Here is a 123,854-nt window from a genome sequence, read left to right on the forward strand (position 1 = left end):
TCAGAAGCGAATAAAGAATGACTTCTATCAGATGGTTCAGCCAAAAAAGTAGATGAAGGAATGACTTCTATCAGACTGTTCAGCCAAAAAAGTGGAGGAAGGACTCTTTCGGTTCCCCCCACATAATTCGCCTGCTAAGTCTTACCTACTGGTTAGTTTTAGCAATTACATTAAGAACAGAAATGAAAAAAGGAAAGAAATAAATTCATAAAAGCCATGCTACCGCCCTCCGTTAGTAAATAGCTGCATAGGAGTGAAGTGCTGAAACCTCTAAAATAAATAATAACCCACAGTGTGCTTGGAAGAAAATTCAGAAATAGAAGCACCGACCTAAAATGTCTTTCAGAACCGTGTCTCAGAAATTTAAGGTTTACCTGTAAAATTTATTATGACATTCTGCAGATGAACACTGATCCCCCAGATCACATGTTTTGATACCCCAAAACCACTTATATCACTATCATTTGAGGCATCTCATGACACTTCTCACTCAGCCCACATAACAGAGTAGTTAGCATATGCTTCTGGGCAAAACCTTCAATACTGAAATTGCTACAAGGTATTAATAGAATGTGACGTGTCAGTCAATATAAGAGCCTAGTCATGCCGCAAGACTAGACTGTTTCTGTAAAAGGTCATTCGCCAGTGTTCTGCCATCCAAACCACCAGATCGGCATAGAGGCCCGTAAAGTTTAGTGATTGACATAACAAGAAAATTTGGTATTCTTACCCACTAACACCACTAGTGAAGAACCCAGTCTAGCCCAAAAGGAGGAAAAGACCTACTAAGAATATTAAATTTACAATGATCATATCAACTACTACATACTAGGTGATTACTAAAAGGATCCACCAAAGACGGATTAAAATCCAGCATATGCAGTTCGAATGGAGATCCTGCATTAGCCATTACCTGGAAGCCACTTTGGGAATTCACAAATCCATTTCATGGAGGTTCCAAAGAAATATCAGTCCAATGTCTGAATCCTCTTGTTTGACACTCTCTAGTTGGTTCATCACCAATCAAGAACTAAGAGGTGCAATGCGGAACAGAATCCACACCCAGCGAATGTATGCTTAATCCCAAACCACTTCAAAACTAAGCAACCAGGCCAGCTTGACAGGGTATTCCAAGTCCTTTGGCTCATGTCACTACTCACAACCAAACATCAGCAGACTGAACCTTTCACTAACCCCAACAGGAAACACCAAAGCTTCAACCATAAAAATAAGAAACAGCATGATTCAACAAATATTAGACTTTTCCATCCCATAATTTATAACATCAGGTCAATGGGTAATTCAGTTTGATTGTGAAAAATTGCTTCAAAAACTATTCCACAGTATCAACTAATCCTCCAATGGAACGAGTCATCAAACAACTCTGATGAACTTTAAGATTGGGGTTCTTCTCCCACGCTATTTTGTATGGATAAGAATGAGGCTCCTCCCCAACCCAAGTTCACGAACATCCTTTGAGATTTTGGTATAACTGCTAGTCAATTTTGATAGCGCACAGCCATCATTACACCAACAATTATTCATTGTTGCCACTGTCTTGGTCAGCTTCTAACAGTAGAATCTCCTTAACTTTTTGTCTAGGAGGAGGCTTTATCAACAACTTGCCAGACAATCGAACTCTGGCCTTTATCCCCTCAATAACTCTTATGACCCATTAACTAAGCCTTAGCTAAATTAGCACATTACAGAATATCAGCAATTGAAATCTGGCCTTCTCAATTTACATCTAAATGACAGCCAATTTCTATATGTCCTAATCCTTCATTACATGGTATTTCACAAATTATATTAGAATGGCAACAAAGACAATAATATGTAAGTATAACTAAACATCATCATCATCCTTACCTTAATCCCATATGAATGGGGTCGGTAGCATGAATTCTCTTTTTCCATTTTTTTCTATTACAGCTCATTTCTGCTATAATATTTAACTTTTTAAAATCACCTCTAAAGATTTCATCCAATGTTAATTTCGGACGCCCTCTCCACCTCCTACCCTCTATGCAAATTAACCTTCCTCTTCTCACCGGTGCATTATAGGTCTTTAGTGTATGTGTCCATACCACTAAGTCTACTCTGTCTAATCTTACCACTAATAGGTGCCACACCTAATTTCTCCCTCACATGTTGGTTTGTAACCCTATCTCTTCTAGAGACTCCTATCATCCATCTTAACATCCGCATTTCCACTACATGAATTCGTTATTCTTGTTTCTTTTTTAAAGCCCAACACTCTGGGCCATATAAGATAGTTGGTCTTAAAGGGTAAAATATGTTCTATAAAATTTTCCTTTTAGTTTATAACTTTATAAGGCACTTGGAGTTACTAAACATAATGTGTCAAACTCAAACTTGTAAAAAGAATTAATAAACCCATAGCCATCGATAAATGTATTTTCAGTCTTATACAATCCGTCCCTAAAATCAGAGATTTCATCTTTGATGAATCAAAGTATGGTCACTTATGCATGTAGTAAGACAAAATTATCCAAGGAAGAGCATGAATCACTACTCCTGAATATAAACCTATTGAAAAGATATTACTATAACATCGAAGTCAAATCCAAAATATATGAAAGAAACTGGACACCTGTTGAATTCAAATCACTAACCATGCAGCTCAGTGCTCTAAGTCTTCATTTCAACCCCCTTGCCTTTCTTCAATGACTTCGGCCTTGGCTTCATGGGCTTCAAATAATAAGCTTGAAAGCCCACCATAGCTCTTAAAACCTCAACCAACCTATCCTCAATCTCCCCACCATTAGGCTCGAGAACCTGCAAAGTTCGTGCAATAGCTTCCATTGTACTCATACACCCACTAAATGGTTCCTTCCTCAGAATTAGTTCTGAATCAAAAATTGTCCCACCATCTATATCAACATCATAGTTTAAACAAACCCGAAAAGCAAACTTAGATACAAAGTGTAGACTTGCATGTACCATCTCCTTTGCATGCTTCCAAGTCCCATCAAAAGCAATCAAAACGTAGTTGCTCAAGTAAGGATCATTGAGTGAAGATCTCCACTTACTTATTTCCATTGAAGATGATGAATCTGTACCTGAAAAAGAGACATGTTATTAGAAATTTGAACATAACTAAAAATAAAGTAGATACAAAGGTCCTGGTCCTGTCAAGGAATGGGCATGAAAGAGGAGGGGAATTAACATAATCTTGTATACATTACATGTCTACATATGCACCGTTAGACACTGGATTATTCTCATTCCACATTGAAATAGGAACAACAACAAGAAGAAGATGGTGCAAGCGGGTGCTAGTATGATTTCTACAAGAATCTTCCAACCCCTGCACAACCCCTCCAATTATTCCCTGAAAGTCTAGCAAGTGATGAATCCTTTACCCTTGCTAGTATTCCTCAACCCTTTGATGAAGGACCTTCTAACCCACCACCTCGCTCCGACTTCCCCAGAGCCTCTAGTAGCACAACTAAGAAAAAGACGGGATATCATTTTATATTTATATGGTTACAATTATCTATGCTCCCAATGTGCCCTTTTAATTGAGACAGGAAATCCAATGCTTGAAGTAGGAATCAGTTGATCGTACTCCAGCTTGGTAGTTTCCACCGCCTGTCCAGATTTGACGGCGGACTTAAAAAGTCTTCAACTTGTCAAACGCCATTTGACACATAAATGATGTGTCCTTTTTTTTTTTCGAATGGTAGTAAACACACATACACAACCATATTTTGTCCCCACCGAGACTCAGACACCCAACCTTCCTTTGGAGAGGGAAAGTTCATACCATCTAGGCTAGAGCATATTGGTAGTTCTAAATATGTCTTTATCTAAGCAACACGAGTGATTACATATTTTTATGATTCATCATCTCGTGCCTTGTCCTTACCCATGCTTGATATGAACCCAAAACTTCAAGGTAACAAACCCCTCTATTAAATTTAGGCGTTTTACCCATCTGATTCGCACATGCAATTTATCTCCACGAAAATTGGAGCACGTTATAAAGTCCAAAGAATCCACATATATTGATGGAATGAAATAGCTGCAATTATCAGGTTGAGCTGAGGATTTCACCAATTCCTCCACATATATTGATGGAAAGAATTTACTAGCAATTTCATTTTACAGACTTACGAAAAAATAAAATAAAAAATACTGGCAATTTCAAGGTACACTCCTAATTCATTTTAGAGTGAAGATAACGGAAATTTTATTTCATACAGTGAAAGAAGGCATAAACCATTAGCATTGTGCCAATGCGAAAACAATTTCTAAAGAATTCCATAAGCATAACATTTCCATCCAACCTCCAATGATATACCAAAATTTCAGTTGCCATCTAACGTACAATTTTTTTATTTCTTTAATTTGTCGGCCGAATTAGTAAGTGAATTTCCAACCAAATTTATCACATTACAGCAAATGAACTTACTTTTCAATCCACAGCCCAACAGCCCAATTGAAATTCTTTACCGACTGACAAGATCAGTGCAATATTATTAAAGCCAATCAAACGGCAGACCATTCAAGTTATTGATGTTGATGACAGGCGAAAAGGAGTCCATACCTGGGAAGAGATAGATGGCTCGAAACGGTATGTTAGGGTTTTCAAGGGCAGCATTGTAGAGAGAATCGAGGAGAGGAGAGTCGCCGCAGCGAAGCCGACGGCCAATTACTATTTGGCAGTTGCGGAGGCACTTGGCTAGAACTGGGACGGTGGCGAGCTTGTGATGACGCTCGTGGGGGTGTTGCAGGATAACGATTTGTGTGCAGGTTAAGATAGGTTCGGTAGGGATGGTGTCGCAGAGGCACACATTTATTGGTCTGTCACAGCCGTTGCTGCAAATTCTCCGCCGGATGTCAGAACGACGGTCGTCCCTTTCGGTGGAGGTGGTGGGATCAGTGAGGTCGATGTGTATTGGGAGCTCTAGTTCCATGGGGAAGCAATGCGCAGAGAGAAACTAGAAAGCGACCATTCAGGTACGCTCAAAAATTTATTTTCAAATAATAAATCAAAATATTATGAACACGAGTGAAAATAAAATTACAGTTATATACTAGCATATCAAAGTTTATTCTTAAAAAAAAAACCATTTTAAAAAAGTTAAATAAACAGACCCGACTGGAGTAAATTTTCATCGAGCCTAATAAACTTTCCTTTTTAGAGTGATAAAAAGAACGCATTTATTTTGCACGAGGGTGTCCCCTTGATGGAAAAATTAAAATAGGTACATTGAAATTCTGTAAGAGTGATAAGAAAGAAGGCACTCTCACTCCCAGTAATTTGTTTTGCACAAGGGCGTTAAACAGATCCATTTTCATTGTTCATAATCACAATAACTCCTTTGTTGTACCTGTAGCAACCCAAGTGTCACATATATTCAAATTCCTCACATTCATCCAGTGATCAATCCAAGTCCAGAATTTGAACAACAAGCTGCCAAAAAATAAGAATCACCCACCTGAATAAACAGTACTATTTTAAAGATGCTAATGTTTCTGGAAATATATAGCTCCCAGTATAATAGATAGGCATTCCTTTCAGGGTGTGATTTTAAACAATTGATTAATGTCACCAAAAGCTATGAATTGATCAGGCATCAAACTTTCATGTCTTTACAGACGAGACACCACCGCAGCAGCAGCAACTTAATTGAACAATTTCAGGTTGATCACTGTTTCCTGAAATCTGAGGTGTGCGTCCCTTCTAGCTTTCCAATTATCTTGCCCGGTTGCCGCAGGTCATTGCCACTTCCAAAGCCATCCATTCGAGAATGTGCAGACTCAATGCTTAGAACAGGTCAGCAACTAATGATTAACAGGGGAAAAAGTTTTGAAGACTGAAATAGTAGGCTTAAGTTCCGTCTTCACTGTCTGAAAGCAGGCAATCTTGTATTTGTTCCCTAAAAGCAAAGTTAAAAAATATAAACAAGCAATCCAACAAACGTTTGATAGTGATATTGGAAAATCTGCCACTGAGACAAGAACAGTTCCTTAAAAGCCATTATTGGACCATGGTTCTATGTTCAGCTGCTGTGCGAGTCAAAACTATGCCATCATGATTGCTGAAAATTTGGTCAACCTGCCTAAATATTCTCCAGAGCTCAAAAGATGAAAGATAATTTAGGTCCGAATCATATTTTCTTCAACCATTTCATTTCTGAACTGTTCTCTTTTAATAATGGCTCAAGTGCAAAAAACACCCCTCTTAGATTCAAATTGTGCAAAAAACCCCCTATTAGATTTTTTGGTGCACAAAATTCCCTGCTATTTGTCTTGGTGCAAGTTGCCCCCTAATAATCCATTTTGACCAATTTTTTTTTAATTAAAATTCCAAATTACCCTTTCCACAGTCAATCACCACCACAACTTCATCTTCTCTCCTCTCTCTTTCCCTTTCTCCACTGGCATGAAATTCACAGTGTAGCCCATTTGACATTGTAGAATTTTAATTGTCTGCTTCACATTCACCCTCGCTAATGCTCGACTTAGAAGCCAAAACACTGATTGTTTCCACACATGCATCCCTCACGACATAATCTGGATCCTTAAGCTGCTTAACAATGCTGGCTTAATGCAAAGTAGCTAGTGTACCCATCAGTCTGATACATTCCTTACGAACTGCACTCTTGTGCTCCGAATCAGTATCTAAAATGCAAGACAGAAATGGAGCCACCCCATCTGGAGTTAGACATTCAATGGTTTTTCAAGCTCCTCAACCCCAATCTGGTAAGTATCCCTATCATCAAGCTTGTTTAATGCAAGAACCACTCGGTGCTTAAGCTCAAAAATCACCTGCTGATTGTTAACTCTAGTGGTTCCTTTCACTTTTGAATGTGTGTGTGACTTCATCCAGCACACCAGTATACTACCCTCAATTCCACAGAATCTCACCCTTTAACTTCTAAACTTCCATCAATGGTTTTGACACTGATTATACAAAGCTTGAGCCCTTTAAACCACAACATATTGACCATATATTGCATTGTTTGAAGGTTAAAGGATGCTGGATGTTCAAAACCACAACTGAAATGGTTGACATTGCCAAATTTTGCTCCGAATTAAAATCCTACACTGTCCAATCGGCTCCACAAATTCGCAAAGCTTGAACCAAATTGGCTCCATGATTTGACAGTGTAGGATTTTAATTCTCTCCTCTCTCTTTCCCTTTCTCCGCCGGCAATCGGCTCCACAAATTCACAAAGCTTCTGGGTTTGGATTTCAAGTTCGTTCCGGTTCTTACACCCATCGAGGAGCTAAAGCGAGTTTTCCAGTCGAACCCGATGAGGTATTGGCTGTGAATTTCATGCCAGTGGAGAAAGGGAAAGAGAGAGGAGAGAAGAGGTAGTTGTGGTGGTGGCTGCCTGCGGAATGGGTAATTTTGGAATTTTCATTAAAAATTTTGGTCAAAATAGATTATTATTAGGGGGCAAGTTGCACCAAGACAAATAGCAGGGGGTTTTGTGCACCAAAATATCTAATAGGGAGTTTTTTGCACCATTTGAATCTAAGAGAGGTGTTTTTTTTGCACTTAAGCCTTTAATAATTTAATCCCTATTAAAGGTTGGAAACGATCTTCCAGTTGCAAGCCTTGTGTGTCAGAAACAAGGTGTTCAAGGATGCTTGGACTTGGGTTAGAAAGAACACCAAATCATTCATGCATCACATGCTAAAAATATATTTAATCTCTCACCTTAACCATCTCTGGTTCCCCAAGCTGCCATTCTTTGCCCGGGCAATGATCGGCTGTGGTAAGAGCGAATAAAAATGATCCACAGATGCAGGCTCCTTGGGAAATATCTGAAACTGGCAACTTGGACAGCATGTAACCTCAAAAATTTTAGCACTTGTTTGGCAGTTCTCAAAACTGCTTAAACTTCTCAAGTCGGATTCGCTGAGTGGACTATTGCAGATATGGCAGAATGACTCCGGGGGAAGAGATTCACAAGGCTTCAGATTGAATTTCTTCTGACGCCTTTGAGATGCCAAATGAACACTAGAGTCATCAATGTCTGGAATTTTATTAAAATGGAATGGAGTAAGCTTTCCAGCTGTCCTTACGATTGTGCATTCTCTAGAAGGATTTTCTTCCTGAAACACAAAAGTAATACTAAAAATTACAACATCGTGTTTTGTTGTGTCTGTAACCAACTCCAAGGTAGATTAACCATTATGGGTTTTTCTTTTCAAGTAAATTGAATGTCATTTCCAAGCAAATTGGAAGTAACTTCAGCAAGATATTTCGTTTTAAATCTCTAAAACAAGGTGTTTCTTCTTGAATAATATAGGAATACCTACTCTTTTAAAAATCAAATACACATTACCCTTAAGCTAATCGCTTACTCTTCAGTCACATCAAAAAAAATTCCGAGTTATTTGCACAAGGAAACTCTTATGGGTACTGGAAGTCATTCTTCCAATATTTTGCTTGTTTACATACCCTGAGAAGATAGTTAAGTCAGCTAATGGAACAAAAGGCATGCCTCATATGCTTCTTACCTGCAATAATGTTACAAACGATGAGACCAAGCCATTGATGCCAGAACGAGATCCATTAAAAGCCTCCACAGTCTTTAACCTGTCCAGCCAAGATCAGTCCCATCATGGGGTCACAGTATTGATGATTCTATTAATATTCTCAACAAAAAATCATTTTGCAGACATGAGTATACAGAAACACCATTCATTTATTTAGACATGAAATATGAATGAATTAGAGGGCAATGTCAGAGATGAGTTCATGGCAAACCTGTCAAGGTAACAAAGCATGTTGAGTTCTTGTACAAGACAATCACGCAAGGGAAGCAACACTGGTATCTCCCACCTTGCATCAACATATTGTATATCTGCCGCTAAAGAGTAACCCTGGCCCTGAAAAAATAGAATAAAATTACAAAAGCACGCGGTGCCTTTCGTCATTAACATTTCTAAATTACTAATTGATTGTTAACTTTTCTCTGTTACATATATCTTTTCAAGATGGATGAACAAAATTTAAACAATTAATGAATCCTTAGTAATCTAATAAAAAACATAAAAAGTCCATGCACCAAAAGAAAGAAGTTCTCACGAGAGAAGACATCACTTAACCGAACAAAGTTATTCTCACTTTCCATCCAAATTCAATTTGGGTGTACAAACCAATTTGTTTGACACAGCCTGAATAATTCTCTCCATAAAATGAGTTCTTTATTCCTTTAGCTGTTCTTCTGGTACAAAATAATAAAATTTTCTTTTCTCAACCATTTGAAGAAGCATACTTGATAGGTAGTCAACGCAATAGGTAATAAAAAACAAGAAGATAATGAAATTAAAACCCAGATCCATAGTGTTGATAAAGATCCATAATTACCTGACTTTCAGTTAAAGATTCATAATTACCTTCTTTCAGTCTCTTAACAGGAAGTTACTTGTCAACGTATGTAGTAGTATTCCATCTTAATTCCTGATGGTGATATTTGTTCCTATATATAACTGTCACGCAGCTTTGATTATTTAATCAACTCAATTCCATTAACAGATCAGATCTATCATTCCATAGTGTGAATGGAATCAACTCAAACCTGAGTCAGTATAGTTACCATGTTGCCACAAGTACATAACAATTTACACCTGTTATTTTCTATGGTGGTCCCCACATCTTACTCCCATATGCCTAGGCCAATAGAGCTTTATCTTAGCACTAACATAGATATGTACTGATTTCTATTAAGCACAATTGATGTATCAACCACCAAATCATTCAATCTACAAAGCAAAACAAAGTTCAAAGCAGATTTAATTATTGAAATACTACAGAAAACAATAACATAGACAAACCTTAACAGTTGCTGTGATGACATGACAAGCTATCCTCGATGTGCATGATCCTAACACAAGTTTGGTGTATCCACGTTCAAGAGCAATCTGCACAGTAAAACCAATGTGCTGCATAAATAAGTTTACCTTCCCTTGTTTCATGCTTGCAATTAAATGACAATCTATAGAGTTGAACCTTTTGCAAGCACAACATACGCAGATGCAGCAGAAGATCTTCTTTTCCAGTGATGTCACTAACAGCATCTAGTAACTCTTTCAACCTATCCCTTCCATCACTGGGGCACGAAGAGTAGACACTTCCAATTGCTGAAACATGGAATTCTTTTTTTGGTGGATCTAAATTTGACACAATCAGTTTCATGTCTTCAATTGCCTTTTCATATTCATGAGAAGGGACTGAAATAATGGCACTTTCATCAATAAAAGCAACCCCAACACCAAATACAGGTAACGATCTATCCCTACTTGCATCAAAATTCTTCTGTGCTTTATGTTGCATCTCATGTACAAACTGCAGAGCCACCCTAAAGGATGCATATATTAACTCAGGGAGATGATTTAAACATGGAAAACTACATCAAATGAAAATCAAATGACAAGCCACACGAAGAGTTTTAAATATTTACTGAAGCTTTAAATATATTCATCCACATCCATTTTTCCTTGGTATTTCAACTAATTGTTTATATTTTTAGAATGTCTACACAATGTTGTTATGTCTACTAATATGTAGTCACAATTCTCAGTGCCATGAACATATAATTGATACAATTGATGTGTCTACTTCACGTTAAAATAGTTGTTATTCTCGATGGGCTTCATTTCTGTATTTTAATTTGCCATGCTGGATATTCCATTCCTTGTCAGTTAAAAATTATAACCGATTTATGCTGTGTGGCTCAATAAATCACAATTCATCAAGATGTGAACACGTCAATTTTTTTTTTTTTTTTTAATACTCTCTCACAGAGAGATAATTTGTATAAGAAACAATAGTGTACTAAAGGAGAAAGCAATACAAATGAAAGACAGAGAGAGCCCAGATGGTTGGGAAGTTGAACTCCCTTTAGCAGATTGATGACCTCCCTAAAATAAATCCATAAATCATACAACAGTTTTAAGTTTTAACTGACATGGCTCAGAATAGTTCCCCTCCCCCAGGAGAAGGAAAAAGAGAGTTCTATAATTTGGCTCCTTAGCAAACCAGCCCATGTAGATGAACATGGACCTCCATAGGCATCACCTCATCTCCCATTGGGCGAAGGAAGATTGTCCATGATGGTCGCAACAAACCTAAAAGTTCTATCATTCCGAATTCTTGTAAGTGGAATGTAATAACCCTAGTTTTCAAAAGGATAAGATTGGAATTTAAATTTGTTTCTATGTGTCAAATTGTTTATTGAATAGTGGTTTATTTTGTTTTACTTAAATGAATTATTTTTTTTTATTGTTTGTGTTTGTTTGAATTAATTAATTTATTTAAATTTGATTTTGCTTTTCTATAGTTACATTAATTGTGTTTATGGACTTAGTGTTTAAGGATTTAATTGGCATTATTTGAATTAGTTGCATTTATTACATTAGTGGATTTAACTTGTGTGAAGGTGTGTCCTTAAGTGTTTTTATAATTTTTCTTTATTATTGTTTTTTTTTTATATATAATTGGGTAATTAAGTTAAATAAGTGTTTTTATTTCGTTATTTATTTACAGTCTTTTGGAAGTCACGTATGTAGGTGCCGTAGATGACAACTGTGGTTTTGTTTCTATGGGCCGACTGGGGTTGGAATTAGGGCTTAGTCTTTAATTGGATATGGACTAGGGTTACGGTAATAAGCTTATAAATATAAGCTTTACAGTGGTTTAGGGTTTTAGAGACGTGAGCATAATGGTGGTAAAACGGAGAGAGTTACAGAGGGAATTACAGAGAGAGATAAAGGGAGAAAGTCTAGGGTTTTGCCTTAGGCTAGGGCTGAACCAAGGAGGAGGAGGAGCAGAGGTTGGCTTGTGGGTAAAACCAAGAGCAACAGAGGTGGAACGGTCGTCGGAGATTTCATCGGAAAATTCAGAGACGGTTAAGGCAAGTTCTTTCCTTTCTCTCTCCCGTTGCCTGTGTTCTGTGCATCCTTAGACTGTCTCTAGGGTTTTAATTGATCATTAGTTAATTTATACATGCTTGTTATATGCTAAATCAGATGTCTGTATATGTGGAAGTAATCTGTTTTAGTTCTTGTACCTCTAGTTTCTAGTTTGGAGTGGAAGCATGTTTAATCGGTTAAGGTTTAAAATACTGTATTTGAATTGAACTATTGTGAACAAGGCATAGGGTTGTTGTTGGATGTTTCTAGGACTCTTAAGACCAGATTTAAGAAGCAACAGAGAGGTAGGAAAGGGTCAGAGATGGAGCAGATCGTCGGAGACGGCGAAGGAACAAACTGGGGCTCTCAAAGGGGAGAGAGCCGGCTCTCCCATGGAGAGAGCCGGCTCTAGGCAAGGAGAGCCGGCTCCCCCTTGTGGGAGAGCCGGCTCTAGGCAAAGTGGAACCTGCTCCACTTGTTTTGGGAGCAGGCTCTTTCTTTTTGTGCGTACACTGAAGTAGTTGCGCCTTGTTTGGTCCAACTGTGGGTTTTTGAACAATGTCTGGGCTACTGTGATGATTTTAAACACTAATTCATGGAGCATTAAAGCCCTAAGATGCATTAATTTGTGCGTTAAGATGAATAGGGTTTTAACTAAAACATTTAAATCCTAATTTTATGTCGTGTCATGGCAATGAATCGGTTGAGCGGCACTACATTGGTTTGGATGGGAATTTATATATATAAATTATGGTACCGCGATTTGAGCTCGAGTCTTATAGTCGACGGTTAGGGTGCGTATATGCAGTAGGATACATAGCTAGCTATGTTGGTTGAGGTATACCCTGTTAGGCTTAGGTAGTCATGCCCACTCAGGTGCGTATTGCATGTTACCTTCTATTCAGGTTGAGACCCTCAGCATAGTTAGTGAGAGTCCTGTAGTGTGGATATATATTTATCTATTACGGACTATATAGATATGATTGAGATGTCTATGATGTATCTGCGTATCGGGTCTCTGTTTGGATTATAGTTAGGATAGAACTTGTTCGTGGGCCTGACCCACTATTATTTTTCAGGTAACGGTTCCAGGTCTTAGAGCTTGTTCGTGTTGAGCAGAGACGACTTCTCATTCTACCGACGATGTAGGAGGTTCTTCGTGGTTTAGCAGTGGACTTCTTTGTTAGTTGTTCGCTTTCCAGTATTGGCTTTTGATTAGGGGTCCACCAGATGGATTCTCGAGTTATATTATAATTGGAGAAGTTGGATGTAACAGACTAGTTCTTATTTATAAGATTTATTCTTAAGTTTTTAATAAAGAATTTTTATTTAGTTTCTTTCCAGCGAATTTTATTTACTCATGTTTATCTTAATTATATTCTGTATTCGATTATTGCTAATTGTTTGATATCCTCGGGTAGTCGGGCGTGGGCCTGGCCAACCCGCATCTGGAAATCCGGGGGTATCACATGGAACCAGAAGCATCCCCCATAATTATTCGCCATCCCTGGGGGACAGCCAAACCCCGTCACTGTCCTTCAAAGCTAATGCCCCAAAATTCCTCTAATACATGTTACACAGAACGGTGCCGATAGCTCCGTATGGGGAATATCGGTTGATAGTGAATGAAAGAGGGTTACATTCAAATTATTTAGTCTGAAAAACCCAAAAGATGTGATGGCTTAGATCTTACTATCTCTTTAAAAAAGGATAAAACGTCTCCTCTCCCTCTTACTTCGAAAATCCCCAACATTCTACAACGGAGCATCCCAATTTGTTAAAAATGTTTTACATCACTATGAAACCCTCATCCCAAAACCAGTCTTTGTGCTAGGACTAGTCTACCTTATAAAATAGCCTACCTTATAAAATAGAACAAAAAGAATGATTGATTTCACAATTAAATAATTATTCATAATTCATAATTCAAGAGATAAATAGAGTTTTAGAGGGAGAAACCTGGAAGAAGGGCCGCCGGAGAATGCAACGAGGACCTTGTCGGAGGGAGAAACCATGGCGTTGGAGGTGACCGCGAACCTGAACTTACCGAAAAGATTGCTCCGAAAGCAATCGACGCAAAATCGGCCACCATCTCCGCCACCTCCAACGGCGGCAGCAGTGGCGGCGATGGTTTCTTTAACCTTGCACTTCACACATATGTCGCTGCCACAAGGCGCGACGCCATTGGCCGCTTCTCTTTTCTCCGCCGGCAACTGTTCCTCTTCTTCTTCGTTCTTTTCTTTGTAGCAACCGGACTGACAGCCTCCTGAAATGCACGCCATTTTCTCTCCCTCTCTCTCTCTCTCTCTCTCTCAGTAGCGTAATTTGGAAGCAATAAGACACAAGAAGAATGGGCTTGGTATGTTGGATTTAGGTCATATTTAGTCAAAAATTAGAGTGGTCAGCATGCCCACTAAGTCAGGCCTAAAATTTCAAAAGCCTAGGACAGTACGGAAGGCAGGCCTGAGTGGGCCTTATTAATTTGGGCCTCGTACTAATTATGCTGTAGTTGGAGCGAGTTTAATTTTCCACAGTAATTTGACTAATATTTTAACAAAATTTAAAAAATATTTGCAGCCTAATTGGATTATACTACCAATGAGTCTATTTTGGATATAAGTCTCTTTCTATTTTGGATTATACTACCAAAATAGAATGTTTTCACTAATTATTGAATTGAAACAATTTTTGAGATATGTAAAAATCAAATGAAAATTTTAATATATCTGTTGATCAAACCAATAATTATAACCTTATATATACATAACCTTATATATATATATATATATATATATATATATATATATATATATATATATATATAAGGTTATATTTCACATAAAAAATGTTATGTTTGGATAAAATTGCCTTTGAGTTAGCTAAAAGTTCTACATGCAAACAAATCATAAAAGATAAAGTGAATGAGTAGCTATTATTAGGATGATAAATAAATTTTTTTGGGTAAGTAAACTAATTTTTTTAGTTTTGCCAGATTTAATAGTGTATTGGAGCTAGTTACTCTCAATTTGGTTTTTAAATAAAGACAATTAGCAAAAAATCAAACTAATTCAAGTATATATTTTTTTTTGTCCCGACAATTAACTCTCACAACAGGAGACTCGAACTCTCTATCTTTCATATTGGAAGGAGAAAAAATACCACTAGGCCATAGACTTTAGTAGTCTAATTTAAGTTATTCTTACACTATTCAATTTAAGATTTTCAATCGGTTCAATTCAATTTGAATTAACCATCAATGAGTGTAATTTAGTGGCATGCTCTATCTCTTGAAGTGAATTGTTGTTAGAAGAGGAGACTTGTCCCACATCGAATCAAGATGGGAAGCGACATGAGTATAAATGAGTGGGTATGCAGCACTACCCAATAGTTCGAGCTTTTGGGTAAATGGGCAAGCACCCACCCGTTACAGTTGGTATCAGAGTCAGACCCAGTCCTTGATCCAGTGCCACGCCAAGTACCCGGCCCGGAAGGCGTCCTGGTGAGCTACCCCAGGTAGGTAGGGTGGCCCGACCGCAACGAGGGCGTTGCGAATTCAGGTGGGGGAGAATGTTACAAGGGGAGACTTGTCCCACATCGGACTACCTAATAGTTCGAACTTTTGGGTAAATGGACAAGCGCCCACCCGTTATAATTGTCCAGAAGGCCAAAAAAATAGTTATAATTAGTTTGAATCTCTTTTGACAAAATAGACCAGACATTTCAAAATTTCAAGGGGTCGGTGTTTAAAGCCAATATCCATGGAATGCCTCTATCAACTGGGCTATCAATCTCTTCTCCCCAAAGCCAATACCAAACAATTAGAACTACATCACAACATTTTTTGATTTAAATATCAATCAATTTCATTGAGAATCATCAGCCTGGAAGCCCAGAATCAGAATTCCATCTAGCATTCAAAGAGCTGTTTTCATATATGAAGGCCCATTGATCTCAGTATTCTTCATTAACCAGCTGAAAGGCCCAAAACTTCCCTTTTAAGAAATTATGAGTGGACCGCTGGTTTGAACCGACGACGAATAACGCTTGTTCACGGGTAAGTCAAACCGGTTGGGTTATTTTCCACTATATATTGGAAAAAATTAGGTTTCCTCCAATGATGTTATCTCAGTCGTTCTCAGGCTCCACAAGACTGAGCGACCGGCGATTGGACTGCATTCCCGGCGTCGCACGCCGTCAAGACAACGACTGGCGATCATCCTCTGGTCAATTTCGACAATCACTAGGTTTCTCTCTCCTTTTTGGCTTCTTGAACGATCTTTTTTCTGTAATGTTGTCTCGGCAATTCGCTCCTTGGTCCGTCAGCCTCGAAATGAACTGCTCTAGATTATCTGAAATTATTTTCATTCATATACGAGTGTATTGATTGTGTGAGTAATAATCACGGTTTCTTGTGTCTGCATTGTTCTTCCATATACGTGAATATTTTAGTTCTGATTAAGTGCGTAGAATTTGCGAGAATATGGTGACTAACCTTGCCATTCATTGCCAAAGATTTTCTTGAATGTGTTTATAATTCTTATAAAGTTTAATTGGATTTAAATGCCGAATTTTATTCAAATTCGAGCCTTGAAGTTGTAGCTTCCGTTGTGCTATGGCTTACAAGCTGTAAAAATTTCGTTTCCTTTTCCTTGGATGTGTTCGTACGTTGTTTTATTTCCTCTATTTTATCCCCCCTCACTTATTTACTGTTGAGTTCTTTCTTTCTTTATTCTGATCACGCCTTCAGAAATTAGGATTTTAGTCTTGCTTTTTAATCCCACATGCATTTACTTGTGGTTTATTGATATGTCATTCTCTTGAATTTTGATACTTGTGAATCTTGTGATTATATGACATACATTTAGAACGGAGATGACTGCATACTATCTGTTTTTGGCTTTTGTTTGTTGAATTTTAATGGCCACTAAGTTTTTAAAGCATGTGCAACTATAGTTGCATTTTTTTAAAGTTTTCTGTTGTTTATTGCCAATCTGCTTGTAGTCTTGAAGATCACAGGTATTGTTGGACAACAAGACAAATAAAATAAGATGGGTTCTGCAAATGCATCCGGAGATTTGTCATCAGAAATGGAGGTGGACGCTTTTAGGCGCCTTTTCCCTCTGCGCTTTCATGAACGCCATCTTCTTGAGTCCATACGACCCGATGCTAGGCCCCTTGGAAAAGCTAGGGAGACAACTCTGGCCCTTGGTTAGTTTAGTATGATATTCTTTGAAAACTTTGTACTTTTTCACTTCTCATTAGGAATTTTCTGAATTCATGTTCCTGCTTGAATTGTCCCCCCCCCCCCCCCCCCCCTCTCTCAAATCTAGGAGCCGTTGCTTCTGCTGACGGATCAGCAATGGCGAAGATAGGTTGCACTGTAAGTGCTTATTCCCACTCCTCATGCTCTCTCTATCTCCCTCTGCACACACGCAAGTTTTATATTTTGCGATGAAGTTTTTTTGAATTAACATGAGTTGTTTATGTAAATTTAAGGTTTTATATGTGCTGTAAAAATTGTTCTTTGTTATCAGAACTGATTCACGATCTCATTTTTTCTGTCTTTGCACAGACCATGTTGGCTGCCATTAAAATGGAAGTCATGACCCCTGCAACAGATTCACCCGATGAGGGCTGCATAGGTTCATTATCTTCAACCGCATATTTTCTTCTATTTACGTTTCCTGTTTGCTTTTATCTACGGGCTATCAATGTGTAATTTCTGTCGTCTCCAGCTATTGATTTCCACATGCCTCCAATTTGTTCTCCACTTGTTAGGCCTGGCAGGCCAGCCGAGGCAGCACCAGTTGTGTCCAAGCAGTTGTCTGACACTATCTTGAGGCATGGCATTGTCATCTTGTTCTTTATAATTGCTCAGTTTTTTTCCCAATGTCATTCGGCTAGAGTTGTGATATTGTTCTGTTATATAGTTTTATCTATATCGTGATGGGTGCCCTATACTTTTTTATTTTTTCATATTGTTTTTGTTTTTACTTGGGTCACTTCCTTGTGGTTGCATAATGTGTAAATATATCATCACCACTTAGTACCAACTAGGAAAAAATATATATCTTCACCACTTAATGCATTTGCCTCATGTATATGCCTCTGCAATGCTCTTGCACTGTGCATGTACTAAGTACATTAAAGGCAGTTTAGTTACCTCTGTACTGAGACCTTCGTTCTGTATATGTGCCTTTGTATTAACTTGTTAGTGTGGACATCTGGATTGATTTTTTGAAAATGTGGGGGAGGTTTATTTATTATTATCATGTCATTCTCACAAAAATTAAATGTTGGAGAGAAAATCAGATAAATTATCTGTTCTTCTGCTGTAGCATTTTCTCCGTTCTATGAACTTCTGCCAACATTACGGATGTGCTTTCCAAATAATCGCTAGACGTGCTACTGGCTTTTTGTGGGTCTATGCCAAATAATTTTCTGTATGGAGTATATACGGTTTTAGTGATCTTAATTTTTTGAAAATTTCTTGTTATATACAGCGACTGACCTTCAATCTGAAGTTCTATTTGTTTCATCTGTTAGACTGCCACATATCTTTGAACTGACTATTTGTTTGAATTGATGCAGTTCTGGCATGATTAATTTGAAGGAATTATCCTTGGTCAGTGGAAAAGCTGCTTGGATGGCCTACCTGGTAATGGTTTTCAAGATCTGAATCAGTCGTTTCATTAATGCGAATCTGAGAAGCATGCCTTCTACGTATTTGACATTTGATTTGACTTCTTTTATGTGAATTGTTTTTGATGTAGGATATATACTGTTTGGATGCTGATGGTGCGCTTTTTGATGCTGCATTACTTTCAGCAGTTGCTGCTTTCTCTCATTGTAAGATATGAACTGTCTACATTTCTATCATTTTGTATCACTAAAGGCCCATTCCAGTGGAGGTGGTAGGGCATTCAGTGATACTTGTTAAAAATAAAAAAAGGAATAAGGAAGAAAAATTCTGAGTTACGGAACCCAACTCACATTAACTTACACCAGCAACCTGGAACCCCACTCGCACTAATTACACCAGCAAAATAGAGGCATAATTTATGCTTAATATTTGCTCCACAAGATTATACTTTATGTCATAACCAACACCTTCTTTCGAAGTAGTTCTTAACTTCTTGCAAAAACAAAGAGCTATACATGGCCAATGGGCACACTTTTTGGTCTGAATATGTAAATGAAACTGGTTGGCTGGATATGTATTCAAACTTGAATATTCTTTTCTAGTGAACATGCTGCAACCTTCTTTTTTTTTTTTTCTTGCTGCAACCTTACATATGCAGATAGATTTAAATTCTCTCATTTATCAATTATGGAAGAGCAGAAATGGTAGTAGGCAAAATTTCTCCAACTTTTTTGGAGAACAAGACTAGCATAGTAGTTGTGACTCATGGTCGGCTAGAGATCTACTAGCACTCGTGATTTTCTCCTCATGGGATTTTATTTATTTATTGGTTTCTTATGTTTTTGGTGTCATTTGATTTGAGATATGCTCGTTATTGTGCGTACTTCTGTATTAGGCCTATTGATGCTAGTATGAATTACTACCCTTAGGAGTCAGGATATGGTAGAAACATTGAGGGTAAGCATCATAGATCTGGATATTGGTGCTTACTTTATAGCATAATTCTGCTGTTCTAGTAATGCATATCATTACTTTATTTATTTATTTTAAAAGCAACACAATTTGGGGCCATTGCTTTGTGTAGCATGAGTTTTGCGGCTTTGAGTACAAGGGCAAGCGCTATGTACGAATAAATATCAATTAGTCCTTTACCCAGTTAACCTATCCTACTAGTACCCTGTATTAACAGGGATTAACACAACTATAGTCCCCCCCCCCCCCCCCCCCCCCCCCCCCCCCTCTCTGTCTCTCTCTCTCTCTCTATTTCTCTATCTCCAGAGCATATAATAAATGCTTGATTGATGATCTTGAACTTTCTCACATATTAAAAGAAGAATGAAGAAAAAAGAAAAGAAAGTGTTCTGTTGTTTTTGTTCACAACCCCCCCTATGTTCTGTAAACTCAATATGTTAAACTGAGTTTCGGAGAACAAAATGTTTTGCATATTCATTTTGTCAAAAGCACACCATACATCTTTGACAAGTCTCTTCTATATTTTTTCTCATAATGTCTACAGTAATAAGTTGTCAATCTTTTTGGCTATCTAGGGAGTTCTGTGGCATTTTGCAATGCCTGGGGAGTTAGAAACATGAAAAACCCAGTGCATGATGCTCTCACCATTGCGGGGTCTGGCCCGTCTAGGAAGGGTTAGATGTACGCAGCCTTAACCCCGCATGCGGAGAGGCTGTTTCCGTGTTTCGAATCAGTGAGGGAATGTTATTTTAGTTATATTTGTCTTATGTGCACATATTTTGTGTGGAAAAATTGCCTTTGAACGTCAATTCATGGTTCTCAAGCAATGTTACTAAAACACGTGATGCAGGACTAATGATATGTTGGGCCCCATTTTAGAGTTTGTCAATGCAAGGAATTATATTGATTGAATGACTAATACATCTGAGTGAGAATTTTCTCTAAAAAATTTTTCTTAAAATTTCTGCGAAAGCCCTTTTAGCATAGTGGAAAAGTGGTGGCGTGGCACTAAGGATTTGATTCTTATTGTTGAGGATCAAAAAATCTTTGCTAAGATTACATACTCTAAAAAATCTTTGTAGAATCAGTTAGTCTAAATTGGTTTCTCTGAATGTTTGTCCATATTGAAGTCACATGCGCCCTCTGTTGTTGGGTCCTGATCTTTCATTTGCAAGTCAGGTGAGCTCCACTCAGGCTGCTTTTAGAGATTTGTTCCCTGATTTGGTTTGTTTCTATTTAAACAAATTTCCGCAATTGCTTTTTTGCAACAAAGTAAACTAAAGCATTCCCAAGATCTCCTTGGTGTCTGACATGATCCCTAAATTTTATTAGTTTTATCTACTGATTTGAACTTGAGATGTATGGGTACCCAAGTTCATTACTTTTATCAAACATTCGAACTTGAATTCCACTTCAATCCATTATGTACCATTGACCGGCAATATATTTTGCACTCTGTTTATAATTGAACTTTCATGCCTTGCAGTGCAAATTCCAGTAGTTTCTTTGAATGATGATGGAAGAATAGTACTTGTTTCTGATGGAATTGAGGGAACAAAGTTGGAAACGGAGCCAGTGAATAAAGACAAGAGGACGCTCAAGTTGAGAAGCATTCCTTTCTCCTTAACATGCATACTTCACAAGAACTACATCCTGGCAGATCCTACAGCAGAGGAAGAGTCCATTATGGAAACTCTTGTAACTGTGGTATTGGATTCATCTTGTCAACTTGTGTCACTTTACAAGCCAGGCGGACCAGTTCTCGCACATACATCAGCTATCCAGGTTAGATTGCAGCTCAAGTTTCATATTGCAATGGGACCTAAAGTTCTACCAACATTACTATGTAATTAAGAGGACACATCAAATGTACCAAATATGGATTTGTACGTGTTTAAGCTGTGGGTCCTACACCAACTCATTAGGAAAAAAAAAATGAAGGCTGTGCCACAATCAAAGTGAAATCACAAAAAAATAAAAAAATAAAAAAATAATTGTGATTTTATTGACAGAGAATGATTCAAGGTTAGTTGGAATTTGAGAATAGTTTTATGCTCAAGAAAACCAATTTATTTTTAATTTTTAGTTTTGGTCAAATCAATAACCTTGGTGGAGATGTTGTATTTATTGGATATACTAGATGGTTTCTTTGAAAATCTGTAAATGAATTGATGGATTATAACTGGAGATGTATACAAAAACTCTTCTGTCAGTAACTTTAGTTGAATATGTCTATTATTACCTAATACTCAAATCATATTGGTGATTACTAAGACATGATACAAATAAACTTTGAAAATACAAAAGAATTCAGTTGTTGGCTGTTAATGAGTTGGCATGCTATGGTTGCAGGATTGTGTTGCTTTAACAAGACAAAGAGTGAAGGAACTCCAGAGCATCTTGAATGAAGCCATTGCTGATATGGAGGTGGACTAGCAGTCTGGAGAGATCCTCTATCAGTAGCAAAAGCTAGGTGGTAGCCATTCCGTTTCAACTCATTGCTGTTCATCCTCTCTTATATTGAGGTGATAGTAAGGATTTCAGACCGTTATTCTCAGAGGGCGAGGTCATTACTCAGTTTTGGTTGCATATGTACAAAGATTTTTCTTATGCATCTTGAGAGCAAATGATTAGCATTTTGCTTCTGGGAATGTGAATGCTTCTGGGAATGTGAATCATGGTGATGATTAGCATTTTGCTTTATTTATTTGTTTTTGGGGTTGGAAAATGGAGTTGTTACTCTTTTTTGGTGTAGTTTGCGCAAGGTTGAAATACACTCGAGGCACAGTGACTGTTGGTGACTAATAAAATTGGACATGATTTATTGGCATAGATAAAACTCGCCTTCTTAATTAGAAGTGCTTCCTTATGCTACCCTGAACCTGCATATATACTGGCCAGCTTATCTGGGGAATGCGTATTCCTTTCCTTTGTGAAACGAAGATCCTCAACCAGTATGTACAAGAAGGATGTTCAGAATGCTATTTGTTTATTGACAGCATTTTTGGAAGGCAATTGAACCTAGCTATATATTGATGACTGCATTCATGGAACTTAGCTAGCTATATAGACTATGTTTTCTTTTCTTAATCTCAAAATCGTATTTTCTTTTATGTGGAACAGAGAAAAAGTAGTTGGTTAACACTTCCAAGTATTTATGTTTTTGCTTTCCTTGTACAAGTGGAAGTGGGGAGAGGAAGTGGAAGGATCGAAGAAGGGAGTTTGCATTGCCCATTTTACCCCCATCTTTTTTTTTTTTTTTAATGACAATTGAATCCTTTTTTTTTACCCTTTTCATTCATAGAATTGACCGTTCGTTTCATACATTATTTACTAATAAATTATGTTCCCTCTTTCTTTCTCCAATTATCAAATCTCCTAAAATATCCTCGTATCCATTTGTGGTGTTTAAAAAGCTAATTAACACCTTGCCTTGGGAAATAATAATAATAATAAACACCCAAATGATTTGTTGGGAAAGGTGATTGATATTTCTTTTATTTAAAAACATAGGTAATAAAAATAAAGATTTATCACCCAAGTGTTTAGGGAACTATATCTTACAAAAAGAAAATTGATTGTAGAAAGTCAATTGTTTTTTTTTTTTTTGGTATTATTCATCCCAGTGACTTAGATTCAAATCTCACCTTCATTGAGATTGCATTACTTTATGATAGCCTTCTACTGCCATAGAAGTAATTTATTATTATTATTTTTACAAAAAAAAAAAATTAAAAAAAAGGAAGAGAAAGAAATTGAAGTAGAACAAGAGGAGGATAATAATCTAATTATAATTCGTGAGCCAACTGAGACGGTTAGTAAAATACAAAATAAACAATAAAAAAACACTAGCCATTTTTTACTTTAAAAAAAAAATAGAAATCTGATATAAAAAAAAACATGGATAACATTGAGTGAAAAAAGACAACCAGACCCAAAGAGGTTATAAATCATGATATGCGATGGGGCATACTTTTTTTTTTGTTTAGATCTTTTATTTAACATCTCAATTTTAGAAAAGTATATTTGGCTTTAATCAAATCAAATTTTCATCATTCTGTAGGAAAACAAGAAATTAATGAATATCTTAGTTTTCTTACTATACGAGAGTTAGAAGAGTAAGAATAAATTGAATAATAATCATATAGTCTGTTATTTTAATTTAGTGTGTAGAATCCATTATTTTTTAATTCAATTATTTTATTTTATTTTTACGAAAAAATGCATGTTACATATTACAGGATTCAAAATTTTTAGATTGCTATTTATATGATTTAAATAAGGAGGACAAAAATCTCAAGTGAAATTCCAAATTTGCATAGAAGCTCGTACAAAACAGGCATTGTTCATTGCAACGTGGCATGCCGTGACAGGTTCACCAAGTTGCAACTACACGTTCTCGCAAAGACAATCCCCCACTCTACAGTACTTATAAACCGTTAAACACAGTGAGAGAGCCCAGGGAGAGATCAATTGCAGCTTCAAACCAAAAAATTCAAATATTGTTTTCGATTAGCCCGCCATTTCTGAATCACAGAAACCAAAAACGTGATTTCGAAAATGGAAGCATTTCCATGTCCGCTCGAACTCACAGTTGCTTCGGCTCTTCTCCTTCTCTCCACCACTCCTCCTCCTCTGTCTCCTCCTGAGTAATTCAAACTCACTCGAATTTTGAATTCATTTTCTTTTAGTTTATGATTTTTATCTGTTTCTGATAGATAATTAATTTGTGTTTTGAATTTGTAGCAGTGTGAAGAAGATCAGTATTTCAGAGAGCTTGGGATTCAGTGATTCGAAATCGTGTTCATCGTCTGTAATCTGCGACGATGGCTCATCTGAGGAGACTCGATCGCATCGGATTAGGTTTGTCGCTGTTGTATCTCGTTTTCACGAGATGAAGCTCAAGGTAATCGAAATTCTATAGTATTTTCTCAGAGTTCTCTTTGTGACCTGATTGATTTTTTTTTGCTGAATTTGCGTTTTGGATTTGATCTCAAGCTTCATCACTTTTGAATTTTGAGTTCGTGTTGATGAAGCTCAAAGTGATTGGATTCTATTTTACTTCTTACTGATTTTCAATTGTTTTGTGCTTGATCATTTTTTGGAGTTGAGCAGTGATTTGTATGCTTCTGATTTGAAGTTCTTGATCATTGTTCTTGGTTTTCTATGTACGTAGTTTGTGACATGTTCTCTCACTCTATGGTCAAGTTCCAATTACATGTTCAGAGAGTAAGAATTATTTGTTCAAAGGCGACTAATCTATATAGCATATTTTTATTTATTTATTGAGTTCTCTCTATGGACTGATTTATTCAGCCGAATTTGAGTTTTGGATTGATCTGAAGCTTCGCTGTTTTGAATATGAGTTGGTGGTGAAGCTAAAAATAATTAAGTTGTGTGTTATTTCTTATCGATTTTCAATTGTAGTGTTCTTGATCATTTCTTGAAGTTGCATTGTGACTGTAGTGCTTCTGAATTGAAGCTCATGATCATTGTGTTTGATTGCTTTGTGATTTGTTATATGCTTTCTCTACGTTGATCCACTGTACTGCCCTGTTTGACTCTGTTTCCAAGTTCTCTAGTTCTGAATTTCAAATTGTTTTAAATCTATGAATTTAGCATGTAGTTCGGAAGAGTCGATCGAAGAACTTTAGAAGCTCCGGTCACTTGAAAATCTTGTCCGGCAAGGCAGCGAAGGTGCCGTCGAGATCTGCATCGGAGACGACTGAGGCTTCTTCGAGTCTGTCCAGTAGTGGCTCTAGTGTAATTTCCAGCGCGCGAACCTGCAACAATGTCACCCGAATGGGGAAGAGAGAGGCTTTGGCTTGTGATCTGAAGAGGAAGCAAATCGGCTCGGCTCTCTTGCACCACCGAGCCGAAGCCATCTTGAAGGTCTTGTCTGATGGTTGTGCTTCTGAATTGAAGATTCGTCAATTGCTCGGTGACAGCCCAGACACCAGTAAAGCGTTGAGAATGTGATCACTCCCTCTCTCTCTCTCTCTCTCTCTCTCTAGAATTGATAACTGACCACGTGTCATAAGAGTGTGACGTGGTACACTATGGCTTATCCAATCTAGTGCTTTTATTGTAAAAGTGACCAGTATGGTTGGATTATCACAGCCGCAGATTATATTAGAAAAGTAACAAGACTGGATCAACGGTGATGATTATTTAAACTTTGGTATACGTTTGGTAATTTGAGGATTATTAAAATCAGTTTTTTTTTTTTTTTTTTTTTTGTGCAGGTTGCTAAAGTTGGATGAGGTCAAGAGGTCGGGCGCAGGAGGCCGTAACGACCCCTATATTTACAAGGTAACACAAATCACAATTTTGTACTCAATTTTATTCAATGCCATGCATATTTATTTAAATGAAAAATATAATTGCAATACGTTACTGTTGTTAATTCATGTGGATTTAACAACTAAAAAAACGGAATTGCGTTACTTTGGTAGAAGTGTTCAAGTACCTCAATGTATAATTCTTTCTTTGAACATTTTGGTCCAAAAATCATTTATAGAGAAAAAAAGTGAAATTGAAACACTTAAACTGGGCATGCTATATAATACACGAAAAAGAATGTGTTTATATATAATTTGTTCACAGTTTACACACACATGTTTAGGGCCTGCTACATAGCAGAAAAATCATTGACATTCTACTAAAAATTTGAATTTTTGTTCCAATACAATTTATTAAGGTGGATCTCCTTTACCTTTTCAAAGAAGGTTATTAAAGGTCCAAATTCCGAACTAATTGAGAATCTAACCAACATGTGTGTGTAGTGGTCACTAGTCAGCAGAAATAGTTAGGATGTGTGTGTGTGACGTGTCTATAATTGTAATTTTGGAATTATTAGACTGCATACCTCTAATATTTTGACAATATTTTGTGCAGATAGCATAGCATGATAAAGTAGTGAGCTAGACACGGCTATATCAAGTCTTTGTATAGAGGGAGACTTCAGTAATTACACTACTGGGATAATTTTGATTTAAGAAGAAGGTGAAAATGTGGGTAAAACCACACTAATGATGCCATTATCGCAACTATGTATACGGCGGAGGGGCCTTTTTTGGTCCAGTAGAAGAAGTACTACTAAACCTATGTTCATATGTCCATTTCTTTTTCTTGTTTTTTGTTTTGGTTTTAATGGTAAGGTTCATCCTCTTACAAAGAAATAATACAACATTAGTAGGCCATGAAATCTATGTTCATATGGTCATTCCACTATCACAAAGAAATAACACAACCTATGTTCATATGTCCATTTCTTTTTGTTGTTTTTTGTTTTGGTTTTAATGGTAAGGTTCATCCTCTTATAAAGAAATAATACAACATTAGTAGGCCATGAAATATAGTACACTTTTTATGATTTTTTGCTAAATTCTTATGATAATGAGCTTCATGCATAATTTTTTTTAAGTTTGTCTACAATTTGGGAATTACTCTTACCAGTCTTGCATATATGGAATAGAAAAAATCCTTGTCATAACATGAACACCGTGCAGTTGTATTTGAAGAGACTGATTTCGATTCGGATTTCAATTATCAGGGAAAATAAAAGAAATTAAACATTGAATAACACGAAAAGATAAATTTTTTTTAATCTTTCGATGAACATAACTTTTTCAGACTTGTCATACAAAAATAAAGGGGTGAAATATAATGTTGTGTCCTGAATTACCTTTTAGGGCATTTATCCATTGAACGATAAATCAAGAGTTTAAAAGTTTTGGATAGGGGTGTTCAAAAAATCCGATAAACCGAAAAACTGCATCGGATCGTACTGAATTGGGCGGTTTAATAACACTAACATATCAATACAATTAAGCACTCGATCGATCACCTAATTGCATAAACCCAAATATATAGTTAAAAAAAAATTTTAATCAACACACATCACCCATATAGCCTATAGGTGTGTTTTTATGTATAGTTTTTATGTATAGCAATTGTACGTAGTACATATAGCCTATACGTGTTCAAAAAATCCGGTAATCAAGAGTTTGATAGTTTTGGAACATGAATTATTCGAAGGGTGAGTGTGATAAACACGATATTTTCATACGAAGTTGGATAAGGACATAACCGCCTTAATCCAACACCATCTATAATAGAAATTAACAAACGAGAGAGAGAGAGAGAGAGTTTCCACATAATTATTATTGATTTATTACATAATAATAAATTAATGATATGACAAATCAATAGCAGCAGGAGATAATTTAGGAGACTATATGCATTGAACAGTCGCTGTTATGGAATATCCAACCTCTGACAATATTCACGATCGAGATATCAACCAGTTGGGATTTTGAAATTCCATCTTCAGTTTCTGTTTTATGCACCACCAACAAAGATTCAACTCTTACAGTTTCATATGACCAAATCCTCCTTTAAATGAACCATAAAGTGGTTGTGATCTCTTGAAACTGAAAATGTCTTCTATCTGAACAAAGTTGGTTTCAGCTGGTTCACTCTTGTCGGTTTTAAACTCCGAAGAATGTAAGTTCCCATACACTTGTACACTTAGTGTTTTCCTTCCAGGAGCACCAACTTTTACATATTCATTAAAGAAATCTATTAATTCCTTTTGAGTCAGCTGCTTTAATGCTGCAACCTGTTTCAAAGCCAATAAAGAGAATATATCAAATTTGACTAGTAATGTTGCCATATAAATTGTTCTCTCTTCGTGTGGTTTCCTTCCAATATATTTTGTTGGTTCCTATTAGCAAGGCATCCAAAATGAAAATCACAAGGCTAGAGAGAGAGAACTTGTTTTATGAATCAAAATCAAAATCAACATGTTTTATGAATCAAAATCATCAAACTTGCAATATACACATAAAATTAAAGGGCTAGCCCAGTGCAAGAGGATCCTGCCATTGGGTCTAGGGAGGGTCAGATGTACGCAGCTCATACATCTTCCCTCCGCATGGAGAGGTTTTTTCCAGTTTCGAATCGTGACCTCCAAGTCACAATAGAGCAATCTTACCATTGTGCCAAGGCCCACCCTTACTTTCAATATATACATATACATATCAAAAATACTTTCTACTACACAAATCATGATCTCAGAACCCTAATTTCAAGTCTCATTTCACACTTGCAGTCGGAAAACAGTAATCACAGAATCACAAAACATCAAAAATCTAGAACATTAATTATAATAAAGAAGCACATAAACAAAAGGTTAAAACATTAGAGAGAGAGACGTGCAACAGGGGAAGCCTGGGTTATAAATGTTTATAAACGCAATCAGTGATGAATAAAAGGATTAAAGCAAAATTAAGCTCAGCAAACGCAAAATTGGAAAATGGATATAGAAGTGAAAAATGTAGAGATGGGGGGAGGGGGTTTGGTGGCCTGAAACACTTGGGTAGTAGAAATGTTGGTGAAGAGTAGAAGTGAATGTATAGGAGGAAAGAATTGTGGACTTTGTTGGTGGTGTGTGACTCTGCGTCAATGTGGGATAAATTGGTGCAATATTCAAATATATACTTGCAAGAATCTATATTTAACTAATCGCGTAAAGATATTTCAAATCTTTATACCTCACACTCTCTCCTATCAAATTTGAGGGTACCATCAGAAATTTCTCGCCAGTAAAATCCAGATTCTTCCCTTAGATTTTTGTGCTTCTCAAGCTTCATATCGATCAGTGCATTAACATTGCTCTGTGAAACAACCAGTTCAATAGTTATAAAAATGTGTAGAGTGGATCCTTACAAAATCAAGCAATTATATAGGCAACTAAACATTAGGATGATTCAACAAAATGGTCCACAAAACCAAGTAATTTAAAAGAACAATATAATGACAAAAACTAAATGCAGCACAGAAAATGAATGAATAAATAGCAGATCCATTCCACTGAGCTTCTATTTCCCTATCCTAAATTATGTTCAATTATGAGATCTTGTATGCCTAACTGCCAACAAAACTATTTGCAAGACACAGACTAAGTACCAATGGCATAGTTTCAAAGCAGTAGATGATTTCAATAGTCTTCGGTCCAAGGGTTCAAAATACTGCGGTTGACAGAATTGACATTCAGTTACTAACAGTTCAGTGATGAAACAAAAAAATATAACCCATATAGTGAATCTAAGCAGTTGAGATAGCCCCTATATATGACTGGAAATCAAACTATCAAATGAAAAAGTATGCACCAGATCCTGATTCAAGGTTTTTAATTAACTAGTTGAAACTCAATATAGTGCCAATTGCATCTACTCCCATTGTAATAATCCTCTTCACAGTAATTTGACAAGAGAAACTGCTAGAAACGCATTGTAACAGACATGCATATACGAACTACAGCAGAAATTTTAGCTGACTTCAAAGGTTTCCACCTGTCCTCGACATCCTAAATGCCCGTTTGGGAGCAGGGATTACAACACAATTAAATTCTTAGAGGTTAGGCCCTCCTTAAAGGCTGATGTTTGACCACACAGAGAAAGTGCATGTATCTAAAAGCCCAACTAGTTGGAGAGAAGTTTTATTGAGTTCAGCTGAGTTGATTGATTACAAATGACAAACTGCAAACCACTTTCATAAGTCACAAGGAACAAGGGAATGTGAAACACCAAACACTAACAACAGGTGGCTAAAAATGTCTTCAATCTTCACCTTCCTTTCAATAAGCTATGCTTTCTCTAAATCAAGTCACGCGTGTTATTGTGCCATTGTAAGTTGTAACCTGGTAAGATTTGAAGGCAAGATCCTTTCCATTTTTGTGGTTTTCAACAGACTTCAGATTAATTTAAGCAATTTAGTTGCCACAAAACTTATTTTTTCCCATAAAAAATAAAAGAATTAGGCATCAGGGAAATGAATTAAAAAAGGGAAGTGTCCTTTATATTTTTCTACTTTAGATTTTTAAATCCAAGCTGTTTGCTATGTGCTACAAATATGTTTCCTATGATGACGCATTTTGTCACAGATTTTAAAAAATTGCAGAAAGGAAAACATTTGTCCTTCCACAAGAGAAGCTAAGCATTAGTAAATTCAAAGACAAACTTAATGCAGAACAATATGTCCATGATAACGTGTGAACGGAAAGTTACGCATGAAAATAGCATTGTTAAACTCACCTTGAATTCATCATTGGACATCTCATAAAGTTTAGTCTCAAACATCTTGAGAAATGCATGCACTCTCAGATCAATATGTCTAGGACCCTGTCAAGCTCCAAAAAGAGTGCTTTAGAGGAGGTGATAAAGATTTATTTATTTTGGTAAGGTAGGAGGTGATGAAGCTTTCACAATAGGAAAACATTTCTATATACCTTTACTGTGGATTGAATAATAAACTGTAGCCCCCGAATACCAGAATCATTCCTACATTGAAAGAAATTTGGAAATTGACAAAATATATTTAAATTTCCATTATGCAAAGAAGTCCAGGAATAATAATCAACATTTACATACCTTTGCATGAGCACAGTGATGTAACCAAGTTGCTCAACTGATCTAAGCTGGTGAAAGGCAGGTTGCTTTGCAATCAGAGCAAAAAGCTGGAGCTTAACATTCAGCATGAAATCATCCTGATTAACCTGATATTTTAAAAAGTTGGCATGTTAGGGTTTCTAGGAAAGATGGTTCCACAAATGAATTTAAAGTACCAGTAGAAAGCATTTGAATTGAATGTCCTATATTATTATGACAATTGAGAAATCAAATAATCAGTAAAATAGAACCTTCCAACAGTGCGAAATTTTAGTTTGATTTGAGGTAAACTTCCATCATGGAGCCAGGAAATCTATTGATTTTCAGCTTATTGTGATGACAAACCCCTAACTCTCCCCTACAATCCCAAACAAACACCACCACCACAAAAAAGAGACGTCTCTATTCTTTACCCTTTCACTTTATTTATTAATAAGTACTTTGGGTTAAATGCAAAAAACACACCTGACATTGAATATAGTGCATATTACTAAACACCACCCCCCCCACCAAAGTTCAAAAAAGACCCCCTACTATAAAAACAGTGCATATAAGGGCTTGTGGTTGGATGCGGTTAATGGAAGGGTAAAATGACAAAAAAACCACCTCTTTACAACAGTTTTCTTTAAAAAAAAAAAGTGTAAAAGATGAAATGACGTAAAATGCCCATCTCTTTCCACACACACACACACACTATCTCTCTACATCTCGCTGTAACACACTCTCACTCTCACTCTCACCATAGAATAACATATCTAGGGTTTTTGATTGAAGAAGAAGGTGTATGTTGAGGATTTGCAACGGTTGATCATGCGTGTAAAGTATGACCGAACCATTTTGGAAAAAAGTACGAGAATGACAACGATCAAAATAGAGAGAACAACGAAGACCAGAGTCACCAATCATCTTCCTCTGCATCAACCTCATCTTCCTCTACCTCATTTTCGAGGTTGAATCATAGAAGCGGCAGTGGCAGCAGAAGTGGTAGTGGCAGCAGTGGAGAGGACGAAGAACAGGAGAAGATAATGGGGAAGTGAGGTCTAATTACTATCATGAGGACGAAATAAAGATGTTTGGGTCCGATAACAATGATTACTGTACTGCGACAAGTCCTTATCCAATGCCCAGTAATTTATTTTTTTCTTGATGGGTATATTGAATTCTGGTTTTCTGATTGCTTTCTTCGATGAGTAATGGGACTTCTGTCTTTTTACCAATTTCTTTTAATGGAAATATGCCATAGGAGTTCCTAATTGGTTAATAATGCGATTTGAACCATACCTTTTTTTTTTTTTTTTTGCAATATCTTCTAGTGGATAAATGCTCTTGGAGTTCCTGATGGGTAAATACTGGGTTTTGAAGCATACCCAATTTGTTTATGTAAATGTGTCTTTTCTCTGGGTTTTTATTTCATTTTTGGAATTAAAGAGGAAATTTATGACACATGACTGCCACATGGACTTTCTAACGGCTGTTTTCTAACTGCACACCAACTGAAGGGTGTAATATGTAACATATTTTCAAAGTACATGGCTGTAATACGCATTTCGTACCACAAGGATGTTACATGCACAATATTGAATGATGAGGGGTGTTTTCTGCACTTCACCCCAAATACTTCATATTCCAAATACCGTACCAGACACATACTCATTTTCAAAGGAAATATAGGACAAGAAATGGCAAAACAATTGATATTTCAGTGGTAAGCAAAAGGGAACTCTTTTCAGAATACTGATGTGCAAATCCTGTCAGATTCTCCTATTTAACATCTTCACTATGATAAAAATCTTGGTATCTAATACTTCTGAACTCCATAGTCAGCAATGGTAAATAACCAGATAAAGAAGGCTTCTGAACTCCACAATTTATCAACAAACAACTAAGAATTTTGGTTCCTTTCAGAGGATGGATAAGGATTAAGGGTTGTTGCTTGGTTCAGCAGTTAAATGATTGACAATCAATGCTGCTGGCATGGAACAGAACTAGGTAAAAGTTGGGCTGTACAGAAAGATGACTAACGAAACATTCATGGTTTGAGGTATGAGTAAGGGCAACCTGAAAGGAAACCTGCAAAAGGGTCAGATTTGGAACGGATCTAGAGTAATATGAATTTGATTCAATTTAATCTGATTTGATCATTGTACAAATCAACACAATGTAAATCGAAACCTAAATCTGCTAATAGTCATATCCTGATCAGATAATCTAATCTAATCTAATCCCACAGATTCAGTAAACAAATTAAAAGGATCAATTCAAAGTTTTACAGTAAGCTTGCCAATTAGAAAGTATTATTTAGCTCGACTGAGAGAACAAATAATAGAAGAAAATATGTTGCAATTACTTGTGATTTTTTATTTTTAATTTTTAAAGAGAAAGATAGTGAGTGAAAGAGATCTATGAGGAAAAGAAGATAGGAGATGCAAAAACTTTCCATGATAGTAAAATACAGCATAACAAAACGAATACTCATAAGATACTAGAACCTCCAAGATGTTATAACATACATCATATAAAAGATTTCAGCATGGTTATTCCTAATATAACCAATATTTGTAATCCAAGTGTGAAAAAGGTAATGCTTCTTTGTGGGACTCAGAGTTGCTCAGCTTATTGTTCTGTCACATGTTCCTAGCACCAATCTCTGTGTGTGTTCCCAACTAAAGACACTGATGATAATTATAAGGTCTGCAGCACAGCGCAGTATCCTACCTAGGGGTGGCAATTGGGTGGGTTTGGGCGGGTTTGGAATGGGTTGGGTATGAATGGGTCAGTAACCCATTCTCAACCCACCAATAGTGGGTCATAAACGGGTAAAGGCTCAAATGGGTGGGTCAAAATGGGTTAACCCACCAATACTTTTGCAAATTTTTTACTTTCCTACAATCCATGGCTAAAAAAAAAATTAATAATTAGTTCTTACATTAATTTTTTGATTTCAAGCATTACAATTTTTTTTTTCCTTTTTTCCTTTGGGAAAAGTCACTATACAACTTAATCAACAATAATAATTAATTTTTTGATTTCAAGTGTTACAATTTTTTTTTTTTTTTTTTAATTTATTTTGGGAAAAGTCACTATATAACTTACTCAACAATATTAATTACATATATTTAAAAAAAGGAGTTTTGAGCAAGAGTTTTAATTAATTGTTGGTCATTTATTTTATACAATAACACAAAATTTGAAGGAAGAGTGAAGAGAGAGAGAGTCATCACAGGGAAAAAAAAAAAAAAAAAAAAAAGGAAGAAAAGAACCAGCGAGGAGAGAGAATGCAAGGAAAAAAAGAAAAGAAAAGAAAAGAAAAGAAAAGAAAAGAAAAGAAGCAGCGAGGTGAGAGAACACAAGGAAAAAAGAAAAGAAAAGAAAAGCAGCAGGGAGGAGAGGGAAGAGAGAAGAGAGAGAAACGGAGGAGAGAGGAAAAAAAGGTGAAAAAATGAAAAAGATAAAAGAGAAGGAGAGGCAGAAAACGGAGGAGATGGAAGACAGAGAAATGGAGGAGAAAGAAAAGAGGGTTTTGTTTGAGTGGGTTAAGATAGGTACCCACTCTTAACCCATCATTGGCCATTGAATTGTATGGGTACCCCCTTTTTACCCATTGTTACTCACTCACTTAAATTTGGGTGCCCAAATGATTTAATTTTATTGGGCGGGTTTGGGCAGTTTAATGGGTTTGGGCTAAAATTGCCACCCCTAATCCTACCTCTATTCTGTTTTAGATACAACTTTGAGTTTTTTCCCCTTAAAATCGCAGAGAAATGCTGCTTGAAGGTAATTTTAGAGTTGGATGCAGTATATGTTTGACATTTTAACAGATAACGATGATTACAGCATTCAGACTTCATCAGACAGTTCCCTTTTACCTTATCTTTTTCCTTTTTCCACTTATTCTAAAATTATGTACCTGAATATAGTGGACAAGGGCAGAGTTCTCATCACTTGGATTTAGTCCTTCGGCAGGGTAGAAGAAACTTGTGCCCCTATCAAGCTTAATAACTCTATTTGTCAAATGCTGAGATGGATATAGAGCTTGGGATACGGGCTGCGGATCCTTAAAGAAAATATCTTCAACATGCTGGATCATCGACTCTGCTTCATGTGGTTCAATATTACCTGAAAAAAGAAGTAATTATGGAAAGGTAACTTGAGACAAAGATTGACAACCATCTTCAAACCATTCTAAGAAATTTAGTTGAAATAAAAGAACCTGCTACATAACACTCCAAGAATGTCCTTGAGAGCATAAGAGGGGCAAATTTAACAAGATTATCAGCTTCAAGATGGGGAAGAACTTCAAGTTCATCATTCAAAGGCCATGTTTGATCCTGTAGTATTAAAGAGCAGTAGTACATAGCCTGCTGATATGGCTGCTGAAATTTGAAATTTTGATACTCCTTTGTGACCATTTCCTATCAGAAGGGAAAATGAAAATTTAATAAACATAATATATTAGTCAATGCCTTTCCACATGCAAAAGAGCTTGAGAAAGACTATGGAGTTAACAATACATAATATTCTTTTGCTCGGTAAATGGATCTTTATAGTTATGAATAGAAGAAAATTGTCCACTGCCAAACACTGATGACGAAATCTCAAACAATTCCTCAGAATAGGTCCACTATGAACAACACATATTCATCCGACATTAAATTTTAACTTTCTACCAGGTAAGGTATATTCCTCGACCTACAAGTAGGGTTGTAAATGAACCAAGCTGTTTTAGAACAACTCAAGGCTCAGCTTGTTAAAAAGTTAAGTTCAAACTCATTCACTTATCCTATTATTAGGTCTTGTAATCAATTGGGAGGTCCTTTCAGGAAAGCATTAATGCTGCGTTTGGTGTGCAGGAATGGAATGAAATGCCCTTTCCACCCATTCTTTTGTTTGGTATGCAATTTAAAGTGGGAATGGGCATTCCATTGGAATGAAAATCCATTCCACAACTAAATCGATGGAATGGGTCATTCCATTCCCAAATAATTTTTTTTTAAAAAATAAATTAAATTCCCCAAAAACCCACATGTTCCAAGTCCAAAAACCATCACCACCATTGCTTTCCACCGCCTCCTTTCACCACAACCACCGCCACCTCTATTGCCTTTCACCATTGTCACTACCATCGTTACCATTGTTGCCGCCTTCAACCACCACACCGCCACATTTTCCACTGCCTTCCACCACCGCAACCTCCACCGACTTTCACCACTACCACATTCGACCACCGCCACCTCCATTGCCTTCCACCACTGTTATTGCCACCATCACCATCACCGTCACCATTAGAACCACCATTACCGTTGCCATCACTATCGCCACTTTCCACCACCATCGCCTACACCACTGCCACCACCACCATTGTCGCCGCCTTTTGCCACCACCACACCACACCTCCACCACTGCCTTCCACAGTCGCCGCTACCTCCACCACCTTCTAGCACTGCCACCACGACCACTGTTGCTGCCTTCTACCACTACCACCACCACCTTCTACCACCGTCACCTCCACAACTGTCGCCGCTTTTCACCACCACCACACCGCCGTGGCCGCCGCCTCCACCGCCACCAAGACTGCCATTGCCACCGCCTTCCACTACCACCACTGCCACTGCCTTCCACCACCACCACCACCATCGTCACTATCACCGCCTTCCACCACCATCACCACCACTATCACCACCTTCACCACCATCACACCACTGCCTGCCACCGTCGCCGCCACCTCCACCACCACCGTCACCACCTTCTACCATTGCCACCACCACCACCTTCCACCACCACCGCCACCTCCACTGCCTTCCACTATGACCACCATCGTCACCTCCACAACTATAGCTGCCTTCCATCACCACCATACCACCGCCGCTGCCGCCTGCACTGCCTTCCACCACCACCACCACCACCACCATTACCGCCATTGCCACCTTCCAACGCCACCACCTACACCACTATTGCTTTCCACCTCCACCACCATCGTCATTGCCATCTACCACCACCGTCATTTCTTTAAAAAAATTATAGAAGAATGTTATTTTGTAAATTTAATTTATTTGTCAATAAAAGGGGTATTTTGGAGAATTTAATTTGAAATTCATTCCATTCTAAATTTTAAATTGATCCAATCAAATATTAGAATGATTATTACCATTCCATTCCTATACGTTTTAGATTTGCAACCAAACAATAGAATGAGAATGACCATTTCATTCAATTCCCATTCTCATTCTATTCCCACTTGCATTCCATTCCATTTCATTCCTGCACACCAAACACAACATGAGAGTGCTCAAAGTTTTTTTAGACAAGCTGGCTTGAGAGACATCAATGCTCCAAGGAGGGGAAAGTGTTAAGAGTAGGATAAGTAAAATGTTGAAGGATGTTCTTATACTTTCCAATAAATTCCAAAAATGACCTAAAAAATATACATAAATAGAGGAGTAGCCATCCATGGGTTAGACTATCGTTAAGAGTAGTATAAGTAAAACGTTAAGTTGAAGGATGTTCTTAAACTTCCCAATATATTCCAATAATGACCTAAAAATAATACATAAACAGAGGAGCAGCAATCCACGGGTTAGACTATCTCATTGTTTCCATATGTTCTCCCCCCCGCCCCCCGTTGCTCCCGTCCGCCCTCTTTCTCTCTATATATATATTATACATACACATATATATTGCACCATGCAGACAAAAAAGATGCTCAATTCAGATTGTAGCCAAAAAAACCAAATTATGTATCAATTACAAATGATTATGCAACCTTCTCCAGAAATTTTAATAAAGGAGTTCTTGCACGCATATAAATATATAGAGAGGAGAGCAGAAGAATCAGTAAATCTAAAAAGCTTCATAAAGCCACTGATACAACTTATTTATGCCAACAAAACCATGCCTATGGAACAAAGAGAGTATTAGCAATAAATGCCATACACTGTACTACCAATTCGGCATCGCAAAAAATATTACATTTGGACATGATGAACAGAAGAAATAGCTTTATTTAATTGCAGAGCAGGGCAATTGAAACCTTACCTTGATCACCGAAAACCTATTGGGCTTCACTTCGAGTTTTGCAATTTTTTCAATTACCTTTTCCAGCAAGATTCTCAATTTGTGATTATATCCGACCACAGTCACCTAAAGTAAAAATTTAAATAAATAATAATAATGAGCTCTAATTAAAAGAATAAGTGAGCATAGAGCAAGAATTAATAATTTATTTCACAAATATGAATTTATATGAATTTTGTAATAAACGGTATTTAGGAATTGAAATTTTGACTCTCCAGCAAAATTTTCTAACAAGACCAAATTGTCGTAAGTAGTTTTTTACTTTTATGCAGTCGGTCCCAAGCCCAGAAAAATGAGGAGTGTTGCGTACTTGTGTTAGATAACTGATAGCAAGCGTGACAAAAAGAACTTCCATCAAGGCCATATGAACATAAATCCTAATAATATTATAGTAAAGCTAGGGTGTTCTCATTAACTGAAAGAGAAGATACACAACTGTAAAGTTTTTCTAGGAGATTATTTAACATTGCAATACAGTTTATAGTCTTAGATGGGTATACTAAAAGACAATCAAGTAATGAGACGAGGATTATGAACCATGGAATTTGAAAGGGGAGAAATAGAATTTTTAAGGATAAGAGGCTAAAAGAAACAATTCCGCCTGCGTCATGTTTAGTGCCTTATCTTTATACAGCTCCTACCAGCCTCAGAGATAGTAGGATCAAGGATGGAACTACATCGAGTCTAGCCCATCCAAAATTGCACAAAAAAAAAAAAAAAAAAAAAAAAAAAAAGGTCCCCATAAATATTAAGTTTAAAAGTACTAAAAAGATTTAACATGTGGCCCCCTAAAAATTTAGAAGGAACAACAATTTGAGTCATTTTAGGACTTATTTTTGGAAGTCCACCTTCTGAAGGAAAGCTCAGAATCCAAACACAACCCCAATCCCTATTATTCTTCTCATTTATGCATATAATGATATATGAAATACTTCTAATTTCATAATATCTTCTTAGATCTACTTTCTAGAAATTATATAGTAAAAAAATAATTTTTTTAAATTTTATTTTCATACTATTCACTCAAACTCCACAAATAAATATTTTTGTATCCGCCACTGGGGAGAAGAGCTCTGTTAGGTATCTTGACAGCTAGCAAGATAATAAAAACATGAAACTTATGAACTCATAAAATGAGTATTGAAGAAATGAGAATGTTGAGATGGATGCATGGCAAAAAAAAAGAGAGGATAAAATTAGCAGCAAAGGGATTTGTGAGATGGTTAAAATTGCACCTAAAAATGAGAGGCAACCGATAAGATAGTTTGGCATGTCAACTGACTGTAAATAACTGCAACTACTAGGAAAAGTGACGTGATCCTTTTTAATATTATGTTATGGGAATGGAATACCAAAACTAATATGAGTTAAGATAACTAGAAAAGATATAATAGCATATAATCTAACTAGCTATAGAGTGAATGGCGGAATAGGATTCACATAGCCAAACCCCCAATAGCTAGAAAGAGGCTTGCTTGAGTTGATTATGCTAAAAGAAAAGAAGTTAAAAAAATAGTTAAAGGATCTAAAAAATAGAGCATATGATGATATTATTCTAACTTACCTATAAAGGACAATGAGAAAAACATATACACATTTGTTAAGAGGGGAAAATCTTTATTAAAATCTTAGTGACCTATGATGAAACTAGAGAAATACGGAAAAGTTACTTCGAGAAGTTGTTAAAAGAAAATCATATAGGATCTTGGGTTTAGAAGAATATAGTGACCTTAGTGAAATTAGAGAAACCAAATAGTTTTGTTGAACCGGGGTGCGCAAGGTAAAAAATGCATCAAGTAATGTGAAAGATGACATTCCTATTGAGCCTTGGAAGTGTCTGGATGATGTCGGCGTGCCATGATAATGACAATTCAAAAATCCTTGGTGAGTGGCGTAAAAGAATTTTACTACCTATATATAAAAAGGAATGTTAAAAAATGCGTAAATTATTACAGTACCAAATAAATATGTCGTATTACAAAACTTTTGGCAAAGATATAGAAACGACCGTCACCCTATCCAGACACAATATTGTTCGCTTTTGGCTCCCTCGGACCAGAGACTTCCCAGGGAGTCGCTCATCCGGTACTACTCCAGGTTAAGCACGCTTTACTCCGGAGTTCTGGTAGGTTCATGACCATCACAACTTTAAAACGCGTTGTGTCATAAAAGGGTGTTGAATCTACATATAGTATTTCCCCTTCCCACTCTCAGGCGATGTGGGATTGTGCACCTGTAACTCGCCCAGTGTGGTAGCCTACTGGTGCCACTTGCACATGCTCACACACACTCGCCCACAAGGTCGCCACAATCACCCCCCCCCCCCCCCCCTCCTCTCTGGAGCCCAACGTCCACATTGGCCACACTTCCGGTTGGGTCAGGCTCTGATACCATTACTAACGACCCTCACCCTATCCAAATATAATATTGTCCGCTTTTGGCTCCCTCGGACCAGAGACTTCCCAGGGGGTCACCCATCCTAGTACTACTCTAGGTTAAACACGTTTAACTCCGGAGTTCTGGTAGGTTCATGGCCATCATAGTTTTAAAACGCGTTGCATCATAGAAGGGTGTTGAATCTTCATATAGTACTTCCTCTTCCCACACCCAAGTGATGTGAGATTGTGCACATGAAGCTCGCCCAGTGTGGTAGCCTACTGCTGCCAGCTGCACACGCTCACACACACTAGCCCATAAGGTTGCCACAATCACCCCCCCCCCCCCCCCCTTGGGGCCCAAAATCCCCGCTGGCCACACTTCCGGATGGTCAGGAGCCCAGACAAGAGACTTCCCAGGGGGTCACCCATCCTGGTACTACTCTAGGTTAAGTACGCTTAACTTTGGAGTTCTGGTGGGTTCACGGATATGACGGCTTTAAAACGCGTTGTTTCATAGAAGGGTGTTGAATCTATATATAACACTTATCTTTCCACACCCAGGCAACGTGGGATTGTGTACCTGTAGCTCGTCCAATGTGGTAGCCAACTGGTGCCACCTGCACATGCTTACACACACCCGCTCACAAGGTCGCCGCAGATATTGAGTATGTAAGACTAATATTAGTTTATCAATTTGGATTTATATTGGAGAGCCACCAATGAAAGTTGTTTACATACAATATATTCACATGCTAAAGGATATATGGTGACAAATGGGGAACAAACAAGTGAATTTCAAATGACTGTAGCCTTACATGAAGAATCGACATTAAGCCCATATCTTTTTCTCTTCACTTTGATTGAATTAACAAAAGACAATTGGGATAAGGTTTCATTGCTTATCTTACTTGCTGATTATATTAGAAATGTAACTTTAGTAAACTACCAATATAAGGTAAGCACCTAGTAGAGCTAAGGTAACTATAAATAAATTGCCTCCACAAATTTGCCAATTTAGTATGGAAGTATACAGTTGAGGACATATAAATATCTAACCGCAAGAATGTTCTACCGTGGGTACATAATACATTAAAGTTCTTCCCACCAGGAAAACACCCAAATGCTATTTTATTGGTCCAAAACTGATATTTATTTTGGAATTTGACAAACGCAAATAAAGCACAATAATTGATCTAGCACTAGTAAGTAACACTACAAATATGTCTAATATATACATGCATATAACTACAAAATCTAATACCAACTATTTGACGCAACTATATGTACATGTGAAAACCCAAACCTCCTTGCATCAAAGTAAGATTCACCTATGATTCATGGACTCGGGCATGTTTGTCAGGTGCGGGTATGTATCCACGCCTCGGACATGTCAAGTTCGAGGACAAAGGACACACGGACACTTCTAAATATTCATATTATTTAATGTTTTTATTTATTTCTAGAGTAAAATCACGTCTTTAGGTAACATAGTGTTTAACATAGCCATTCCACTTGTTTTGCAGCAATGATATAATAGGATTGAATCACTGAATATGTTTTTAGGCGACCAAAAGTGTCAGACACATATCCCGTACACATGTCCAAGTATTGTGTGCCCGACACGGGTGCTTCACATACCTTTGAAGAGTCAATGCAACATAGGGATTCACATAGGAAGGCAACCTCAGCTTTGTAAGCCCCCAACAACCAATTGACCCAAACAACTCCCTGAGATAGCTGGGCAATTTTTGCTAGTGCATGTAGCTAGGGTTAAATTAGATTTAGCATTGTCTCAAAACCAATCAATCTCCTTTTTGATCCTTGATGTGAAGGTATTTCTTTAGTTCAAAAGTTTGGGGCTTTTAATTTTAAAAGAGTGGACAGGCCTTCTAAAGTGGACTCAATTGTAAAATAGGCAATGGCTTGTTCCTGATACTTTCCCAACCCAAGATGCTGACTACATCAGAGGAAAGCAACTGAATACAGAGGCTGATCAGATTGTGTGGGACTCTGGTGCCTTTTCTATCAAAAATATTTGGGAAGCTTAAAAAGAGGGGCATTTTCTTAGCTGCAGTGAGTCACAATTGTGCTTTTGCTGATGCTATGTGGAGCCACATTTTTTATGTGTTGCAGTTGCCCAAGCCCCCCTTTCCTCTATGCAACAGTTAGTTGAATGGTTTCTGCTTCAGTCCAGACCAAGTAAAGTCCAAGGTTCTTAGAGCTATCTTTGCATTTTCTATTTGGAAAATTTGGATGAAGAGGAACTCTGCTTTCCATATTGGGAAGAAGGATCATCTTGTTCTTAGTTTTAACTCTACCCCATCCAATTCACAAATAAAAAAATAAAAAATCAATTTCAGGAAATTTAACACGTTAGAACAAAATTGCCTCCAAAGGGGAAAAAAATATATGGCTGCTAAAAAGTGGAATATCCGATGTATGTTACACCTAAGTAGGGTGATTACACACACACACACACACACACACACACATATATGAGAGAGATAGAAAGAGAGAGAGACGTGCAGCTGCCATGTGGGATAATGTCAATACTTTCTTTTAACACCTCCCTTCATTTCCAAAATATTGAAAACATAGCATGTTAATTTGAGAGTGTTTTTCAAACATACACTTATTTTCACCACAAATGACAATTAAAGATGTTTTTGCTGAAAACTTGAAAAAGATCACAATGGCTGACAATTGAAATTTAAGCGATGCAACGTCGAAGACAAAATCAAACAATGAGGGAAGTGAGGGGATGGAGAACATATTGAAGGACCACAGCGGGTAGATGAGTTTAATAAATCTGAAATAATTACCATAAAATTACAAATTATAGAAACAACATCATTGATGATAGAACTAATTCTATTGTAGTTTTTAAATTGCATGGCGTCCACTTGGGTTAGAGGACATTAAGTGCATCTAAACCCCTGAGCATTTCTTAGGTCAACCTGCCAGGTTTTGTTGACTATTCATATTTCCTAATTGTTAAGACTGTCACAAGAATCTTCATGAATTGCTATTTTGACCTTCGTTTAAGAGAAAAGACTTGAATAAACTTTATTTATTCTTCTGAAATTGCTGCTTCGTGCTAGACACAAGATTAACAAGCTGACAAATTTACCCCCAATTGAAATTTAATACACATCAATTCCATTAGGTTAAATTGTTGTCAGGGGCTTATTTGTTTTTACTTATATAATGTTGGGGCTTATATGTAATTTCTGAAACTTTTTAGTATAAATAAAATGTGGTGGAAGGATGAAAGTACTTTCATCCTTTCTCTCTTTCCCCATCTCTCTCTCTTTTTCTCCCATCCTCTTTCATCTCTTTTTCTTCTTCTTCTTATACTTTACTCTTGATTTGATTATCTCTTAAAGTCAACATGGTATCAGAGCACAGTTTGTAAAGCTCTAAGTGTGTAGTTGAAACCCTAGGGCAAATTTGTGTAAACTTCAGTGGGTGTGAAGGGTTTTGAAGAGATTCCAAGATGGGATTTGTTTGCAAGGAAGTAGTGAAAAAAAAATTTGGACCTGTTTTTGATCGATTGCAGTCTCGATTGGTGTTTTTTTTGTGTTTGCGTGGTTCTGCAACAACGGCTTTTTCTTCGTTGTTTGCAATTCTGGTATGGTCTACTTTGTGGCTTTCTAGGGTTTGTGTGGTGACTCTGGTCGCTTTTTTATGCATCTCAGAAGACGGTAATCTTTCTAGTTGCAGTTGTTAGTGTGTTAGAGGTGGTTCTGTACGTATTTTGTTGTTGTTTTTGTTTATGAGGATTGTATACCCAAAAATTGTTTGATAAAACTTCAAAAGAAGCTGGGTCTTCTCCTAGTCTGACTCCAATATTGGGAGGTAGTAGTGATCACCATCCAGGTGATAGGGAACGGGATATGACTCGAATACATGAGTTGCACATGCTTTAACATTACTTTTGGAGAAGAGGGAAAGAGAAATAAAATTGGGGATTTTAGTAATTTAGGGTTTTTATTTATGCTTATTGTTATTTTTATCATGTTTGAATTTCAGGGTAATTTTGGTATTTTTATGTTTTAGGGTTTGCTTTATAATTTGCCTATTTAAAGGCTCCTTTGTAATTTGAGAACTCAGTTTTTGGAATATTGAATATTATCGTTGAGTTTGTGAACTCTCTCTCTTTGTATCTATTCTCCCTCGTGTTCTTGCTGTTCTTAATCCCTCAATCTCTCTAGTCTACCTCATTCAGTCTGATTTCTCATCTCATTTGTCTATTTTCTCACGTCCTTCGTCAATCTCATCTCATCTTCTCATTCTCATCTCCTTATTTCTTTCAGGTTACTATTTACACACTATTTGTCATACGTCACCATGCCTTTGTATTACGATTGTTAGGCTGGATGAGACGAACTATATGGAGTGGGCTGAATCTGCTCGTATGCATATCACTGGTCGTAGGATGATTGACCATATCGAAGGGATTTTCACGTATCCCCCAAGAGTGATCTTGAATTCAAAGAGTGGAGTGCAAATAATGCACTAGTTATGACATGGTTGTTGCAGTCAATGCAGCCACAGAAGGGAAACAGGATGACAAGAGCAAGTTGAGGTGTAATCACTATGAGCGTACGAGCCACACTAGGGAAACATGCTGGAATCTACATGGTTGCCCTACTCCAGCTCCAGCTCCTGCGAATGCTAGGCCAAGGCCTGGTCCATTTAGGGGGTTATCTACGGCACATACTGCAGAGTGTGAGACTGTATCTACTGGTTATGCCTCCTCAGGGCCACCGAATTCTTTGTTTGGGGCTAAACTTGATGCTCTTTGACATCTACTAGCTCAAAATGCTTCCATTTCCACCTCTAACTTCACTCAGACAGGTACCTCTCATTCGGCACATCAGGTTTCCACATTATCTGGTGAACCACCTTAGATCATTTATTCAGGAGCCACTGATCACATAACTTGTATGACATCTGATTTTTTTCCATACAGTTTATGTTATGGTAAGGATAAGGTTAGAGTGGTTGATGGCACCTTCACCTCCATTGCGGGGAATGCCATTATTCCTGCCTCTCCTAATCTCACCATACCCTCTGTTCTTCATGTCCCAAAGTTTACCAATAACCTTCTTTCAGTCAGTCACATTACAAAAGGCTTGAATTGTAGTGTAACCTTTTTTTCCATCTCACTATGTGTTTTAGGACTTGGACACGGGGAAGACAATTGTAAGTGGACATGAGGACGTGGGCTTGTATTTGCTGAACGTAAGGCCAACTTCTTATTATGTTGCAAATCAATCAGTGTTACGAATAGTAATGTCAATATAGATCTGTTAATGCGATGGCATAATAGACTAGGTCATTTACCTCATCCTGTTTTGAAGCAAGTGCTTCCCCAATTTGCTTCTGTTGAATCTTTTGAGTTAAATTGTGAAACACGCATTCTTGCCAAACAGTGTCGTGTTTCTTGTCCTACTAGTATTAATAAAAGTACAACTCCTTTGCAGCTTGTTCATTATGATGTGTAGGGTTCTGAATCTACTACTTCGTTACTTGGTTTTCGTTACTTTGTTGTGTTTGTTGATGACTTTAGTCGATATACTTGGCTTTATCTTATGAAAACCAAAGATGAAGTTCATTCCATTTTTAAAACCTTTCATAAGATGGTATGTACTCAGTTTGGTTGTCCTCTCAAAACCTTATCTGATAATGGAGGAGAGTTTATGTATGGTGGTCTTGCCTACTTTTTTGCTGATAACGGGATCGCTCATCAAACCTCTTGTATCAATACACCACAACTGAACGGTGTAGCTGAAAGAAAACACCGTTGTATTACAGAGGTGACCCATTCTCTTCTAATTGGGATAGGAGTGCCTAAAAGTTATTGGGTTGATGCAACCCTAACAACCTTATCGATCACATGTTTTCCAAGGTTCTTGGATATTAATCCCCCTTTTCTGTCTTACACCATCACACTGCCTTGTTTACTGTCCATCGGAAAGTGTTTGGTTGTGTTTGTTATGTTCACATTCATCATCGCAAAGACAAAATGGACCCTAAGGCAATCCGATGTATCTTTCTTGGATACTCCGCCACTCAGAAAAGGGTAACGGTGTTATAACCCTACCACTCGTCGTCGCTTTGTCTCCATGGATGTTTACATTCTTTGAGTCCGATCCCTTTTTTTTCCACCTCTTGGGATTCTCTACAGGGGGAGACTACTATATGGATAGAGAATCTGTCGTCCATTTAGAGAGAATGCCCCCTTCCTTTGCATGATCCCATTCAAAAGGAGCTTTTTACTCAGGTGCCCGTGTCTAGTCCTCCTAACACTAATGATTTGCAGCAAGGAAAACAACCAATTGTCTACACTAGGAGGGCAAAACAAGTCATTGACTCACCCTAGGACCAAGAAGTCTCTTTCGATCCAGGTAATTCCTCAGTTGACATTGATACTCCTGATTCTTTTCCCAATTGCATTCTTGTTGATCTTAATGTCTCTATTGCCTATCGTAAGGGTGTTTTTAGTTGTACAAAACATCCCATAACTCAGTTTGTATCCTATGATGCTTCATCTCCAACATATATTGCTTTCAGTTCCTGTATCTCTTCTGTATATGTTCCTTCTAGTGTTTTAGATGCTCTCAGTCAAACTCCATTGAAGGAAGCCATGCATGAAGAGATGAAGGCCCTTGAGAAGAATGGTACTTCGGATATTGTTCCATTACCTAGGGGTAAGAAACCAGTAGGCTGCAAATGGGTCTACACAATAAAGTATCATGTAGACGGAACAATTGAGAGATATAAAGCCCGGTTAGTTGCAAAAGGCTTCGCTCAGACCTATGGGATTGATTATCCGGTAACATTTGCTCCAGTTGCCAAAATGAACTCTATACGTGTCCTTTTGTCAATAGCTAATTTGAATTGGCCTTTACATCAGCTGGATGTAAAGAATGCTTTCCTTTATGGTGACTTGCAGAAAGAGGTGTATATGACTATGCCATCAGGATTTAAGCTTGTCAATGGTTAGAATTTAGTGTGCAAGCTAAATAAAGCCTTGTATGGGTTTAAAGTAGTTGCCACGTACTTGGTTTGAGAGGTTCAGCACTACTATGAAAAGAGTAGGGTACACACAGAGTCAGACAGATCATACTCTCTGCATCAAGAAGCACCAAGACCGCACCACTGCCCTTATTGTATATGTTGATGATATTGTTATCACTGGAAATGATCCAGAAGAGATTCATTGAATGAAGTCATTATTGGGGATAGAGTTCGAGTTCAAGGTTAAAGACCTCGAATCATTAAGATACTTTCTTAGCATCGAGGTATGCAGATCGAAGAAAGGGGTGTTCATTTCTCAACAGAAGTATGTGTTAGATTTGTTGGCTGAAACAGGCAGGCTTGGAGCTAGAGCTATTGATAAACCCATTGAGTAGAACCATAGGCTTAATGATGTAGATGGGGACCCATTAAATGATGTGGGAAGATTTCAACGATTGGTTGGGAGACTGATTTACCTATCTCTCATGCACCTGGATATTGCCTACGCTATTAGTGTGATTAGTCAGTTTATGCATGCTCCACGTACACCTCACCTTCAGGAAGCTCATCATGTTCTTTGTTACCTCAAGGGTTCACTTGTTAAGGGGATACTGTTTGGCCGTCATGGCCACTTGCGTGTTGGCTTATAATGATGCTGATTGGGTAAGGTTTGTGACAGATCGACAATCTACTTCAGTATATTGCACATTTATGGGAGGTAATCTTGTTTCATGGCGAAGCAAGACCTAACCTGTAATAGCTAGATTTAGTGCAGAGGCTGAGTTTAGATCCATGGCACATAGAGTTTGTGAGTTGTTACGGCTACGAACGATGTTGGGTGAGTTGGGTTATCCTATTTGCCATTTACGAAGTTGTATTGTGACAACTAGGTTGCTATTAGCATTGCCCACAATCCAGTTCAACATGACAGGACAAAGACATTGAAGTCGATCAACACTTCATCAAGGAAAAACTTTGTCTTGGGCTGATTTGTACTCCATACATCAACACACACAATCAGATTGCTGATGTTTTGACTAAGGGTGTGAGCAAAATATGTTAGTCAAGCTACGCATTATAGATATCTTCACACCAACTTGACGGGGAGTGTTGTCAGTAGCTTATTTGTTATTACTTATATAATATTGGGGCTTATGTGTAATTTCCAAAACTTGTTAGTATAAATAGAATGTGGTGGAAGGATGAAAGTATTCTTTCATTCTTTCTCACTTTCCCCATCTCTCTCTCCTTTTCTCTCATCCTCTTTCTTCTCTTTTTCTTTTTCTTCTTGTACTTTACTCTTGATTTGATTATCTCTTATGCTTCGTTTGGTTGAAGGGATGGATGAGGAATCCCGAGGGAAGGGAAGGCGCCTCCCCCATTTTTTGTTTGGTTGAATGGAATGAATAATAGACAGAATGGACGGGGTAATACCTTTTTTTGTTTGGTTGGAAGGAAGGGAGAGAGAGTTTTTATATATTTTTTACTAATATACCATCACTTATAAAATAATAAAAGGTAGACATCCATTTAAATTTGTTTGAAAAAGGTTAAAACTGGAAATTTTATATTTGTAGGTAGTTATTCATTTTCTCCCCCACCCTCCCCCCCCCCCCCCCCCCCCCCCCCCCCCGCGCGGCCCAAAAAAGAAAATGGGCCGATAGAAAAACATGAAGAAAGGAGGAATGCTTCATCCCTCCTTGCTTCCTCCCTCTCTTCCCTTCCCTCCAACCAAACACGAAAAGATTCATCCATCCCTCGTTAATCCTTCCCTCCAACCAAACATAGCATTAAATTCAACATAAATTACATTTAACTTAGATTTGAAATGAATTTCACTATAATTTATATTTCATTAAATACATTTTATATATTAAATAAAAATTACATATTTGTTGGATATAAAATAATTGATACATGGAATGAAGTGATAAGAAATGACTTTTTTTTTTTATAAGTAAAAATATATTAGAAAGATGTTCAAAAGGGGAACGCGTCCCTAATACACAAAAACGAAAGAGCAAAAGCCAAACCTATGGACCAACAGAGTCCAATAGAACAAAAAAGTTTTCGATCGAGGAGCAAGTGCTGCCTCTAATAAGAAATGACTTTATAAATTAAATCTAGTAGAGGATGTAATTTATGATAGAAAAGAGTGGAAAAAGAGAATTCATGTGGCCGACCTTGTTTGTACCAGATAAAGGCAAGGATGATGATGTTGACAATATTTGATACATAAATTCTCAAAATTTGTATAAAATGTTTGCATATATTAGTAAATGCCTACTAACTACACATACAAATGACAATGTAAATCAAAATGCATATAAAAATTGAAAGCCCAACATGCATGCCGCAGCCACACATGGATTTGAACTTCTTCAAAATTCTAAAAAATAATTCAACTTACAAAATGAGGAGCTCTTCTTGTACTCCCTCCGTCCCATATTATTTATCCATATATCCCACAATAGATGTCAAGAAAAGTCCAACCATATTTTAATGTAATTTTTATTAGTATTTTTCGTAAAAATCCGTATTTACCCTTTTACATTGAAGTGAAGGTCTTAACTAGAATATATAGATCGTTAGGTTTGGAAAGTTCCAATTACCACTAAAGTGTGAATGCATTTAATGCATGTACACTTGAAGAACACAATTCCTAGTATGAACAAATAATAGGATAGAGAGAGTAATACTTGACATTTTGGTTTCAAAATTCTCAATGCTTGTAGTGTCAACCCATCAAGCAAACTCCCAGGAGAAATGAAAAATGATGAAACCATAAAAGCTCAAAGATAATTACCCAGAAAGAAAGAAAGAAAAAACACACACACACACACACACACACATATAATATTCTATCAAATCTAGGAATCATCACACAGAATTCAGATACTAAGAGAAGAAATTGTAATACCTGAAAACCGTTATCAGTGTTATTTATTCCATAATAAAGACCAGCAATCTGAGCATAATAAGCTGAAAGAAGCAAAATAAAATAATCACTTCTTTATGATTTGACTTTTGACACGGAAACAAAATTTTCAACAAAGATACCCAAATAAGTAACATACCTGCAAATTTTATATCATAGATTGATATGGTAACAGATGAAGGCTATTTAGAGGATTTAATATTAAAGTTATACCCACTCTAACACCTTAAACTTTTAGAGTAGATAGTGGTTAACATGGTATCAAAGCAAAGTCCTAAATTCAAACCTAAACACTGTTGTATCAAAGAAGGTCACAAAACAAAGAAGAATGATTTTATTTTCCATTCTAGTTACCCTCAACGGCTTACCATATTCATTCAAATAATCCATCAACAAACGTGTATATATGTCAGTAAGAACTACTGCCTCAGGGGAGTTTCCGGCATGTGGACAGTTGAAATCTATCTTAACATATGCCTTGGGAGTGGAAAATGTTGTATCAGGCTTGTACCACAATCTTGAATAGGATGATTTCCTTAAAAGATGAGGAAGTTTTGCCTGTTTCAAAGGTCAAGCGTATAAAAAACTTGAGGATTAAAAAATGTAATTACATTGAATTAAATTATAACACTAAGCATACCTTCTCAAGAACATTCTTAAGAGACAAATCGGTGGGAATGAACACATTGGGAGCTGGTAGATGTAGATGTTCATCAGGAGCTGCTTCTATCCATTGCTGCAAACAAATCCATATATTTTACAGAATCATCAAGTTTCTCTTTCAGAACTGTCTGTCCTCATTTAAAACTAAGCCCATGAGAAAGCAAACAGACATTTCATATCACAAGTAACAAGCTACAACAAACCTGAATCATGGAAGCAGTTATTCTCTCAATGGAATATGCAGTTCCATACCATGGCTCAGTCATGTCAGTATGTCCTTCAAACTTTGTTGACTCCCAAAAAATCCTGTTGAACAGAGCTCATTTGGATATAAATATGAACATGTCTAAGACGAAAGAAAACAATAAAAGCACATTAATAACTTTTATAATCAGATATTAAAAAAGCAATCCAAATGTGCAAACTGGAGACTTTTAAACTACGAATTACCAACGTGAATAGAAGTTTCTGGTTTCCACATGGACATGGAATTCAGACACACCTCCCTAAAATATGGACGTAAGCACAGGACTATATATGCCCCAGTAAAATTACTATACTGTCTATCAATATTAATCGGTACTTAGATGCATGTATGTATATGTTTGTATGCAGTCCCAAGCATAAAAAGAATCATAGAAGTTAAAAATAACATTGGTAAGTCAAATAGTATTCATTTATTCAAAAAATTAACACTCTTGAAAGTATCCGAACTAATTCACTTGTACTTCAACAACAAAAAGGCATTATTCACTTGTACTTCTGCATTTACTTTAAGTAATAAAGTTGATGCTCTTGAAAGTGTCCAAACAAGTGTTGGACAAGAATTGGACGTAGTTGTCTAGTCTACAAATGTATGAAGTGGCAATCATCAGCTTCCAATAGAACAGTGATAAACAAAAACAAAAAAACACACACCCCTCAAAATAATTAGTGGACATTCAGGGGGGAAAAATATAGTGGACAGAAGTACTGAATCCTGAATGAAAGCAATATGTGATTAAATGATCATCTAACCTCACAATATTAACACTAACCTTTTCAGGGTGGCACTGGGATGGGCTTGGTAGGGCTGCAACTCGGGTGGGTTACACCAGGTTAGAATTCATCCCAAAACCAACCCAAACCGACTTCCAACTGAAGCCGAAACTATCTGAAAATCGATCATGAAATGATTTTACCCTTTTTTTCTCTATTGAATTCCATTGCTTATATTACAACTTAACAACCATAAACCCACAGATCTAACAAAAGAGTCCTGACCCGAAATGCATAAATCAAAATAAATGAATAAATTGGACATATATAAATTCAGAAACATATGAATATAAATGATATTAGGTGTGAATCTGATATCAAACTAGTTGAGTCTTAATCCAATGCACAAGGATCCCGCCATTGCGGGGTCTGGGGGGGGGGGGGTGGGGGGGGGGGGGGGGGGGGGGGGGGGGGGGGGGGGGGGGGGGGGGGGGGGGGGTTTTGACGTACACAGCCTTACCTCCGCATGCGGAGAGGCTGTTTCCCTGTAATCCAAAAAAAAAGGAAGAATGGAGCCAAGAGATTTGAGTATGTTATACACTAGGTTCTGGCTTGTCTTCAGCATGTTGTGATGTTTGAATAATCAGATTAGTTAAATCATAACTATTTAAAACTATGGCAAGCAATTCCATGCTCATATTTGATTCATAGTTAAAACTCACCTTCCAACCTGTAATAAAATACTTGTCATAAAAGAACATATCAAGTTTGTATGGCCATAAACACTGGCCCAACCCACCCAAAGCTCGGGTCGGGCTACATTAGGGCCATCTAACCTACATGTTACAAGAAGTCGGGTACGTGTATTGAGTGTCGGTGTGTCTAATGTCGAATCTCAAAATTTTAGGATACGTGGGCGTAGCTGGAATTGTGTCCAGAACTTTAAGTGCAACCCTACTGCACATTTTTCCTACAGTCCATAGTGATCTTGTATGTGACCTTGTTCGCACAGTGAACAAAGGGAAGGGGGCAGCTAGCTGGCTGCTTCTTGAGCACACCCCCCTGCTTATGTTGAACCACTTTATTATTTCCAGGATAAACCAAATATGAATTAAAAACAAAATCCAATATCCTTGAAATCGGGCATGAGCAGAAGCAATATACAAAGAAAATGGCGTATCCCAAATGGCGCATGTGTCTTTCTCATTCTAGGTACATAATAAGTTACAGCATAGCCGAATATAATTGAATTACCTGACACTGTCTTGGGTAAGCTCATTTAGTAACGACTGGATTATGTCTGGGTTGAATTTAGATGGCAAGGATGATCTCACCAGCCAATCTTTTGGGGGATAAAGCTGAAAAATAATTTTAAATGATCATTAATAAAAGCCATCAACAAATATAATTGTAAAACAAACAGCAGTTATCTGTTCCTAGAACTGGTCTAATAAGTTAAGAAACTACAGTATGAGGATGCAAAAACAACAAGAATTCTATCACAAAATGGCTCCTAAATAGCCTTTTGCATTGGCTACATCCCAGACAAAGTATAAACAATAAAAACATGATATCAATAAAACTAGCAGAACTCTCTGTTGGCTGGTATAAGCTCTACTCTTTGCAGAAAGCCCCTTTCCTGACATGTTCCTTGGAAGTAGTTACTGTAGCAGTTGCTTAAATAATAAAAATTAAGATAGCTTCATATTTTTGCACAAATGCACAGATTTTATTAGAATTACCTTCATATTTGATGCAACAGTAACCACGTAATCAATAGGACGACTTTTGTCCTGATAATGGAAGGCTGTTTCACAAATGGCTGAAAGCTTCATCAACAAATTACAAGTTAGAATCTATGAAGCACATACAAAGTTAATTTCTACAACGAAAGCACAACATGATTATGTGACAAGTACATATTCAGGTGCAATCACAAAACTAAACTTTTGAATGCTTTCCAGATCAATAAATTGCACAGCGAAATTGTTATAAAAATACATAAGAACATCATGATGCATTGTGCTAAAGGTCAATAGATTCCACTTCACTTATTTACCGAAAAATAAGTTCCATTTAACTTATATAATTATATTCATCCATAAGAGAAAAAGAGGGAGAAAAAAGACATGTTAAGAGAAAAGGGAGAGGGAGCAAAAGCAGCTTCATGTGTTTAATTATGAAGAGATAAGTAGATAAGAGAGAGAGAGAGAGAGAGAGAGAGTTCCAACTCTTCCAAATATTGTTTGCAACTGCATGCAGTAATAGGGACTTTCTCATTTGGCAGCAAAAATGCCATGTTTATGGGCTTAAGGAAACCCTTAAAACTCAGATACATTCTAAAACTAATTCTAACCAAAATAGTAACTTCACTCAAAATTCAACTAATAAAGCCCTTAGGAGTCCCAACAAATTAAAAATACAGAAATATCATTTAGAAAGATAACTAATTTAAGTCATCGCAGAGGGGCAGCATCAGGTAAGGTGCATCAATCACCTCTTGTTGGACAAAACTCGCTCACAACTCACAAGTTTCGTTTTCATATCCTTGGGAAAATCAACAAGAGTCTATGGCATTGAAAATATCTTCATGCATTCCTTTGTCTCATTATCTAACTCTTCATAAATCATCTCCTTGTGGTTCTGCATCAACTAGGTGCATATGTTGCAAACAAAATAATAGTTATTGTGTATTATCATCCTAGACCTATAGAGGCATATTTCTTTGCCAACATAACTGACAATGGACAAATTTTTTAAAATTCTGTTACAGTGGACATGGATCCAGTGCACAGTCAACATGATAATACAGAAAACTTAGGGGAAAAATTTTACTTATATATCCCCAGAGGTTACTACTAGTGTTGGTGCACTAAAAACTCACAAGATCAAAGGACAAAAACTTGCAAATCAGATTTTCTAGCGGAGATATACGAACCATGCTTGAAATCTGTGAGTTATATGGCTCAAGATAAGGACCTAAGAAAAAGAGGAAGCAGAGATATACCTATCTGAAATTTTATTCTCCAACAAAAACCCTCCTTGAACCCTCCAGTAAGGGATGCATAGACTCTTCAAATAAACTTGGTCCGCAGAGTGGGTTATTGAGAGCAAATCTAGAGCCTTAAATGCTTGGGCTTAATGCTGACACAACTAGCACAACGCAACAAATAGAACTCAACCCATTAACCTGACCCAACTTCAGATATAACTAAATTCCCTAATGCTCTCAAGATACTAAAACAAATCAGCCCCTAAAGCGAAACCAACCACCCTTTCCACCCAAAATAACGAACATGATCACACCACACTGAGAACGCAAGGACATGTTAATAAAGAAAACTAAAGTTTCTATAATTTATGAGATTCTTCAATTAAAACATTCAATGCAACAAAATTATATTAGAGAAAGGGTAGTGTGTACGTGTGTGTGTGTGAGAGAGAGAGAGAGAGTATAATAGAAAACTTTACAAAGTTTTTCCAAATTATTCTTTCTGTTTATCAAACAAACCAGCCATGTACCAATTTGTCCATTGTGCACTAGATGGATGGAAGGGCAGCACATTCACAATGTCACAGAAATTGAAAAAAAAAAAAAAAAAAAAAAAAAAAACCTATCTAAGATTTAGAAAAGTCAAGTAACGTCAAATTTGTGTGACAGCTTGTACATTTCCTTTAAAAATGATCAAGGAGCATCCTGCTAAATATAATAATAATAAGGATGGAGGCTTGGATAAGTTATGAAACCTTCCCGGGATGGACACTGGTAAGAGGGGAAGGGCAAAAAATTATTATTATAATAACAACTTTATATAATAACAAGAGTATAAAAATAAAATTTTAATAGAATCACCTTCTTCTCTTTATTTAATGTCAAATTCCCTTCCTTCATGCAAATAATGCTGAAAGATAAGTATATAGCCAATTCACCCCTAAAATCCAAAATGAACTTTTTTATTATATATGCCCAAACACTACCCTCACCAGCAGAAGTACCACGACTTGAAAATAGCCCAATACTCTGAAAAAAGAGAGGGAGGGGGGCAAAATATAACCCTAAACACATCCAATTTAAATAATAAGGTGTATCTAACAAAATCAGGCATTTAATTGGACAATCCAAACAGCACTTTCACCATTGCTTACTGTTAGAATAGTTATATGTAAATAGGTATTTATGTTGGGATCATATTGTAATTAGACATAGGATTTGTGGCCATTATGTAAATAGGCCTTTCTTGTATTGTATATATATATGCTGTACTATGTGTAAGGGTTTGAGATATATGAAAATGAGAAACAGTGAGGGCTGCGCCTCTTTCATCCTTTCTCTCTCTCTCTCTAATCTATAAAACTGACATGGTATCAGAGCGTAGATCCGGCTATTGAAGTCGTTACCGCGGTGCTAGGGTGTGTACTAGCTCGTGAAGGGATCGTTGTTCATCGTCGATCCGGCCTCTGTTGGACGACTTCGCCGTTCGCTGTTCACTGACGCCGGTGGCTATCGTGAGTGTGGTTCCTTGCTGCAGTCGAGATTTGTGGTTGGGGCTTCGCCTTGTGTTGGTGAGGATCTTGTTGTTGACGGCAGCAGGTTTTAGCTCTCGCCGGCATTGATTGAGAAGGAGAAGGGTAGTGTTTGGTTGCAGGCGCAAGGCTATCTCGATCCAGGTTCACCTAAACCCGTTTTTTCAGATCCGGTCCAGATCCGACCCAGATCCGGCAACCTGTTATAGATCCGATCCAGATCCGAACTGTTTTCAGATTCGGCTCAGATCCGACCCTTTTTCAGATTCGGCTCAGATCCGACCCGTTCTTCCTGTTCCGGCAGTTTCTTCTATTTTTTTTCTTCTGTTCCTCTCGGGACAGATTTGGCAGCAGTGACTTCAACTTAGGCCAGATAAGTTTTTTTTTTCTTCTCTGGTCAGTTTACATATACATTTGAGACATGGAGTTGGATTCTTCAACTGTTTCTTCTGAGTCTACTGAAAATAAAACTCCTGCAACACATGTTGATCATGTCGGGCTGCAAATTACAACTATGAAATTGAGTAATTCAAATTACTTACTTTGGGCTCAAGCAGTGAAGACATATTTAGGCGCCCGACGAAAGCTGAAGTTTATTACACAAGCTCCTCCACCTCAAACATCCACAACATATGATGATTGGGAAGCTGATAACTATATGGTTATGTCCTGGTTGTGGAATAGTATGGAACCTACTATTGCATTTACTTTTATGTTTCTCACCACTGCAAAGGGAATATGGGATGCAGTTAAAGAAACCTACTCTATGGACACAAATGTCTCTCGCATATACTGCCTATATGAGAAGATGTTCCATTCTTGTCAATCTGATCCCTCTGCTTAAGGCATCAGTGAGTATTACAGTACTTTCAAAAACTTGCTAGATGAGGTGAATCAGTACCATCCCTTAACTACTGCTCTTGACATTCTCAAGAGACAACGTGAGGAATTTTCAGTTTCTATTTTTCTTGCTGGTTTGCACCCTAGCCTTCAAAATATTCGGGATCACATACTTGCTGGTGATGGAGGACTCCCATCTCTGGGTAACATTTATGCCAGATTACTTCGTGTTTCAGAACAATCACATGGGACGTCCACAGTGAAAGAAAATTCAGCTATGATGGTTCATTCTATCTCTCCACAGTCCTCTAAAGGCCGTGATGCTCCTAATAACAACAGAGGGTATGGAGGAACTTCGAGTGGTTCTCGTGGTGGTGGTGGTGGCCGTGATAGAGGTCGCAGTCGCCGTGGTCTTGGACGTACTGATACTCGCTACTGCAGCCACTGTAGGGGTACTAACCACTCTGTTGAGCATTGTTGGGCTCTCCATGGGAAACCAGCATGGGCAAATCAAGTAGTGGCTTCTTCTGATAGTGCTGGGTCTCATCCCCCTCCTGACGCCCATCACCCATCTGCTCCAAACTCTGTATTGCCATCATCTGCACCTACTAGTGACAGTGTGATACTCTCCCGAGCTGAGTTTAGTGCCTTGGTTAACCGGACACATCCCCACTCTACTGATATGGTTAACTTTGCGCAATCAGGTAATATCGCATGCTTGTCCGATTTACAGACTTAAGCCTCCCCTTGGGTTATTGACTCTGGGGCGTCTACCCATCTCACAGGTGATGAATCTCTATTTTCTACCTTTCAGAAGTCTCGTTTCCCCTCTTTTGTTACTTTGGCTGATGGTAGACCATGTTCCATTATTGGCCAGGGAACAATAAAACTAACCCCATCCATTTCTTTATCTTCTGTGCAATTGGTCCCAAAATTTCCTTTTAATTTATTATCTGTCAGTAAACTGACTCAGGCACTCAATTGTTTTGTCACATTTTATCCTTCGTTTTGTGTCTTTTAGGACCTCAACACGAAGAAGACGATTGGTGGGGGCACTAACAGAAATGGCTTATACTATCTGGATTGCACACCTTCCACTAGTGCTGTTGCTTTACATTCCCAGATGTCTGTATACCAGTGGCATTATCGGTTAGGTCATCCCTCGTTGCGATACTTGAAGTTTGTATTACCTTTCCTTGAGTCGGTGTTTACTTTAAATTGTGAGTCGTGTCAGTTGGGGAAGCACCATAGAGTGTCTTTTCCTCCTCGTATTGTTAATCGTCGGTCTTCTTTATTTGAATTGGTGCATACGGACATTTGGGGTCCTACTCGTCAACCTAGTCAATCAGGTTTTTCTTATTTTGTTACCTTTGTTGATGACTATTCAAGGATAACTTGGTTGTTTTTAATAAAAGACCGTTCTGAACTTTTTTCCATATTTCAATTATTTTTAAAAGAAATTGAAGTTCAATTTGGTTGTGTTATACGAACTCTACAATCTGATAATGCTATGGAATATGTCAAAGGTGCAATTTCTACCTTTTGTGACTCTCGTGGCATCTTGCACCAAACTTCTTGTTCTTATACTCCCCAACAAAATGGTGTAGCCGAACGGAAAAATAGGCATTTAATTGAAATAGCTCGGAGATTGATGATTCATATGCATCTTCCAAAGGCATTTTGGGGAGATGTTGTTTTAACTGCTTGTTATTTAATTAATCGTATGCCATCTTCTGTTCTTAATTGGAAATGTCCTTATTCCCTTGTTTTCCCTACCCGGCCGTTATTCGCATTACCGCCTCGTGTTTTTGGGTGTGTGTGCTTTGCTCACGTATTACGCCCTGGCACTGATAAATTGTCTCCTCGTGCCATTAAGTGTGTCTTTATTGGGTACTCTCCGACTCAAAAGGGTTATAAATGTTGGGATCCTAGCACTCGTCGTGTTTTTGTGTGCATGGACGTTACCTTCTTTGAGGACACTCCTTATTTTCTTCACCTGGTTCGTCCTTAGATACCGAGTTGTTGCTTCCGTTGCCTGTTGTGTCACCCTCATCTGCTGATGTTCCACCACCTCAAGTGCCATCGCCACCTCAAGTGCCACCGCCACTTCAAGTGTATACTCGACGATCAAAGGTAGCACCCCCCCAATTGTCTACTTCTATTGAGGCTCCTGTTGCTACTGATGATCTTCCTATTGCCTTATGCAAAGGTATTCGATCTTGTGTTACCGCACATCCTATTTCTAACTTTGTCTCATATAATCATGTTTCACCCACTTTCTCTTGTTTTTTATCCACACTGTCTGCTACACTTGTTCCTAAGACTATGCAGGATGCTCTTTCTCATCCTGGTTGGCGACAAGCCATGATCGATGAAATGGATGCTCTTCATCATAATGGGACATGGGATCTTGTTCCCTTACCTCTTGGTTCCAAACCGGTTGGTTGTAAGTGGGTCTACACTGTCAAATATCTCCATGATGGTTCTATTGAGCGTTTGAAAGCTCGTCTTGTTGCAAAGGGGTACACCCAGACTTATGGTGTTGATTATGATGAAACTTTTTCCCCTGTTGCAAAGATTTCTTCTATACGGGTCCTTATTTCCATTGCTGCCAATCGTAACTGGCCGTTGTTTCAATTAGATGTAAAAAAATGCTTTCTTACATGGCGACTTAGTTAAAGAGGTTTATATGGAGCAACCACCTGGGTTTGTTGCTCAAAGGGAGTATCATCATACCGTTTGTCGCCTTCGGAAGGCCTTGTATGGATTGAAGCAATCTCCAAGGGCTTGGTTTGGAAAGTTCTCTGCGGCAGCATTAGCATTTGGTCTTAAGAGATGTCAGACAGACCATTCGGTGTTTCACCAGCACACTAAAGCTGGTTTCATTTTCCTTGTGGTATATGTGGATGACATTGTGATCACAGGTGATGATTCTGAAGGTATTGTTAAATTGAAGTTGTTTCTACAAAATCAGTTTCACACTAAAGACTTGGGTCAACTCAGATATTTCTTGGGTATTAAAGTTAATAGATCCAAGGAAGGTATAAGTTTATCTCAAAGGAAATATGTGTTGGATTTATTAGAAGAAACAGGTATGTTGGGTGGTCGTCCTATTGATACTCCTATGGATCCAAATACAAAACTCTTGTCAGATGAGGGTAATCTATTTGATGATCCTGGCAGATATCGAAGGCTTGTTGGGAAATTAATTTATCTCACTATCACTCGACCGGATATCTCATATGCAGTTAGTGTTGTAAGTCAATTCATGGGATCTCTTAGGATGTCACATTGGAATGCAGTTCTTCGAATTATCAGATACCTCAAGCAAGCTCCTGGCTTTGGGTTGCTATATAAACCAAATGGACATCTTAGGGTAGAAGGTTTCACTGATGCTGACTGGGCTGGTTTTCCCTCAGATAGGAGATCTACTATAGGCTACTGCACATTTGTTGGTGGAAATCTTGTTACATGGAAAAGTAAAAAGCAAACAGTGGTAGCACGGTCTAGCGCTGAAGCAGAGTACAGGGCGATGGCTCATACCTCTAGTGAGTTAATGTGGATACAACACTTTCTTGAGGAACTTGAGTTAATAGTCAAGACTCCTATTCCATTGTTCTGTGACAACCAAGCAGCTGTTCATATTGCATGCAATCCAATATTTCATGAAAGAACCAAGCATATTGAAGTTGACTGTCACTTCACCCGCGAAAAAATATTGAGTGAGAACATCTCTACACCATTTGTGGAGTCTGAAGATCAATTAGCTGATATGTTTACTAAGGCTCTTAGTCATAATCGGTTAAAAGCAATTTGTTCCAAGCTGGGATTATATGATTGAGGAGGCCCCGGATGACATGGGCCAGGTCCGACTCGCAAAACACAACCTTCAGTCCGAACAGCTGGGTCAGCCCATAGAAAGACACTGCCATATGGGCCGAGCGGGAGTAAGCCCATCATGGGTGACCAGGGCTTACAGAGGAATAGGCCCAAGTCCAGCAATTAGTAAATATCTTGTAAATATCTTGTAAGTATCTATAAATAGGAGTTGGAATGAAGAGGAGAGGGATCTTTTTCGGGTTGAGGTGTAAGAATTCTAGAGAGAGAAAGAATAGAAGGAGTTTCTTGCATCTTCAATTGGCGCCGTCTGTGGGAAACGCATGAAAGTTTGGTTGATCAATGAGGAGTATCGAATGGATTCAAACCAATTCGGTTGATCGAGACTCGATCTTGCGGATTTGAATCCAGATCTGAGCGATTGTGACCTACTCTGGAGGAATTACGATTCTTGAAGCTTTGGCAGGAGTGACTTCAGATCTACGCAACCACGAGTTGCTCGATTGTGGCAGGATCTGACGGATTTAGAGTTCAGACAATTCAGATCTTGTAAACAGTGAGCATAATTCGGAGAATTAGAAGCCAGATCTAAAAATTCCTACTCACGAAGCTCAGATCTACTCGCGAACTTGAGATTAATGCCTTTACTCCGTTCGGGAATAATGATAGGTGAAAGCTCCAATCCGATGGAGGCTGTCCAGCAAACAAAGCTTGAAGAGTTGATGAACTTGATTGAAGCTCTCAGAAAAGAAAATGCAGAATTGAAAGCTGGACTGCAGCATCGGCAAATACCTGCAGTTTCGCATCCGCTTCCGGTCGGAGAAGGAGGTGTTCCATCTAGTATCGCACATCAAGGCGATCAGGACGAGAACAATCAGTCAGCTCACCACCGTGATGAAAGGATGATGGACAATTTGCCGCCAAATGTTCGTCGAGTTGAAGATCACGAAGGATCGACTCACGTTGATCCGCAGCGGGAAAGGTTTGACCGAGAGGAAGTGATGGAGGTAGATCGCCGTCGAGTAGCGTCGCCTTGGCAGAGAGAGTTCATAGGGGAACGGTCGTTCGATCCGTCTTACCGGCCCTCCATGGTTACTGTCACTCATCACAGTTCGGAGGGCAGAACCGTAACTCACAGAGCTACCGCTGGACTCCAGAGAGAGAATGAAGCTCTCCGATCCGCAGCTCGGACGGTGGATTCACCATTCACCGACGAGATCTTGAATGCGCCGCATCCAAGGAAGTTTGCTATGCCAGTCTTTATTCTGTTTGACGGAACAACCGATCCGATCGATCATGTGTATCATATCCAGTTGAAAATGGCCCTGAATACGGAAAACGACTCTTTAATGTGCAAATGTTTCCCTACAAGCCTGGCCGGACCGGCGCTCAGCTGGTTCAAAAACTTGCCTAGGAGCTCCATTGGCAGTTTCAGGGACCTGTGCGATCGGTTCATAAGCCAGTACTATGGGAACAAACGCCCGCCGAAGGACATCTCGAGCCTGTTCACGATGCGGCAACACAAGGATGAACGGCTCCAGGCCTTTCTTACCAGGTTTAATCTCACTAAGAGTATGGTAATCGAATGCCATCCTTCTACGGCAGTTCAAGCCTTCAAGTTAGCCATGACACGCGGAACTCCGTTTCACACCAGTCTGGTAGTGAATACGCCAGCTACCATGGATGAACTCAATGAGAGAGCCGATGGCTTTGTGCGCCTCGAAGAAGAGGAGGCAGCTAATGCTCGGACAACGTCGCTTGTGTCGACCGAGGAAAAGTCCAAGGCAAAGATCAGGCAGAAGCAGGCTCAGCCGCAACGTCAGACCACTTGGAAGGCCGAAAAAAGGTCCAGGGAGGAAGAGTTGATTACTCCGCTGAAGGTCACTCTGGCGAGGTTGTATCAGGAGAACAAGGACAAGTTTCATCCACCACTGCCAATTAGACAACCCCTCGAACAGAGGGATCAAACTAAACATTGTGCTTTTCATTCTGATTTCGGACATCAGACTAACGAATGCAGGAACCTGAGGAGGCAAGTGGAGATGTTGATAGCTAGAGGGGAGTTTGCGAGTTATGTTCAAGGCTCGGCGATGGAGCAGAATCGACCAGTGGAACAAATAAAAAGGAGTCATAAACAAAGCTCCCACAATTCGCAACCAGTTCGTATAATCAATGCTATCCATGGTCGACCCGAGCCTAGTGAAGAGTCAGATGAGCTGCTACGGGTGCGCCTGCGGCAGGCGCAGATGAAGAAAAGGGTCGGCAATGTGACCACTCTACACCAGCAGAGCCCGTCAATGCAGATAAAGTTCGACTGGACAGACCTGCAGCGTGTTCAACTGCCTCATGACGACCCGTTGGTAGTCAGTTTGACAGTGGCAGATTGCTTGGTGCGCAGAGTTCTGATCGATCCTGGGAGCAGTGCGAATGTTATGCCGAGGGACACATTTGACAGGCTCGACATTAAACCAGAGAGGCTCAAGCCCACCGGAAATCCCTTATTAGGGTTCGATGGGAAGAGGGTGGAACCCGTCGGGATGGTGGAAGTAGAAGTTCAAGCTGCAGAGCGAGCTCTTATGGAAACTTTTGTGGTTGTGGAAATTCACCCCTCGTATAATCTCCTGATGGGAAGAGGATGGATTCACAGAGTCCGAGGTGTACCCTCAACTCTGCATCAGGTCATGAGGTGCCTCGGGCCCGATGGAGATAAAGTGATAGACATTCGGGGGGATCAGGTCGCAGCCAAAGAGTGTTATTCCGTCACACTAAAGCATGCTGGGAAAGGAAAGGCGCCCGTCCGGTCGACAAGCCCCAGATAGCAATTACAGGAACCTCCACTCGAGCAGAATAGGGTGGAGGAGTCAGCCGACTTGACCGAGGAGCCCCTTCTGGATGTGCAGATCGATCAGTCCAGGCCAGAACGAACTACCAGAGTGGGTATAAGACTGACCAGAGAAGAGCAGCAAGAGCTAGTGGATTTCTTGTCCCACAATGTCGACGTATTTGCATGGAGTCACCTCGACATGCCTGGAATTAGTCCTTCCGTATCCTGTCATTCCCTGAATGTCAATCCTAATTTCAAACCAGTAAAACAGAAGCAGCGAAGATTTGCTCCAGAACGTAATCAGATCATAACGGAAGAAGTCGATAGGCTGCTTGATGCGGGATTTATCAGAGAGGTGCACTACCCTGAGTGGTTGTCCAACGTCGTTGTGGTGCAGAAGAAAAATGGGAAATGGCGAGTATGCATTGATTTCACCAATTTGAACAAAGCCTGTCCGAAGGACAGCTTCCCGTTGCCTAAGATTGATCAAATGGTGGATGCCACCACTGGGTATGAGCGTTTAACCTTTCTGGACGCATATTCAGGTTATAATCAGATTCCTATGGACCCCGCAGATGAAGAAAAAACTTCTTTTGTCACCGAGCGAGGAACATACTGCTACAAAGTTATGCCTTTTGGATTAAAGAATGCGGGAGCAACTTATCAACGACTTGTTAGCAAAGTTTTTAAGAATCAAATGGGTAAGACTGTCGAAGCCTATATTGATGATATGGTGGTAAAGAGTAGGAAAAAGGATGATCATCTGAAGCATCTGCAAGAGGTATTTGATGTACTAAAGCGATATGGGATGAGGCTCAATCCGACCAAGTGCTCGTTCGGTGTGAGTTCCGGGCAGTTTCTGGGACACGTGGTCAACCGCAGGGGCATCGAAGTTAGCCCCGCTCAAGCAGAGGCTTTGATTAAGAATGCCGAGCCAAAGACGATCAGAGAGGTGCAAGCCCTAACAGGACGAATAGCTGCATTAAGTCGATTTATTTCAAAGTTGTCAGACCACTGCAAACCATTCTTTGACACGATTCGGAGCCATGGAAGGCAGGTCTGGGGGGATGAGCAACGACAGGCATTGACTCATTTGAAGCAATATATGCAGAATCCACCAGTCCTGTCAGCCCCAGAACCGGAAGAAAAGTTATTTCTATATCTTGGAGTATCTGGTGTCGCGACGAGTGCCGTTCTGATTCGTTGCAAGGAAGGGGTGCAATACCCGGTATTTTATGTAAGCAAAACACTGATGGAGGCAGAAAAAAGATACTCAAAGGCCGAACGGGTGGTACTTGCACTTGTAAATGCAAAAAGAAAGTTAAGGCATTATTTTGAATCCCACCCCATAGCTGTTCTAACAACTTTCCCAATCAGAACGCTCATGCACAAGCCAGAGCTCTCGGGCAGAATGACAAAGTGGGCCATAGAGTTGAGTTCATTTGACATAACGTACGAGCCGAGAACAGCTATTAAAGGGCAAGCGGTGGCCGATTTCCTACTAGAATGTGATGCCGAAGATACGGAAGAGGACCTTAGAAGCGGCTCTTGGAAACTTTTTGTGGATGGCTCCTCTAACCAGATGGGGGCTGGGATTGGGATCAAACTGCAAACCCCAGAGGGTACTTCCTTGAGCCAAGCACTCAGACTTGAGTTCCGAGCCACCAATAATGAAGCGGAATACGAGGCGTTGCTAAATGGATTAAAGTTGGCCAGAGAGCTACAGATCAAAAGTTTGACAGCGTATAGTGACTCGCAGCTGATTGTTCGGCAGGTAAATGGTGAGTACGCAACCAAGGATGACATGATGGGGGCATATCGTTCTGCCGTTCTGCGTAGAGCCAAGGACTTTGCAAAGATTGAATTCATACAGTTGCCGAGGGAACAGAATGCAGATGCAGACCGTTTAGCATGCAGTGCTTCGAGTTGCGGTGAAACATTGGCGAGGGTGATTCCAGTGGGAATAGTGACCCAGCCGTCCATTTTCGAAGAACCGATGGACTCGGACCCTTGGCAAGTCAACGTCATACCGTATGAACCGAGTTGGATTGACCCAATCATTACCTATATTCGAGATGGCGTTTTGCCTATGCAAAGGGATGAAGCTAGGAAACTCAAAAAGAATGCTGCCAAGTACGCCATCGTGCGGAACCAGCTGTACAGAAGGTCCTATTCTGGCCCCTACTTGAAATGTGTCACCCCCGCGGAGTCGCAGCAGGTATTGCGAGCTATTCATGAGGGTGTGTGTGGCAATCATTCTGGGGGAAGATCGTTAGCGCATAAAGCAATGACACAAGGGTATTTCTGGCCAAACATGTCAAGAGATGCGGAGGAGTTCTCTCGAAGGTGCGATAAGTGCCAACGATATGGACCAATGATCCACCAACCACCTGAGGAATTGCACGTAATGGCCTCGCCGTGGCCTTTCGCGCAATGGGGGATGGATGTGGTCGGTCCTCTGCCAACTGCAAGAGCTCAGAACAAGTATGTGTTACTGGCCACGGATTATTTCACTAAATGGGTGGAGGCAGAACCGTATCCTAGCGTGACTCAGACTCAGGTGAGACGATTTATCTGGAACAACATTATCTGCCGCTTCGGTGTTCCCAGAACAATAGTCATGGACAATGGCACAAACCTCGACAGCAGGCAAGTAAGAAAGCTGCTGGAGGAGTATGGAATCAACCAGAAGTTGGCTGCAGTAAGTCATCCTCAGGCTAACGGACAAGCAGAAATCACAAACAGAACCATTTTCGCCTGCATTAAGAAGAAGCTGGAAGATCATAAGGGGAAGTGGTTGGATGAACTCCCGAACGTTCTATGGGCTTACAGAACCACCCCAAGGCGGCCGACTGGGGAGAGCCCGTTCGCAATGGCGTATGGTACCGAAGCAGTTATACCGGTTGAGCATTTAGTCCCCACTATCAGAAGCTTAGCATGGAGTCGAGATCAGAACGACAAAATGTTAAGATTGAACCTCGACTTGACAGACGAAAGGAGGGACGCAGCGGCTATAAGGCTAGCATCGTATCAGCAAGTGCTGGCGAATAGTCACAATAAGAGAGTAAAACACAAGGATTTTGCCCCGGGCGATCTGGTTCTGAAAAGAAAGGTGGGGATGGTCAAAAAAATGATGCCACCCTGGGAAGGCCCATACAGAATTGCAGAAGTCATTGGCAAAGGGGCATATACGTTGGAAACCATGGCGGGAAAGTTGGTCAGCAAGCCCTGGAACGCCACGTCTCTGAAGAGGTACTACCAATAGAAGCTAAGTTCTGGCTTTAATTAGATGTTATTTGTTGTCAATCAAATACGTATGAATGAGCAAGTTACTCGAATTTACAAAAAAAGAATTTTCTTTTCCAATGGTCTACTATAAAAATTTAAAGCCAAGTGGCAAGTGGCATTCTAGCCGAGCGCCAGGCACTTAAGCAAGATAAGTGGCAGCTGGCACTATAAGCCGAACGCCAGACACTTGCTAAAAATTTAAAGCCAAGTGGCAAGTGGCATTCTAGCCGAGCGCCAGGCACTTAAGCAAGATAAGTGGCAGCTGGCACTATAAGCCGAACGCCAGACACTTGCTAAAAATTTAAAGCCAAGTGGCAAGTGGCATTCTAGCCGAGCGCCAGGCACTTAAGCAAGATAAGTGGCAGCTGGCACTATAAGCCGAACGCCAGACACTTGCTAAAAATTTAAAGCCAAGTGGCAAGTGGCATTCTAGCCGAGCGCCAGGCACTTAAGCAAGATAAGTGGCAGCTGGCACTATAAGCCGAACGCCAGACACTTGCTAAAAATTTAAAGCCAAGTGGCAAGTGGCATTCTAGCCGAGCGCCAGGCACTTAAGCAAGATAAGTGGCAGCTGGCACTATAAGCCGAACGCCAGACACTTGCTAAAAATTTAAAGCCAAGTGGCAAGTGGCATTCTAGCCGAGCGCCAGGCACTTAAGCAAGATAAGTGGCAGCTGGCACTATAAGCCGAACGCCAGACACTTGCTAAAAATTTAAAGCCAAGTGGCAAGTGGCATTCTAGCCGAGCGCCAGGCACTTAAGCAAGATAAGTGGCAGCCGCCACTATAAGCCGAACGCCGGACACTTGCTAAAAATTTAAAGCCAAGTGGCAAGTGGCATTCTAGCCGACCGCCAGGCACTTGCCGTACAAACACACAGCGAAGCTAATATAAAAAGAAAAAGAGAGAAAAAATATGTATGTACTGAAGATAAGTTGAACAGAGCACAACACATAGAGAAAAAGAGTTCGGCCATTTCATTAATATTGAACATTTAGTTTACAAAAGAGAGATGTCCATCATTACAAGAAGATATGGACTAGAAGAATTCGAAGGAGCCCTAGCTAGACGCCTCAGTACCAACAGCATCCTGGTCTTGCCGACTCGCCTCCTCGGCCCCATCAGCCGCCTCACCTTCATGAGGTGGGGAATCCAGGTGAATAACTGAGTCGTTCGGCTGGGGTTCAGCGTCAGCAGTGGCTACAGAGGGAGCCACGGTTGACGATTGGGGAGCGGTCAATGGCAGAGCAGTAGGAGGAGCTGTGATGATCCTTGAGGATGCGATGTCCTGGCACTCATCAAATATACGTTCCGCTTCGGTGGGTTCTGGGTCGACATAGACCCCCAGAGGTTCGATCCCCAGATCCTTGTCTACCTCATCCGGAGTGGAGCTGGTCTGTCCCTCATCCGGAACCCGGTCGGCGAAACCTTCCCGGAATCCTTGAGCATACCGAAGAGCACCGACCCTGGAGAACCGAGCGTGAAGGGCCAGCATCCCACCACCCACTCTGCTGATAGCGTCGATCAGAGCGGTACGCTCGTCCAGAGCTCTTTTTTCAAAAGCCATCCGAGCAGACTGTTCATCAGCTAGAAGGCGTTGGAGTTCTGCCTTCTCTTCTCTGAGTGATTCCTGCTCAGTCTGCCAGACGCTCTTCTCAAGCTGGAGGGCGTCCTTCTCATCTTGAAGGGAATCATTCTCCTTTTTCAGGACATCTCTCTCTTGCTCGGCTTTGTCAAGCCGAACCAGCACCTCGGTATTCTTCATGGCAAGGAGGTCGTTTTCTTTATTAGCCACTTCCAGGCTGTCAGAGTACTTTCGGGCCCTGGCGTTCCCCATCTCCACCTGCTTCTGCATGGCCATCATCCCGAACAATGTCTGCATAGGTGCACAATAAGAGCGGTTAAACCAATAGTCAGAACGGGCGAAGGCAAGACCAAGTAATATAAGAGAATTCATGAGTTAGAAAATAAAAGTCACCTCCATAGCAGATTGGGGAAAGCGACTGAACACGTCCTTCTGGGAAAGGCCCTTTGCCGCCTCAATGTCCTTCGGAGTCCACATGCTCCTGTAGTAGGCCATAGCGGTCTGGCCATCCTTCAGCATGGTCTCGTTCGGTTTCACGAACGTCCCATCCGTTCGGGTGTACCGAGGGGCCCATGGCGGTAAGCTGGGGATAGAAGGGGGGCCTGAAGCAGAAGCAGAGCCACCAGCTGCAGGAGGCCCAGAGGGAGAAGGAGCTCTGATCGCTCGGTGCAAGAGAGTACCCGGCCCAGAGACTCGGGTCCTTCTAATGAGAGGCTCCTCCTCAGGATCGGTTTCACTGTCAGGATGAGGCCTTTTGCCTCGCTCTTTGTCCCGACCGCCCCCCGCAGCAGCAGGAGCTATGGTAGCTGGGGAGGGCGCGTTCTGGTTGGCAGCAGGGGCGCTGGCAACAGGGTTAGTAGCCACTGCGCTCGGGACAGTGTCAGATATGGTGGCCGAAGAAGAAGCCGACGCTGGAGAGGAGGTCGCCCCAGCAGCAGGAGTGGCTGGGGGAGTATTTTTCCGCCTGCCAAAAGAGGGAATCTGCAGTCTGCTCATATTGTAGCCGAGTGATGAGAGCGCAAAGAGGTTGTCTGAAGTGAGGAGATCTGAGCAGGAAGGAATATCGTTCAGAACGTACCTCTTCAAGTAGTTACTCCTATCCCTGCAAACACTATAGCTCAAGTCATCACAAGGTATTCCCAAGGAGCGGCATAAGTAAGTGCAAAAACGAGGAACGCATGTTTCACAGGGGCAGTCATGTTTATGGGATTTGAATTTTTTATAGGAGGAGACAGAGCAGACACCAAAGGCGCTCGGGATTGGGTAATCCTCTGCAGCCGGCGAAGACCAAGCCCCACTAATGCCCACTATGCTATCCCTCCAACCCTTTTCAGATTTTATTGTGTCAGTGCATATGGACATCTTCTCGAACGGGTAGAGGTGGTAGAAGGGCTCGTTAGTACGGATCTTACTGACCTTATAGCACAGAAGGAGGTCTATGAGGTCAAGGTCCAGATTTCTGTCACGCATCAATAAGAGCATAACAGATATGATCCTAAAGAAGTTGGGGTTGACCTGCAGAGGGGATATCCCCAATCTATTGAAGACATAACTAAAGAAAGGGTGCAGAGGGAACCTAACAACATTCAGTTGAAGGTTCGTGAATAAGACTTCGCCGGGCAGGAGGCCGGCGCCGGTCGTAATATTAACGTCTTGGGGGCAAACCCTAACTTCGATGTTGTCAGGAAGTCTAAGTCTCATACGAAGAACACCCAGATCTACAACCATGGTGGAAGTGCTAGAAGAATCTAAAAGAGGGAAAATGGAAGCCTGCCGAAAGTAAAAAGAACGAAACTAACCTCGGAGGACTGCAAGATCGCTGGGAGAATGACTCTCGAAGGATTTCACCGGAAAAGGCTTAGCACAGTTCTAGAAAGAGGGAGATTTGGCTGATGATGGAGACGGTAAAGGGAAGTGAAGTGGAATTCTAGAGCATTATAAAGGCAAAGGGGGCCCGAGGGCCGAAGCGTCGGGAAGGCAAGAAATCCCTCGAGCCCCGGAACATTGATTCTGGATCTGACCGTTCGCTCCCCCACGTGGTTATCTCGAGCCGTCAGCGTCATGATGAGACGCCATCAATAATTACCCCTTATTAAATAAGGGGCAATTATGGGGGCAGTTGAGGAGGCCCCGGATGACATGGGCCAGGTCCGACTCGCAAAACACAACCTTCAGTCCGAACAGCTGGGTCAGCCCATAGAAAGACACTGCCATATGGGCCGAGCGGGAGTAAGCCCATCATGGGTGACCAGGGCTTACAGAGGAATAGGCCCAAGTCCAGCAATTAGTAAATATCTTGTAAATATCTTGTAAATATCTTGTAAGTATCTATAAATAGGAGTTGGAATGAAGAGGAGAGGGATCTTTTTCGGGTTGAGGTGTAAGAATTCTAGAGAGAGAAAGAATAGAAGGAGTTTCTTGCATCTTCAATGATATATATTCTCCGGCTTGAGGGGGAGTGTTAGAATAGTTATATGTAAATAGGTATTTATGTTGGGATCATATTGTAATTAGACATAGGATTTTTGGCCATTATGTAAATAGGTCTTTCTTGTATTGTATATATATATGCTGTACTATGTGTAAGGGTTTGAGATATATGAAAATGAGAAACAGTGAGGGCTGCGCCTCTTTCATCCTCTCTCTCTCTCTCTCTCAGCCATCCTCTCTCTCTCTCTCTCTCTAATCTATAAAACTGACACTTACAATTAAACACAACAGAAACCCCCACCTGCCTTTTATCTTTTTCCTTCCTATTTTGGGGAATCCTTAAAAGAATTGCTCACTTGACAAGTCCAAGCCATTTGTTGTTGTTAGGTCAATAGGACTTGAATTGGCAAATTTTGTAAATAAAAAAATGAGTCTGTAACTTTTCTTTTAATTTCTAGCTTAGGTTAGTAGTTTTTCAAAAGTTAGTGTTAGTGAATGGAATTCATGTTGCATTCAAGGGGGGTATTCATAAACTGACTCATGGATGCATTCACCAAACTAGCGTTCATGCATGCATATCTAGGGTTTCTAAGTTTACATGATTTTATTTTATTTTGATTTTCTAAAGTGCTTGAAACTTGCATGAAATTTTTTTGGAAGCTTCCTTGTTGAAACTTTTTGAAGTGTAAGCCTGCAGAAGTTTTCAGAGAATTGAAACATAGGAATCATGTAGTCAATCATAAGTAATTGGGAAAAGGCTTGGTTGCTGTTGTTGTAAACTTGCAGAAGTTTTCGATCCATCGAGATATCAATTGAAGGTTGATCGCTCGAACTGTTCGGAAAAGTAGTCTCCAAGTTGGTTGTAAACTCTGCAAAAACCTACTCTCTCTCTCTTTACTACCTCACCGTCTACAAATACATTCAAGGGCAGATATATAGAAAACTCATACATAATAGAAAGCGTTATTTGTGAGTTCTAGAGTGCATTCTGTTTTTCTTTTACATTCATCATTCTAGTAATTGGTAAGTGTAATTTTTTGTATTGATGACTATTGTTGCATACTTGATCAACGAGTTCAACACAACCATTCAATCCAAACAATTGAAGCCTGGATGACTAGTGGGTGAGACCGGATCACTAGTTAAACAGGTGATTCTTCGGAGAAAAGTTTGGAGTCTTCTGTGTCAAGAGGTAACTAGGGGATTCTGGGTATAATTTATAATCTCTTTCTCGATAGTGGAATTGGGTTTCCTGGACAAGGTCCAGAGATTTTTTTATTTTTTGCTACTTAGGGCCACATCTGGTATCCACTGATTTCTGCTTTAACTTACTACTGCTATTGATTGTTGAGATTTTTACTGTTTACTATGATCCAAGTTTAATTCTATTGAAGTTATTTTAATTTAAAAATTAGTTAAAATCATTAATCAGTTCTACAAAACCTATTCATCACCCCCTTCTAGGTCTAGAGTGGGCCTTGCGCGACTCTCTATCAGAGCCTCAGGTTCCGATACTACGAACTATCAATCGTATTAGGTGGCGAGAAAGATTACCCAAGTTAAAATTGCAACAGGCATGGAAGAGCCTCGGGTTAATACAAGTTATTAAGACAATATCTTCACAAGGACACGGTTGCTCAGATCTCTAGTCTTTTTTCCTTTTAGGTGGAATCTCTGTAGCCTTTCAGAAGTCCGAGAAAGGGAAGTGGCACCAACTATATTCTAAAGTTTGACACTGAACCCAAAATTAACCATCCTGACCTGAGTTTGGATAAATTGCAACAGGCACGATAACTAAAAGTAAGTTCAGTTGACCACAGAATTTACTCAACGTATCAACCATCTAAAAGAGAAATCAACTTCTGCTACTACAAAGAAATCTAGATAGCAAATGGAAGTTTGGCATGCGTACAACCAACCAGGACATACCCATTCAGTATCCCAAAGAATAATGCACTCACTTCTAAGTTCTGAATATACAACTAGGCTTGAAGAATTATGTCTAGTGTGTGATAAATCAAATAACAGATTCCACTAGACAATTAAAACTACATTATTATTTCCCTAGGCCAATTTGTGAACTGCTTTAATCCAACATAGAGAAATTATATAACAGAAACACCTAATAGATCTATACACCTCCTGATGTATGGTGCCTGTTAAAATAACAATAATCAAACCTGCACATTTGCATTTGGTGCACACATGCTGGTTGGAGCAGGTCTTGATTCATATGCATACCTCATCAAATATCCATTTGCAAACACCAGACTGTTGCAGGAGTTGAATATATTTGAATAGCAGTGCCACAATATCTTCGACATGCTCTGTGATTAGGGAAAAGGAAATCAATATCACGTAAGAAATTCACTTAGCTGCAGAAATTGAACATTGACTACACACACACAGAGCGAAGATTAAGATTTAAGTAGAACTTTGTAGCCTTGTTTGCAAACAGAAGGACAAAATTTACAAGTAGTCCGATGAATACCATCTCCTAAACTAACAAAAACAATAAAAAGAAAAAGAAAAACGAAAAAGAAATTCTTAAATAACCATTTTTCCAAAAGTTTAAATTGCTAGAGATAGTGTAACTAAGTAGTTTTATGATTTTTATCATCAAAATGCCTCCTCACTGTGACCTGATTCCCCAGCATGAGTAAGCCAAGCACGTGAATGGATTATGATTACAAAGGAGGCTATTAGATTTAAGCCCAAGATCTCTATTGATCTGCTATCAGGTTAACAACCAACTAGTCTCCAGCTTAAGTTGTGAGAGTTGTTAAAAAGAGTGCAAGTGTTCATATGATCAACAAAAAAAAAGTCAAAACGCTAACCGTGCCCAGAATCAGTCAGATCAATAACTACTTTAAAGAAAGAGTAATCAAAATTCCAATCCGATTCACCAGCAGATAAACTTGTTGCCCAACCTGTAAAATTTTATATAAGTAGCCAATCAAAAACCTTTAGAGAAAACAAAATAAGAATGAATTTGGAATGAGAAGCATTATTTGAACCACCAAAAAGAAAGGAAAAAAAAAAAAAAAAAAAGATGATTAAATGAAAAAATAAATAAAATTATAAACATATATCATCACAAAGAATGAAGACAGAAATATATATATATATATATATATATGACTTATAAAAGCCATAACATATCCAGTCAGAATGTATCAGATATCTTCTTATGCCTCAAAGAATGAAGTCGGGAAAAATAATAATAAACTATGACTTATAAAAGCAATAACACATCCAGTCAGAATGTATCAGATATCTTCTTATGCCTTCACAGTCCATACTTATGAAACCCTATTTCCCTACTACTTGGACCTAGCTTCAGTCCTTTTTGCCATTCAAACTTTACATGAGCAAATCCTCCACAAAATCCCCTGTATCTTTTCTCATTACCTCAACCAACAATCCCATTCCTTGAATACTTGCAATGCCTTCAACTTGAATTAAATCACTTCAGACTAGTCCACTTCATAGTCTTGATTGCACATGACAAAAACCTTCCAGATGACTTTCCCACTATCCATTCCTCAGTAGAAGGTGCTTCTAACTTGTTCATTTATTTATTTCGAAAGTTCACACACCCACAATATTGCCCCCCTAGTAGGGCTCGAACACTCAACCTCCCCTTTGTGGAGGAGAGATCATACCATCCGGGCCAACACCCATTGGTGTTCGTTTCTTTATTTTGATAAGAAATCAAAATATTATTGAAAAAATTGGACAGAACTATAACATAGAATTCCATCTAGTCCAGGAAAACAATAACTGAAAACAACAACAGTATTTACACCGAAAGTCTTGTGTCCCAACCAGGACGAGAATATTGTACTACCCTGTTGGGGTTGGGGTGATAGGAGATAAATCAAAGATTTACAGGAGTGTATTAATAAATTGATGCTTGAAATTGACAAGTGTATTTATGCTTGAAATTAAGTCATGACTTTCTCAATCTCTGAGAGTTTTTCCTTGGTGCTTACGGTAATACTCGTATAAATCACAAGACATTTGAAATGAAAATTTAAAATTTACAGTATGACATGGTTGACACCATAACATTATATGACATATTTCTATAATCGGTTAAAAAAGATGTGAAGGAGAATAATAATAAAATATAAGATTTCCTAAATGTGTTTCCTTTTCCCTCCTTGGGCTTGCTACAAGCCACACCTTTTTGGCCAGATCCTGTGCCTAAATGAATGAACTGGCTAGGAATTATATTGAGCTGAGCCACATTGGTAAGCTTGGCTGAACCTGGACAATTTCGCAGCCTAACCACGCATTTAAAAATACTCAATTCAACTCAACAAAGTCTTTTCCCAACTGCTTGTAGTCAGCTACATGGATTTTATTTTTCCATTTTGCTCTATCTAAAATTACCAAGTACAAAAACTCAAATCATTGTGTAAATAAAATCCATGTTTCACTAATATACACTCATAAAATTCTGCATACATATTCCTATTTAGATTCCTTTGTGTTTAAACATTGGCAAAAAGTTCAAAATTTCTGACTCGTAAAATTTTGTATACATGTTTCACTAATCCATGTTTTGCTGATATAGACTTGAAAATTTCTGCATATAGATTTTACATTCGAGTATAACCATTGGCCAAAGTTCAAAACCTACACCAGAAGCCTTGTGCACACCAACAACTAAGGGCCCCATTGAACATACCTTGCAATTTATCACTCCACATGCATCCTTAACTTTTTATTTAGTTTTTGGTTAACACAAATGACCATTCCCCCAACCCCCATCTCTACCAAATCAAAGAAAAAAATAGTTATCTTTAGTATCTAGTATGGGGGATGCATCATGAAGTTTCAGTAGCTACCATAAAAAATATTCTTCATCCCCTCTTATATGCACCACATTGGAAATGGCCTTCTTCTCTTTCTATATGCACCTGGTGTCCCATATTAGTAGCCTTTGGTTATGAGTTTTTCTGATTCCACTAATTATTCGGAATTAATCAAGTCATAATAAGTTTACTGTGAGGCCATTTGGGTCTCGAATAAAAAATTCTTAACAAGTCAACTCTTAACCTTTTGAGAAGACAAACTCTCTAGCAGAGAGAAAGTGCATGGTGGATAAGCCCAAAGAGGTATAAAAGGAAAAATAACAAGTGAAATTTGGAAGGCAAAGGTTAAACAAACATAAGAGTTTCTTAAGAGAAGAAATCCTTTGGAGAGAATATATATGTGTGTGTGTGTGTGTGTGTGTGTGTGCATATACATATATGATTAACATTTGATCAAGATGTTAAGCATATGTCAAAAGGCAACACTTGACCACTGTGAAAATTCAAATTATCAATTGGAATTAGACCTCGATAAGAGATCTCCAATCAAAGAAACCTGCAGAATTCCCACATAATCACCAAATTCCTAGGTAATAGAAAAGAAAATTAGTGCTTCTTAACTCAAGATCTTTGAACGATGTAATACTAAACTATAAAACAAAGATCGGGCTGAGAATTTGCTGTAGCAAAAATGCTAAACACTATACTAACACCATACCAATAAGTTTAAACAAAAGGCAAATGATACTCTGAATAATGTAAGGGAATTAGAGAACCCACCCAAAGTTTTCAATACATAAAACACAGATCCTTCTCCTTCATGGCCAATTAAGTGGCCAAGATACCTGCTTGCACCCTCCTTGTAATGGTGAATGTCTGGAGTTGTTGGCCATATAATTCTCAACTTGTGACCTTGTTTTATTGGGACAGCTTTGACAAGAATCTGAATAACATCATAACATATAAGCACTATAAGATAATTATCTCATAGGATTCAAAACATTTCTACAAATTATCTCCTCATAGCCACAGAAATTCCAGAATTTGATACCTGCAACTGCTTTTGCCAACCATAGTTATTAAAAGAGCTCTGAAAACTTTTCCTTGAGCCTTGCCTGAGCAAAGCTCAAGGCACCTTAACGCATTCCATATAAGCCTCCAGTACCATAAGGGCACCCATAATGTGAGGATGTCACATCTACATTTCTCACTCCTTGAGAATTGAGATCCATTTTCGGTCGAATTTATGTGCACAATATCTTTTTTCTCTCTTTTCCAGTGACATATATAGAATTTCTTATTACAATCTTAAAACCCAAATACCTCATTGTTTCAAACAGCTTACTGTTTTCAACCAACACTTCGCTTAGAGTTTCTAAAACCGCTTTCAGTGTTTGTTCATATAAGAACTGCTATAGATATTTTAAATCAATCAGAGCACAATCTTAAACACTGACATCCACTTCCTTGCAAATTAAATGCCAGTAACTCTGGATGAAATTCCTTAATTTTCACACTGATAATTTATATGGCAAGCTTAAATTGGTCAAATTTTAGAGCTGTCAATTGGCCCAGCTTGAGCCAAGCTAAAATTTTCCAAGCATAGCAAAAGGGCAAGATCCTCTGACCATGCTCGGAACAGTCTGAAATCTTTCTTAAGATAACTAGCCCAAGCTCAATCCACGTGTTCAATGAACTCCGAGCCAAGTTCATGCCAGCACAAGACTGAAATACTGAACTAATGATGATGATGATATTCTGATTTCAATTTAGAGAAGACATAAAAATATTAGAAATTATTCCGTGAAATTAAAGAAAAAGCTTTTTGTTCAGCTCTTGACTTAATGACTATGGTCTTAAAAAAGACAAATACACACCAGTCCTATGAGTACCTGAAGATGCTCTGATGTGCAAGGCTGACCAGGAAAACGGCTAGAACTTCGATCAGTATTTCGGATTTCTTGGAATTTGTTCTCCACCAAGGTTTGAGTTTTATCTAGACTCTCTGAGTATATCCATAAAAAAATATATAAATAAATAAATAAATAATCATGATAGCTGATAATTCAAAGGAGTCAGCATCATAGATCCCAAACTGACACTTGCAAAATTATTTGCTTACCTTTGGCATATATGACCAGACGCATAAGGTTGGCAGAATAATTCTCTTCATAGAATTTGAGAAGCTCAAGTCTAGTATCCACTCCTCTTGCTTTTGGCCGTACCTCCAAAGTATCCCAGTTACCTATAAATATGACAGATTCAACACAATAATATAAACAACAAATATTCTGTTCTACAGCACTCTGTCTAAATTAGTACATGTCATATAAATGATAAATACCATATCTAAGGATCTTTCATTAGAAAAGCCTTTCATCATTCGTGGTCAGCACCAAAGACAAGCTTCAAAGCTTATCTTTTTCTAAACAGAATATAACAAGCAAAACAAAATGATATTTTTTCAAGACAATTACGGTAAAGGATATCTAAACAAGCTGTGCCATAATACCATAAATGTTTATTTCATTACCATTGCCCAGTAGAATAAAGATCAATTGTGACTGCTTTATTGCTAATGAAGGATTAGAGAGCTTTTCTCCTTTCAAGAAAGAAGAAAGTATTACAGCTTTTGCAAACAGTGGTGGGCCCAAGGATCCTAGGTTGGCTGCTTTTTGTGTGGAGTTCCATAAAAGCAGCTGGAGGATTATGACAGACAATTCCATGGGATACAATTATATCCATTGTCTCACCATTCAAGTAATTAAAGGAAACAAACCAAACAAGCAAACATCAAATAACCCAGACAGTTTGGCATTCCAAACCAATCTAGCATAATTCTGTGAAAAAGAACACCATAATGCTTTCAAAATAAGTAGACATAACATTACTCATGATTAAGACTAATCAAAATCATCATGCATGTACAATAGGAAATAGGCTGCTTTTTCAAAAAATGAACACTTCAAAATGCACACCTGTACTGAATTTATGATATGGATGTCCTTCTGCACTCATATGTTTCTGAAGCTGCACAGAAGCATAAATCAAGGAAGAAAATAGCAGTTAGACGCACTTTTCTGACAGAAACCAACTATTTAGGTACACTACCGACAAGCAACAAATCTGTAATAAAATAATGATATATCAATAAGTTATAATAATGTGGATGCTGCGTTTGAAGATCAAAAAGAGAAATTCAGGAAGAACTATATCTTTCTATCCATTACTACCTCTCTTAGAAGTTCCAATGGGTACAGAAATGCCATTTATGAGACACCAGATAACTTGCTAGAACATAAACACTGGACTATATTTTAAGTGCTCCAGTAAGGTTAATTTCAAAAAGTCAAAGGGCTTATAGTAGTTCTAATAGTTCCCCATCCTTATCCCTGCAAAAAACGATGCAACTATTTCTCTGAACCGCAGTACATGAAGAACACACTTCAGAATCAATTAAAAATTTCATAATTTTTTTATTAAAAAAAAAAAAAAAAAACAGCCATGTCAAAGTCACTTTGTCAATGCAAATAATCTCAAGCTTACTTTCATCAATGAGAATCAACTTATTTCAGTTAATCTTCTGTCTCCACAGAAGCTACAATAATGACCAAACACAGTTAAATTTACTAGAAAATGATGAACTTCAGATTCAAAAATGTCCGAGATAAGATCAATGATCCATCGAACATAAACTAATAATGCCTGCTACAAAACTGAATTCTAAATGCTTTAGGCCATTTGTCCCAGTTCGATACTAACCACCGGGAAAGGGAACTTTCCCAAACACAACTCCCTTTATGAAAATAAACACAAATAATTCTCATTCATTAGGCATAAGTATTTAGATGATAATAACAACTACGAGAAAGCCTGACGAGTGACATGCAAAAGTACTCTAATACCAATATATAAAAATAAAAGGGATATACATAGATGCTCTAATTATTGTGGTATTATATTAATAACTCAAACAGTGAAACTTTGGGAGACTAAGATGAGAAACTGAGGTACTGGAAAATCAATTTGGATTCATGCTGGGGAGGTTAATGGTACAGGCTATTTACTTAGGAACTAACAGAAAGATACAGAGAGAAGAGGAAAGATCTTTATGTAATTTTTTTTCATTTTGAGAGAGCCTATGATGTGGTACCTGGAGATCTAATATGGAGAGTTAGAAGGAAATAAAAATAAAAATAAATAAAAACAAAGAAAGAGAGAGAGAGTAACAAAGGGATATAATTGTGCAATAAAGTGTGACTAGTTGGGATGACTTTGAAGAAAATAAGTGAGTTTCCAATTATTGTAGGCTTACATCAAGGGCCAGCATTAAGCCCATATCTTTTCGCCTTAGTTATGAATGAACTGACAAGACACATTCAAGATGAGAATCCACGGTATAAGTTATTTCTTGATGATATTGTTTTAATTGGGGATTTGGAGAGAAAAAGAACTCTATAATTGAAAGAGTTTAAGATAGGTAGGAATAAAACTGAATATATAGTGTAATTATAGTCAATCTAGAAATTCAAACAGGATATAGTGAAGATTGAAGGTCATGAAGTACAAAAAGAGTGAGCATTCCCTTATTTAGGCTCAATTATTCATAATGAAGGAGAAATTGGAGATGATGTTAATCGAACAATCAAAGGCAGGTTGGGTTGAATGGAGGAGTGCATCTAGTATTGTGAGCATTCATCAAAGTAGTTGTATCCTCCGGTTCATCATACCCGTCTTCAACATACTCTCAAATATCATAGGCAAGAAAAATAGTTTTCATCTTCACATACCAGAAATCATAGTTTTCCCCATCAAAAATAGGAAGTAAAGATTGTTGGGCTCCCTGATTTTGATTGCTTAAACTCGCCATTGCCTTCGTCAATCTTCTTCGGGGTTTGTTTTCCATTCAAAAATCTTCACGCCCAGTTTGCTCTTGATCGAAATGAAGCTCTCCACTAGGGATGACAAAAGCAATGCTTTCTCTCAAACTTGGAATAGGTAGAGTTGTCAGTGTAGGTAAAACTACGATTTTATCATTGCAACCGACTGTAGGTAAAATTTTCATTTTTACCATTATAACGGGATTGTGTTGTCTTGGTGCCGCAAACTTATTCAATGGTTTCATTGCAGGTTCTACCATGGTTGACGGTGAGAGTATTGACAAAGACTCCTCACGCGGGCCAGAGCGTGGGCGGGCTTCGAGGAGAGTGGCAGGTACTTCCGGGAGGTGGAGGGTTCCTGCTTCCATAGTTATCCAGGGTGAGTCCTCCCAAGGAGGTGTTCCCCCTTCGCGGAGGCAGAGGCAGCACCGTGGCTCATCAGGAGCCAAATGAGAAAGTTGATGTCCCTATGGATGACGGTTCTACTGATGAGGGTGAGGATGAATCCGCTTCGGCTGCCACAGCCAAAAACCCAGCCAATGACAAGACCACTCTTCCTTGATGTTGACAGAGCATTTGTGGACACCAAGGACGTGGGGCCTGGAGGAATTTGGGTTATCATCCCTCTGTTTACTTGCAGGCTGGACGGGTATGACTTGGACTTTTGCTTTGCTCGCTTTGATCTGCTCTATTTGTACTTAGTGATGATCAAAGATAAATGTTGTCTTACAGTTATCTTGCAAGAACAATGCTTATTTCAGGGGAGCCCCGCTATGATTTGAAGGAAAGTTCTATAAAACAACCATTGACCAGCTATTCTTTATGGTAAGGAATGTTGGATACTAAGAAACATCTGCATAAAATGAGTGTGCCGTAATGCGAACGCTAAGATGGATGTACCGTAAGACAAGGACAAATAAATTAGAAATGAACATATCCATGAGATGGTTGAAGTAGCACCTACCAAAAAATGAGATTCTTGTCCGGCTTTCTTTGGAATTCTAGGAGAAACAGTTTTATAAGGCGGGCTTTAAAAGCTCTCCAACATGTTGCAGAGCCTTTGGCCATGAGAGGAATGAGTCTTTTCTCGGGGCTGTGTAAAACTTAGCTTGCTGAGCTCGCAAGTGAAGGAATGGGAATAGGACAGTATAGTGAAGTCATTCCGCTCAATAAACATCAATCCAATCCTACATACAGCTCCAAGCATCCCTGGCAAAACGAGGACTAAGCAACCTCTCCTCTGCTCATAACCCGTCTCAAGCAGGCACCAATAATTCTCTTATCCATCCTAAGGGAGGAGAAGGATGCTGAGAGGCGTTACATAGAAGTAGTAGCGACCCCTCCTCTTACTAGAACTTGTATTGATTCGCTCAACAAAAGGCTCCATGTGTTCCAATAGTTCTTTTAGCCAGTCAAAGGCTTCTCTCCATCCCTGCATAACCATCCAGTCCGTCAAAAGGTGGAGAAAGAGAATTCCAGTCAATTTGATGCATTCTTCTAGTACCCCTATCGACAATAGGAGATTAGGGATGACATGTACAAAGAAGACAACTAAGTACACCAGTTATGAGGAGTGACATGGTCCATGCGAAGGGTAATGCTAAGGGAAGGGAAAGTCTAAAGTTAATGTGGGTAGAATTGGTAACATGTGATTTGACTGAAACTATGGCCTTAGAAAGGGTGGAATGGAAAAACAGGATTCATGTAGCCGACCTAAATAGTTGGGAAAGAGGTTTTATTGAGTTGAGTATTTGCCTCCTTCCATGCAAATGCAACACCCCCCCGCCCCCCTTTTGTGAAAATGCCAGCAAATCTCGATTGAAGCCCTAGTGACATGGAAGCAGTAAGTACCAAATTGATCGATCTTTCTAAATGTTTGAGGATGACCAGCCTTAGGGGTATTAAAAATGCAAACGGCCAAATGAAGGTGGCCTTACATATTTTTGTGGGGAATATGTAAAAACTAATTAAAAATAAGATGGCAATACAGACGCTTAATTTCCACAAAATGAATAACGTATAATCTTCACTGGTAAGAATGTTCAATCAAGCGCGTGGGAAAAGGAACGTGGATGGCCATACACATGGTTGGCACAGAGGACTTGGCCGTTCAAAGTGGATGACAGCTGCATCCACTGTTTTGTCAAAATCGTGGGCTCTGAACAATGGTAAGGCTGATTTTGGGCTTAAATCGGTGGTTGGGCCTAATAATGGGCCGGTGGTCAAGGTTTCTAGATCGAACAAATCTTCTTTTGGTGGGCCAACTGGATTGTCTTCTTGTGGTCCGGATGGAAGTGGAGCGGCCCACTCTTTAAATGTTGTATGTCTGGGCCAAGGATCGGATAACTTGGGCTGTGATTTAAAGGGAGGACCGGGTTCTTCTAATGTTTATTCTGGGCCAGAATTGGGTAACCGATATGAGCCTTTAAGTGATGTTGTGGAAGACGCTGTCCGTCTGTTCAAAGAGTTCCCAGAAGCTTCGAGAAGTCATCGTCGTCCTAAGGGGCATCTGCAGGGACATCGTATGAAGAAGAAAGTGCTTCTCCCCCCTCTTCGTAGAAGATGGTCTAGAAAGGAAAAACAGAAGTAGATTCCGGTTTCGCAGATTGGCACTGGATCGGGTAAGTCTTTTGTATCGCCTGATCCTTCTCCTACTCTACCTTCTTCTTCCTCTTTTCGCCTTTGTGGGGTTTCTCGACGAAACTTGGTACCGAAAATAAGAGTGGTGTCTTCTGTTTCAAAGTGCTTGTCTCCGATTTTTGAAAGGGAGCCGGTGCCAGTTTTTGAGAAAGGATCTGGTGAAGACGGCAGTGTTGTAATGGGTCCCTCTCGGTTATGTGATGTTAGCAGTAACGGAATTACTGTGTGTGTGGGCCGGGATGTGAAGATAAGAATTGCCGATGTTTCAGCTGCTGTGCTATTAAACGATTTGAGGGCTCATCTTGTGTCAAAGGGTTCTCTTTTTGAGCAGAATGATCTTTTGGCTGATGAGGTGTTTGGGACCCCACTTTCTAGCTGCTCTCCATCTTTGTCATCTGTTGAGATTGGGGAGGATGGATCGTGTTCCTCTGTTCATGGGGATTTGGGCATGGTTTTGTGGAACGGATGTGAGTCTGATGTTGATTTGCTTACACCTTTGGCTGTTGTTAGACCGGATGGGAATTCTGTGGAAGGGATGGGATTTGATGCAAGGTTGGCTGATTTGGAGAATGAATGGTTGAAGGAAAAAGGAGTTAAGATAGGTTCTCTTTTGGGTGTATCTTTTGAGGGTCGGATGGAGGAGGCGACAGATTTATTCCTTGATGTTCTTAATGCTCAGTTTGCGGGTAGAACGGATAGTAGGGGGAGTGTTCCAGTAGCGAGAGAGGAGGAAGGGAGTTCAAGTCCCTCGACTCTTGTTACTTATGAAAGAAGGAAGAGGGGGGCTAGGGGGAAGGTCAGTGGAAGGAGGGATGAGACGGTCAACTCTACTGTTTCCTTATGAAGCTTCAAATTCTTTCATGGAATGTCCGGGGTCTCAACGACCCGGCGAGAAGGAAAGTGGTGAAATCAGTAATTCGAAAAGCAGGTGGTCATCTAGTGTGCCTTCAAGAAACCAAGATTGCCTCGATGTCAGATGTGATTGTCCGAAGTTTGTGGGGTGGGAGATTCGTGGAGTGGTTTGCCTTGGATGCGATTGGCTCTTCGGGTGGTATCCTGATCATGTGGGATGTCCGATGGATCTCTTTGTTGGACTCTCAGGCTAGACTTTTCTCGGCATCCTGTGTTTTGTCCATAGTGGAGGATGGCTTTCGTTGGGTTTTTTCTGGAGTCTATGGGCCTACGGAGGATAGTGATTGCCATTTGCTATTGGAAGAGCTGGGGGAGATTCGTAGTCAATGGTTACTGCCATGGTGTATCGGGGGGGATTTCAATGTGATGCGTTCCCATTTTGAGAGGTCGACAGGGGGCAGGTGGACGGCTAATATGATGGCCTTCTCAGAGTTTATTGATGACTTTGGTTTGCTTGATTTGCCTTTGGTGGGTGGGCCTTTCACTTGGTCTAGTGGACGTTTTCCTCCGTCTCTTTCACGTCTTGATAGATTCTTGGTGTCGAGTGATTAGGAGGAGAAATTTTCTGATGTTGTTCAGGCCACTTTGGCTCGTCCTTTGTCTGACCATGTTCCGTTGTTATTAGATTGTGGTGGGATGCGTAGCAGAAATTCTCCTTTTAGATTTGAGAATATGTGGCTCCGGGCTGAAGGTTTTTTGGAGAGAGTCCGATCCTGGTGGGCGGGATACGGAGTGGCTGGCACTCCTAGTCATTCTTTAGCAAGCAAGTTGCGTTTTTTGAAGAATGATCTCAAAGTTTGGAACAAAGAGGTTTTTGGTAATTTGGCCTGGAGGAAGAATCGAGTTCTATCTGAGATTGCTAATATTGATAAGATGGAGAGCCTGGGTCTATTGACGGTTCCTTTGAAGCTTAGGAGGTTGGAGTGTCAAACGAAGTTTGCTGAGATTGCTGTTATGGAGGAGATCTCATGGAGACAGAAATCTAGAGCCTTGTGGCTTAAGGAAGGTGATAATAACACTAAATTCTTTCATAGACTTGCCAATGCTCACAGAAGGAGTAACCACATTGGGAGGATTCGGGTGGATGGGGTGTTGATTAGTAAAGAGGAGGAGATTTGCAAGAATTTTTCTGAGTACTTCTCGAAGTTGTTCACTGGATCAGCAGTTTGGCGTCCTTCGCTTGATGGGATTCATTTTGATTCTATTTTGGGTGAGGAGTGCTCTGTTTTGGACGAGCCTTTTTCAGAGGAGGAAGTTCTCGCTGCTTTGAAGAGTTGTAATGGGGATAAAGCCCCTGGTCCTGATGGTTTTACTATGCGGTTCATTTTGGAATGTTGGGAGGTGGTTAGTGAAGAGGTGATGGGCTCTTTTCATGCTTTCCATGTGCAGGACTCTTTTGAGAAAAGTTTGAATGCAACTTTTATTGCTCTAATTCCAAAGAAGGGAGAGGCAATGGATGTTAAAGATTTCCGCCCTATTAGTTTGGTGGGATGTTTTTACAAGTTGATTGCGAAAGTCTTGGCCTCTAGGTTGAAAAAGGTGATGGATGGCGTCATTTCTGACTCTCAGAATGCCTTTGTGGGTGGTCGTCAGATTTTGGATTCAGTCCTTATTGCTAGTGAATGTGTTGATTCTCGGTTGAGCAGCGGTGTTCCGGGTGTTCTATGTAAGCTGGATATTGAAAAGGCGTACGACCATGCGAACTGGAGTTTCCTTCTCTACCTGTTGGAGAGAATGGGTTTTGGTGAGCGGTGGAAGAGATGGATTCTTTTTTGCATCTCTAGCGCTCGGTTCTCTGTCCTTGTGAACGGAGCTCCGACGGGTTTTTTCTCTAGCTCGAGGGGCTTGAGGCAAGGGGATCCGCTTTCCCCTTTCTTGTTCCTTTTTGTGATGGAGGCTTTTAGCAAATTATTGACGAGGGCTGTGGAGCTGGGTTTTTTGAGAGGTTTTCAAGTGGGCAGGGATGTTGCTAGTCAATTGGCAGTCTCCCATTTGATGTTTGCGGATGATACTATTGTGTTTTGTGCTGCGGACGCGTCCCAGTTGAGGCACTTGAGATGCGTTTTGATTTGGTTTCAAGTGGTCTCTGGCCTTAAGGTTAATGTTGGAAAGAGTCTGCTTGTGCCTGTTAGGGATGTTCCCGAGATTAAGATGCTTGCGCAGATCCTTGGATGTTGTACTGGCTCTTTTCCCATTTCTTACTTAGGATTGCCTTTGGGTGCTCCTTCGAGATGTGTGGGGAGCTGGGATCCGGTTGTCGATAGGTTTGAAAGAAGGTTGGCGGGTTGGAAAAAGCAGTACCTGTCCAAGGGGGGTCAGGTTACCTTGATTAAGAGCACCCTCTCTAGCCTTCCTACTTACTTCATCTCTTTGTTTCAGATTCCTTCTTCAGTGGCCGAGAGAATTGAAAGATTGCAATACAACTTCCTTTAGGGGGGGGAAAGGAGAAGAGTTCAAGTTTCACTTGGTTCGGTGGGAGCAAGTGTGCCGTCCAATTTGGTTTGGAGGCTTAGGGTTAAGGAGGTTGTTGCCTTTTAATAAGGCTCTCCTTGGTAAATGGCTATGGAGGTTTGGGATAGAGAGGCATTGGCTTTGGAGGAGAGTTATTGAGAGCAAATTTGGGGAAAGTAGCGGTGGGTGGTGCTCTCTGGCGAGGCGTGGCCCAAGGGGGGTGGGAGTTTAGAATTTCATTCGGAGGGGTTGGGATGATTTCTGCAAGCATGTTCACTTTCGAATTAAAGATGGAAGGAAGATCAGTTTTTGGAAGGATATCTGGTGTGGGGAACGCCCTCTTGCTCTCGCTTTCCCACGGCTTTATAGGATTGCTTCTCACCGACAGGCCATGGTTGTTGACTGTTATCATCTTGATAACAGGAGACTGACTTGGGATGTTCAGTTCAGGAGGCATTTTCAGGATTGGGAGATCGAGGATGTTTCTCGCTTTCTGGAGCTTTTGTATAGCCAGGTGATCTCTTTTGGGGAGTCGGATTGTTGGTTCTGGGTTCCTAACTCGCAAGGCCGTTTTGAGGTTAGATCTTTTTTTAGATGCCTTTCGTTTCATCACGGAGAACCCTTCCCATGGAAGTCTATTTGGTGTTCCAAGGCTCCCCGCAAGGTCGCCTTTTTGCTTGGACCTCAGTCCTAGGCAAGATTTTAACCCAGGACAATTTGAGGAGGAGGAATCAGGTGGTGGTCAATCGGTGTTATATGTGCTTGTGCAATGGGGAATCAATTGATCACCTCCTTTTACATTGTAGTATGGCCAGAGATTGTTGGGATTTGATGCTTGGTTTATTTGGGGTTCAATGGGTTATGCCTTGTTCTTCTAGAGGGTTGATTGAAGCTTGGAGAGGCGTATCCGTTGGGGCTTCCATTCAAGATGTTTGGAGGGCTACGCCGCTTTGTATTTGGTGGTGTATTTGGCTCGAGAGAAATAGGAGATATTTTGATGGAAAAGAGAAGCCTGTTTCTATGCTTAAGTTCCTGTTATTTGTACTCTTTTTTGCTGGGTTTCAAGGAGAGATTATAGATCTACGGAGGAAATTATTGTTTTTTTGGCCTCTCTTAAGGTCTAAGGCGCCCTTTAGCCTTTTGTTTTGTATCTTTGGTTTCCGCTCCCCTTTTTGAGCGTTTTTAATAAATTCTTACTTATCAAAAAAAAAGAATGTTCATACTTCGTGTAGTTCCTACCTACTAAAACTTAAAAGAACTAGACGTTCAGAATTGTGGAAGGTGCAATCCTTGTGTCTATTTGTTGGTCATTAAGTGAGAAGTACTCTAGAATCTTTGAAGCAAGACCGGGTCCATGCAACATAAATGATCACTAAACCTTTTAGTGGCTTCATTTCTCCTTTTGTTAAGTATTGTGTATTTGTCAGGATGACAGGCATTAGTGCCTTGAGACCTTGGCTCCATTAATAACAAATATTTTCTCTACCACCTTCATCAAAACAGCAAAATGCAATTCTCATCACCCTTCCAAAATCACCCTTGGAGTTCAGGCTTCTGCCTGGCTGACTGGTTGAGGCCCTTATGAAGACATACCCATGAAACTTTGAAATAAATGAACCAAGAAAGCCTTTTGTCCGAATATTCGTCACTACCCTCTATCCCTAGGAAGAGGCTTCTTTCTCATTAGGGCTGGCAAAAAATGACCCAACCCATCAACCCGCCCAAATCCGCCCAGTAATTAATGGATTTGGGTGAACCATTAATGGATTTGGATTGAACCACATTCAACCCCTGTGAATCACATGTATAAACCACCACCACCTATAGAAACAGTTAACCACCTACCAAAAGGAACCCTAATTATTCAATCTTGTGCGTCTCTCTCTCTAGCCGCTCTATTTGCATTGTCTCTCTCTCTAGGCGTTTTCTCTCTCTCTGGGTCGCACTCTCTTGATTCACCTCTTAGATTGATTTTTTTATTGTTTATATGTGTTGCTTTTGTTAGATATTGTTCAGTGTTCTCTTTCAGTTCGGTTGATCAAGTATTAGGAGCTTTTTACATGTTCATTTTCTGTATTATTAGTAATTATGTGTAGATTATTTGACCTCCAACCAATTCATTTTTCAGAGGCAAAATATTGGTGTCTACCTTATGTGAGTCCTTATATAAATTTAAATAATTTTTTTTCGTATAGAAAAAGTGAATCTTTGTGTTCAATTGACTCTGTAAATTATTCTTATAGGAAGATTTTCCTGGTGGGCTTTAATCTGTTTTTATTATGATAATTATTTTCCAAGAAAGGACATTGACATTAGCCCAAGTTTAGAATATATTTTTCAAATATTTTTTTTAATAAAATTGGTTCCTTTGTAAACAGGTTGGGTCATATACATGGGACAGCCTTTCCAACTTAAACTTTTATCTTCAAACTTCATAATTAGCGTTTTTCAAAGATTTTTGTAAAAAAAAAAAAAAAAAAAATAGTCGGTTCCTTTGTAAACGGGTTGAATCTATTGTAAATGGGTCGGATCTATTGTAAACGGGTTGGTTCATATAAACGGGTCAGCCTTCCAACTTAACTTTTATCTTCAAATTTCGTAAAATTAATTTCCAGAAAGGTTGTTGACATTATCCCAATTTAAGAATGAATTGTTCAAGTTTTTTTAATAATAACGCCGGTCACTAGGTTAACCCGATCTATTTTGACTCAACTCATATTTGACCCACAACAAACGGATTAAATATGGGTTATAATCCATATTTGACCCGTCCCAAACCCAACCCAACCGTCCTGTTTGCCACCCCTACTTCTCATTAATGAGATTCTAAGGAAACCCCTTCTTGTTAGGAAACCCCTTGGATGGCTTTGGCAAAAGGAATTCAAAGAGAACCTGTGAACTTGCTGTATCAGTGGTTATTATATTCTATTTTGTTCAGGGATAACAAAGTGACATGTTCTAGCCTTTCTGGGTTAAGCCGGAAAAGAAGCTGTAGTGAAATGATACTCAGACCAAAGTGCTATTTCTTGGGCATTGGATCAGCAAGGGTGTGATACATGGATCAAGAGAAGATGATCAGTCATTATAACGCAAATGCTTGGAAGTAATTGTGCCATCTAACTCTTATGAACCAATAAAAAAACATATTCTCAAAACTTATGGCCCTGTTACTTTAGAGGAATCACAAGTCCACAGAAAATTTGAAGCAGAACTCTCTCAGCTCAGAAACCTAAAAATAATGTGTATCAAAATTAAAACCATAGTACCAATAGGCATCTTGAGGTTTTGGAAAGACAAATAGAGGAAACAGTTCGAGAAACTCCTACTGCCTTCATATTTGTGCTGTGACTTCTAGATGCATAACAATATGAGATGAAAGAAAACAATATGTATGCACTGCAAAAAAAAAAGTAGGGGGATAGATAGAGAGTGAGAGAGAGACACACACAGAAATTCCAAAGTACAGATTAGCCATACAACCCCACTAATATCTGAGTTTGCAATGTGTTGATAATAAAAACAAAAACGTTAAAAAGATATCCAACAGAGTTTTTGGAACAAAATCCATGATTCCCTTATCCTGGAAATTACAAATGCATCCTTAACTTTTAACCACATTTATAACCTAAATTTCACCATCTAGCAATTACTAGAAGGGCCTATCAAAAAGGAAAGGGAAAAAAAAAGTTATAGCATGCTTACAAAGTAAGTGGAGAATTAATTCATACCTGGTTCATTCTCCAAGGATCAGACAGCAAATTCTTTTGGTTCTCTGCATAAGGGAAGAGATATAGATAGATATGTACACACACACAAGTATAGAGAGAGAGAGAGAGAGAGAGAGAGAGAGAGAACAGCAATCAACTGTGATTCAAAGTAAACTGGATATGAAGGCATTAGACTAGCTCCAAAAATATAAATGCTAACCAGAATCAACTGCTTTTATTTCCCTCATGGTTGCATCAGGTGACATCAATGGTTTGACAAAGAACTGTGCAAATCTGAACAGCAAACCAAATGAAAACATAAGAACCCAAAGATTTGGGAATAAAGAGAAGAGACAGCCAACACAAAGGAAAACAGCATCTACCTGTCCAAGGCCTCTTCGAAACAGTCGTTGTTAACATCAAAGTGATAGTCAGTATGCTCAGAAGCTGTAAAAGCATTTGTGCTACCTCCATGCTAATAAATGAACATAAATAAATAAATAAACAAATTAACAGGGAAAAAAAAAAAAAAAAACACATGGAATATTAAAAATAACAATTTGAGTAAGCAATATCACAAAAATAATTCACTCATTATGCAAAGGATGAAAAGGTGATCTAAGGCCAATATAGCAATGACCAACTGGCCATTCTGAATGAAATGAGTCGCACTGCTTCTTTTCAAATCTCCCACAATGTGCTAAGGTACTGTAGGTATTAGCAATCTAAAGGTTCCTTTTTTTTTTTGTCCCCTTCTAAGTGCAATCTAGAAGTTTTATTCCATACCTATCATATTGTGCTTAGAAGGTTGTCACATTTCCTTCATAAACTGAATGCCCCAACTCTAATTGTGGAGACATTTGAGATGATTTTGGAGCCAGCCACCCATCTTTCTACCCTCTCTCATCATCCTTGTTTTGTTCTTTTTTACAACTTCCTCCTTGTTCATCTTTTCTGTTTGGTGTCTCACCTTGGAAATTGCAGTATTGTACTTGATTTTAAGCATCTATTTTGTCTGTTAAGAAAAATTGAAAGTCTGCACCATTAAGTAACTTCTAATTCCTCCCTTCTTACTTTTCTGCCTTTATGTCAAACCATTTTTCCTTCCGGAAAGTAAAGGATATCATCATTGAACATGAGATGCACACGAAACAGAAATTATACGACCCTATTATGTGGGGAAAAAAAAAAAAAAAAACATTTTTAAAAAATGTTTAAAACAAAAGCTCAAAGAAGGAGCAGGGGCGGAGCTAGAGAGGAGCCAGCAGGGGCCACGGTCCCCCCAAATGTTTTCCACTTTGTTATTATACCCTCATTAAAATAGTTATGTTATATAAATACACTTACTTGTGACCTCTAAAATTCATCTAAAATTTTAATTGCCCCCACAAACCAAACCCCACCCCACAAAAAAATAAATAAATAAATAAAATTATCAAAACACTTATTCATCATCCCAATAATTATGAATTCATAAAAAAATATAACTTGTGTCACCTCAAAACTCATATAAAATTTTAATTCGAACCTTTTAGCCTACTTTTGAAAGCTCAAATCTTGTAAAATAAATATATAAGTTCATTGTTGGTAGAATTTTACAACAATATATCATTGTTTTATTAACATGTACATATACACAAGTATAATATCTATTATAAGAATTCAAGAGAGAGAAGAACAAATTATTCTAATGTCTCCTTGTATTTAATAAAAACATACAAACCTTCTTTGTAAATCAATTCATGAGAAGTAATAAAAACTAAAATGTTTAAAATATTGTGATACCAAGATAACAATAATGCCAACAACAATAACATATATTTTTTTTGATAAATAAAATTTTATAAAAAACGCTCAAAAGGGGAGCGGATCCCAAGAAAAATACAAAAGACCACAAAAGGCCTCAAGCTTCAAGGAGGCCAAAAAATCAACAATCTCCTCCAACGATCTATGATCTCTCCCTGAAACCCAACAAAAAAGAGGAAAGAATCGAGAATTTAAGCACCGAAATTGACATCACCTTCCCTTCAAAATGTCTCATATTCCTTTCAAGCCAAATACACCACCACACACAAAGCGGCGTAGACCTCCACGCATCCTGATTGTGAGCCCCCACAAGGCAACCTCTCCATGCCTCAATCAACCCTCTAGCGGATCCAGGCATAACCCAAGAAAACCCAAATAAGCCAATCATCAAATCCCAGCACTCTCTAGCCAAAGAGCAATGAATGAGAAGGCGATCCACTGTTTCCTCATCACGAAGACACATATAACAAAGATTGACCACCACCTGGTTTCTCCTTCTCAAGTTATCCTGGGTTAAGATCCTACCCAGAATTGAAGTCCACACAAAGAAAGCCACCTTGAGAAGAGCCTTAAAGCGCCAAACAGACTTCCAAGGAAAACGAACTCCGTGATCAATCGAGAGACACCTGAAGAAAGACCTCACCTCAAAACGCCCCTGAGAGTTTGCAACCCAAGACCAACAATCCAAATCCTCCACCACAATCCTATGGCGATACAACAGCTCCAAGAAACGAATGGCCTCCTCGATCTCCCAATCCTAAAACAAACGCCTGAATTGAACATCCCAAACCAATCTTCCACTATCAAAGTGATAACAGTTAACCACCATGGCCTGCCTATCCAAAGCAATACTGTAAAGCTGAGAAAAAGCGAGAGCGAGAGGAACATCCCCACACCACACATCCTCCCAAAAACAAATCCTCCTCCCATCCCAGAGGCAAATCTAAGTAAGAAATGGAAAAGGAACCAGTACGACAACCAAGAATGTCAGTAAAAGCCTCAATCTCAGGGACCTCCCCAACCGGCACCAAAACAGTCTTAGCAACATTCACCTTAAGGCCGAAGACAACTTGGAACCAAATCAAAACACATCTCAGATATCTAATCTAGGACACATTCGCATCACAAAGAACTAAAGTGTCATCAGCAAACATCAAATGAGAGATCTCCAACTGTGAAGCAGCATCCCAACCCACCCGAAAGCCTCTCAAAAGACCCAACTTGGTAGCCCTTTTCATCAATCTACTAAGGGCCTCCATCACAAACAGAAACAAGAAGGAGGAGAGAGGATCCCCTGTCTCAAGCCCCTCGAGCTAGAGAAAAAAACCCGTAGGAGCACCATTCACAAGAATCGAAAAGTGAGCACTGGAAATACAAAATTTTATAGCTACTTCTCATAGCTACTCTTTAGTTGTCACGTGTTAGATGACAAATTTTATAGTTACTCCTTATATAAATTATATAAATTATTAAAGCACTTTTCTATTTTGTTCCTGCTAACTATGTTTTGTTAAATTTTGTTTAAGTTAAAATGCCATATTTTTCTCTTAATAATTTCATCAAGGTAATAATGACATATTTTCTCAAAGTGGAATCAAAGTAAACAATTGATGAATAAAATTTAATTCTTGAGCAATGTTTTTTTCTTTACAACTTCTTCTTTTACCAATAACCCATCTCTTCCTCTTCTTTATTTATTTATTTTTTTTCCCTTTTCATATCAGTTTTCATAACTAGTTCATTTTCCTCCTCTTTAGAATTGTGTTTTTTCTCAATAAATATACTAATAAGAATAATATAATATAAAAAAATTGTATTCAAATTGATTTATAAATTTTTCAATTTTAAATTATATAGTATTAGTTCACTAATCACTAATCACAAGCATGAAGGTTCTTTAAAAGGACACAAAGACATGAAACAAACCCCAGGTTGCACAACAACTAGAGAAGGGAGAATAAAATGAATGTTTTTAGAATGCAAAGCATTACTAACAAAAAAAATCAAGGAGGCTTGGTTACATATAACAAGTAATATAAGCAAGTACCTCCGTGATGTATTTACAGTAACTATCCTCCAAAGGATACTTTTCGCTTGCGTAAAACAGCATATGCTCTGCAGTACAACACATTTAAAATTAAAAGGCAATTCTCAAAAAGTAAATATAGAAACAACAGCACTTCCCTAAGCTAAAGCCATAGACACCAGTCAAGGGTTCTGAAGTACCACTAGACAAACCAAAAGTGTTTGAGCATTAAGATCCCCATGTGCAAAGGACAAGGTTTATGCTAAAAAAACATGAACCATTATCTTATAACAAAACAAAGAACTGAAAAGCGAAATAAACTAAAAAAGAGGAATGGGACAGATGTGAAAAGATGCTGGAGAAAGACAAAACTACCAATATGATTCAAAGAAATAAATCAGGCATATATGAAGATCTCGAATATATATATATATCAAATAATAGATAAAATGTTGAAATTTGCTCGACTTCAAGCGAGACCCACATAAGACCTCTCGAAATCAAGTTTTAGCTTGACTCAAGTCATATACATATATATATATATTTTTGATAAGTAAGATTTTATTAAAAACGCTCAAAAGGAGAGCGAAGCCCGAAGAAACAAAAGAAAACAAAAGGGCCAAAGGGCACCTTAAACCTTCAGAGAGGCCAAGAAAACAATAATTTCCTCCATAGATCTATAATCTCTCCCTGAAACCCAACAAAAAAAAGTAGAAATAACAGAGAACTTAAGCATAGAAACAATAATTTCCTCCATAGATCAAGTTGTGATATTGATCATCATTTGTGGACTTCAATAAATTCATGTACTTGTTAATGTCCAGTAGTTTCCAACTATAAAGCCAAGTCTATACATAGTTATGTAATGTTTTCACTTCCATAAGCCTAATCCTTACATATATAGACATTTCCCCTAACGCCAGAAACCTTTTTCGTATTTGCACCTCTCTATACAACCAAACCCTGATCATCCCAGCCCTTCCCTTTACCTTTAGCAGAGACTGACTGTATTTTCATATTTTTCCTATATCACGACATAATCCTAGTTTGACTCCAAAATAAGCAAATATGGTAGATGATCTTCATGCATAGATCCTCACCAATGAGCCTTTTAGCAAAATCTGGGTTCAATAATTAGCATAGCAGCCTTTATCATTAAAAATTAGAAAACATCCAAATTCTCACAGGTTAGGATTACAAAGCTAGCTCAGACACTCTTAAATGTGGAAAACAACTAGAATAGTCAAAGCTAAGTAAGTGGATGTACCAATATTGAACAATATTGGAAAAGGGAAGTCCAGAATATATCCGGAATTTCCCAAGGTGCCAATGCTATGTATTAAACTAGACATCCAAACCAAGGTTAATGCATGCAAGGACTTGGATGAGCTCAAGCCATCTCTGCTGATGCCTGCAAGCTGATGCTAGATTTTGCACCTCCATGCACCAATATGAGGTCAAACCTTTACATGAAAAGAGAGTGGGGTAGGAATTACCAAAGTAAAATGTTGACAGTTGACACAATCCAATACTTAAACATCAAGGCAAAGAATTAGACACGCTCTTCTACAATCTATGGCAGTAGTATATGTGAAACCATGTTAAGTTACACTACGTGCATGGCTGGCCAACACCAATTCTAGCCCCTGCTCACACAAAGGCAGTTGTAGCTGCTTCAGCTTCAGCAATTCGATTTTGAATACACTTTTCACCTCTAGGCAACAGGTATGAGGTCAGAAAGTAGAAAAAAATACTGTCAGGCCAGTCTTGGTCAAACTACATCACGGAGTAACAAATTTTGAGTTCAGAAGTATTGATGCAAGTAATTTATTTATTTTTTTTTATTTCTTTTTTCACGGGAATTCCCGATATATAGGAAAAAACATCATCGCTAATGGCAATTCAAGCGCGTCTGCTAAAAGTAAACAAATTTTCCACTAAGAAATTCACATAAACCCTAAACCCTATGGTAAAATATCAAATTGACGATTTTTACCAAGAAAATGAGCAAGGCCTTCGAGACCCTCGGGATCGCTAAAAGAACCAACACCGACATCCATGGCAGCAGCACTCTGAACAAGTAGATAGAAATATCAAGATTGTAAATCTTGAATCGAAATCAGAGTATTTAAAAAAAAAAAATACCCTAAAGATTGAAGAAATTGCCTGACCTTATCGGTATCAGGATCACTGATAAGCAGGACTTCGAGAGAGTTCTTGAGGACGATCCTTCGATACTCCCTGTTGTCGTTACGAGGCTTCACTGTCTCCTCCATGCCCACAGCCATTTTCTTCCCTCTTACAAATCTTCCCAGTTGCGACACCAAAGTCTCCAATATAAGGAGAAATCTGACTCAAAAGTCCTGATCAAGAGGGTGTATCTTATGGACCGAGTCGGTTGACACCGACTCTCTCGCATCCCAATTCAGTGGCTTTTATGCATTAAGGAAAATAAAATCTCTCACGCCGCCATTTAACTTCCAAATTTGAATTAAAATAAGAACCCTCACTCTCTCTATTTATAAAATGGTGCAAAATGGTGTAGATTTTTGGCAAAATTTGTATTTGCCCTTGATGTTCTTGATTCTTCAAAACTTCATGTTATTGAATTTGTTTGGTTCATAGATTAAAAATATTTTTACCTTTCCACAATGGAGGATCTTGCGAGTCGGAGCAAAGAGAGTACCACATAGAGTAACATATTGCAGACCTAAACGAAAATATTATCGTGGTTGTTCTCACATTGAATTAATTCTCTAGATCAATCCTCAAAATTGACTTCAATGTTTGGATTTAAAAGAGAAAACACATATCCCTCTTTCACATAAACAAATACTCCTACTTGGTTTGCTTGATATAGAGATTATAGAGAGAGAAAGTTGCTACAGTTTGCTTAGTAGAGGGAAGAACATGATACTTGTCTTCCTCAACGACTTTTTGAGAGAGTTGTTGAGGACGACCTTCGATACTCTCTCTTGCGGGTTGCGACTCCAAGTCTCCAATAAAGACAGAAATAGTCTCCGGACTAATATAGAGAGTATAGAGAGAGAAAGTTGCTACAGTTTGCTTAGTAGAGGGAAGAAACCGACTTTTTGAGAGAGTTGTCGAGGACGACCTTCGATATCCTCTCTTGCGGGTTGCGACTCCGAGTGTCGAATAAAGACAGAAATAGTCTCCGGTTTGAAGTCCCGATGAAGAAATAATTTTTTTTAACCAAGTCGGGGGCAACCGACTCGGTTATAACGAGCACTGCCCGCTTTCTGAAATATTCATGATAAGAAGTGAACGAGTGTCGTGTGGAACGGAACATCCGATTTGGCAATAAAAAATAAAAATAAAAAATAAAAAAAGTAAAGTACAGTCACACTTACAGATTTGACAAAAAGATACTCAGATAAAATTAACCTAGTTTGTGGGCAAAGATACCCCTGACGATTCAAAAATATAAAAAAATATCCCTTTCTATGAAAAATTGACCAAATTACCCTTTGACCGTGTAGGAGACTTTTTTAACTTTATAATTTAATATATTGTTCATTTATTTATTTTTTTATTTATTTTTTTATTTTTATTTTTTTACTTTATAGATGTCCCAACTTCTTAAAAATGCAGACGTCTAAAATTAATTTTTTGATCCAATACATATATTTCAAATAAATTATATTTTGTTATTACTTCTTTTCTTTTTCTTTTTCTTTTTTATTTTTAAATTAAGATGCTTAATTCTTTCATCTAAAAAAATTAAACCAATCTCTTTTTCTTAAAAATAAAAAATATGATACTAGTATAACTTTATGCATCTTACATTATATATCAAATATTATATATATCCCAACGTAAAAGGGAAAAAAAATAATAAAACAAAGGGAAAAAAAATAAGAAAACAATGGGAAAAAAAAAAAAGGCATGCATAAAGTTAAGATGCATAAAGTTATACTGGTACCTATTTTCTTTTATATTGAGAAATGCATAATATTTGATATATAATTTAAGATGTATAAAGTTATACTGGTACCATATTTTTTATTTTTAAGGAAAAGAAATTTAATTTTTTTAGATGAAAGAATTAAGAATCTTAATTTAAAAATAAAAAAGAAAAAGAAAAGAAGTAATAATGAAATATAATTTATTTGAAATATATGTATTGAATCAAAAAATCATTTTAGACGTCTACATTTTTAAGAAGTTGGGACATTTATAAAATAAGTAACAAAAAAAAAAAAAAAAAAAAAGTGAATAATATAAAGTTTATTTTTATTTTTTTTATGCATAAATTATTCATGAGGGTAGATTGGTCTAATTTATTAAATTGTAAAGTTAAAAAAAAAAAAAAAAAAAAGTCTCCTAAACGGTCAAAGGGTAATTTGGAAAAAATTTCATGTAAAGGGGTGTCTTTGGTCATTTTTGAACCTTCAGGAGGTGTCTTTGTCCAAAAAACAGGTAAGTTTCCTCTAAGTATCATTTTGCCAAACCTCAGGGGGTGTGAATGTATTTTACCAAAAAAAAAAAAAAAAAAAAAACAAAGAACGGAACATCCGATGATACAGAGTTGATCAAGATGTGACTCTTGTAACTTCATTTGTGTTATTTAAGTAGGGACGGCAAATTCCCCATCCCCGTTGAGGCCCCACCCCGCCCCGTTTATTACTGGGATGGGGGACCCTTTTATGTAAACGGGGATGGGGATAAATTGTGAAAACCCGCCCGGGCCGGGGATGGGGTATCCCCGCCCCGCCCCGATTAAGTGTGTAACTACTAAAATACCCTTACCTATTTTATTATATTTACTAAATTAGCCTATACTATATATATACCATATATATTGAAACCCTAAAATCTTGTCTATTTTTAAACTGAGGCGGCAACCCAAGTCACGGCCTCCTTCTTCCTTCATCATTTTCTCTCTTTCTTCTCCTAAGAATCGACAACAACATCGATTCTCCCGCGTCCTTCCGAATTCGTCTCCGACATCGATTCTCCCGCGTCCTTCCGAATTCGTCTCCGACATCGTTTCTTCCGCGTCCTTCCGAATCCGTCTCCGGCATCGGCTCTTCCCCCTCACCGGTATGGGCTCCTCCCCCTCACCAGCGTCGGCTCTTCCCCCTCGGCCCTCACTGGTATATGCATATGTAAGTGTGTATATATATATTTGGAGTGTTGGATTTTGGATCTGTGGAATTATGATTTTATTCATTTATTTACTTTTTTGAGTTTATTCCAATATTTTACAATGTTTATAGTCGTAAGGCTGGAGTTATCCCATCAAATTATTAGAAAACCTATATATATATAATGGATCAAATCATTTTGGTTTTGATTGAACTGTGAATTTTTTTTTTTTTTTTTACAATTGGAACTGTGATTTTTTTATTTCTAATCCTGGAGCTGTGATTTTTTTATTTTAATCCTGGAGCTGTGATTTTTTTTTTTTTTTTTAATCCTGGAACTGTGATATTGAGAATCAAGAGAACCTAATCGGGGGCGGGGTGGAACGGGGACGGGGCCGGGGATGGGGGTGGGATTGAATTTTTTAATGGGGATGGGGGTGAAATTTTTAGCCGGGGATGGGTATGGGAAATGAGATCCCCACCCCACCCCGCCCCGATGCCATCCCTATATTTAAGCATTTAATCTATAATTATTTTATAGGGATAATTTCACTTACCTCCCTTGAGGTTAGACGTAATTACAGGCAATACCCTTTACGTTTCAAAAATTACATTGTCCTCCCTCAAGGTTTGCTTCGTCGTAACACTTAGCCCCCTCCGGTGAAAGTCAACGCCGGACAATGATGATTTTTGATGACATCAGCTATTTTAACCATGTAATACCACATTTGCCCTTACTATATTTGCAAAGACATTTTAACCCTAAGTTTTGTATTAAAATAACCTATATACCCAAGAAAAAAAAGAAAATAAATAAAATAAAATAAATACCCGTGAACTCATCTTCATCTCTTCCAAGACAATGAAAGGGATTGTTACCGGGTTCAGGCTTAGGTAGAGATACTTCAACTGGTTAAGCCAGGTTAAGAGCCGATCCACGGGTCCGATTAATTGGTTCCAAGACAATAAAAGGTACTGTAGTGAAGGAGGGAGTGAAGTGGGTGAGAGAGAACCGGAGAGTGCGTTGTGCTTGAGGTCGACGCGGGTTAAGGTTTATGACGCGAACGTCAGGACCGAACCGGAGAGACGATTGTGACCGAGAATGACGTTTGACAACGCCGGTAGACCTGCGACCAACTGAGGAATACTTCTATTGATTTGATTGTAACTAAGATCGAGGGTTCGTAGAGCACGAAGCTAATCTAGAGTTGCCGGAATCCCACCGGAGATGAAATTCCTGCTGACGGCGAGAAACAGTAGGTTGTTCAACTGACATAAAGTTTCAGGCAGAGCGCCAATGATCCGACCCGTGACAAAGGTGAACTCGGCGAGAGCGGAGAGTTTTTCGATTGAAGGATCAAGGCGTCTGGTCAGACCAGGCGAACCGGCCCTTGGGTCACCGAGATTCAAAGCGATGACCCAGTCTCCGTCGCAATACACGCCGGTGAAGTCGCAGGGCTCCGCCGTGAAATCCCATATGGAGAAGAAGTCCGATCCCCGCATGTCTTCTAGGGCGTTTCAAAGCGATGACCCTGTCTCCGTCGCAACCTTTGATTGATATATAGTTCAGGGATCATCCATTTGACATAGAGGGGCAGCCACCCTTTGAAACTCCCCCATCTCTCTGAGCAGCGAGGCTTATTCTTAAACTAATGAGCTTTGAAACCCTACACAAAATCAAGATTGCAGTTGCAGAGAGAGAGAGAGCAAGTTCAGAGTTGAGAACGAGAATAGAGATGGAGGCGACTGGGGAGGCTGAAATGATTTGCCCTAAAATTTTATATATCTATATATATTTTACCTTGATTGTGATTTAGAAAAAATAATTTAATATACTTTACTTTTGGAAAAAATATATATATATAATAATAATAATAAAATAATTTAATGTGATATTAATAAAATATTAGGGACAATATGGTAATTTCAAAAAATATATATTCTTTATGTGATATTAATAAAATACTAGAGGGTGTTTTAGTCATTTAACATGGTCAATGGCCGGAATAAAATGTCGATCAGTTTGGAGGGAGGTCAGTGTAATTTTTGAAACGTAAGGAGTACCGCGTGTAATCAGGCCTAACCTCAGGAAAGATAAGTTAAATTATCCCTTATTTTGTATGAGCTGTATTACACGTGGCATGTAATAGAACCCATTTGTAAGACTCAACAGCTGGCTAATAACACTTTGCCACGTCGTGACTTTTTTTTTTCCTCTCCAAAAACCTCAAAACCTTGGCTATTTCTAGGCACTATTTAATAATGTAGAGACATTTTGAGTAAAATCTTGAGGGTGACCTTCTTGTTATTTATTTCTATATTTGGAGAACAGTATACAATATCTAAACTTGAAAGGAATTGCAGACTCTACCCAGCTTCAATTGATTATCAAATTGGTAAGATTGAAATTGATGACGTGCTCATTCTCGGATTTTCCACTTTCTAGGTCCATTACTAGTAAATGGGAGCTGCTGTCTTTTGAGGGCAAATTGCTCTTTTGTTTTAGGATGGGCTTGTCATGGGGTATCTTGTAATGTCTTATTTAGGCTTTTGCTCTTGCTTGCCTTAATTGGGCCTGTACATTTTTTTTCTTGTTTATTATCTCGTACAATTAACTTTTATCATTCAAAAAATAAATAAAAATAAAATAAAATAATTACACAAAGTTAGAAGTAAGTTTATTTGGATATTGTCATAATTTCAGACCAACAATACCTGGAACTAATTATATATTTTTTCTCCACTTCATTTGCATCGTATTTTTTTTTCTCCACTAATTATATTCTCTTTTACATTCATCACCATATTTTTAATTAAATAAAAATATCAAAAAAAAAAATTTAAAAGTAAAATTCATAATTATTGTTAATCAAGTTAATACTTTGCAGGTATATTATAAAGTTTAGATTCTACTCCCTTTTTTTCCTAACCATAAGAACGAATATGCGCACACATATATACATATTTATCTATATATATATGTGTGTGTGTGTGATATAATAAAGTTAAACTTGTCATATTCTGAATTTTTTAATCAGTCCTTTATTTATTATTCTGAATTTATTTAATGTTTATTTGAGCTTAATTCGCACATATAATTGATTTAAAAATTGAATCAAAGAAATAAAAGAAATGAGAACTCAGGGAGCATACTTTTCATGTGTGTGTATGTGCACCGAAGTGTAGTTAAAAGTGTGTTCAGGAGGTGTTGAGGTTTTGTGTATGTGCTATTATATTTTAATGATTTAAAGCTTCCTTAAGAAGCTTTAGGGATAACATATGGTTATATATATGTATGTATGTGAAGATGAAAGTATTATTAAGCTTTGTGCGACATATGTCACATAAGCTATGTGATAATCTCCATTTTCCGGAGACTAGATTTACATCATCCATGTGGAAGGGGCGATTTGAGAGATATGTTCGTATATAGTTATTAAGTTTTTTTTTTTTGGGAAAGTTGATCATGAATGTTTTGGTGTGGAATTGTCAAGGCGCGGGGTCCTCCCAAACAATGTCTCAGTTAAGGAGGTTGATTTCTGAGGTTATAACCTGTTCGTGGTTCCCTAGACAGGCAAATCGGGTGGTTTGGTTTTACTTTATACGGACCTGTGGGAGATTAAGATTGTGGATTTTGCGGAATTTCATATTACTTGCGAAATCATAGGCTCCACGGGAGGTGATTCTTGGTTTTTTACTGGTGTTTACGTAGCTTGTGAGGAGAGAGAAACGGCTTTACAGTAGAGATATCTTTATAGCCTACAGTTTCAGTTAGGACCTAATTGGATTCTTGCAAGAGATTTTAACTCAATCTTACATCAGGAGGAAAAGAGAGAAGGTCAGCCGAAATAGGGATGGATGATGCGAGATTTTCGTAATCTTGTTTCTGATTGCGGGCTGATTGATATTGGCTTTCAGGGTTTCCATTCACTAGGTGCAATAACAGGGAATTGGACAATTTTATTATGGCTCGTTTGGATCGTGCTTTATGTACCTCGACTTATATGAGAAAGTTTAAACATTGCTCTCTGTCCCATCTTTCTGTTATGGGTTCGGATCATATGGCTCTGTTAATTTGTTTAAACATATCTCTATTTCGGGTTCGAAAGCAGTGGCATTTTGATGCCAAGTTGGTTCAGAAGGAGGATTTCCATCAAGTTGTGGCTGAGACTTGGAGGTTTCCAGTGGTGGGATCCAAACAATTTTGTGTTAAACAAAAATTGTTTGCTTGTCAAAGGAAACTAAAGCAATGGAGCTCCAGGTCAGGTTTTAATGCTCAACTCAATATTCAGAATATTTAGAGTCAATTAACTGCTGCGAAAGAACATGCAACTGGTACTAACAGGGACTTAATAAAGAAGTTAGAGCTGGAATTGAGTGCGGCTTGGCGAGATGAAGAACTCCATTGGAAGCAAAAATCGCGTATCGCCTGGTTGAATCTGGGTGATAAAAACACAAAGTTCTTTCCCCGGAAAGCTCAAATCAAATGACAAAAAAATACAATTATGGGGCTAGAAAATCCCAATGGCGATTGGTGTGATTCAAAAGATTATATCAGAGATGTTGTGGAGTCCTATTTTAAAGATCTTTATACTTCACAAGGAATTCGAAATGATACTGATTTCTGATCTCTGGTTTAAAGGAAAGTTACTAACCAGATGAATGTTGATCTGTTGAAGCCTGGAACAAAAAATGAACTCTATGCGGCTATTGCGTCCATGGGGGCTTATAGGGCCCTGGGGTTGGATGGTCTAACCCCCCTTTTTTATCAATCGAATTTGAATGCTCTAAAAACTGATGTTGTTGAAGGTTTTAATTCCTTTCTCTCGAGAGGTCATCTGTTGAAGTCATTGAATCAAACCAACTTGGTTCTTATCCCAAAAATGAAGAGGCTAACTAAAGTTTCCCAGTTTTGTCCAATCGCTCTATGCAATATGATTTACAAAAATTTTTCAAAGGTCATTGCCAATAGATTGAAAGTGTTTCTCCTTAAACTCATCAGCGAAAATCAATCAGCTTTTGTTCATCATCGAATGATTCAAGATAATGTCATTCTTGCTCATGTGCTTATTCATGTTATGACGACAGAAAAGAGGAAAGAAAAACATCTTGCTTTGAAGCTTGACATGGCGAAAACATATGATCGGGTGGAATGGAAATTTCAAGAGACAATGTTATGATGTATGGGGTTTGATGATAGATGGATCTCACTGGTAATGGACTGTGTTAGCACGGTCGCATTTTCAATGGTTATCAATGATGAGAAAGGCAGTTGGTTTTTTCCTTCAAGGGGGCTTCGACAAGGTGACCCGTTATCCCCATAATTATTCATACTTTGTACGGAAGGTCTTTCTATATTGATGACAGATGCTGAAAAGAGACAAATGATTAAAGGTCTGGTTTTGGGCCCTCATTGTGAACCAATTTCTCATCTTTTTTTTGTGGATGATGTGCTTTTTTTTTTGTAAAACAAACCTCTTTTAAGCTGCGCAATTTAAAGATCTTCTGTGGAAGTATGGTTCTCTTACTGGGCAGATGATGAATTTTGAGAAATCTAGCTTGTATTTTAATTCTAACACTAGCACCCATTTGAGAAAGCTCTTACATAACATGTTGGCAATTGTGAATGTGGACTGGATAAATAGGTATTTGGGTCTTCCCTCCCTTTTGGGTAGATCCAAAACTGCAGCCTTTAGTTATCTAACGAATCAAATTTTGGCAAAGGTGAAGACCCTAAAAGGTGTTTTTTTGTCCAAGGCTGGGCGTGAGGTGCTGCTGAAATATGTTATTTCAGCCCTTCCAAATTATTCTATGCAGTGCTTCCGTTTACCCCAATCAGTTCACTCTGAACTGAAGAGTGGAATGTTTAATTTCTGGTGGAGTGGGAAATTCAACTCTAGTAAAATCAAATGGATAAGCTGGGATCAGATGTGTCGACACAAACATAGGGATCTTGAAGCTTTCAATTTGGCCATTTTTTCTAAGCTTGCCTGGCGACTTAAAACTGGAGAAAATTCTATCTTATGTATAATTTTGAAACAAAAGGTATTTTCGACATAGCACGTTCCTAAGTTCAATATGCAAGAATGGGTCTTTGTTCATATGGAAGAATCTCACTGATGCTAAAAGTGTTATTGAGAAAGGGCTTAAATGGAGAATAGGCGATGGGAAAACATTTTTTGTTGGGATGATCCGTGGCTCTCGGGCAACTCCAATTTTAAAGTTTCTACTCATCCTCGCTCTGATGACATTTTTCAGGTGAGTGATTTAATTGATCCGGATAACAAATCATGGAAGGCAGATGTTATCAATTGTATTTTTTGATGCCCATGATCGAAAACGGATTTTACAAATCCCTCTTAGTTTATCTGGGAGGGAGGATACCAAAATTTGGGGTATGGATATTTCTGGGGAATTTAGTGTAAAAAGTGTTTATTTTCTCGTTCTGTCATCCTTCAAACCTCCATTGGTTTCTTCCCTTAGTGCGGAGTGCAGTTATTCTTGTTGGGATCATATACCCTACAAGCCAATTATTTATTATTTATTTAATATTTTATTAATAAATATGATATTCATGCATTGGGCTTTAAATATGATATTAATATATATCATTGACAACCACCAGTGGACAACACACATGCGAGTGGGTGATTAAAATAAAATAAAAAATTATCATATTTAAAGCCCAATGTATGAATATCATATTTATTAATAAAACAAATAATAATTCCCTTTTAATGTGCGACACCCATTATATATATATATATATATTAACTGTTACTCGATCACCATCTCATGGTTAACAGATCAAACAAATAATAATAAATAAATAAAAACATATTCATGAAACAAAGAAATAAAATTCATGAATATAACATCTATAAAAGCATAGATAATAACCAATTATTCAAATCATCACTATGATTTGATGAAAAGCATGCGGGTCGCTCTGATACTAATTAAAAGCACAACGGAAGCATCTAAAAATTTCAGGAGCATATCCACGTGATTTTTCAACAAATCAATAAATACTGTAAAGGGATCTCATACTTTTGGATGATTAAATAATCGTCGTATTCAAAAATAATATAATATACAGAGTGTGAGAAAAGGTTAAGGGGTTCCACAAACCTACCATTGGGGTCATAGAGATGAAGACTCATTAGTTTTCAAGGCCAAAGAAGAAAGTGAATATTATTTTCGAATACGACGATTATTCAATCGTCCAAAGGTATGAGATCCTTTACAATATTTATTGATTTGTTGAAAAATCACGTGGGTATGCTCCTGAAATTTTTAAATGCTTCTGTTGTGTCTTCAATTGGTATCAGAGCGACCCACGTGCTTTTCATCAAATCATAGTGATGATTTGAATAATTGATTATTATCTATGCTTTTATAGATGTTATATTCATGAATTTTATTTCTTTATTTCATGAATATGTTTTTATTTATTTATTATTATTTGTCTGATCTATTAACCATGGTTAACATGAGATGGTGATCGAGTAACAGTTAATATATATCTATATATATATATATATATATATATATATATATATTAATATCTATTAGTTCCTGCTCGCCCATGAGATGGGTGTCGCACATTAAAAGGGAATTAATATATATATATCATTGACAACCACCAGTGGACAACACACATGCGAGTGGGTGATTAAAATAACCAAAAAAAAAAAAAAAAAATTTTGATTGTATCGGCGGCTGCACATTGGCAGCAGTTTGTGATCTTTTCTCTCCCATGCGATGGGTATCGTACACACACACACACACACACACACACACATATATATATATATATATATATATATATATATATATATAATGATGGCTGATTGTGGAGTCAATATTATTTGGATTACCATTTGCTTTCCTTTTATTTATAAATATAGATTTATATATAATGTTTCAAAAAAGGTAGTCAAAGGTAATGTGATTACGTTGCTTTCCTTTTATGTATAAATATAGATTTATATATAATGTTTCAAAAAGGGTAGTCAAAGGTAATTTGATTACATTTGATATTCATATTTTAAATAAAGTAATGATTACTTTAAAACAGTGAGTTTTTCATTGTTTGGATTACAAGTAAATAATGTGTATACCGTGTGTTTATTTATTTATTTATTATTATTTTTTTTCTCCTTATGCAATCTGTTAAGGAACTAAATTTACATACGAGTATACACATATTATTTGTATGCATATTAAAATTTGATTGCAGGTGCAGATTAAATAGTTAATCTCTCTCATGGCCCGGTTGAGTTTTAATTTATTATTTAATTATATGTGATGTAATTAATTAATAGAGGCGGCGTTTTAAAGGGCTGATCCAATAAGGGTTGGTTTTTCCCTAGCCAAATAAGGGTATTTTATTTTATCTTGTTTAGAATTTTTGTAAACCCTAAATTGGGTATAGGACAAAGCCTTGTACTATATTTATTAAATTTATGGTTGAAGTTCTTGAAGAGTTCAAGAAAGGATTCAAACAAGATAAGAGTCAAAGGCTTCCAATGGAGGAATTTGGAAGCACAAGGTGATCATGAGATGATATTTAACCGGCCATGAAAGGGGGATTAGTACTATTAATGGTGCAACATGATTTTTATTTGCATGCTTATATTCATGTGATGGTCTAAAATCATAAATTGCTCTAGTAGTGTTTTAGTTAATTTTAAACTAAATAAAATTGGAATTATTTATTTGGATTGTTTTGGGAAAATTAACACTTTCCAAAATATTTTCAAAATTTTGATTTTTTGAAAATTAAATATTTTATTTTTAATTAAATTTATGGAAAGTGTAGGAGTATCCCATAGTTAAGCTCAAAAAATTAAGCTAAGTTGACCCAAATGGATTAGGCTCATTGAGCCTAAAAGAAATTTGAAATAGATTCCAATATTATTTAGATTAAAATTAATATTGTTTTATGATGACATTATGCATATGATGTATGGAATTTAAAACTCTTTAATTTCAAAAGTTAAGTGGGAGCGGAATTTAATCTTAAATTTCACAGCCTTTTATTGCTGATCTATTGCAAGGTGGAACAAATACCTCGCCACCAATCTTGGGTGCTCCTCCGGAGGGCATTTGTTTCACTGGTTATTAGATATAGATTTCGCAGGATAGAACTAGCGGCAGGCGGATGGGGACGATCACCATTAGGAGACGGACCTCTCTCAATTGCACTACTTCTAGACAATGGTATACACTTGACTAAGTGGGAGTACGCTCCACCTCAGAGGGTATTTTCACTTAGAGGCCAAGGATAAATCGGTTGCCATATTTCATTTGGCATGAGGTGCCTAGACAGTGGGATATGGTGAAAATTGTTTCTGTCTAATCAAGGTAGTGACATGATCTCTTGGTAGTGGCATGTTCTTATTGCCCCCTGAGAGAAACGAGTGAATACCTACATGGATTATGATTACCGATATTTTCATTACATCAGCGGTTTAGAGAGGCCCACTGAGAGACTATATGAAAATTAAAGTTAATTATTGTTTCTAAATGTATGCCCTTTTATTTATGCATGAATGTCTATATTTCAGATGTCGAATATTATCAATCCGCTTGCTTCCACACTTAAGGACAACAAATTAACTAGGTCGAACTATGTTAACTGGAAGAAAAATCTTCACACTGTGCTCACTCAAGAGTGCCTTCCTGCACTTAGCCCTAATGACATACAGGAGCACAAAGAAATTCATTCTAGTGCTGGGGTTGTCAAGGTTAAGGGCAAGAAGCAGGATAAGTCCAAAGGGAAGTGTTTCCATTGTGGCAAGGAAGGACACAAGAAAATGAATTGTCCGGTATATCTTACTAAGAAGAACTCTAAAGATATTTTTCATTTACTTGTTGCTGAGACATGTTATGTGGCAGGATCTACAAATACCTGGTGTGTAGATTCTGGAGTCACTAACCATGTTTGTAATTCATTGCAAGGGTTCCAGGAAACCAGAAAGCTGAGTGATGGGGAGATTTATCTTCAACTTGATTCGCAAGCAAAGGTAGTAGCAGTATCAGTAGGAGTGGTTATTTTAAAAATAAATGGTATGAGTTTATTATTGGAAGATTGTCTTTATGTACCAAAAAGCATAAGAAACTTGATTTCTATTTCGGCTTTTTCAAAATCTGGTTTTTCAGTACTATTTGATTCAAAAGTTTTGATAAAGAAAAATGGAAAGTTTATCTATTCTGGTCCATTGGTGGATGGTCTATATCTAATTACTCCTACACCTCACTTCTTGTATGATACTGAAATGATTGATACATCGATTGTCTAACCACAAAAAGGAAGATTCCTTCAAATAATTCTATATATCTTTGGCATTTGCGGTTAGATCATATTAATCTAAATAGGATCCAACTACTGGTTAAGGATGGGCCTTTGGGCTTTTTAGTGGTTGAGCCATTTCCAGTTTGCGAATCCTGCTTGGAGGGTAAAATGACTAAAAGGCCATTTACGGCCAAGGGGCATAGAGTTAAAGAGGTATTAGAGTTGGTGCATGCAAATGTATGTGGTCCTATGAACATCAGGGCTAGAGGAGGATATGAGTATTTCATCACTTTCACAGATGACTACTCTAGGTATGGCTATGTTTACCTTATGCATCGCAAGTCTAAGGCTTTTGATAAATTCAAAGAGTTTCAGGCAAAAAGTGAAAGACAGACGGGTAAAAGCTTAAAAACTCTTTGATCAGATCGAGGAGGTGAATACCTCTCTAGTGGATTTGAGGATCATTTACCAGAAAATGGGATTATATCCCAAACATCTGCACCAGGCACACCACAACAAAATGGTGTTACTGAAAGAAGGAATAGAACCTTACTTGACATGGTACGATCGATGATTAGTTATTCAGGTCTACCTGTATTCTTTTGGGGATATGCTTTGGAAACGGCGATTTATATTCTGAACTTAGCTCCATCTAAAGCAGTTCCTAATACTCCCAAGGAATTGTGGACCGGGCGTAAGCCTAGTTTACAACATTTACGTATATGGGAGTGTTCTGCACATGTGCGGAGAGGAAAGCTTGAGAAGATGGGACCAATATCAGATGTTTGTCTTTTTGTGGGCTACCCAAAGGGTACAAAGGGTTATTCATTTTATGATCCTACGGAGCAAAAAGTATTCGTTAGCACGAATGCTGTTTTTCTCGAGGAAGATTATATAATGAATCACCATTCTCGAAGCAGAGTTGTATTAGAGGAGTTGATAGATACACCAATCAATCAAGGAGTGGACATAACAGTTGTGCCTAATGAGACACCAGATACCACAGATCTAAAACCTCTTATTATACCGGAACCTCGACGTAGTGGGAGGGTTATCAGGCCACCTGATAAGTTAACGCTCTTGGAAGAGTCTTACGAGATGATCCCAGAAGAGCAAGATCCCTCCAGCTATGAAAAGGCTATGATTGATTGTGACTCGGGACTTTGGCTAGATGCTATGAAGGCTGAGATGGAGTCTATGTACTCCAATCAGGTTTGGGAGCTGGTAGAACCACCTGCAAATATTAAACCTATACATTGCAAGTGGGTCAATAAGCGAAAAATAGGATCAGATAGGAAGGTTGAAACCTTCAAAGCAAGGCTTGTTGCGAAAGGGTTTACTCAAAAAGAGGGTATCGATTATGAGGAGACTTTTCCACTAGTAGTCATGCTAAAGTCTATTCGTATTCTTTTATCCATTGCAACTCATCTCGATTACGAGATTTGGCAAATGGATGTCAAGACGGCCTTTTTGAATGGTCATCTTAAGGAAGACATCTATATGATGTAACCAGATGGGTTCATAGCAAAGGGACAAAAGCATATGGTATGCAACAAGTTACATAGGTCTATTTATGGACTTAAGCAAGTATCTCATAGTTGGAACATTCGGTTTGATCTAGCAGTCAAATCTTTTAGATTTGATCAGAATCCGGAAGAATCTTGTGTATATAAGAAGAGTGAAGGAAACGTGGTGGTGTTTCTACTTTTATATGTTGATGACATACTACTAATTGGGAATGATGTAGGTATGTTATCAACAGTAAAAATTTGGTTATCCAATCAATTTGATATGAAGGACTTGGGAGAAGCCAGTTACATTCTAGGTATTAAACTTTTGCGAGATCGTAAAAATAGAATGTTGGGCTTATCTTAAACTGCTTATATTGATAAGATATTGGTCAAGTTTGGTATGCATAATTCCAAGAGGGGTTTATCACCTTTCATGCATGGAATTGCTTTTTCTAAACAACAGTGTCCTAATACAACAGAGGAGGAAGAGCACATGAAGGCATTTCCTTATGCTTCAGCAGTAGGAAACCTCATGTATGCTATGCTTTGTACTAGACCAGATATCTGTTTTGCAGTTGGTATGGTTAACAGATATCTGTCTAATCCTAAACAAGAACATTGGATAGCGGTGAAGCACATCCTTAAATATTTGAGGAGGACCAGGGATTACATGTTGATCTATGGGGGTGATGATTTACTTCCAGTGGGTTACACAGATTCTGGCTTCCAGTCAGATAAGGATAACAGGAAATCTACCTCAGGATATGTATTTACCCTTGGTGGAGGAGCCATTCGTTGGAAGAGCGTGAAGCAATCTTGCATTGCAGACTCCACCATGGAGGCTGAGTACGTAGCAGCTTCAGAGGCAGCTAAACAAGCTGTATGGCTTAAGAATTTCCTCTTAGAACTTGGAGTGGTACCATTGGCACGATCTCCTATTATCTTATATTGTGATAATAATGGGGCAATTGCTCAGTCCAAGGAACCGAGGAACCATAAGAAGGGAATGCACATTGAGCGTAAATATCATCTCATTAGAGATATAGTTCAGCGTGGGGACATTGTTATCATAAAGATTTCATCTGCAAATAACCTTGCAGATCCTTTCACTAAGACTCTACCTACTAGGGTTTTTGAGTCTCATGTTGAAAGGATGGGTGTTAGATGTAATGGTAATTGGTTTTGACTGCAAGTGGGAGATTGTTGGGATCATATGCCCTACAAGCCAATTATTTATTATTTATTCGATATTTTATTAATAAATATGATATTCATGCATTGGGCTTTACATATATTTGTATGAGATGCATTATAGTCCTCAAGTTGCATTATAGGTGACTTAAGTGTGTAAATGAGATTTACACGCAGGAGATTTGGGCTTACCGGTTTCTTGCACCTTGGCATTGTTCGCAGTTAGCAATAAAAGTTGGGCACTTTTATCTGTAAGACTGTAACACAATTGACCTCTATAAAATAAGATGGTTTGTCTCGACCATTGGGGTAGTGTGTTAGTATGCTTGGAGTACATTGAACAAGATCACCATAAAATCACACCATACAATGTACTGTCATTATTCTGGTGCGTTTCTTATCTACTAAATTCATAGGCTCTAAATCCTGAGAGATTTAGTGAACTCAAGTTTCAGTACTAGTCACTTTGACTTACCAATGTGTGAGATCTTTTTAAGGTCAATACCACGGTATCTTGGGTGGCTAATGTTGGAGCTTTGGGAACACAAATGCTCAACATGGAATCCACAGTCTTTATAAGAGTTAGAATATTCCCTTGATGTAATTTAATAAGTTTGATCACTGGAACCTGACCAGGGCATTTTAGTAAAATGTTTATTAAATATTTATTTGGAAAAATCCTTTTATAAAAGAATTTAATTCAGTGATCATAAGAATTAAATTGGTTACTCAAGAAATATAAGATATAAGTAAACCTTAGGTGGGACGGTATAGATTTTCCTAGGGCTACTTATGGATATTCAGTAGTGGAAGGGCTTATATGTAATTATTTAGTAGACAGGGCCTTGTCGTAATTTCTAAATCCTATAGTGCAATTACAATACTATTGTGGTGCTTATTGTAATTAATTAGATAGGATATAGTTCTATCCAATTGGAGCTAGGATAAGGAAGCCCTTTTGGATCCTCATCTCTAGCACCAGACTTTGAACCAACTCTCTCAAGTCATATATTTGATAACGCTGCGATACAAAATTATATTTGGTTACACGATATAATATACAGAGAGTGAGAGAAAAGGTTAAGGGGTTCCACAAACCTACCATTGGGGTCATAGAGATGAAGACTCCTTAGTTTTTAAGGCCAAAGAAGAAAGTGAATATTATTTTCGAATACGACGATTATTCAATCGTCCAAATGTATGAGATCCTTTTACAGTATTTATTGATTTGTTGAAAAATCACGTGGATATGCTCATGAAATTTTTAAATGCTTCCGTTGTGCCTTTAATTCTCACTTATTGAGCCAACGGTGGAAAGACATATGGAAGATTTATTCCCTGAGGAAATTTCAATTTTTCCTATGGCAAAGTTTACATGAGAAGATTGCAGTTAATGTGAATTTAAAGTGAAGGAAGGTAAAGGAGCAAGCGTCTTGCAAAGGATGTGAGCTAGCAGCTGAATCAGTTTCTCATTTGTTGTGCACTCGTTCATTTTCTCAAATGGTGTGGAAGCTTTGTCCCCTCCGTTTGAGTTTTTCAGAGTTTGATGGTATGAGTTGGCCCCGTCGGTGGATTTAACTTGTTGAACTTTGGAAGGAAAGTAATTGTTATGAGGAGTGTGCAGGGTTGGCTTCAATTATCTGTTGGCACTTATGGAAGAACCGAAATGATGTGGAATTTAATGCCAAGAGATTGTCTCCTCACATTATTGTGGGCAAAGCAGTTCAAGATTATTTTGAATTTTCTGAAGTACGGCATCAACAAAATCTCCTTATGCTGCCTCCTTTCTTGAATCCGTTTCCTTCGTCTCATTGGCAGCCTCCGGTAGTGGGCATTGTAAAATTAAATTTTGATGCATCTTTCCACCAGACGGATGGAGCATGTAAAGGAGCTTGGATTCTGAGGGATCATTAAGGCAAGCTTCAGAAAATTACTTCTGTGTCTTTTATGGGTGCTTCATCAGCTTTGGTGGCCGAGGGCTTGGTGATTCGATCGGTTCTGGTGGCCTGTCGTGAGTGGAATCTTTCAAATGTGGTGATTGAAGGTGATTGTCAACCTGTTTTAAGGTCTTGCATATCTGAAGAAGTTTTGGTCACAATCCTTGAAGACGTTGATATCTTCATTAACCAGATGCCTTCGATCCAGTTACAATGGGTTCCTCATTCATGTAATAAGGCAGCTTACAAGGCGAGCAAAATTGCTCCATTTCCTGTAGGTTTGTTTACTGTGTAGGAGTCTATTTTTCTAAATGTTAGGAAAGCTTTCTTTTCTGATGCTTGTTTTGGGGCTTAGGTCTCTGTTTTCTGTGTTTTTTATAATAAAAAAAAGTGACAATAAGCACACTTTTCAAGACTAAAGTTATTATGCTTTAATAAACTAATTGTAAGCTTCTTAAAGAAGCTTGAAGTGGTGGCTGGTGGCTGCAATATATAGTTGTATGTATATGGGTTTTAATTATCATTTATATGGATATAGATGAGTTAAGTCAAGTTGCTGGCAACACAAGGGTGGACCGAACACACAGGACACGTAATTATGTAGATATACTCTATATCTGTATAAGGTTAATTCTACATTTATAAACCTGTTTGGACCGCCTTTGAGAAAGCCATTGTTTTGGTTGAGACACACTAAATATATCAAAAACAGTGAGCTATTTAGTGACAGTTCGAACAGAGAAGAAAAAATACAAAAGAGGAGGGTAGAAAAGAAAAGGGGTTTTCTCTCTAAGCTGTTGTTGAATTCAAGCACAGGTGAGAGGTTTTATATTATAAATGCTATGTTGAAAGTTGATTATTTAATTTTTTTGTAATAATTAATACAATTAATTGTTCCAATATATATATCATCTATTTTATATTTTTAGTTGATTCAAAGACTGTTTTGTGTAAAGTGATACCATGGTTATGGTTATTTCTTTGGGGTTATCAAGCTGGAAATTGATATAAAGGCATGTGATTAGAATTTAGCCAAAAGTGTGTATAAAGTTTGAGAATTTTAATTGAGGTGATGATTGTGATTTAATTCTCTTTAGAAAATAAATATAACTTGGTTATAATGTTATATAGGCAAGGAGAAGGAGACTGAAGGTACAATCATACGGAAGGACAATTAAATAATTTGAAAAGTAGCCAAGGTGAGTGTACTCACTGGAAGTTTTATATTTGAATGTGATAATTGAAGTATTGAGAATGTTTATATGAAATGAGGATGTTAATGTAATATGAATATATTATATAAGGTTCATACTCTGGCCTGGAAGGAGAGTAATATATTATATAAGGTCCATATTCTGGCCTGGAAGAAGAGTACTATATTAAATAAGGTCCATACTCTGGCCAAGAAGGAGAGTACTATATTTAAATAAGGTCTATACTCTAACATGGAAGAAAAGTATTATACTATATAAGGTCCATACTCTGTCTTAAAAGAAGAGTAATATATTTTAATGTTTGTAAAGTTGGAAGTTATATGTAATGAAGTTTAATTTAAGTTATCAGATAATATTTGTTTATATTACTCTGATGTGGTAGTGTTGCATTCACTGGGCTTTAAGCTCACTCCTTCTATATCTATATTTTTCAGGTACAAGGTTGGGTCGCTATTGCCAGGTCTAGAGTCTTGGGTGTGAATGGGGAAAAGAATAACGGAACATTCTTTGTATAAAATGTAAATATTGTAGTAGAATTTAATATTGTGACTTGTAGTTAATTGTTTAGTTTTTTAGAACTTGCAAGGTGGATTTATAGTTTATTTTTAATTGTAAACTTTTAAACAGACACTTTGATATATGATGACGTCACGTATGTATGAGGTTAATGCAGATGATCAGATACATTCCAATTGTTTAATTTATTAAATATTGTAAATTAGGTTGGGGTGTGTCAAACTTAGTGCAAGATTAATAGCTAATTTATATCATTTAATTTGAGATTGATTGAGTACATAATATAATCGTGAATACACAATCACTTATGTTGATAGTATTTTATTATATATTTATATATAGTTTAATTAGAGAAATTAATAGAAGTATATATCAATCTAATCAAACAACTAGACAAAGACCATTAAGAATTAAATTTATTTGTTGGAATAATAAAAAAACTTCTATTAGCTAGTAACTAAGAAGAACAACGTAGAATAATTTTTCCAGCTTCTCAAAGAAATATATCCCAGACATAGAGAGAAACAAACTTCACAGTTTTATTAGGATCTTAATCAAAACTCACAATCTTGAAGAATTTAATCACGCATGAGTTGTATGCAGAATCACAACCCAGAATAAAATTATTGCCCTCACCACGCTACATACTCCAACACCCTGCAACCTTCCTGTAACATATGACACATTAGAGAGAGAACAAGTTTTGATTTGTAGAGAGAGAGATGAGGCATATGCTCAAATTTTCACTGCCCGTGTTGTGTTGTGTTAAATCAAAGGTAAAAGTATACTTATATAAATATTTAAATTTAATGGACATTTTTTTATGACATTTTTATTTTATAAATTTCGTAGATATTTTTTTGGATATTATGGTTTATTTATTTAAACCTATAACATTTTCTTTCACTTTTCATTCTTTAATTTTTCTCAAATCAAAGTGCCTTAAATAAAGGGACAAGTGCAGAAAACATCATAAAGTATACTCCGTGTAGTACTTTTACTCCTATTTGAAAAAGTTTATAAAAAAACACCCCTAATCTTTTCACATTATGAAAAAATACCCCGTATACATAAATTAGTGTTGTAATATCCGTTTTGCCCTTTTACTCTTCCGAAAATGCCCAAGGGGTATATATGCTACTAATCTCATAGTATAGGAATGTTATGTGTACATTACCTTATATATATATTTTTTGAAACTTTTTTTCTCTCTATATATCTCTAAACAATTTATTTATTTATTTTATTTATTTATTTTAACTTTGAGAATTTATAGAACAAAGATTTGAAATTTTTGAGATTTCAGTTTATTCTTTTCTACTATTTTTTTTTTCTTTATTTTATTTATTTTCGTACTAACATTGTTAAACAAAAAATAATAATAATAATTCCCAATATCAGTGTGCACTGATTTTCAGAGTTTGGAAAAATTTTATTTTCTTTAATTTGTACTTTATTTTTGTTTTTTATTTTTATTTTTATCTTTTCTTTTATACTTTTATTTTTATTTTTTATTTTTATTTTTATTTTTACTTGTCCATTGCCGGTGTCCTTCAATAGTGTCATTTGCGGTCATTTTATAAAATTATTTATTTTTATATATTTTATAAAATATTTTAGTAAGGGTAAGTTAGTTAACTTAGGGTTTATATTTGTAAGAGAAACCTATCTGCACCAGATTGAAACTTTAAGGGTATTTTTTACACGAGAGGGACATCCTTCAATAGTGTCCTTTTTGGTCATTTTACAAAATTATTTATTTATTTATATTTTATAATATAGTTCAGTAAGGATACTTTAGTTAACTTAAGATTTAAATTTATCACCTATTTATACCAAATTAAAATTTTAAAGGATATTTTTTGCGCGTAAAAAGTGAGATATACATTGTAAATATATTTTAAAAATATTTTTTGCACTCGATTCTTAAATAAACTTGATCGAATCTGGTTAGACAGCCTTTTCAACCCACTATCTAAAGTTTCCTCTCGGACCGGGTTGGGTATTCACAAAATTGTTTCGGCCTATCATTGGGCTTTATATTTGCCCCGACAGGCAAAAAAAAAAAATTTGTAACCATTTTGGTCAAAATTTATACATTAATTAAGTCTTTGTTTGGCCACAAAATCGTTGGCACGTTAATTTCACGCAACAAGAAATTAGCTCATTTGGGATAATTTGTAAAATACATATGCTTGTGACAAAGAGGGTAAGTCACAAAAAATCTGTGAATTTTTATTATTATTACTAATATTATAAAGTGACTTTTTTTATAGTGAAAATGAAGTGAATTGTAGTTTTATTTCTTTTAGCAATTATCTCAGTGTAGGTGTAGGTCCGGGATAATCCTTTGTTCCGTAGCCCCGGGGCTATTTACAACTAGCCAATTAAGAATTGTCAAATGTACTAGTACTAGCTGTGCATCAAAGATACAGTCATCGATTCTCCCGAGAGGCCACAATTATCACGAGCAAACATATTAATGACGAGGAACGCATTTTTGTTGTGGGCACGTTAATTTCACACAAGCGGTTAAATTAATTTGGGTGTGAATAGTCAAACCATATACTAGTACATAGGAGGACTAAAGAATTCACAAATCAAAACTTCCTCTTTCTTGGGTACATGTTTTTTTTTTTTTTTTTTTTTTTAACGCGGGTTCGGTTGTCTCTCTCTTCCCTTTTTGGACAAGAAATTTTTAGAGTTTCTCAGCAACCAAACAGAATCAGTTCAAAATTATCAGCACCAATCATCGAGTCCGTTGTATTTGACAAAGTGAAGGTTCTTTCCAATCAAGAAAAGAAGTTTCGGAGAATTTTTTGGGCACCGAAGAAACTGATGTGTTAAAAGTAGAGACTCAGAGTTTCAAATAGTATAGACTAATATGAGAATGTTTGTTTGAAGAATCTTATATTAGTCAATACTGTTTGAATTTATATTTTTTAACTAAAATATTTTATTCATTTTTAAAAATTAGTTACTCTAATATTGATCTATAGCTACTATTAGATATTCCAAATTTTTGTTAGAGTTGTGTTTTGTTAATTTTCTTTTTGGTTCAGTTTGTCTATAGCTAAGAAGAGTAGTTAGAAAAATTTAAATTTCTTGAATCATGTTTTGTTAGTTAGTTACTTATTATTATTACTTTTCACTCAAACACTTTATGTTATGTTTGTCAGTGTCTTGGATTTGGTGGATTTGAATTGAAAGAAGTTTAGATCAAAATTTGTATTAAATTATTTTCCATTTTAAATTCAAGGTGAATATTATTTATGTTTGTTAAATCTTGAAATATAACCTTTGCATGAAGTAAATAAGATACTACGTAGATAAGAATCTGATTAATCAGTCATAAAATGGTTTGAAACATTATATATTTTTATTAAATTTTGAAATATCACCTTTACATAAAGTAAATGAATACTAGGTGGATAAAGAATTAATTTGATTAATCACTCATAAAATGGTTTGAAATTTATAGAATGAATCTTTTACGCCTCCAAAGTTTTATAAAAGGGAGTGGTTGGCAAAGCTCGGATGCTATATTAGAAAACTAATTGCTTAAAACACTTGGACTGAATGAAAAAGAAAATTAACAAAACACAACTCTCTAACAAAGATTTGTGGCCTTGTTTTGTTCGAATTGATTGTGACAATATTATATATTTTTTGTCAATTTTGATTTGCTTATGTGTCAGACTTTTGTTGAATGTATAGTATATTCTCTGATCATGTAATTCAATAGTTGTTTTTTAGGTTTCGCAGAGGGTATTGTTGTTTTTGCTTGAGTTGGGCTGGGCCTGTTTGTTTGGGCTCTTGAGCCTTTTGTCTGGATTGGCCCATCTTGTTTTTTTCCTACCTTTTTAATAAATTCATTGATTTACCCCCGAAAAAAAAATATAATAATAATAAAAAAACATATGTGAATGTGAATTAAAAATCTATATATCTTCAATGAATGTGTATCTTTCGACGCTAACAGACTAACAGTGTATGTCGATGTCTGCAGACTCTGCACCACGCTGAGTTGGGAATTTCCAGATTTCGCCTTTCCGCTTAGATTTTGTGGCCTTTGCGACTAGTATAGTAATTGAGTCTTGTTTGGCCACAAAATTCTACCATTAGCTCGTGGGCAAGGCGGTGAAATTATATCTTGGACTTCAAGTTTCCTAAGTTTTAAAAGAACCCTTTGTTCCCTTTTTGGCCATAATCTTCCCAACGCACATTCACAAACACATATACACAGTCTCTTGTCATCAGAATCCCTACAGAAGCATAACTTTGGGAACCCTAACCCTAATTTCACGCAACAACATAAGACGGTGAAATTATATCTTGGACTTCAAGTTTCATAAGTTTTAAAAAGAACCCTTTGTTTCCTTTTTGGCCATGATCTTCCCCACGCACATTCACAAACACATATACAGAGTCTCTTGTCATCAGAATCCCTACAGAAGCATAACTTTGGGAACCCTAACCCTAACGCTTGCAGAACTGTAGAAGCCATTGATCAACTGCCCAGAGTCTCCTCTCTGCAATCATTTGAAGCCTGCAGAGTCTCTTCTCTGCAATCATTTGAAGCCCGAATATGACAACTATTGCCAACAAAATCCAATTGGTTCATCCCACAAAAAAAAGAAAAACATCATCAGATTCATCACCAGATTGGTCAGGACTTCCCACTGACTTGTGGGAATCAATCCTGAACCGATTGTCTGTCGTCGACTTGCTTGGTGCCGGAGCAGTCTGTCATTCTTGGTGCTCTCGTGCAGAAGCCCGAATATCGTTACTAGAGTCTCCATTGTTTGATCAGCCATTGCTCATGCGATCAAAGCAATAAAAATAGCCGTTGCTTATACAATCTTGAAGAAAATAAGGTCTACAAACAGCTGATGAATATACCAGAAGACTTGGGTTCTAGTGAAAATTGCATTGGATCATCTCATGGGTGGCTGATATTTTTGGACCGAGAAAAAATTCCACATATCTTCAGTCCATTCTTGGAGGTTTGGATTGACCTTCCTCTGTTTTGGGTTACTGGTGAAATTTGTGAAACAAGTTTTGATTGCTTCTTTATCCAGGATATTAAGAAAGCTGTTCTGTCATCAAATCCAATTCAAAGTGACAACAACTATTGGGTTGTAGTAATATACGGTTTAGATTCAAAGCTTGGCTTTTGGAAGTGTGGAGACAGTGATTGGACTGCCCTAGATGGTGCACATCAACCCTATTGTGATCTCATATCCTACAATGATCATATTTTGCTTTGGGTGAAACAGGTTCTGTTGAGATTTGGGATTTCAAGAATTCTAAACCTAAAAAAAAGATGGACATTAAGGCAAATTTTCCTGAGAAAAAGGTGGAATTTGAGAAGTCTCTTGGAGATGATCTTTATTCTAATCACCTGGTGGAATCAAAGGGGGATCTTTTGCTTATTATGAGGTATATTGGGAATTATGTTCACTGGGATGGTACAGTTGTTCATGAGGCAGATCTTCTTGAGGGAGAGAACCAATACTCGAGTTGTCCTTACATGACAAAGCTATTTCATGTTTACAAGCTTGATTTCGATCTCAAAAAATGGGTGGAACTGGGATCATTAGGCGATGATGGTGTGTTGTTTTTGGGTGGAAATCAATCAGTGTCGCTCTCATCAAAGAATTTTCCATTTTGTAAAGGGAATTCGATTTACTTCACGGATGTGTGTTGGAATCGAATGGGTGAGCATGACATGTATGGGGGTCATGACACGGGCAGGTTTGACATGGAGAATCAGAGTATAAAATTGATTAATGAAGATGAAGATGAAGATGAGGTGAGGAAAATTGAACCAGCACCCATTTGGGTTGTTCCTAATCCATGGTAGTAGAGACATCCTAAGATGTGACTTAGCAAACTTGTTTCTTCTTTTTTTTTTTTCTTCTGGGATATAATTTAGTGTATTGATATTGGAGATCAAATTTTGAATTGCAGATATATGTTTTTTATTTTGAATTGCAATGAATGGATTTTATAGACTATATGTGAATCTGTTCATACATGTATCTTCAAGCTTATACTACAGGCAGGTGACCACTTACAATCCTACAAGACTCAAAAAAATTAAAGTCACATTGTCAACTCAGATATCATTGATAAAATTGGCCTCAGACCATTTTTTTTCAGAAACCATATAAATGCCTGGTAGGAGAAAAAAAGGAGTGCATCTTCTATCGCATTCAAACAATACTTATTTAACTCTTCAGGGGTGTTCAATAAAGGAAATTCTGTATTTATCTTCTATTGTTTTCCATTTACCTTTAAAATGATCCATATATAACACAATCTCATTTCCTATAATGCCTTTCTTCTAGTCTATAATTTGGCATATACCGACTATATCAAATCTCACACTTCTAGGGATCCACTTTTTTCTTTCAGCAAGTAAATGAATAACTATATAACGAATCTCACTCTTATGAGGCTTCATTGATGGTTTGGTAATCCTCAAGTGCCTTCTAATAATAATTTGGCTTTACGAAAGTATAAAATTTGACAACTGCAAGTATGTAACAGAGTTAGAAAATGTCACCATAACAACCAAAAAAAAAAAAATCCAAGGTATCACCATCAACTACTAGCTTCAAGAGTTACCTTCGTTGGGAATTTGACTTGGTAATTTATTACCAATTAGTGGAGAAAATGTCCTTTTAAAACTCAATTAACTCATATGCTCAGTTCATGAAAAAGCTAACTACTGATAATGAGCCATGTTACATAAACGAAAAATCAACACTGACTAAACTATGGCAACCCAATTTATTGGTCAAGTGGTATCACCAGTAAAGTCTACTTTAGCATGTTAAATGTATTAAACTCCTAAATTAGTTGCCTAACTTATTTGAATACTAGCATTTTTCATGCTTGTACACATATTAGAAGAAGGAAATGCGCTATTTTGGGAATCAAAAATGATGTTGGCAACTAGTGTGAGGAAGAAGGTCAAATTTGTGAAGCTGTGGAGAATTATTTCAAGGATCTATATTGTTCCAGTGGGGGTGGTGACTTGGGTGCCGCTGTTAGTCATGTTCCTCAAAGGTTGATTGTTGATAACATTTTCTCAAGAACAAAAAGAATGGGAAAGAATACTCCTATATGGTACTAAAGTTGGACATAAGTAAAGCTTATGAAATAGCAGAATGAAATAATTTGGGGGCTGTGATGCGGAAAATGGGCTAAAGTGGTGCTTCAATTTAATTGATGAGGTCTTGTATGTCAACAGTAAGGTAATCTTTTTCGATTAATGGATATGTAGAGGGATTTAACACTCAATCTAGAGTGTTCAGGCAAGGGGATCCTCTCTCCCCTTCCCTTGTTCTTCTATGTGCAGAAGGGATGTCAAGTATGTTGGCTTCGGCTCTGGACTGTGGATTAATCTCAAGATTACAAATCTGGCGAAGGACTAAGGTGTCACATTTGTTTTCGTAGATGATAGCCAACTCA

General features: G+C 38.0%; 6 protein-coding genes and 1 pseudogene across 9 annotated transcripts; 3 read left to right on the forward strand and 4 right to left on the reverse strand.

Annotated features, from left to right (window-relative positions):
* Positions 1-2,376: 2,376 nt before the first annotated feature.
* Positions 2,377-5,305, reverse strand: LOC132291895 (tRNA-uridine aminocarboxypropyltransferase A). Of its 2 annotated transcripts, XM_059790314.1 has the most exons (3): positions 4,574-5,305; positions 2,965-3,083; positions 2,377-2,799 (listed from the first exon to the last, which is right to left on the reverse strand). In XM_059790314.1, the coding sequence occupies exons 1-3, from the start codon at positions 4,941-4,943 to the stop codon at positions 2,653-2,655; spliced, it is 636 nt and encodes a 211-aa protein (XP_059646297.1). In that variant the 5' UTR covers positions 4,944-5,305; the 3' UTR covers positions 2,377-2,652. The 2 variants fall into 2 exon arrangements, with proteins under 2 accessions (XP_059646297.1, XP_059646296.1); XM_059790313.1 differs by having other exon boundaries at positions 2,377-3,083.
* Positions 5,306-5,430: 125 nt separating this feature from the next.
* Positions 5,431-14,246, reverse strand: LOC132291879 (cytoplasmic tRNA 2-thiolation protein 2). The gene is made up of 7 exons (XM_059790312.1): positions 13,861-14,246; positions 10,001-10,349; positions 9,826-9,912; positions 8,756-8,877; positions 8,506-8,584; positions 7,700-8,097; positions 5,431-5,909 (listed from the first exon to the last, which is right to left on the reverse strand). The coding sequence occupies exons 1-7, from the start codon at positions 14,181-14,183 to the stop codon at positions 5,861-5,863; spliced, it is 1,407 nt and encodes a 468-aa protein (XP_059646295.1). The 5' UTR covers positions 14,184-14,246; the 3' UTR covers positions 5,431-5,860.
* A 1,759-nt stretch (positions 14,247-16,005) lies between these two features.
* LOC132291921 (uncharacterized) lies at positions 16,006-22,270 on the forward strand. 3 transcript variants are annotated; one of them, XM_059790315.1, is made up of 9 exons: positions 16,006-16,145; positions 16,903-17,109; positions 17,232-17,281; positions 17,474-17,543; positions 17,637-17,742; positions 18,493-18,559; positions 18,675-18,750; positions 21,003-21,301; positions 21,869-22,270. In XM_059790315.1, exons 2-9 carry the CDS (start codon positions 16,950-16,952, stop codon positions 21,950-21,952), a joined length of 912 nt encoding a protein of 303 aa, XP_059646298.1. In that variant the 5' UTR covers positions 16,006-16,145; positions 16,903-16,949; the 3' UTR covers positions 21,953-22,270. The 3 variants fall into 3 exon arrangements, with proteins under 3 accessions (XP_059646298.1, XP_059646300.1, XP_059646299.1); XM_059790317.1 differs by having other exon boundaries at positions 16,012-16,145; positions 16,911-17,109; XM_059790316.1 differs by lacking the exon at positions 16,006-16,145 and adding an exon at positions 16,152-16,289.
* Positions 22,271-23,989: 1,719 nt separating this feature from the next.
* LOC132288907 (uncharacterized) lies at positions 23,990-26,422 on the forward strand. Its single transcript, XM_059789896.1, has 5 exons — positions 23,990-24,165; positions 24,263-24,422; positions 25,136-25,491; positions 25,762-25,981; positions 26,414-26,422. Exons 1-5 carry the CDS (start codon positions 24,077-24,079, stop codon positions 26,420-26,422), a joined length of 834 nt encoding a protein of 277 aa, XP_059645879.1. The 5' UTR covers positions 23,990-24,076.
* Positions 26,423-27,562: 1,140 nt separating this feature from the next.
* LOC132291958 (insulin-degrading enzyme-like 1, peroxisomal) lies at positions 27,563-97,730 on the reverse strand. Its single transcript, XM_059790318.1, has 26 exons — positions 96,767-97,730; positions 96,592-96,667; positions 94,617-94,684; positions 91,147-91,238; positions 90,984-91,057; positions 90,785-90,828; positions 79,152-79,203; positions 78,296-78,418; positions 78,066-78,178; positions 76,954-77,116; positions 74,188-74,280; positions 73,592-73,677; positions 53,766-53,852; positions 53,278-53,381; positions 51,249-51,351; positions 51,023-51,118; positions 50,751-50,940; positions 50,365-50,426; positions 38,002-38,106; positions 35,180-35,381; positions 34,877-35,085; positions 30,952-31,076; positions 30,810-30,861; positions 30,616-30,702; positions 29,074-29,196; positions 27,563-28,139 (listed from the first exon to the last, which is right to left on the reverse strand). The coding sequence occupies exons 1-26, from the start codon at positions 96,881-96,883 to the stop codon at positions 27,888-27,890; spliced, it is 2,898 nt and encodes a 965-aa protein (XP_059646301.1). The 5' UTR covers positions 96,884-97,730; the 3' UTR covers positions 27,563-27,887.
* Positions 97,731-100,274: 2,544 nt separating this feature from the next.
* Positions 100,275-101,215, reverse strand: LOC132288933 (receptor-like protein CLAVATA2; annotated as a pseudogene).
* A 3,146-nt stretch (positions 101,216-104,361) lies between these two features.
* Positions 104,362-104,883, forward strand: LOC132288949 (uncharacterized). Its single transcript, XM_059789899.1, has one exon. It carries the CDS (start codon positions 104,362-104,364, stop codon positions 104,881-104,883), a length of 522 nt encoding a protein of 173 aa, XP_059645882.1.
* Positions 104,884-123,854: the final 18,971 nt, after the last annotated feature.

Source organism: Cornus florida, unplaced genomic scaffold, assembly GCF_030987335.1.
Source record: "Cornus florida cultivar Cherokee Brave unplaced genomic scaffold, ASM3098733v1 CherokeeBrave_3.0.0_Hap2_Chr02, whole genome shotgun sequence".
Classification (NCBI taxonomy): Eukaryota; Viridiplantae; Streptophyta; class Magnoliopsida; order Cornales; family Cornaceae; genus Cornus; species Cornus florida.

Coding starts and splice junctions, on each gene's coding strand:
- LOC132291921 (XM_059790315.1), top strand. CDS start 16,950: ATGGGTTCTGCAAATGCATCCGGAGATTTGTCATCAGAAATGGAGGTG. Junction 17,544..17,636: donor ACCCGATGAGGGCTGCATAG/GTTCATTATCTT, acceptor TGTCGTCTCCAG/CTATTGATTTCCACATGCCT. Junction 21,302..21,868: donor CACATACATCAGCTATCCAG/GTTAGATTGCAG, acceptor CTATGGTTGCAG/GATTGTGTTGCTTTAACAAG.
- LOC132291958 (XM_059790318.1), bottom strand. CDS start 96,883: ATGGCTGTGGGCATGGAGGAGACAGTGAAGCCTCGTAACGACAACAGG. Junction 79,204..90,784: donor ATCCTTGGAGAATGAACCAG/GTATGAATTAAT, acceptor GCTTCTGTGCAG/CTTCAGAAACATATGAGTGC. Junction 30,703..30,809: donor TTATTCAATCCACAGTAAAG/GTATATAGAAAT, acceptor GGAGCTTGACAG/GGTCCTAGACATATTGATCT.
- LOC132288949 (XM_059789899.1), top strand. CDS start 104,362: ATGAATGTTGATCTGTTGAAGCCTGGAACAAAAAATGAACTCTATGCG.
- LOC132291879 (XM_059790312.1), bottom strand. CDS start 14,183: ATGGCGTGCATTTCAGGAGGCTGTCAGTCCGGTTGCTACAAAGAAAAG. Junction 8,878..9,825: donor TCATCACAGCAACTGTTAAG/GTTTGTCTATGT, acceptor CTATTTTTTCAG/GGCCAGGGTTACTCTTTAGC. Junction 8,098..8,505: donor CGTTTGTAACATTATTGCAG/GTAAGAAGCATA, acceptor TTTGTGTTTCAG/GAAGAAAATCCTTCTAGAGA.
- LOC132291895 (XM_059790313.1), bottom strand. CDS start 4,943: ATGGAACTAGAGCTCCCAATACACATCGACCTCACTGATCCCACCACC. Junction 3,084..4,573: donor AGCCATCTATCTCTTCCCAG/GTATGGACTCCT, acceptor TCTCTTTTTCAG/GTACAGATTCATCATCTTCA.
- LOC132288907 (XM_059789896.1), top strand. CDS start 24,077: ATGGAAGCATTTCCATGTCCGCTCGAACTCACAGTTGCTTCGGCTCTT. Junction 24,166..24,262: donor CCTCCTCTGTCTCCTCCTGA/GTAATTCAAACT, acceptor TTGAATTTGTAG/CAGTGTGAAGAAGATCAGTA. Junction 25,492..25,761: donor ACCAGTAAAGCGTTGAGAAT/GTGATCACTCCC, acceptor TTTTTTGTGCAG/GTTGCTAAAGTTGGATGAGG.